A 139,706-nucleotide genomic window follows, 5' to 3' on the forward strand; every position below is an offset into this window, starting at 1 on the left:
GTTTGTTGTGCTTTCGGGCTTGCTCTAGTGTTTTACTCGTCCATCCGAAGGGTGGGAGACCTGGGGGCACTAGAGTAGTGACTTCATACACGAGCGTGGTGCTCGGGTATGGGGGATCCTTCGGATATGACCGTGCTCCACGGTGTGACTGGGGTAGACGGCAGGTAGTGACAGCCCTGTCCGTCCGGCGTAACAGCGGTGTTGCATTTAGCATACTCCCCGACGTTCGTGGTCGGTGTAGGAGTTCATGCAAAGAGGTAACTGGATTGGATGTACTCCGGTACGGGACCTTCTCCCCACTATCCCATTTTCCTGGCACCTGCAGTCCTAATCATGATCTAACATGACCCCAGCTTTGGATAGAAGCACTAGGACACCTAACTTAGCCTAAGCTCCAGCTGACTTGATGTAGGATAGAGTAGTTCCTTGTTTTGTAGTTTCTCTCCTTTATTCCTTCCTCTTGGAGTGTGGATGTGTGATGTGTCACATTACCCTTGCTTATTCTTTATTTGTACTTACCCATGTTAGAGCATTGCCTATTACTTGAGGCACAATGTCATGGTTAATGTTGAGTACAATACCTTTGGCGCTGCCATCCTTTGGGACACAAATAAATGACGATACCCTTAATCTCCGGGTGAAATACTACAACAGTATATCCGTGCGCTTGCGGATCCATCTGTAATTGTATTGATTATACCACGAGAGTGGCACCCCTTGGGTGCAGTTGCTAGGATGGGTTTGGCGCCCTTATTTCTAGTGATTGCACTAAGGACCGCCAACAGGCATTTCTGGTGCCGTTGCTGGGAATTAACCATTCCTAGTGATTGTGATAAGAAATGTCAACAAGCATTTCTAGCGCCGTTGCCGGGGACGGCATGTGAACAAAGATATTGTGCTGATATTAACTTAGACCTTGTGCTCAGGATATAGTCTTTACTCTTTCAGGCTAATGTCACTTTATGTCTTCTTTTATTTTTGATTTGAAAGAAGATAGGGGTAGTGTATGACCGGTTTCTCCCTGCCGGAAAACTACACAGACAATCCAGAGAGGCTCGTGAGAAGGGCACGACCTCGCGTCGTTCCTCCTGTCGCTATCCTCCCGGCACAGGAACCCATTTCGGAAGCACCACTCGTTCTTGAGACTCTGGCTGAAAAGACACTCCGCGAGTTCTCCGCCCCCTCCACCGACAATGTGGCCATTGGCCCCAACATCAATGTCGGGGATGTGAACTTCGAGCTCAAATCAAGCCTCATCAACATGGTGCAAGCTAGCCCATTCTGTGGCAAGCCGAACGAGGACGCAAATGCACATTTGCAGAACTTTCTGGAGCTCTACGACACCGTTGTCATACGGGGTGTCGCCGCCGACGTTGTCAAGCTTCGTCCGTTTCCCTTTTCCCTCCTGGGAAGGGCGAAACAGTGGTTTTATAAAGAAAAGGACATCGACACCTAGGCCAAATGCTCCAAGACGTTCCTCACAAAATTCTTCCCGCTGGGCAAAACAAATGCCCTGTGCGGGGAAATTTCAAGTTTCCAGCAGACGGGGATGGAATCCATCCCAGAAGCTTGGGAGAGGCTACAGGAATACATCCTGGCCTGTCCTCATCACGACATGGACAAGTGGCTCATCCTGCAAAGCTTCTACAACGGGCTCACAACGACATCTCGAGCCAATATTGATGCAGCTGCTGGAGGAGCCTTCCTCGACCTGACCATAGCCAAATCCAAAGCATTGGTCGAGAAGATGGTCTCCAATCAGGGGTGGAGTGATGAACGACTCCAACCCCGCACCAAAGGCATGCATACCGTCAAAGAGACGGATATGATTGCCGCGAAGCTGGACCTCCTAATCAAGAAGATGGAGGTAGGGAGCAAACAACTAATCCATGCTCCCGTTTACGCCATGGGTTCGCACTTCACGTGTGAAGTCTGTGGTAATGATGGACACTCGGGGAACGACTGCCCCGAAACCCGTGAAGACTGCGCCTACCTCAACAACAACAACAACAACGGGTACCGTCCATAACAAGGAGGCCAGGGGTGGAACCAGCCACGTCCACCATTTCAGGGAGGTAATAACTACAATCCTTCTTATAATTCGAATTTTAATTCAAACCAACCTCCCATGAGAGAACTTGTTCTTGGCCAAGTTAAAATCAACGAAAATATAAATAAAAAGCTCTTGGCCAATGACAAATCCCAGGAAAGTTTAAATGTCAAGCTTGAAACTTTGTCTTCAACTCTTAAAAACCAGTTAAGTTTCAACAAAATGATCGAAACCCAGCTTGCACAAATTGCTACTTCGTTACCTGCTGTTGAGAGTGGGAAGATCCCGAGGCAACCCGAGTCTCCCATTGAAATGTCAGCATGGTGTCTACCGGACGGGGTAACTCGTCCCGGAGTCCACCACGCAATAACCATGTAGGTAGGTACTATCCCCCAAGGAACGATATTTGGGATGGCATGGTGGCAGCGGTGCAAGAGGATCCAGGGGTCCCCATGATCAGCTGCTCGATCTACATCAAACACTTCGAGCGATGCCTATGCGATCTGGGGGCAAGCGTGAATATAATGTCCAAGGTAATATATGAAGCACTTGAATATCCTGCTCTTTCCCCAACAACTATGCTCGTACAGCTTGCAGATTCAACCATTCGGTATCCCGAAGGGATAGCCGAACACGTTTTCGTACGAGTACGAGACTCCTTTATCCTTGCCGACTTTGTGGTAATGGATATGGAGGGCGACCTCGGAGTCAACCTCGTACTTGGGCGACCTTTTCTAAGGTCTGCCAAGGCAAGGATCGATGTCGGAAAGGGAGAAATCTGTTTTCATGTCGGAAGGGAGGATATATTTTTCAGGTTCAAGAAGAAGGAAGAGCAGCGCTTCATGATCCAACAAGACGGTGAAGGGCAAGCACTCTGGGGCGCACCAGAACCCCAGCCAGAACAACGACCCTCCGCACCTAAAAGAAAGAAGAAGGAAAAGAAGGTGTGGCGGAAGGTCGAGAGTTCGGCCTCGTCCAGTTCTCCAGGACGAGACGACCAATGGTAAGAATGGTGGAGAAAAGTCGTGCATGTCAGACTTTAAACGACGCGCTCTTGCCAAAGGTAAATTGGTATTTATCTCATATTTGCTTTTCCGCCTTTTCAAATTTTCCTTGCACCGCATTTGTTTTTCCCCACTGCATATTTGAAAATTTTCAAAAGTGTTTTCTGCATGCTGGAATTTTTCTAGCACCTTTCCCTTTTCACAAAAATACCAAAAATATTTTCTGAGTTTTAAAATCCTTTGGGAAAAATAATTTGGACATCTTTTCGAACAAACTTTTGGCCGTGCACTATATTTTCAAAGTTTATGACCGTTGAGGAATCATCTGACCAAAGTGGGGCACCAGGGGGCCCACCCTGGGGCCGGCCGACCCCACAGGTCGGCCGACCCAGGGCCAACGGCTCCTGGGCTCCACCTTCTCCAACGGCTACTTGACCGTTGTGCCTGGATCCTCCTCGGGTGCACTCGCCCAGTTTCCTTCAAATAGAGGCCGAGAGAGGGGTATTCATGATCTACAACAAAATAATAATGCAAAATACTAAGACAAACATATTCATGATGGAGTAAACGATATTAAGCAAATAACAGAATTTACTCCCACTAAAATCAATATCCCTCTATTGATTCTTAGCGATTCAATACCCACAACTATCAAGTCGACTAGTGAGCTTTAGCATCACCGCTAGAAGACTAGATAGATCGGTAAGCAACTCTTTGCTAATCATATCACATATGACTCTTATTGTTGGGTGACATCTCCATGTCTCACTCCCAACCTTTATGCCCCTAGGTCCTTAACCGTTAAGATGACCTTGTCAAGCTAACCAACCCTTTATGCGTGCATGTATCCGATACAGCCTGTCTAGTCAAGGAAAACCAGTGTCGCCCTAATTTCATAGACCCACCACCAATCGTACAAGACATGTGACAGTGCAAGCTTTAGTTGGTAGGGCATGATAGCTCAAAATTTGTGAGGGATCGTTCTACTTCTACTATGACGCACATAGTAGTAAAACATTAAGAATGGCAAGCACATAATTGTGAATCAGTATGGCCCTTATTCTTCTGGTGATCTCCATCTCCATAGAACTTGTTCGTCGTGTAGATCTCCATCTTCATGGAACTTGTTCACCATGTTGATCTCCATCTCCATGTACATGTGCACCATCCTTCATGTGATGAAAACTCCAAGAACTAGAACTTGCTATTACACCTAATAGCTAGTAAATAAAATTACATTCACGACTTGGATCATCACATGTTGGCATGCATGCCATTACATCAAATGCAACAATTCATATGTGTTGACACTCCTTAGCGCCCCCGATTTATATACCGCAAGCGCACGGTTTCGTGTAGCTTTTCCCTTAGAGTATTCCCCCAAGGTTTATCAATCCACAGAACCAAAGAAACAAGAAACAATCTACTAGCATAGAAATTCCTTTGTGTTGATGTGGTGTAAAATGAATCTAATCTATTAAAAACATGACAAACACCGAAGGTAGCAAGAGAAAGTTAGAGATAACCAATCTAGATCACCTAGATCATGCATATGTTGTAATTCCAGCTAGCTAAAGTGAAGTAAGATAGATGTGAATCTCAATGAAAAGCTTCTTTAAACCCAAAATCTCCAATCCGATCCCTCGATACTCCGCCTACTCTGTGGAGACGGCCTGTCACGACGCCCCCCTTTTGAACGAAATACCCTGAAGCAAGTCGAACCCCCTTTGGTAGTTCTGTCATGAACCTCTAGCCACCATGACTACAAGATCATGCTAAGCGATCTATCTCGATAATAGATCTAGGATGAAGCGAACCCAAAGAAAAGAACGAAATCGAAAAAGAGAACATGGTCGCTAAACATTCGGAATCACAAATAACTTCATCATGAATGATAGTACATCACAAGATCACAACCGGGGCCCTACCATGATCTTGATGATCCTAGCTCCAGAACTCCGATGTGGTCTTCCTTGCAAGGTTCCCACGTCGGCTAGGGCGAACCCTAGACAACTAGCATGACCCTCGGCTCTCCGAGAGGTGTCTCTCTATCTTCTCTGCTCCTTGGCGTCGTCTCCCGAATTGATCTCTGCGTGAACCTTGGGGAGGGGTCTTTAAATAGCCTCAGGGAACCCTCGGTCAAAGGGGAGGTCGAACCGACCTAAAAAAGGGCTGGGCCGGCCGGCCCAATGAGCCTAGGCTGGCTGTCCTGGCACTTTCCTTTGCCAGCTCGTGTTCATCTTTCTCCCCAAGTCTCCTGGAATCTTCTAGAGTTTATGTCTTTCACGATTGCACCCCATTAGACGTCGTTATCTTCGAGATTTCTTCGAGGAGAAGGATAGGATGGAAAATACTTACTTAAATATCTCTTTGTTTTGCTTAGCCCCGAAGTATCTTGATCTTATCTTGTGGGCTTTGTCTTTTGGGCTTCATTGGAGGGTGGATGTGCATGAACGGGCCTCTAATCATCATGGCCTTCGATCCTTTGTTCGGGCTTTGGCCTTCCTCTTTCTTCGTGTCATCGCGTGATCGTGGGCCTCGCCATTTCATGCTCCAAAATTGGTCAAAAACCTGCAAAAACGAAGTACCTCCAAAATATATGTGCAAACGCGAAAACGACCAATAATTGGGCCGAGGTTAGGATGGTTAGTGATTCTGATATTAAATTCATGCCATTATCCGCATGAATAGTAGCCAGGGTTAGGGTTTTTAGGCGCCCTCTCCTCTGTTTATATAGCCCCTTAGGTGGGCTGCCTTGGGCCCCACCTTGGGTGCCCCCTTTTGGGCCAAAATGGCCCATTAGCGCACCTAAGGGCATTCTTATCATGCTTCTTTCCCTTAAGTGTGTGATCCTATGGGCTCACATGCGAATAGACATGGCCCGAGTACCCTTACTTGGCCCAATAGTAGACAGTGGCCTCTAGCAAGACATGTCAACTACTATACGCACACAAAGATCATATCAGACGAGCCGCCACAATATCATATACATGATGTTCCCTTTGCCTCACGATATTTGGTCTAGTTTAAAGCCGACCACTCTTTCTCGATCCTGTGATTCGGAATACTTGGTTAACTCTTAACCCAGCATGGCCATGCATTTCCTGATCCAAATCACTCGAGGGGCCCAGAGATATCTCTCTCTTGTAGAGAAGGGCAAATCACATCTTGACCGACTATGTCTCACAGCATGCTTCTTGACAGACCCGAAAGCCACCTTTATGACTACCCTGTTACGGTGCAGCGTTTGATGGCTCCTAAGTAAGTCGGTTCACATCTTGAGTACATACGACAATCTCAGGTCTTAGGACACAGCATACATATTGTGTAATGAGAAGTCATCATCTCGTGTTGGGTCAGTTCAGTCTCCTATCTCACATGAGCCCACATTATTAGTTTGACATCCCCATGTCCATGACTTGTGAAACGTAGTCAATCAACTAATACATGTGCTAGTCTAATATTCATGTGTATCCTCGCATGAACTCCAACTATGAACATTTTAGAATATTCATACAAGTATAGAGTTTCACAAATACTTCACATAAGCATTAATCAATACAAGTTGTCATCCATGAATATTCAAGGTACACTTTATTAACCATGAATACAAGGAAATATGATTGCATCAAGAGCATATTTCCAACATGTTCACCCTGGGCATGAATTATCAACCGACCCAAAATATGCAAGCCTCCGTCAGTGGGAAAATCAGGATCTTCGGGCCGGCTCTACTAGCATTTCTCAATGTACATGATGTCTGTACTCTACGCACATTTATGATGGATGTAATCTAATGATGTATGTAATGATACTTTTATATGATTTTATGTTGAATTTGTAATTAGTAATGTTTAAGAAATATATTCATCATCGATCAAAAAAATCCTCAATAGCGCACTAGCTCAGGTGAAAATTGGCGGGAAACACAAATTTAAATAAAGCGGAAATAGAATTTTGAAAACCTGAATCGAATCGGGCAATTGCTTTACAGGTGAAAATTGGCGGGAAATAAAAAATAGAATAAGTAAATACAGAGGAAAATGAATTATAATAAATTGGCGGAAAATAGAAATTTGAATGAAATTTCAAATTTCGGCTTGGCTGGAAATAAATTTCAGGAGCGGCTCATGCTTTGAGCCGCCCCTATAAACATTTTCCAGGGGCGGGTGATGGCATCAGCCGCCCCTGGAAACATCATTTTCAAGGGCTGTTGGTGCCATGGCCCGCCCCTAGAAATTGATTTTCAGTGGCAGGGCCTATACCCGCCTCTAGAAAACTTGATTTCTAGCTGTGTGAGATAGGGACTGAAAATGCCAATCTACCCGCCCCTAAAAACGTTTTCTGGTAAATTTCATATATTGAATCATGAGCAAGCCAATCAGGAGCTGGTCCGGTCATTTAGTTTGCGTCAATCAAATCAAGAGCTGGTGGTGCCGCATGTTGTGCCCTTTAATCTGTCCTTGCGACGAAGTTTTGCGATGCTTGCAGCGTGGCCTATCATCATCACTGGGAATACTGCTGCTAGGGCAGTTGGGCATGGCAGGGCCCTGCTTACGATTGATTCTAGAAGCAGCAGCCCATGGAAACGAGGAATATAGTAATACGGATCGGATGTGCGAGTTGTGTCGTCACGACGTCACCGGCTTCTTTTCTTTTGCGGCACAAATTCTACTATCGATCACCAGCTGGTTCAGTGGTAGGTCGTCCTTTCCAATGACGGATAGATCATGGCGTGGATCTCGTGGATTTGGTCGGGATCTCTCTTCGTCTTCTTCAAGACTCGACAGCAGAACGGCCAGGTTATTTTATATTAAGATATTAAGCTATTATTGATTGACGATTCTTAAATTCTTAAATTTATCTCAGTTCTTATTCCCATTCCGGTACTTTTAAAATACGCATAATAGTCCTTAAATGTAACAGCCCTATGTTTGTAAACGAGTTAAACATGGCATCATGTGCATCATTAAGCTTTAAACATAATTAGCTCACACTTAAGGATAGAATTAAACCTTAGGCTAGTCCACTATTTTTGGTAGTGGCGGACAGTCCGCCCCTATACGGCGGACGGTCCGCAGTTATGCCACGTGGCCGACCACAGTTAACCTCGGACACATCGACATCACTGCCACGTCACCCATCCGCGGACGGTCCGCTCCTCACTCGCAAACGGTCCGCCAATGCATCTCTGGTGCGTGTCATGCGCACAGAGTCTAGGCGCCACGTCCCACCCTCGGCCCCACTCGTCAGCCCGACCCCTCTTCACCTGGGAACCATCTCCCAGCCCTCTCTCTCTCCCTCCCACTCTCCCCAAACACTTCTCTCTCTAGCTAAGCCATGGAGGAGCTCCCCTTCCTCCTCTCTTGCCATTGAAGCCCTACCTCGCCGGAGCATCGTCGGAGAACGCCAAGAAACGACGCCGACGAGCTACACCGCCCCGATCTCCTCTTCTTCCTTGGGGAGGAGCTTCCCCAACGAGTTCTTTTTCTACTCCATCTCCTCCTTCAAGCCCCAAGCAAGGAAGACGACCCCGAGCTACTCAAAGCCTACCCCGTCGCCTTGAAGCCCTTGCTGGTATCCTACTCGACGCAGGTGAGTGTTTCCCCTCCCCGATCCATCCCCCATTGCCCTAGGATTTGAGGCCAAAAACTCACCTAGATCCCAATCACCATTGTTGACCTAGAGCTTCGAAACCCTAATGCATGTGAAGTTTAGTTGCCAAAGTGAACTCCCTAAACTCCTAAGAACCTCTAGAAACAAACCCCACCTCGAACCGTGGCCGGAATCACCAGCGGCGAACTCGCCGGTGAGCCTCGGCCGTGTCGCGGACGGTCCGCCCAACAAGGCCGGACGGTCCGCCAAATCCTGACAAAAACCAACAGAGACTCTGCACAATTCTTAGCCTTTCACAAATTGAGAGGCGGACGGTCCGCTTAACCTACGCGGACGGTCTGCAATTTAGTCAGACAGCATGTTTTCACCCAACACGGTCCGCACCTGACCGGCGGACGGTCCGCCAAATGGTCCGCCGTTTAGAGCCAGACGGTCCGCTTCTCCCAAGCTGGACGGTCCGCATTTAGTTGTTCTTTACCCTTACACTTAGCTATGATTAATCCACATATGTACTATATGTCTAGCCCCTTTTATCATAGTTTTTGCAATGTTAAATCATACCTTCTCATACCATTTGCATGCAATGTCAATCATTCATGGCATATTTATTTATCATACATCATTGCACTCGTGTAGAGACCATGACGCCGGAGCAAGAGGAGCTTGAACCAGAGATCGTTGGAGACTCTACTCCCGTCGAGACACAAGACATGCCCCCAAGAATTTCTTACACCCTATTTTGGATCAATGAAGTATATGTGTTTTGTTTGCGCATGAGTTACTATATATATATCATTGATTGTGTAGAACCTATTTGATACATTATCAACCTTGATTAGGATGTCATTCTTAGATGAGTATGCTTGAATAGGTGTCACGAACTATATGCTTAGCCATGCTTAGCTACGGTACAAGACGAGAGGTGGCAAGGTCACCACCACTCGCGAGCTATAAGATGTTTGATTAATTTACATGATTAGTCAAGAATGGATAAAAGTATAGCAAATATGAAAGATAGCAAGTACATCCCTCATTCATCCACAAATAAAACTCCATGTTGTACCATGTTTATCTCTCTCATTGAGCTTTGTCAAATTGTTGTGACCCTTTGTGAGAATCACTTCATACGCCCATGATCAAGATCACGTACACGTCCACTCATATGCTATACTTCTACACCTGGAAGATAGCAAGTACATCCCCCATTCATCCACAAATAAAACTCCATGTTGTACCATGTTCATCTCTCTCCAAAGTTATCATCATAATGTATGGGCTATACAAGAAGAAATAAAAGATGCATACCCAAAGAAGGTATGCCACATGCCCACAAGGCATGTCAAAAAAAAGAGAGAGAAAAGACGCATACCCAAAGAAGGTATGCCACATGCCACAAGGTATGTCAAAAAAAAGAAGAAAAAGAAAATATAGCCCATACCAAAGATATTACAAGGGAGAGAGAAATCATATAAAGGAGTTTCATCCACCATCCACCCAAAAAAAATATCCACACACTTGCACATCTTGATCAAGGCTTATGACTTGTTTCTCCTTTGGATCCGGTCTTTAACTTAGCGAAATATGAGAAGCAAGTTTGCCATTATATCCTCCATACCTACAGATCCGCCAAAAAGAGCCATTAGAAGTAGGATGGAAAAACAAAGGCACATAAAAAGGCCTTGGTGAGGAATGAAACACATTTGAGCGATCCGAGAGATCACCCGAGGAACTACAATATTTCTTTTCAAAAACTTTATAAAAACCTCCGGATTAACGGTTGAACAAAGGAGTGGTAAGTGGTACTCTACAAGCCGTTCTGACCCTCAACCGCCAAAGATGAGGATGATGCTATAAGCCCCACAGGAGTAAGGTAAAAGGTGCGAACAAGGCCAACTTATTCAGAATAAAGGTAAGAACACTCGGTTGTGCCTTGGGCATAAGTCAGGAATGTGACATTGTAGCAACTCCTGATCATCAACCTAAGTCTAAAACTTTGCTCGGGACGAGCAAAGGGCTAGCTTGGGGGAGTTGTTGACGGTGCTTAAGTGCCATTTTCACCCTTCAACTATACCCAATAATAAAGGAAAACTACATGCCTTACTCACATATTTGTATCACTAACCTCGCTCCACAGTTGTTTTCGAGTTTTGTACATTTCAGATGAGCAAGAGCGGAATAAGATGAAAACAGGCAGCATACGCCACATAACTATGCAGAATATCGCATCCGGCGTCACACCCTTACAAAGAGGGCCCACATGTCATAGGAAACGGGGCCTCCACGCAAAATGCACTAGAGGATAAGGATAAGATCCAACAAATCAACCACCCAGCAAAGGATCAGCACGAACGGCTAACAGGTGGGGTCGGCCGAACCTGGTCTGCAACGCGTCCTGGTGCATCTCGAGGAGGAGTCACGGCCAAGGCACCTGATCACCTTCCATATATGCGTTGGCGGGAAACCAACCTCTAAGTAGTATAAATAGGGCCTTCCCCCCTCTCAACACACACACACACACACTTCATTCCATTCTCTCCAAGAAGGCTCTCCTCTCTCTTGCTCTGTTAGCTAGGTAGTGGAGCTAGGCTAGTTCTCTTTAGCGAACAAGTCGTCTTCGGAGTCGTTGAGCAATCCTCGGCTCCTGGTATGGCTTTGTATCCTACTTGTCAGACTTCTATTCATAATATAGAGTTCTGCCATGGTTGCTTTACTATCTTGATAGTTTACCAATCCATGCTTAGATCGTTCATAAGTTACGCTACGGTCTTGGTTAGGCCAGATGATCCGGGTACGGATAGAGGTTTGTTGTGCTTTCGGGCTTGCTCTAGTGTTTTACTCGTCCATCCGAAGGGTGGGAGACCTGGGGGCACTAGAGTAGTGACTTCATACACGAGCGTGGTGCTCGGGTATGTGGGATCCTTCGGATATGACCGTGCTCCACGGTGTGACTGGGGTAGACGGCAGGTAGTGACAGCCCTGTCCGTCCGGCGTAACAGCGGTGTTGCATTTAGCATACTCCCCGATGTTCGGGGTCAGTGTAGGAGTTCATGCAAAGAGGTAACGGGATTGGATGTACTCCGGTACGGGACCTTCTCCCCACTATCCCATTTTCCTGGCACCTGTAGTTCTAATCATGATCTAGCATGACCCCAGCTTTGGATAGAAGCACTAGGACACCTAACTTAGCCTAAGCTCTAGCTGACTTGATGTAGGATAGAGTAGTTCCTTGTTTTGTAGTTTCTCTCCTTTATTCCTTCCTCTTGGAGTGTGGATGTGTGATGTGTCACATTACCCTTGCTTATTCTTTATTTGTACTTACCCATGTTAGAGCATTGCCTATTACTTGAGGCACAATGTCATGGTTAATGTTGAGTACAATACCTTTGCCGCTGCCATCCTTTGGGACACAAATAAATGACGATACCCTTACTCTCCGGGTGAAATGCTACAACAGTATATCCGTGCGCTTGCGGATCCATCTGTAATTGTATTGATTATACCACGAGAGTGGCACCCCTTGGGTGCAGTTGCTAGGATGGGTTTGGCGCCCTTATTTCTAGTGATTGCACTAAGGACCGCCAACAGGCATTTCTGGTGCCGTTGCTGGGAATTAACCATTCCTAGTGATTGTGCTAAGAAATGTCAACAAGCATTTCTAGCGCCGTTGCCGGGGATGGCATGTGAACAAAGATATTGTGCTGATATTAACTTGGACCTTGTACTCAGGATATAGTCTTTACTCTTTCAGGCTAATGTCACTTTATGTCTTCTTTTATTTTTGATTTGAAAGAAGATAGGGGTAGTGTATGACCGGTTTCTCCCTGCCGGAAAACTACACAGACAATCCAGAGAGGCTCGTGAGAAGGGAACGACCTCGCGTCGTTCCTCCTCTCGCTATCCTCCCGGCACAGGAACCCATTTCGGAAGCACCACTCGTTCTTGAGGCTATGGCTGAAAAGACACTCCACGAGTTCTCCGCCCCCTCCACCGACAATGTGGCCATTGGCCCCAACATCAATGTCGGGGACGTGAACTTCGAGCTCAAATCAAGCCTCATCAACATGGTGCAAGCTAGCCCATTCTGTGGCAAGCCGAACGAGGACGCAAATGCACATTTGCAGAACTTTCTGGAGCTCTGCGACACCGTTGTCATACGGGGTGTCGCCGCCGACGTTGTCAAGCTTCGTCTGTTTCCCTTTTCCCTCCTGGGAAAGGCGAAACAGTGGTTTTATAAATAAAAGGACATCGACACCTAGGCCAAATGCTCCAAGACGTTCCTCACAAAATTCTTCCCGCTGGGCAAAACAAATGCCCTGTGCGGGGAAATTTCAAGTTTCCAGCAGACGGGGATGGAATCCATCCCAGAAGCTTGGGAGAGGCTACAGGAATACATCCTAGCCTGTCCTCATCACGACATGGACAAGTGGCACATCCTGCAAAGCTTCTACAACGGGCTCACAACGACATCTCAAGCCAATATTGATGCAGCTGCTGGAGAAGCCTTCCTCGACCTGACCATAGACAAATCCAAAGCATTGGTCGAGAAGATGGTCTCCAATCAGGGGTGGAGTGACGAACGACTCCAACCCCGCACCAAAGGCATGCATATCGTCAAAGAGACGGATATGATTGCCGCGAAGCTAGACCTCCTAATCAAGAAGATGGAGGAAGGGAGCAAACAACTGATCCATGCTCCCGTTTATGCCATGGGATCGCACTTCACGTGCGAAGTCTGTGGTAATGATGGACACTCGGGGAACGACTGCCCCGAAACCCGTGAAGACTGCGCCTACCTCAACAACAACAACAACAACAACAACAACAACAACAACAACGGGTACCGTCCATAACAAGGAGGCCAGGGGTGGAACCAGCCACGTCCACCATTTTAGGAAGGTAATAACTACAATCCTTCTTATAATTCGAATTTCAATTCAAACCAACCTCCCATGAGAGAACTTGTTCTTGGCCAAGTTAAAATAAACAAAAATATAAATAAAAAGCTCTTGGCCAATGACAAATCCCAGAAAAGTTTAAATGTCAAGCTTGAAACTTTGTCTTCAACTCTTAAAAACCAGTTAAGTTTCAACAAAATGATCGAAACCCAGCTTGCACAAATTGCTGCTTCGTTACCTATTGTTGAGAGCGGGAAGATCCCAAGGCAACCCGAGTCTCCCGTTGAAAATGTCAGCATGGTGTCTACCGGACGGGGTAACTCGTCCCGGAGGCCACCACGCAATAACCATGCAGGTAGGTACTATCCCCCAAGGAACGATATTTGGGATGGCATGGTGGCTGCGGTGCAAGAGGATCCAGGGGTCCCCATGATCAGCTGCTCGATCTACATCAAACACTTCGAGCGATGCCTATGCGATCTGGGGGCAAGCGTGAATATAATGCCCAAGGTAATATATGAAGCACTTGAATATCCTGCTCTTTCCCCAACAACTATGCTCGTACAGCTTGCAGATTCAACCATTCGGTATCCCGAAGGGATAGCCGAACACGTTTTCGTACGAGTACGAGACTCCTTCGTCCTTGCCGACTTTGTGGTAATGGATATGGAGGGCGACCTCGGAGTCGACCTCGTACTTGGGCGACCTTTTCTAAGGTCTGCCAAGGCAAGGATCGATGTCGGAAAGGGAGAAATCTGTTTTCATGTCCGAAGGGAGGATATATTTTTCAGGTTCAAGAAGAAGGAAGAGCAGCGCTTCATGATCCAACAAGACAGTGAAGGGCAAGCACTCTGGGGCGCACCAGAACCCCAGCCAGAACAACGACCCTCCGCACCTAAAAGAAAGAAGAAGGAAAAGAAGGTGTGGCGGAAGGTCGAGAGTTCGGCCTCGTCCAGTTCTCCAGGACGAGACGACCAATGGTAAGAATGGTGGAGAAAATTCGTGCATGTCGGACTTTAAACGACGCGCCCTTGCCAAAGGTAAATTGGTATTTATCACATATTTGCTTTTCCGCCTTTTCAAATTTTCTTTGCACCGCATTTGTTTTTCCCCACTGCATATTTGAAAATTTTCAAAAGTGTTTTCTGCATGCTGGAATTTTTCTAGCACCTTTCCCTTTTCACAAAAATATCAAAAATATTTTCTGAGTTTTAAAATCCTTTGGAAAAAATAATTTGGACATCTTTTCGAACAAACTTTTGGCCGCGCACTATATTTTCAAAGTTTATGACCGTTGAGGAATCATCTGACCAAAGGAGGGCACCAGGGGACCCAACCTGGGGCCGGCCGACCCCATAAGTCGGCCGACCCAGGGCCAACGGCTCCTGGGCTCCACCTTCTCCAACGGCTACCTGACCGTTGTGCCTGGCTCCTCCTCGGGTGCACTCGCCCAGTTTCCTTCAAATAGAGGCCGAGAGAGGGGTGATGAGCTCTCATGCTCACTCTCTCCACTCCCACTCCCTCTCACACATTCTTGCTCAGGTTTCCTTTGGATTTTGGCTCAAGTTTGATTGCAAGAACATCTCTTTCTCTCTCAATTCTTTGCTGCAAGATTGATCACATAATTGGAGGAACAACTCTCGGGTAAGAGTTTCATTTTTATTTCACTAACGTAACCCGAATCGAGTTGTTCTTGTTCGTTCTTTTTGCAAGCATGAAGGGTGTAGGTCAGAAACTTTCCGGAGCTATCAAGAAGATGATAGGGTCAATCTCATCTCGTTCACAGGGTGGGTCGAGCTCCCGTCATTCCCCCGAACCTACACCAACGTCGACCATGATGGACTATGAGCAAGACGAACAAGAGGAACAAATAGAGGAGCAAGCTGAAGAACCGCAAGCCGAGGACATGGAAATAGATGAAGATGATGCACCGTACCTCGACTTGCAAGACGACCACGAGCGTCAAGCCTACGCCATGATCAAGAATTGAAGTGTTGGTCATACCAGAGCCTTCGATCCGGACCTTCTCGAAAAAATAGGTATGGACGTTGACTTCGCTCGTGTTTGGCATGCGGTTGGATGGGATGGTTTTGTGCCCATTGAGGAGAATGGTTCTCATCTCCTCACCATCCAGTTTCTTTGCACTCTTCGGGAGGTGGATGATGGTGTTTCTTTCCGACTTTTTGGAGTTGAATGCTATTTTAATTGGAGAAATTTCAGTCACCTCCTTGGTTTTAGCGTGTGCTTGCCAGTTTTCCTTGCAAAAGCTTGCCGCGGTTTTGATCGACATGAGCTTTGGGATTTGATTTCAGGTCAAGTTGTTCATGGCAAGTTTGCACCTCGGTGCAATGACATTCAAAACCCGACTCTTCATTTGATGCACAAGTGGGTGGCTATCACTCTCTTTCCAAGAGATGATCCACGACCAGTGTGCAACGATGAGTTGATGATATTATACGCCATTGTCAACAAGATCCGAATCTCCCCCGCACAAGCAATGGTTAAGCAATGGCTCACAAATTTTCTGATGACGGGTCCTATTGAATGCACTTCTTTGGTTACCCGCATCGCATCAAATATGGGAATCTTAGACGGGAACCCCGTTCCTTTCATTGTGGAGCCCCATGTTATGATCGATGAAGCATACTTGGCTCAAGGCCACACGCTCAAGAAAGGCCCGGATGACTCCTTGATTTTCTTTTTGCTTGGTTATGCAAATGAAATCCCATTGCCAAATGCAGGATATCATTTGTATAACTGCCGTTCACTAACCATCCCTTCTGTTCCACAAGAGGAGAGCCGCCAGCATAGTGTTTTTGGTCTTCCTGGCAGGGTTACAAGAAGCAGGGCCAGAAGGGAGGAGTTCATACAGCAGCAACCTCAGCCTCAACCACAGCAATATGAGGCTGGAGGTTCGTCATGGCAGAGTGCCAGCTCCACTGAGTGGGCACGACAGGCCTCAGGGCACCGGTCCACCAGTTCCAGTTCCAGCGGACCCCCGCGACGTACAGCTTCGTCCAGAGGCTTCACCACTCTGACTCGGCAGATGGGCGAGCTGAACGTGCGCACCACCAACATCAATGAGTCGCTGGGCCAACACATCGAGTCAACACAGAACTGGCAGCGATACACAGGCGAGAGGATCTGCAACCTGGAGCAGCAACAGCAGCAATCCCAGGAGGAGTGGAGGGCCTACTACCGTTAGGCTGGGTTTAACCCCAACCAGCAGCAGTGAGCCTGAAGCTAGCTTGGGGGAGGACCCCCATGAGAGGTACCTTGTATCAAACTCTATCTTTACCGCTTTTCAAAACCTTACATGAAACCAAACAAAAATTTGCAAAATTCTTAAAATCCATAAAAATTTGCATAACTAAAATCAAATAAAAATTGACAAAATCTTTAAAAACTCAAAAATATTTACTTGCTTTCCCGTATGTGTAGTAAGCATGTGTATTTTTTCCTTGTTGAGATGATGAATAGTTGCTCTGTTAGTTCCTTTCATATGCCTAGTTACAACCTTGTGCTCTCCCTAAATTCTGAGTTTGGTGGCTAGATGTTCAAACCTTAAGCTTGAAACTTGTGGGTAGCGAAAAGTAGAATTCGAATCTAGGTTGTTGTGGGTTATGATATGGCTGAAAAGAGTTACTATGATCTTTTCCTACGTGACGCTTGATTTCCGGAGTATTTCTTTTCAAAAATACAAAAATAGAAAAAAGTTTCTCGGTGATATGCAATTCTTATCCAGAGCCATATGAGTTACAAGTTTGAAAAGCCTTTTCTACATATGCAACTAGTCTTCTCATTGAGCTTTGTCAAATTGTTGTGACCCTTTGTGAGAATCACTTCATACGCCCATGATCAAGATCACGTACACGTCCACTCATATGCTATACTTCTACACCTGGAAGATAGCAAGTACATCCCCCATTCATCCACAAATAAAACTCCATGTTGTACCATGTTTATCTCTCTCCAAAGTTATCATCATAATGTATGGGCTATACAAGAAGAAATAAAAGATGCATACCCAAAGAAGGTATGCCACATGCCCACAAGGCATGTCAAAAAAAAGAGAGAGAAAAGACGCATGCCCAAAGAAGGTATGCCACATGCCACAAGGTATGTCAAAAAAAAAGAAGAAAAAGAAAATATAGCCCATACCAAAGATATTACAAGGGAGAGAGAAATCATATAAAGGAGTTTCATCCACCATCCACCCAAAAAAAAATATCCACACACTTGCACATCTTGATCAAGGCTTATGACTTGTTTCTCCTTTGGATCCGGTCTTTGACTTAGTGAAATATGAGAAGCAAGTTTGTCATTATATCCTCCATACCTATAGAACCGCCAAAAAGAGCCATTAGAAGTAGGATGGAAAAACAAAGGCACATAAAAAGGTCTTGGTGAGGAATGAAACACATTTGAGCGATCCGAGAGATCACCCGAGGAACTACAATATTTCTTTTCAAAAACTTTATAAAAACCTCCGGATTGACGGTTGAACAAAGGAGTGGTAAGTGGTACTCTACAAGCCGTTCTGACCCTCAACCGCCAAAGATGAGGATGATGCTATAAGCCCCACAGGAGTAAGGTAAAAGGTGCGAACAAGGCCAACTTATTCAGAATAAAGGTAAGAACACTTGGTTGTGCCTTGGGCATAAGTCAGGAATGTGACATTGTAGCTACTCCTGATCAACAACCTAAGTCTAAAACTTTGCTCGGGATGAGCAAAGGGCTAGCTTGGGGGAGTTGTTGACGGTGCTTAAGTGCCATTTTCACCCTTCAACTATACCCAATAATAAAGGAAAACTACATGCCTTACTCACATATTTGTATCACTAACCTCGCTCCACAGTTGTTTTCGAGTTTTGTACATTTCAGATGAGCAAGAGCAGAATAAGACGAAAACACGCAGCAGACGCCACATAACTATGCAGAATATCGTATCCAGCATCACACCCTTACAAAGAGGGCCCACATGTCAGAGGAAACGGGGCCTCCACGCAAGATGCACTAGAGGATAAGGATAAGATCCAACGAATCAACCGCCCAGCAAGGGATCAACACGAACGGCTGACAGGTGGGGTCGGCCGACCCCTAGGGTCGGCCGAACCTGGCCTGCAACGCGTCCAGGTGCATCTCGAGGAGGAGTCACGGCCAAGGCACCTGATCACCTTCCATATATGCGTTGGCGGGAAACCGACCTCCAAGTAGTATAAATAGGGCCTCCCCCCCTCTCAACACACACACACACTTCATTCCATTCTCTCCAAGAAGGCTCTCCTCTCTCTTGCTCTCTTAGCTAGGTAGTGGAGCTAGGCTAGTTCTCTTTAGCGAGCAAGTCGTCATAGGAGTCGTTGAGCAATCCTCGGCTCCTGGTATGGCTTTGTATCCAACTTGTCAGACTTCTATTCATAATATAGAGTTCTGTCATGGTTGCTTTACTATCTTGATAGTTTATCAATCCATGCTTAGATCGTTCATAAGATGCTATGGTCTTGGTTAGGCCAGATGATCCAGGTACGGATAGAGGTTTGTGGTGCTTTAGGGCTTGCTCTAGTGTTTTACTCGTCCATCCGAAGGGTGGGAGACCTGGGGGCACTAGAGTAGTATCTTTATACACGAGCGTGGTGCTCGGGTATGCGGGATCCTTCGGATATGATCATGCTCCACGGTGTGACTGGGGTAGACGGCAGGTGGTGACAGCACTGTCCGTCCGGCGAACAGCGGTGTTGCATTTAGCATACTCCCTGATGTTCGGGTTCGGTGTAGGAGTTCATGCAAAGAGATAACGGGACTGGATGTACTCCGGTACGGGACCTTCTCCCCGCTATCCCATTTTCTGGGCACCTGCAGTCCTAACCATGATCTAACATGACCCCAGCTTTGGATAGAAGCACTAGGACACCTAACCTAGCCTAAGCTCCAGCTGACTTGACGTAGGATAGAGTAGTTCCTTGTTTTATAGTTTCTCTCCTTTATTCCTTCCTCTTGGAGTATGGATGTGTGCTGTGTCACATTACCCTTGCTTATTCTTTATTTGTACTTACCCCTATTAGAGCATTGCCTATTACTTGAGGCACAATGTCATGGTTAATGTTGAGTACAATACCTTTGCCGCTGCCATCCTTTGGGACACAAATAAATGACGATACCCTTACTCTCCGGGTGAAATGCTACAACGGTATATCTGTGCGCTTACGGATCCATCTGTAATCGTATTGATTATACCACAAGAGTGGCACCACTTGGGTGCAGTTGCTAGGATGGGTTCGGCGCCCTCATTTCTGGTGATTGCACTAAGGACCGCCAACATGCATTTCTGGTGCCGTTGCTGGAAATTAACCATTCCTAGTGATTGCACTAAGAAATGTCAACAGTGCTCATGACACATTCCAAGAACTAGTGATTGCACTAAGAAATGTCAACAGTGCTCATGACACATTCCAAGAACTACCGGGGTTGGCCTTTTTTAATCTAGTTGATCAATGGACGATAACTTGATTAAACGGGATCAACTTGGACTGGTTCCTCACATTAAATTTATCACACACTCTCATCCCAGTTCTTAAACTTTTCTCAAATTCTCATTCCGGTCCTTGAACTCTCACAATACACATAATGGTCCATCAATTTATCGCACATTCTTATCCCAGTTCGTAAACTTGTTCTACACACTCATCAGATCCATATACTTCTAAAATGTATTTTTTTATTAAAAGACTTTTATAAATTATTTCAAATTTGTTTATACTTCAAATTAAGTTCAACTTCCACTCAAAGTGGATCAAAAATTAAAATTTATGAATAAATTATCACGATTTAATTTGAACGATCAAAAATCTCTAAATAACCCATATTTGAATTATTGTTTGCAATTTTCTTAGGATTTGTAAGAGCAAAGGATAAATTATTCCAATATTAATTTAATTTCTAAAATAAAATTAACTATTAAATAAATATATTAAAATAGCAACTATAGAAATCATCAAATATTGTGTCAAGATGATTGCCTCGTGAATTTTTTTATCAATTTTGAGTGCGATTAGAACTTGATTTGAAATTTGAAAGTTTGAAATAATTTGTAAAAGTTTTTTTCTAAATATTTTGAAAGTATATGGACTTGCTTGCGATTAGAAACCATTATGTGGTTTTTTAGAGTGCGAGGACCGAGATGAGAACTCAGGACAAGTTCAAGGACCGGAATGAGAACATGGGATGAGTTTGATAACTATTATATGCGTTTTAAGAGTAGCGGGATAGGGATGAGAGCTTGGAACAAGTTTAGAACCACTGATAAAATTTACTCTTCGATCAAATGGAGATTGGTATGGACTTCAGCCTTTTCCCAGACTGTTTGTTCGGAAGACCGTTTTTGCAATCAGAATGTATTCCCGGGCTTATTTTTCTTGTTTTCGCTTTTTAAAAACTTTTCTTGTTTTTTTCTGCCAGGCCTAATAAAGGCCAAGCCATCTAGCAGGCGACAGTATCACTGGGGTCTGGGGGCGCCAGCAACTACCATGTCAACAAGACTGCAGTCTCGCAGACCGCATACGGCCCGAGCCGTAGCTGAGCATTGTCACTCTTTACTTAAATTATATAGTACAACTCAAACACTTACAACACATACAACATTATCAATTCATTGTCATAATATAAGCATGTAATTTTTACATTCCTCAAAATATTAGAGTGAACGTTTAGAATTTTTTACTTTTTCAATTTCAATATTTTTCATTATCATATAAAATTCAGTGTGAGCCACGTTTCATTTTTGTTTCTATTTTCTTTAATTTTGCCCCTTGCATTGCTCTTACTTAAAAATATTCCGCATGTGGTCTTTTTTTAAGGCTAGACTAATATGCGAATGGATTAAAAAGCAAGCAGTGTGCATACAAACTCCTATCGTGTATTCATGCCTAGTTAAACATTTGAAGACAGGATCGTAAAAAAAACATAGTTAGAAGAATCATGGCCACTGGAGACTATGTCATACCAAAAGCTAATGTAGTAAGGTTATGCCAGCCCCGCCTGAGCAAATTTGGTAACAATTAGTACTTACGTTTTGCGCTACTAGTTGTTAACTCAAATTGATCTCAAACTCGGCTTGTCAAACCTTATGAGAATTGTTTGCATGCTCTGTTAAAGTTCGCTTGAAGGTTATGCAACTGAATTTCTCTCTCTACAGAGATGATACTAAAACCACTATCAAGCTTGTAATTTGTTTAGGTGCATTGGATTGACAATCAGACTCCACCGGACAGTAACGTCCTTTCGTGCTTCCTTTTTACAGAAAATCTCGAAAACAATGTTTTTTTTTCCTTTCTGGTATTAGTGTTACTCTGCAGTCTGGATTTTTTTTATTTAATCTTCAAAGAGCAGTGGGATTCAAAGACAGAAGCAAGCAGCTATCTGTCACTAACCACTTAGGGTACAGAGATACATATCGATCACAACACAAGCTCTAGATCCTGAGGCTCTCGATGAAGCGTGTGCCTTCAGCCAGCGCGTTGAAGTTCCCCTTGATATACTCCTCGACGCCGATGGATCTATAGCGCGCCCCGCCTCCCTTGGCCACAAGCCCCGGCAGCGGCGCCACCACAAGCCCCCCGACGGCGGCCTCCTGGAATATCACGACGGTGGTGCGGGCCCTCTCGGCGTCCGGCAGCACCCGGTGCTCGACGCTCCTGTACGCGCCGTTGCTCAGGACGTCGAGGATGTCGGCGACGTTGACGACGAAGGCGCCCGGCAGCGGCCGCACCGGGAACCACCGGCCGCCCTTCCTGATCTGCAGGCCCGGCGTGTCGTCCACGTGCAGCAGCAGCGTCAGGCCGAGCCCGTCGGTGTGCGGCGTGATGCCCATCACCTTCTCCCGGTGCGGGCAGGGGGGGTAGTGGTGGATCGCCATGCTCTGCCGCCTCCCGGTGAAGGCGCCGACGAGCGCCTCCCGCTCCACCCCGAGGTCGGCCGCCATGAAGCCCAGGAGCTTCATCGCGAGACCGATCATCTCCACCGAGTACACCTCAAGCGCGCTCCTAGAATTAGTCCATGTGAAATCATTCAAACTAACACTCAGACCAAGCAATGTCACCGCTGATGGCTGAATTTGACCATGCCATTGGGATGGAGATGGAGATGGAAACGAGCTAGAGAGGAGACAGACCTAAATGGGGGAGGGCTAGTAGGCCACATCTCCATGTTCCTGTCTTGGGGTGGCTGCGTGATGAGGATCACGCTCTCTGCCCAGTCCAGCTTACCTCCTGATTCCCTGCTGTAGTGGTGCCCGAATCCTTCGAAGCCGTTCTCCCGGACCGCCACTTTCTTCTTGGTCTCCAGCGGCGAGCTGAAGAACTGCACGGTGCTGTCTTTCATTCGCTGGATCACTTCTTGGTCAACTCCATGGTTTGTCAGCTACGTGAAAACATGATAGTATGTTAGAAGGAACCCATCATCAATGATTGGATGCGGCTAGTTGGGCATATATATACACGGATAAAATAAAGGCAGAACGGAACGGAAAGGAACCGGACCTGAAAGAAGCCCCAGTTCCTGCAAGCGTCCCCAAGCTTCCCGATCTCGAGCGCCGCCGACTCCGGGTCAAGGAGCCTGGCCATGGCGACGACCGGCAGCTCGTAGCGCTCGTCCTCGCCGACGACGACGCCGTCGAAGACCTCCTCGGTCCGGACGTACCTCTCCGGGACCTGATGGCCGGCGTTGGCGAACGCCGCCGCCGCGGCATCCGTGATCTCATCCCTGTTGACGATCTTGTCGTAGTTGCGAGGAGCCTCTTTCTCCATTGTTGTGCTTGTGCACACCGCAAGGTACTCAATCTGGTGATTGTGCCGATTTATAACTCCATCCTACTGTACCTAACACACCATCGAGTGTGGTGGCAGTACAGTTTAGTTGCCAGTCTCGGCATAATCATCGTCGTCCTACCTAACACACCAACCAAATCACCGAAAACCTCCATGGAAAGCGCGGGTGCGCGCTTGGCCCACGCCATGTCCCTGCACGACACGACGGCACATCTGTAACCACCACCCGCTGTGCAAGTCCTTGAAGGAAAGCGAAGCTCTCGATTGGTATGACACCATGCGTTCCTCGAAATCTAAGGAATCATCAGCTAGTGTGGCCATAGCGTCAAGCAGGATGCGGTGTGGCACCTCTCGTGTCCATCACCACCAACCATCCTTTGTTACAAATACAGGGCAAACGGTAGAAACAGACGGATCTCTGTTGTGTTTTGGTAGTCAGTAAATTTCAACCACGTCTGCATCTGTAGTTGACAAACGGTGGAGGTTAGCTAGACAGTTTTAATAAGACCTCGCAAAAAAAAACAGTTTAATAAGAAGAAATAATGAGGTCGGAGAGAGTTACTACACCAATGGAAATGGAAATTTGAAATGACCATATGTGCCCCTACTAATATCTGCTCTAATCACTTAAAACTTTTTCACATGATAACAGTATGTGTAAATAGCTGAAATCTCGAATTAGCAGGTATGCATCTGAGAGAAGAGTGTTATATGCCTGATTCACCTAGGTACACAAATAGATGGGGTACGGACCCAAGACTGGGGCTCATTGCTAGTGAATACACTTTCAACCACGAGGAGCAATATGAATCCTATCCTGAAAGAAGCCCCGTTGCCAGGGAGACTGTTTATTTTGCTTGCACAACATAAGTGGACCAGGGCAGTAAATAGCAATTCAGAGCATCTGATTATACTAGTTGAACTGCACAATACCAATTTTGTAGTCTATTGAAGTAAAAGACATGAATGTTTGCATTTAACATCCAAACTGATCAATATTTACAGTCTGCTCAGTTGTGTTCTGTGGGATACACTCATTGAGCTTCCCTCGAAATTGTCTGCATCACCAACTAAAATTTCGGACAGACGCCAAATAGTATAGATGGCGTCTTCATAAACCGATATAATGATTAAATTGTTACACACCACATACTTGCACACAGAAGTCAAGATGCGAGTATCAAGTATTGACCTATTTCAGAGTTTGCGCTGTCACGGTGGATCTGTCAAGGTCCAGTACAATCCTTGTGGCCTCTATAACAACCTGCCCATCCATGTAGTGTTGTCTACACACGGGCATATAAACATCAGCTCCTCCAATTAATTCAGTCTTAGTTTCTTGTGTCTTCCTCAATGTGAAGAATGCCCGGCGACCACACAACTCACACCGTGCTGTTAGCTTGGTGACTGAGTCAGCCAGGGGAACAATATCCAGAACTGAGCCAAACTTTTTCCTAACAAGACCACAGTCATCAAACCAAAAGGTGGCACAAAATTCGATGTGAAAATATCCTGCCTCCAAACCATCTAAAATTACATGGGTATATATAGCGTAGATAGGCTGGTCAAATCAAATCTAACTAGTAACTAAAAACTCATAAAAGTACCTTTTGTAGTCACCATCTAGCCCTGCAACAACTACAATTTTTCCATCACGGTCTGCAGCTTTGCAGCAGAAATCGTAAAGATCATCAAAGAACTGGGCTTCATCAATACCTATAACATCTACCTGCACAAACCAGTTTCAGCAACTTAAAGATTGCCTAGAGAACAAAAGAGCCTATTTCCATAGCCATGCCATGTGCACACTGTGCAGTAAGACCAACAGCTAACATCTCAATTCTCAACAAGACTCAAGGCTGCTTATCACCAACTAGGCTTTAATTATAAACGTATATCATTTTGGATAGGCACATTCTGAACACATATCATTTTGGACAAGCACATTCTGAACATTATCTTTATAACTATATGTGATGAAAAGCTTACAAACCAAAGGCACTTTGACACCAAATGAAAGAGTTTCTTTTTCATCTGGAATATTACAGATAATTATATATATCAGCACTCAAATTTGCAGTAGAATAAAAGTAAGAAAATGGCCAACTCACCTGACAAACCTAAAGCATCACTTAGAAAGAAAACAGAGAAAGGAAACTAATAGCACTCCATGCTTTAACACAGCTCACATGATAGGACTTTTGGTTTGACTTCAAGATATGACACTCATTAGCCTGGAATTGCTACATGTGCCACTATTGAAGTATGAACATGTATTTCCTTTTCTTTCTCTTTAGACACATATGAGTGCAAAAAAATATCCTGCAACTGGCTGAGGGCTGACAAGTTGGCACCTAGCATGTAATGGACAATCAAGCAGGCTAGGGAACGAGTAGTCAATGGACACTACAATGGCGCCACCTAGTGGACCAGGCAACGACCTTTTGAAGCCATGAATCTATCTACAAAGGCACAACGTTTGCAAGCCTAAATTCGACCTAGGTGCAAAGGTTCTCGTAGTTCCATGGCATCCTATGTGTATGGCTACAGAGAAAGTTGTGTGAGTGAAAGGGAGGGAAGGATAGATGGAGACTCCCATAATTCACTGGCATCTTATGCATATGGCTACAGAGAGTTGTGTGAGGGAGGGAAAAAACTAGGTGTGGTGAAGGAAACCAGGTACCAGGATATGTTGGAGTAAAAACTGCTGCAGTACTGCATTATTTCACAATCTCATCTAATAAACTCATTCAATTAACTACTGCTAAGAGCACACTAAGTAAAATTTTTGGGACCCTGATCTTTGAGGGGGCTGTGCACAGTGCACCTGTGCTGCATGTGTTGTATGGGCATGCAATGTGGCCAAGCTGAAGATATAAATCATCAGAAGGTTTTCGATTTCAATAAAATACTACTCTGAGGCATTAAAAGTTAAAACTAGTATTTTTCTACTGAGAACAAACATATATTAGATCACCAATACTCCAATAGCAAGCCAAGAGCAAATGCAAGTAAGGAAATAATTGCATTACTTAAAAATCATCAAAATTCTATACAACTGCAGGCCGTCTCCTAAGATCACTAAATTTGACGATATTATGTGAAACGACTGTGTGCTAGATGTTCTTGGTGGGTCGCTAAAAATTCAGAATTAACTCGTAAGATATTGAAGCTATAGTAGATTATCACAATGTGGTTCTGTAGAACTTGCTCGCGTCTTAAGTTGTGAATTACTCCAAATTATGTGTATCATACTCTCAAAAGAATCACCAGTTCAATTTACTGTCTCGATTCTTCAAGAAAGTGACTGATGGACACTATAAAATACAGCTTGAAGCACCAATCTGAACTATTCAAAATATATGCATGGCATTAAAGTTCATGGTATAGGACAAAGGCATGTAAATTAAGAGACAATGTGTTTGACCCAACCTTATCGTAAGCCTCAATTCCTAATTTGTCATGGAAATTTGACAGCTCTGATAAGGCCCAGCACGCCATCTTTGTGCCGTCATGAGTGACAACAGAATCCAATCCATAGCGGTTGTCTTTGTCAGACTTTATGAGCGCCACAGTCCTACAATGGCGGCATGAAAAGGTCATAAAGAAACAACTTTAATCCAAGATAAAGAGGCAGTCAATGAAATCAAATTTCTTTGTTTTCCACATGTATGTCATATCATTTAGAATTACATGCCTGAACATAATTTTCAACACAATAACAGTAAACCTCACAGCATGGCATCATACCAGACTTTTCTAGAACTGCCCTGACAGCGATCAAACTAACTAGCTAACTTCCAGTTTCAACTGGCACGGACATTTGCAGCAGAACAAGCACCTGAAATTTGGGACACCAGGAAACAGCACAGTCTTGGCCTATCCAAGAAGGCAAGAAGCTCATTCGTAACAGCAACTCTTCTTAAACTACCCTCTCCTTGACTAGTTGAATCTATGGGATTGTCTATACAACATATGCTAAGATTATGGACCATGTCATCGCTGGACAGTCAAGACCATGAGAAATACACAGCTTCCAGAGCAAGGCATTGACAAACGCAAGTTCATAAATAGCAGCAACAGCCTGCCATCAACTATTATATCATTCGCCTTAGATTTTTCTTCGGAGCAAAACTTTTTTTTTTCTATACTTTGTAGCAAAAACTTTGAAGACATCTTAGCCAAAACTCGGGAAAGAAGGGGGGGGGGTCACTGGCAGGTGGGGACACACAGTCAGCGAAACAATCAAGCACAAAGGGAGATGCCGTCACCGGCGTTTCGTACCTTCCACTGCCGGCCTCGGCCTGAACCCGGCGGAGGAGCGCGGTGGTCTTGCCGGCGAACATGGGACCAACGATGACATGGATCTCGCCGGACTGTACCGCCCGGGCCTCCATCGCAGAGCCGCCACCGCCGATTCGCGACCGGGCCGCCGCAGAGACTGACCTCGCCGTGCCCAGCATGTTTCCGGCGGCACGACCCCGGCGGAAAGGTAGAGAGCGGAGCTGCGGCCGCGGTGGGAAAGCGCTGGCGCGGAGGACGGTGGGGGCGGAAGCGGCAGCGGCAGCGGTGAGCAGGGACCTCATGGCGCAAATGGAGCGCATGGTGGCGGGATTTGTAGTGTGGACGGGGTGCCGGCGGGTGCCGAATACTTTCTTTGAATTTTTTTTAGGAAAAATTGAGTGGCTGAGATTGGACTGGGTCGGCTTCAAAATTGGAACGGTTCTTCCAATCAACTGGGTAGGTGAGCGGTGGCGCATGATAGCTTCGATTTGGGGTTCGAAATTTTGGGAGGGAAGCGGAGGAGTGGAGGGAACGGGGATTTGGAGCAGTGGTTTTGCTAGGGTTTTTGGAGGGAACAGAGAGCCGGCAAAGGTGGGGGACGACCCGTCGACAGTCGACTGGAGGAGGACGAAAGCAGCGAAGGGTGGTCCCGTGCATTTCCTTTGGCCGTTTTGGTTATGGATTTTTATTTTCTTTTTCTCATTTTCTCTTTACCGTAAGCCTCGTTTTGAAAATCTAAACTTAGTATACTTTGTGTTAACAATTTAATTCCAATAGCACAAAAAGAGAATACAGAGTATGAAAGAGAAATAGGCATCCATTAGTTTCATGCTAAGAAAACTATAGGTTGTGAAGTATGATTATGTTCTATAAATGATTCTAAGTTTAAAAAGTTATAATTAGAAAATGGTAGAACTAAACTGAAATTTTAAAGGTGGTTTTTTCTTGAATTTGGATCTTGTTAAGTTTTAGACCATAATTGAATCTATAGTTGCCACCATTCAAAATAAAAAAAGGTACATATTCATATAACTTTTGAAAATCGGACCATAAGATAAAATTTGGTTTCACATATTCTAACTAATCAGTCATACTATGTAAAATGAGGTGCAAAATATAGCAAGTCACATTTTGGGATATATTAGAGCGAGATTAATAATACATCCAGCTGCTGACTGCAATGATCCTTGCAGCCTACCTCTCAGCCCACTCATATAATAGTTAGTCCCTCGTTATTAATACATGGTCCACTTATCTCTCTCACAAAGTTTTTTTTTTGTTCTTATGCCGACGTCGGCTATAAGCTTACAGTCGTTTCTCCTCTATCTCTCTCCTCCACCTCAGCATTCAGTCTGTTTACAATCTGTTATAATACTTACTCTTAGTTGTATCTGAAAGGGCTAAACTATAATTAGGATGTATTCGGGTATTTGGCAGCACGTGCTGTGAACTTGTGAATGGTATCATTGACTATACAATATAAAAGTAACAATTTTTTCTAAAGTTTTAATTACGTAAAACTTCTAAACGCTCAATCACCTAACTAAAACTGCAAATACTTATCTGAATTGCAGTATATACTAAGCTGCTGGATGTTGAAGCCCCAATAGTATGTGAGCTATTGTACTTCAGAAAAATGACTGAAAAGTAACAGAAGCACAGTTTGTTCGAAATTCAGACGCTACTACATAGAGAATACAATGGCAGCGACCTGGAACGAAGATTTTGATGAAGTTATTGGTCGCAGAATCTGATTTAGTTTATCTACGAGAGATTGAGAGTATCTAACGAAGGTAGCAAAATGTTCAAGTTAATTAAGCGATTTCATATAGCATTCACCAAATATTTGCATTTACATACATGTAGGTGGCAAACTGGCAAAAATGGAAAAAGAAAAACTTTGGAACCATGGTGAGCGCTTGAATAGTTGAATGGGAACCGTGGATCCACAGCTGGTAGATGGTACAGAGCAATTGATCATTGTCTCATTGCGAATGGTATGGTCTGGCAGGGTCGCTTTCTGTTTGCAGTTGCACGGTGAAATTTGCAGATACTTAGGCGTTATTCTTGTTCATCGGGGACCAATTTTTCTGCTGGCCATCCCGTACGAAACAGGGACGCAACCACGAACGACGCAGAACGCCTGGAGGCCGATGAAGAGGACCAGCAGAAGCACGGCGACGCAGGCGAGCAGCTCCCTCGATCCGAGGACGTGCGCCCTCACGAACGTCCTCACCCTCACCTTCCAGCATCCGCCGTGGTGCCTGTTCAGGTCGTCGATCACCTTGTCCAGCGCCGGCACCCTCGTCAGCCTCACCGACCTCGTCATGCCGTTCCACAGCTCGGCCACCTCCTGGTCGCTCTTGAGGTGGTTCAGGATGACGCCGCACTCCCTCAGCACCCGGGCGTCCTCCTCGGTGTCGATGATCCCGTTCATCAGCTCCACGTAGCGCGCCAGGACCAGCGGCCCGGCGGCCACCGACGCCTCGTACGCCACCAGGTTCCGCAGGACGACCTCGCTGTTGATGTCGACGCCGATCACCGGCAGGTGCAGCGTCGCCGTCGCCGGGCAGAAGCCGATCATGGAGAGGTCGCCGACCGTCGGGCAGAACCTGACGCCGGTGTACGCAAGCTCCGCGACGGATGGCACCGCGATCTCTTCAAGCAGGGGCGATGTGTCCTTGCTCTGAACACCTGATGCGCCTCTTGGTTCGGACGCTTGCTGCGTCAGCTGCTCGATGGGCTCTCCGAGTATTGAGAGGCAAGGAAGGCTGGCTATAAACTTTAGCAGGAACCTCAGCATGAACTCAATTACCACGGACACGATCTTTGAGCCACGGCTGACAAGCAACTCCATGGCTGAGTTCAGTGTCCTCTTCCTGTGATCATGTCTGTGGTGTGACTCGTCTCTGTCTTCCCCGGTAGCGCCATGAGATTCTTCAGTACATCGAGGCACCATGTTAGAGTAGAGGAAATCCAGCAGGTGGGCGTGCCGATTGACGTCGGTGCACGGGCAGCCAATTCCTCTGAACGTGGAAACCTCCTGGAAGAACCCGGTCAGCATGGAGCTCAGCACGGGCTGCGCCGGCGAGCCCCGGGTCTCGAGCGCCTTCAGGAGCAGAAAGAGAGGGACCTGGTTCTCTAGCATCACTATGTCCCGTAGCAGCATGCTGTGCGAGGATGTCCGGCGAGAGGGATCGACCAGATGGGACATCCTAGATGGGATCCTCTGCAGTGCCCTCTGGTTACTGTTCTTGCCGAAGGTCTGCAGGAACTCGAGAAGGAAGGACACGTCGATCGCCATCATCCACCCTAGTGTCTCGTTGCTCGGATTGAGATGCCTAGAGGAAGAAGAAGGAAATCAGGAATCCTCGGAACGAGTACGAAATTAAAGTAGAGGTAGCTATGTGCAACTGACCTGTGATAGTGAGCACGAATCAGGTGCTCTAGTTTCGTGAAGACGTCGACAAGCTGTTGGAAGTCCGTGCCTGGGAGGTGGGTTTGGGCTCTCTTCGCCGCCGAGAGCTTGTACCTCTCCATGTCAGCCAGTTCTTCGCGGCAATGGTGGTAAGGGCCAAGGGCCACCAATTGAGGGATGTAAGCTTCAGGTCTAGTACACAGCAGAGGCTTGGGGACATCAAATACACAGATTGGCTGGTCCTCACCGAGCTCAATCTCCTCATTGAATATTCGGCGAATTCGGATAATCCACCGTGTTTCATCAAATGGGAGTGTTGAACATGTCGTCATAGCTCAAAGAGGGAGACAGTCACACATATTAAGAAGGTGAACGGAAACGGGTTGAAACATAAATGTCAAAAAAAACTCATGCTCCATTTATAAATGCAAAAAAACTCATGCTTCATTTATTGAGAAAGAAAAACATAATGCCCATCAATTTTTGAGAAACATATTTGATCTCATTTATTATAATTAAAAAACAAAAGTAACGATAGTACAGTATTATGAAGAGATCCGTTTGTTTAGGAAACAGAAGACCATGAACGACGGAGGCCGATGAAGAGGACCAGCAGAACCACGGCGAGGTCCAGCGTCGGCACGCACCCTCGTCAGCCTCACCGACCTCGTGATGCCGTTCACAGCTCGGACACCTCCTGATCGCTTATGAGGTGGTTCAGGATCACAGGATGACGCCGCACTCCCTCAGCACCCGGACATCCTCTTCGGTGCCGATCACCAGCAGGTGCAGTTTCGCCGTTGCCGAGCAGAAGTCCATCATGGAGAGGTCGCCGACCATCGAGCAGAACCTGACGCTGGTGTACGCTAGCTCCGCGACAGATGGCACCGATCTCAAGCTCCGCGACAGATGACACCTAGTATTGAATGGCAAGAAGGATGGTTATAAACTTGATATTTGTCAACTCCCCAAACAGGTATGGAGAGGAAAAAAAAAGACTATCTCCAAGAGTTTCTTATTTTTACTTCCCAAAAATGAAAAGTTGTAACTCACAAGGTTAATTTCATGAGAAACTTTCATAACTGGCGGACAGAAGTTTCTCGAAGTCAAATTGCCGGTGATATATGACACGAGAGGGTTTAGAATTTTGGAGAGAAAAAAAAGGATTATGAGGGGCTCCGTTTTATCTCTTACTTGCGCCAGTGATGTATTGAGTAGTCAGAATCGGTGCGTGAAGAATAAAGGGGTCGTACGGGCGGCGTGCCTGCTCGGGGCGCGACGCGCGCGGGGACGCGATGGTGGCGGAGGTGCGCTGGAAGTTGTCTGCCGCAAGAGGCTCAGCCTGACAGACCACTGGGTCATCTACGACGGCGACAGCACAGCCAGCAGGCCGCTCCTCTCCACCCGCCGCCACGCCAGCCTCAGGTCGTCCAGCAAGACGCTGGCCCGCGTGATGCCGCTGGGCTCTGAAGCCGCGGAGTACGTGGTGGACGGGTCGTACGGGCGGTGGGCATGCGCCGTGCGCGACGCGCGCGGCGGGGACGCGGTGGTAGTGGAGGTTCCGTGGCGGCGGCAGAACGGTGCTGCTGCACAGGAGCTGGGCGCGCGGGGAAGAAGCCGGCGATAAAAAACGGCGCGGGAAGGGGCGATCGGGAGGACCGATGGCGTGCCTATTTTTACCACAAGAGAAGCGAATTTGCCAATTGTTAGTGGATGGAAAAGTATGATAGAAAATTATTGGAGTGAGTTTTTTTCTATTTTCTCAAAAAAACAAAGATGAGAAAGTGAGATTGGGAACTATTGGAGATGCTCTTATAAACTTTTTTTTTGACTAGGCTGGCTATAAACTTTAGCAGGAACCTCAGCACAAAACTATTACTAGAAGATATCTATCTATTATCTTATTATTTGGTCAACAAACGAAGCCTCCATATTCGCTCTCAAGGCTTCGAAATTCCCACATTAATCGGAGAAAAAATTAAAATTACCCACCACTGCCATTACAAAAAATTAGCCTAAAATACACATACACATGTTTATAAATTACCCACCAGTGACATTAAAATATATTACTATTTATAAATATAAATCTATCGATCATTTTGCATATCAAGCTACATATCGTGCATACCTATAGAATACTAGCTACACAAATAATTAACATGTTTACCACATGTATATCTTATTATATTACCAAAATCCCAAATACACCCTCACGATCATATTATTATTAGTCATAATAAGCAAGATAATTCTAGGCTTTGCACTATTAGACTGCCACCCTGTAAAGGTTTGTCGCCGACATTGCAATAAGATACTACCACACCTCACAATTAATACCACAAGCTCAAAAAAAAATAACATCGCAAGCAGATCAATGTTTGAACAGAAAAAAATCACACAAGATTTTCTCTACGTGGAAAATAAAGATGCGGACGTGCCAGTGTATATAGAAATACACAAAAGAAACAAAAGACAGGGAACACAAGCTTTATTCATATTTTGAAAATACAAATACAGGTTCCCATATATATGCGCGCTCCATAGCCTGCCATTGGGCAGATCTGACTTGGGCGATGTGATCTTTTGGTTCCCGGGTCCTCGAAAAGCACCCAGTTAATTATCTCCGCAAGTTTAGCTTGCTGGAGCACCTCCGATTAAGCTGTTGTAGTCGTCGTCGTCCTTAGTCTTCGCTTTGCGTTCTCCATGCATGATGATGGTGGTGGTGTAGATGGGGCGTCGGCATCATCCATGGCCTCGTCGGTGTCCATGAGCTGGTGTAGCGCTGCTGGGACATCAGCGGCATCCGCCTGTGTGTTCGGCCTCGTCGGTGTCGAACGACGGAGTAGTCGTGGTAGTAGAGGTGGATAGTTGATGCATGACAGCATGAGCTGGACCGAGTCGATGTCGCAGCTTGGTCGTGGTAGAGACGATCCTCGAGATGCGCGGTTCCCCTAATCAGAATTGAAACGTGAGGGTACAAATTAACCGGGCACCTGGATAATGCTCCACTTGTGAATATCTTCAAGTACTCCTACTGGTTCTTGCTTGCCATGAGCCCAGGATGTTTACATGCATGTGCATGCAAGGCACGTTCCCTTGCTTGCTGCCCATTGGCCGGCTGCATCTCCCACGCGGCCAGTGCATAAGCGAAGTTCCCGCATGCTCATGTGCCTCTGGCTGCCAGCGCGGGGGAGTGAGCGAGGGATTGGCATGATGGCACGGCACTGCGTCTGCGCTCGGCAGCTTCGCGTCTCTGGGCAGTGTCGATCTCTGCAGCCCCTCGATGGGTTCCTCAGCTCCGATCTAGCTCTGGCGGCCCTTGGCAGCAACAGTGAAAGACGGGCTTGCCGGTGATGCCTCGACTCCGGTGCCTGGGCCAGCCCCCATGTTTAACTTGTAGGCCATCTCGTGTCTGCGTGCTCGTGCAGAGCCGAAGTGGACTTGTAGTGGAGGGCACCGCTGGGCGCTGGCCTGGCACGGAGGCCTATATATATGACGGATGCTGGCCTTTGCCCGTGGGCTTGATGGAGAGAAGCCCCGGCCGAGATGGGCCACCGGCAGCTTATCTGCTTATGCATCCATAGGTGATGAAGTCCCGCAGGAAGATCCCGTCCGCAGAGAGCTTCATAGTGGTAAGGCATCCATAAGTAGATGCACCTGTTTTCTATATTTTCTTTTATGGCACACGCACTCCTTCGTGCATGCCACTGTAGCTTGTTAGCTTCTCATACAGCACACGTGCACCTGCTAGCTTGTGGTAAGTCACGCATGAATTTGCATGCAGGCAAATGCTCGTCAGGCGCCTGGCCAGCGAACATGTCTCCGTCTCGGCGCGGCTCCTCGACGTCGGCGACGGCTCCTCGCGGCAGCCTGTCTTTACGCCATCACCTGCCGCCTTGACATTGCTTCTCATCTTGGCGCCTTCACGGTGGCGCCATTATCCTCGGCGCCGGCTTGGATGTGCAGCGCCGCCGTTCGTCGCGCCGCGCTTCGGCATCTTCACAGCGGTGGCGACGACAGATTGGTGCCGGGCTTGAACGTGGCGTGCCGGCCTCGTTGCCGGGCCGCACTTCGGCGTCTTCGCGGTAACGGCGTCGGGTCGGTGCCGGGCTTGAACATGAAGCGCCGGCCTCGTCTCCGAGTTGCACTTCGGCGTCTTCGCTTGCCGACTCCGTCTCCTTGCCGATGGTGGACGGTGAGGCATGACGAGGAAGACGAAGGCGAGGTCATCACCGGCATGGTGCAGACCCGTGGGCTCGACGAGGAAGACAGAGACGCAAGTGAGGTTGCCACGAGGGGTGTTGCTGTTCCGCCAGCGCCCGGGCCAAGGTGAGGCGGTGGACGTTGATAACGAGCAGGAGGCGCCACGCTGCTGCCTTGTTTCCCATTGTGGATGGAGTCTTGATGGCCGGCTCGACGGTGCCGAAGGTGAAGACCGCCGGCGACCAGAGCGAGTACATGGACGTCAAGGATGAAGACGTCTCCTGGCTTCTCCATGCGTTAGCCTAGCCATGGCCATGGTGATGGTGTTGGAGACGCCGTCTGTTTGGGCATGGGCTCCATGATGACGAGGACGACGGCTGCCGGCGGCGGCGTGGTGCAGATGACGAGGAAGACGATGACGAGGTCATCGCCGGTGGTGCAGACTTGGACGAGGATGGTCAGCACATGAAGGTGCAGGCGTGATCTCTTTATCTCTCCTCTGTTTCTACTCTTCTTGCGTCGTCTTGTAGATGGATTCTTGATCGATGAAGTAGATGGATCTGACCACAGCAATCTCATTTGCGTGTTCAACGAGCCTAGGTAGATGTGGATGACAAGAGGCAAGGCGGCGCTGCTCGAGCAGATCGATGGGGTCCTAATGGTCGAACTCCTGCTCCTCCGTGAGAAATTCGTCTCGGGTGCCAGTGGCGGCTTCACGTCTCTGCTGGCTGCTCCGTGCTCCGGCCCTGGTGAAAACAGAGATCACTTAAACAACAATAAGAATCTCACCAAAGGAAGTCGCCGGTGGTCCGAGACGGCGAGCTTGATGGCGGCTGGCGATCTGATGATGGACGGCGAGCTCGACGACGGCCGGCGATCTCTCAACTCTAGTTCGGCTGCCGCATATTGTTTGACTTCGACGGCGATGGACGAGCACGCCCGCCTTCTTGGCTTCTCCACTCGTCAAGGCGAGCAGGAGGTGCACGGCGTCGGCGTCAGCATCTCCGGCTGGAGGCACGCCTTGGCTCCCGGCTCCTTCCCCTGGCTGCTCTCGTCGAGAAAAAGAAGACCTCCGGCGTGAGGGGGACTTTATATAGGCAGGGATTAGGTTATGGTGAGCAGCAGCCTGCGCGTCGTGCGCCGCTACAATTCTGTTGCAATCCTTCCGAGTAAGCCGCACGAGATATACTTAGATTCGTCACCAGCCAATCAAAGTGCCACGTGATGAGGAGCTTCTCGAAGTTTCCGGCTAATCCGTACTGGACTGTATGGATAGCTATTGGTTGGCAGCTTATCATGCGTGTAGTACGACTTGGTAAATAAAATATACGTGTAAGTGTATTTTGGAACCATGCTCGTACGGGAAGCTAGCCCATGCAAGCTTCTTGCTTCTTGGTAAAACACTTGAGCTTAACCCATGACATTTGAATTTATCATGACAAAAATACGTCAAACAAATGCCCCCCACCAAGTTGAGATTGGATGCGAAGTTAATCCAAGCTCAACTTGGTGAAGAAACAAATGTGATACATATTAACCGGCGCATCATCGAACTGCAGCCGGGTGTGACAATTATATCTCTTTGGTCTCTATGATCAGCTTTCCAATTAAGAAAGCTTTCTGAATACAAATCCACACAAGAGCACTGAGTAGAATCGGGCCATGTTGCACTGGCTCCACAAGCATGAGCTCCACCAGTGCCATTAAAATATATTTCTATTTATAAATATAAACCTATCAATCATTTTGCATATCAAGCTACATATCATACATACCTATAAAATACTAGCTACACAAACAATTAGCATGTTTTACCACACATATATCGTATTATATTACCAAAATCTCAAATGCGCCCTCACAATTATATTATTATTAGTTAAAATAAGCAAGATAGTTCTAGACTTTGTACTATTAGACTACCACCCTCCAAAGGTGTGATGCGGACATTGCGACAAGACAGTACCACACCTCACAATTAATACCACAAGCTCAAACAAAATAACACCACAAGTAGATCAGGAACCAGGACAATATCGATCAGACCATGATTGATATAGTAAACTCATCAGGCTTGAACATGAACATAGGTTGCTGAAATTCTAAATAGAATCTTGTGCTCTGCACTATGGAGATTTGTTGGCTTCCAAAAAGTAAGAAACTTGGATCGATTGTTCCTCAACAGAAACTAGGCCATGGAGGCATAACACCATGCAACAGACAACAGAATTAAACATAGTATCAACAAACGGCCAAGAGGATCATAAAATAAGGAAGCTAGCAAAAAAATAACTGAGTCAGTTGAACTGAGAAGTAGGCAGTATTATTGCAAGGGCTGGCAGATAAGAAACATCTCACTACTACTACATCGAATGGTACTAGCTAAGATCGAGGAGATAGACAGTCGTGACAGGATTAGGACTGTGCGCTTGACATGCGGCCACATCACTGACAAAGAAAGATGTAGCCAAAAGGAAGCACCACTGCACTAGCAATAGAGAAACACTCTTGATCACTGAAGCAAGTAGTATGCGATGAGAAAGATTTAATTTTATGAATAATAATTAAATAAAAAATGCAAGATATTAGAATATCAATACTATCCGCGCAAATGCACGGATCACCTCACTAGTTTTACTAATAATATCTTAAAAATAATTACTTTTAAATAGAAAAGGTTACTGGTTCCATTATGAATAAACTAATATTTTTGTCAATTTTACAATTTGTTTAAATATTGAGTTAAGTTGAACTTTAAAAATTAATTATATTTTAGGACTGAGGTAGTACCACTGATAAGATCTTCAAGCAGGCCAGGATGCTATGCGAGGATGTCCTGCAATATGGATAAGACCAAATTCGTCATCCTGGACGCCATCCTCTGCAGTGCACTCGGTTTACTATTCTTGTTGAAAGTCTGCAAGAACTCGATCAGGCTTAGAGGCGATGGGCCGCTGCTCCGCGCGCCGCCGCTGCGGGCTCGCGCCACCGTCGAGCCCCGGGCCACAGGTCAATGCAGCGCGCGCCGCCGCTGCGGGCACCGCCGCTCCGTGCGCCGCCATCAAGCCCCGCGGCCACGGGCCGCTTCCGCGCCACTATCAAACCCTGTTCCCGCGCGGCCGTTACTCTGCGGCCTCGTGCCGCCGGCCGCGTGGTCCCACCCTACCGTGCGCGCTGCCGTGCACAGCTGTTGCTCTCACGCCGAGCCGGCCGCCGCCGCTCCCACCGTGAGAGAGCCACCATCGGCCACCTGCAGTAGGAAGGAGATGAGATGAGACAGCGTGACGGAGAACTCCCCGTGGGAAGAGACAAGGGAGAGAGACGGGAAAGAGAACTCCCCTGAGGATCGATGACGTGGATGTGATTTTTAGGTGCGGCTCGATGATGTGGACCACGGGAGGACCATCCGCCATACACTGATGTGGACAACGGGCGGACATCCGCCATATACGGGCGGACGGTCCGCCGTTTAAAAATTTGGACATCCGAAGCCGTTCGTAGTTTCGAATTTTTTGAACGGCAGATGGTCCGCATTAGATGACTAGACGGTCCGCTAAGAATCCAGAAAAATCATTTAATTCATTACAAATAGCAAAACACTTCAAAAAGAAAATTTTACCAGAAGCTTATTGCGACCTGTATAATTTTAAAAAAACAAATCAAAATTGAGTGTCCAATATTAGTTCATGGTGTGGAAACCACAATGAATAGCTCCCACACTAACTTATCTCATACATGTTAAATCTAACTTTAAGTTTTCAAACATTTAATTACTACATACAATGAAATACAGTTGTAAAAATTTTCCTAGTTTTGTAGGTCAGAGTAGTCTTATTATACAAATTTCACAATTTTTCAAAATTGTTTGCTATTTATTTTAAATTAAATGATTTCCATAATAAATTGAAAAAAAATATTTGTGGGGGCCTCACCCGCCCCTAAAAATGGATTTCAGCCTGTTCGGTTGATCAGTTCTCAGCTTGTCTCGGCTTGTTTCGTCTTATTTTCTCTCACATAATACTATTCATTCTACCAGCCGAATATTATTCATCAGATCAGCCGAACAGCCTCTTTGTAGGGGCGGGTGGCCCCCTCACGTGCCTCTAAAAATGATTTTTTTATTCTGAAATTTTGTTTAAGTGAAAGCCTATAGCAAAAGACATAAAAAGTGGAACTTTTGCCATAAGCCTATTATGATATTTAGAATTTAGAAAAAATATCAAAACTATATTTCAAGGTATATAATGGTTAAGAGTGTAAAATTGTCGGGGACCACGATTAGGGGCACCCTAATCGGGGTACTAAAATCACCCTAAAAATGCAAATACATATTAGGCAACTGAGCCTATGAAGGCCTACGACCTCCTTCCAATCTGGAATAAAGGAAAGGACTCAAAGAAGCCTAGCACACGGCTCATCCGCACCCCCCTCGGACCCGCGGGATGATCTCCGTCTCGCTCGAGAGCTCCCATCGAGACCCTCGACTGCGCCCCGCGTCTCCGCCTCGCTCGAGGGTATCGAGCCTATCCTCGGGGAGGCGAATTGTCTCCGCCTCGCTCGAGGGTAGCGAACCTACCCTCGAGCGGGGCGAATCATCTCCATCTCGCTCGAGGCCACCCCTCGACGAAAAGGACAAACGGCCCTTCCGCTCACCCGCCCGTCGTACGGAGGCATTAATTGCCAACCACTCCTCCACAGCGCCCCGGACAGACGGCGTCAGGCCGTCATTCCCCACAGTGGCTGTGACCGGAGTCCCGTCCGCCAACTCCGGTCACTGCTCCGCCATCCCGGACGCTGTGGCAACACTGTGGGAATCTGCGATGTGGTACGAGACGTGCTCGGCACAGCTCCCGTTACCATTATGCCAACTCATGCTGTCCGGACTCCACCTCACCACACCAACGGCCCCAGACCCGTCCCCTGCTCGGGAAGGGATCCGGCGTCGCCACGTGTCCCCCAAGGAGGGATGCTCAACATTAGCAGCCGGAGGCCCGGACCTCCCCCCTCGAGGGGTCCGGGACCTCCACGTGACTCCCGGACCCCCTTAGCGCACGCGCTAGCACTCCACCCATGGGGGGGGACCGCCACGTGCCCCACTACCGCTGGCGCACATATATATGTAAGACCCTAGCCTGCAGGGCCCACGGAACGCCGCCATGCCACATCTGGAAGACGGTACACCCTACAGCGATGACCACGCCGCCTGCTGGGGCTGTCAGGACGCCGGCGTGATCTCTGCAAGGCCGAGGACGATGCCCAGGACGACTGCCACGACCGACGCCATGCCCCACAGTGTACTTCCCACAGTGCTCGACCACTGCACCCCCGCGATTCGGGGGAAAGACGACGACTTCTATGATCCCCTGCGCATGTACACCGTCCCTCCTTGTGTCTATAAAAGGAGGAGGTGGGCTTCCTTTAAGGGGGTCGCGGTCGGATCCATTCGATAGTACGCAACACTCAGCACCACTGAGCCTCCGATATTGGCACACGCCTCAATCAACTCCTTCTCTAGCAGAGACTTGGGAGCTTCCCTCCCTCTCTCACCTCGCATGTACCCCCTACTACAGTCACCTCCGGTGCAAGATAATACAGTGCCCTCGCACACCCCCTTGCTGGACTTACGGTCCCGTGGCCGGAACCAGGATAAACCCGTGCGTTACTGTGTTGCCTCTTGCATCAACATCTGGGATGAGGAAACACGCAGCATCATCACTAGTTGGGTCTGGACCGCCGGGTCAGGATACCGACAGCTGGCGCGCCAGGTAAGGAATGTTGCGTGACATTTTCTCTTTTGTTCGCATTTGATCTCCAAGGATGGCGAGCAAATCCAACCAATTCCCCATGGGCGTCTCGGATCCGCTCCCAGCAGGATACGTGATCTGGTTCGGGAGCCTTGAGTTCAGAGCAACCGGCAACGGTTACCTCAAGGAGCTCCTCTCACCCAGACGCAACCCTGACATTCCGACTTCACAAGCCCGACGTAACATGAGCTCGGGCCAACACTCGCGACAAGCGCGCGTGGGGCGGCGCCGGGCGGCACGCCTCAGCTCCCCCACATGGGTTGAGGTTGCCATGTCACTGCTCAGCATCGCGGCAGACGGGGCCACCGCTTCGTCATCACGTGTTTTGGCGTCAGCTACGCCGACACCATCATCGACTGCAGCCCTAGTGCCTCCCAGGGGGGCGCGACTGCGGCGTCCCCTTCCCCATCGGGATGCGCAACGCTGCCTCCTGCGCCTCTTCGTCTTGCACCAACTTTGCCGAGTATGAGGATCTGCCGGGTCATCGCCTCCTGTCGATCCACAGCCTCATCGCATCGTCTCCTAACGACTCCTACCCCGAGACGACGAGCTCGATCGCCGACGACATCAGCTTCTTCATGGACAACTTCACGGCCGAGGAGGCCAAGGACTACTCTGGGGTCCGCGACCCCGATGCTTTCCGCTCGTTCCAGCTCGCGGCGGCTTACTGCCTCACTTGCTCCGAGGACTCCAGCGAGGGTGATTATGATCCCACCCGGGAGTGCTTCATGGTCCAGCTCGCGGACGGGCAAGAGGATAACGCTCCGGGTGATGACGGGAACGGCGGGACAGATGCGCAGGCAAACCAACTGGTGGTGCCGGCTGCGGCCCCTTCTTCTTCGTCAAGCTCGGCGGCGCGGCAGGCACAGCTGGCGCAGCTCAAGGAGCTTCAAGCCAAGCTCGACGAGCAGCGTCGGCAGACTCAGGAGCTGCACACCGCACTCGAGCACCAGCACACCGCGTGTGGCGCACATGCCCAGACGGCAGCACGCGTTGCCCGGGAGCGGATCCTAGCCGATGACAACATCGACAAACCTCCGGAACTGAAAACGGCCGGTGAAAAACTCATCACTGCGGCCTACCTACTCCAAGCGATGCCCGAGCCGTCGACGACTTCGGGTCGCAACCTGCGCCGCGAGGCACAGGCGCTCATTGAGCAAGCTGCTGTGTAGCAGGCCGAGAGCTCTGCGTCTCGTATGCGCTCGATAGTCCTGAGGCAGCCCGGTGGGACTGCACGCCAGGACCACAAGGTTTCGGTGCACACTCCACCAGGAGGGAAGGGAAAGGCAGCCGTAGTGCATGACACGAAGGCACCCTCGGTGCACGACTGCATCGGAAAGGCTCCCGCAAGGGAGCGACTCCACGACACGCGCGGGCATGCCGGCGATGGCGACGCCCGCTACATCGTCCACGGCAGGAAGTACACCCCTCGACGGGGTGGACGCTTCGACCCCGAGCACAACAGGGGCGAGTCACTGGAGCCTCCGAGCACCCGGGTGTTCAGCCGGGAGATTCGAACCGCTCCTTTTCCCCCACGCTTTCGACAGCCCACCACCCTTGTCAAATACTCGGGCGAGACCGATCCTGCAGGCTGGTTCAACAACTACCGCCTAGCATGCCAGCTGGGCGGTGCGACGGAAGACGCGGTTATCATTCGCAACCTTCCCCTTCACCTTGCTGACGCCACACGAACGTGGCTCGAGCACTTGCCCGCAGACCAGATCCACAACTGGGGTGACTTGGTCCAGATCTTCGTGGGCAACTTTCTGGGCACGTACATGCGCCCTGGGAACTCCTGGGACCTCAAAGGGTGTCGGCAGAAGACCAATGAGTCCCTGCGCGACTATGTGCGGCGCTTCTCCAAGCAATGCACCGAGCTCCCCAGCGTCACCCACGTCGAGGTCATCAACGCCTTCCTTGAGGGCACGACGTGCAGGAACCTGGTGCAAGAGCTTGCGCGAAGCCGTCCTGCCAACACCAACGAGTTGTTCGATGCTGCCACCAACTACACCGCCGGTGAGGAGGCAGTTGGTGTCATTTTCAACGACAAGCCGAACAAGCGCAAGGAAGATGCGCCCGCAGAGGGCGGCAACGCCAAGATCAACGCCCCCGCCAAAAAACAAAAGCGGGGGAGCAAAGGGAAGAAGCAGGCCCCACCAATCCAGCGCGGACCGGGACGGGCAGAAGACTCCGACGAGGCCTTCGTTGCCGCCCCGGACCGCAAAGGACCTCGAGGCCCCCCTCAAGGTGGAGGCGGCCTATTCGATGACATGCTCAAGAAGTCGTGCCCTCACCACAGGGGCTCGGTCAACCATACCCTCGAGCAATGCGAAATGCTCAAGAAGTACTACGTCCGTGTCGCACATCGCGACGAGGACAAGAAGAAGGATACTGGCGACAAAGGTGGAGATGACGAGTTCCCCCCGGTGGAGAACACCTTCTTCATCTTTGGAGGCCCAACGACGAAAATGACCTCTCGGCAGCGCAAGCGTGAGCGTCGGGAAGTCTTCTCCGTCACCAAGGCCACGCCATCCTACCTCGACTGGTCGAAGGACACCATTTCCTTTGGCCGCGAACACCACCCCAACTACGTCCCACACCCGGGACGGTACCCACTTGTTGTCGACCCCATCATCGGCAACACCCTCTTCTCCATGGTGCTCATGGACGGAGGCAGCAGCCTCAACATTATGTACGCTCACACCTTAGAGCTCATGGGGATTGGATTGAACAAGCTTCGCCCCAGCAAGTCGCCATTTCATGGCATTGCGCCGGGGAGGCGAGTCCAACCCCTCGGCCAGATCGATCTACCCATCTGCTTCGGCACGGCAGCCAACTTCCGCAAGGAAGTACTCACCTTTGAGGTGGTGGGGTTTCGGGGATCCTATCATGCCATTCTTGGTCGTCCCTGTTACGCCAAGTTCATGGCCATCCCCAACTACATCTATCTCAAGCTGAAGATGCCGGGTCCGAAAGGGTGTCATCACCGTCAGCTCTACGTTCGAGCACACCTACGAGTGCGATGTCGAGTCCATTGAGCAGGCGAAGTGGAGGACGAGGCCCTCGCAGCCACCCTCGACAAAATGGCAAGCGAGGCCTTGAATCCACGCACCGACACGCGGGAAGCTTCGAACCCGCCGAGGGTATCAAGAAGGTGCCCCTCGACCCGAATCGCTCCGATGACAAGGCGTTGCAGGTCAGCGCCACCCTCGACAGCAAATAGGAAGTGGTGCTCGTCGACTTTCTCCGTGCCAACGCAGACATCTTCGTGTGGAGCCCCTCGGACATGCCTGGCGTACCGAGGGAGGTCGCCGAGCACTCCCTTGATATCCGACCCAACTCCAAGCCGGTGAAGCAGCGCCTGCGACGTTTCGACGAGCTCAAGTGCCGGGCGATCGGTGAGGAGCTGCAGAAACTTCTGGCAGCCGGATTCATCAAGGAAGTATTCCATCCCGAGTGGCTAGCTAATCCTGTATTAGTGAAGAAAAAGAATGGGAGTTGGCAGATGTGCGTAGACTACACTAGTTTAAATAAAGTATGTCCGAAGGTTCCCTTTCCTTTGCCACACATTGATTAAATCGTAGATTCAACTGCGGGATGCGAACTTTTATCCTTTCTTGATGCTTACTCTGGTTACCACCAAATTAAGATGAAAGAGTCCGACCAGCTCGCGACATATTTTATCACGCCTTTCGGCATGTTCTGCTACGTCACGATACCCTTTGGCCTCAGAAACACCGGAGCTACATATCAGCGGTGTATGCTCCACATTTTCGGGGACCATCTCGGGCAGAACGTAGAGGCATATGTCGACGACATTGTTGTAAAATCCAGGAAGGCGGACGACCTAGTTGCCGATCTCAGGATCGCATTCGATTGCCTAAGGGCTAAAGGGGTAAAACTCAACCCCGAGAAGTGCGTGTTCGGAGTCCCTCGAGGCATGCTCTTGGGCTTCATTGTCTCCCAGCGGGGCATCGAACCCAACCCTGACAAAGTCTCGGCCATCACTCGGATGGGACCGATCCGAGACCTAAAGGGGGTACAGAGGGTCATGGGATGCCTAGCGTCCCTTAGCCGATTCATCTCGCGTCTCGGCGAGAAAGGCTTACCCCTGTATCGACTCCTGAGGAAAACCTCACGTGGACCCCTGAAGCTCAAGAAGCCCTCGACAGGCTGAAGGCATCGCTCACTCATGCCCCCATTCTCACGCCACCCGTGGATGGCGAGCCCCTCTATCTGTACGAAGCTGCGACGACCCAAGTGGTCAGCGCGGTGGTCGTTGTCGAAAGACAAGAGGAGGGCCATGCTCTGCCTATCCAACGGCTGGTGAACTACATAAGCGAGGTGTTGTCTGAAACCAAGACACGCTATCCGTAGATTCAGAAACTGCTATACGCAGTGGTTTTGGCCCGGCGCAAGCTGCGCCACTACTTCGAGGCCCATCCCGTCACCGTGGTCTCGTCGTTCCCTCTGGGAGAGATAGTCCGCAACAGGGAAGCCGAGGGAAGAATTTCCAAATGGTCCGTGGAGTTGATGGGAGAAACTCTCACCTACGCCCCCCGCAAAGAGATCAAGTCCCAAGTCTTGGCCGACTTCATGGCTGAGTGGACGGACACTCAGCTACCCCCACCACAAATCCAAGCTGAATGCTGGAACGTGTACTTCGACGGGTTAGTGATGAAAACTGGCGCCAGCGCTGGCCTCCTCTTCATCTCACCCCTCGGAGATCATATGCGATACATAATACGCTTGCACTTCCCTGCATCTAACAATATGGCGGAGTACGTGGCCCCCCTCAGTGGCCTCTGCATCGCCATCGAGCTTGGCGTCAAATGCCTCAACGTACGCGGTGACTCTCAACTCGTCATCGACCAAGTGATGAAGGAGTCTAGCTGCCACGACCCGAAGATGGAGGCGTACTGCAAGGCAGTACGCCACCTCAAAGACAAGTTTGACGGCCTAGAACTCAATCATGTCCAGCGCAAGTACAACGAGGATGCTGACGAGCTAGCCAAGATCGCGTCAGGGTGGACCACCGTCCCCCCGAACATCTTCGCTCGCGACATCACCAAGCCCTCCATCGAATTCGAGAATCCGGCGGAGCCAGGCCCCTCGACCGCCGGGCCCTCCGGCGGGAACCTCCCGGCGGACGAGGCCGAGCCCATGGGCATTGACTTCGAGACCTCCTCCACGGACGAGGCCGAAGCAATGGAGATCGACGAGGCCCCCACCTCGCAAGATTGGCGCGCCCAGTACCTCGACTGGATGATTCGAGGGATCCTACCCTTGGACCGCGCTCAGGCACGGCGCCTCGCTAGGTGGGCCAAGTCCTTCGCCCTAATCGACGATGAGCTGTACAAGCGCATTCCTTCGGGCGTCTTGCAGCGATGCATCCCCATCCCCGAGGGCAAGGAGCTGATCCGTGACGTCCACGCTGGCACCTGCGGTCATCACACCGCGCCACGAACCCTCATGGGTAACGCATTTCGACAAGGTTTTTACTGGCCCACCGCGGTCGCCGATGCCACCAACGTCATGCGGACCTGCGAGGGTTGCCAGTTCTACGCTCGAAAGATGCACCTCCCGGCCCACGCTCTGCAGACCATCCCCATCACGTGGCCGTTTGCCGTGTGGGGGCTGGACCTCGTCGGCCCGCTGCAGAAGGCGCACGGGGGCTTCACCCACTTGTTAGTAGCAATCGACAAATTCTCCAAGTGGATCGAGGCTCGACCCATCGGAAAGATTAAATCCGAGCAAGCTGTTCTGTTCTTTACTGACATTGTCTTCAGGTTCGGGGTCCCGAACTCGATCATTACCGACAACGGCACCCAGTTCACAGGCAAGAAGTTCTTGGCGTTCTGCGACAGCTACCACATACGTGTGGACTGGTCGGCTGTGGCGCACCCACAGACGAACGGGCAAGTGGAGCGTGCTAATGGCATGATCCTCCAAGGACTGAAACCAAGGATCTTCAACAAGCTGAACAAGTTTGGCCGGAGGTGTCTCACAGAGCTACCCTCGGTTATTTGGAGCCTGAGGATGACCCCAAGCAGAGCCACGGAATTTACCCCGTTCTTCCTCGTCTATGGCGCCGAGGCCATACTCCCCACGGACTTGGAGTACGGGTCACCAAGGCTCAAGGCCTATCAAGAGCAGCAGAACCAGCGAGCCCGTGAAGACTCGCTGGATCAGGTAGACGAGGCTTGAGACATGGCGCTCCTACACTTTGCGCGCTACCAGCAGTCTTTGCGAAGATATCAAGAGCAGAGAGTTCGGCGCCGAGACCTCAACAAAGGGGACCTGGTGCTGAGGCTTTGACAGGACAACAGGGGCCGCCCCAAGCTCTCACCACTGTGGGAAGGCCCATACATCATCGCCGAGGTGCTCAACCCCGGCACGTACAAGCTGGCAAACAAAAACGGCGAAGCCTTCACCAATGCTTGGAACATCTAGCAGCTACGTCGCTTCTATCTTTAGAGTTCCGAGCTATTTGTACATCGTTTGTATTCGCATTTTCGATTTCCCGAAACAATAAAGGAGTATGCTTTACTTATTTATTTTTTGGGAACCTTCTGGACCCTCGGGGGCTCGGACGCGCACGAACACTGAGGTACGCCTAGCTTTACCCTCGGCAAAGCCACGCCTCCCTCGGGGGCAACTACGGGGGGAACCCCCGAACGTCCCCAAAAATCGCCAATGTTTTTTTGAAAAATTTCCGTCTCTAAGTTTCTCGTACACTTGGAAAAAACGAACGCGAGGCATAAGCAACTATGGTACGGGGCCGGCCGAGTCGTGGGGCCGCCTACGCCTCCGGGATACGGCACCCCCTCACCACCCCACGCCTAAGTCGCTTATGAACGCGAAATTCCTCGCAGAAGTTTACCAAAGTCGCTTACGAGAACACGGAAGTAGAGTAAAGAAAACGAGGGCTCCAATGCACAAGGCCTCGATGGGTCACACTGTCGATTTACGATAACGAATTTCTTAATCCACAAGTACAATCACGACAAGTACTAATTTATTACATGGGCTCCGAGGCCTAGTCTCTCTACAGGTTATCATCCCCCCTTTGCGGGTCTGCAGCAGCATCGAATTCGGCTATCGGGGGGGGGGTGTCTGCTTCGAGCTTCCCGGCCAGGACTGTGGCGAACTCCTCGGCGGCTGCGTCGGCGTCGTCTATGATGGCCGACGCGGCATCCGCATCGGCATCATTGGGAACGACGTACCCCGACGACGCCCTCTGGAGGTCCATGATATAGTGCGTCGAGGCCACGGCGAGGGCTCGTAGGACACCGAGGCGGAAGGTGCTCTTGGCGTGCTCGGCGATCCGGCCACCTAGCGCTCGCAGGCGGCTGATCACTGAGCTACCAGACATGGCGCCGTCCCACTCGAGCTCCTGGCACACGCTCACAGCGGTCCGCTCCAGGTTAGCGTACTCCGCCTGCACCGCCATGAACGCGGTGTTGACCGCCTCCTTCACCGCAGTCTCGTCTGCCACTCTCTGCCTCAGCTCTGATCAAAGGAACCAAGATAAGCTGCGAAAAATTAGAATCCAACAACAGCGAAATTTCGAGCACACACCTGCGATATTCTTCTGCGCCTCCTCCTGCTGGACTCGGGTGACCTCCTCGAGTGAAGACAAGGAGTTCTCTTTCTCCTTGAGGGCGGCCTCCGTATTCCAGATGGCCACCTCCTTTCCCTCGAGGGCTTTGTCCTTCTCCTCGAGGGTCCCGGTGAGCGTGGCGACGGTCGCCTTCTCGCGCTGGAGCTCGGCCTCCTTGCGCTGGAGCTCGGCTTCCTTCTGCTCGAGCGCCGTCCTAGTGCGCTGCAGCTCGGCGGTTTGCACCTCGGTTTCCTGAGCCTTCTGCTCCGCTGCGGACCTCTGGACGTCACGCTCGCCGGTGGTCCGCGCCAGCTCCTCCTCTAGCGCCTACTGACGTGCCCCCAGATCCGTCAACTTGGTGTTGGCGTCGATGTTCTGGAGCACCAAGCCAGCATTGTGCTGCCCAAGCCAGCGCACCTGAGAGTACAACCGGGTCATCTCGGCGCTCTTTTTGCGCGAGATGTCCCTCAGCCGCTGCAAGAGGAAAGGCGTGGGTAAAACAAATAAAATCAAGGCCAAATACGAACGATTCCCGGGAGGGAGCCGCTTACCTGACTGATCTGGTAATCCGTCGTCCTATGGAGCTCCAGGGCGCGATCGAGGTGGTTCAGAATCTGAGAGCCAGCCTCAATCTGCTCCTGCCAGATGGCCTCCTCCTCCTGCTCGTCGTGGAGAAACTCCGGGGGGACCCCGGACTGGATGATTGCCCCGTGATGGGCCCCTCGGACGTCCCCGCATTGAGCACCTCCTCGCAGCCCGACGCAAACTCGGCGACCTGGTCGGCGGCGCTTGCCGCAGCAGCGGGGTCGATGTCCCTTGAGTCCCCGAACTCCTCGCTGCTATCCGGCAGCTGCACCACCGGCACCACGCTTTCCGGCGCCGCCTGCGCCGTCTCTGCCGCAACGACACCCTCGTCCCGAGCCTCTGCAGGCACCGAGACGCGGGTTTCCTCTGCCACCTGCGCCCTTGGCGCCGACTCCTCCTCCGCGATGCCCTCGACCCCGGCCCTCGGGGGCTCGGGGACGAGGGTCTCCATCTCCGTTTGGCTGGCGGGGCGCTCCTGCGCGTCCCTACCAGCTCCTTCCTCTGCGACCAGCCGAGCGGCGCTATCCGCGTCGCTCCGACCAGCCTCGACTTCGACGTCTGGCCGGGTGGCGTCATCTGCGTCGCCCCGGCCGGCCTCCCCCACGGCGTCAGCCTGAGAGGCTGCTTCAATGCCACCCTGGCTGGCATCGCCCCCATTCCCCGGCGCTCGAGCCTGTTGGGCCACTTGGGCCCCTCGAGTCATCGCCTCCCGCAGCTTCGCGGCCTCCGCCACAATATCTACGATGGGCGGGGGCTGCGGCGCCATGTGCGGCGTGACGCGCGCCCCGGTCTTGAGGGCTTTGGCCGGCGCGAGCGGGGCTGCATCCTTGGCAACGGCCCCGGAGCTGGAAATCGGGGAAGAAGGGCTGAGGTTAGCAGGATTGGGGGATCGATTAAATAAAAGCAAGGAATAAAACCAAAACCACTTACCCGGACCGGGCGCTCATACTGCGTTTGCCCGTGCCACTCCTTCGGGCCCGCGGCACACTGACGCCCCTCGACGACTGATTCGAGGGTGTCGTCCTCGGATCGGCCTGGAGCCTCGAGGCCATCTGTGCAGGCGTCTCCGCGCTCGCAGCGGACCCGTCGCCGCTCGTCGACATCGCGGGCGCGGGGACCCCCTCACCTACCGCCGGCAGGGGCAACCTCCGCTCTGTCACGGGCGTAGACGATCTTCCGCCCGCCGCCGGCGTGGGCGACCTTCCTCTAGCCGCTGGCGTGGGTGACCTCCGCTCTGCGCCCGCGAGGGGCGGGTCCACCAACAACCCCGGTGTGGGCCTCGCTTCACGCAGCGTCAATGGCGCGTCCTCGTCTCCAGCCTCTTGATAGACCGGCGGAGAATCCGTGCCCGTTGCCGCCTCGTCATCACCCGGAAGGTTGACCTCGGCATCCGAGGTGTCCTCCTCATCCGTGGACTCGGGCATAGTGGGCCGCGGCTTCCCCTCCGCGCGTGCGATTTTGCACGCCTTGTCGTGCTTTTCTTTCCTCTTCCTCTTCCTCTTCCTGTCGGCAGCCGCCTCCGCTGCTTCTTTCCGCTTCTTCACCGCCTCTGCGTGCAGGCGGTTGACTTTGCGTTCCTCCGGGATCGAAGGCCTCGAGGGGTGGCACCTACGGCTCACCCCCTGCAAAACGCAAGCAAATCAAAGTCAGGGAGCGGGAAAAGGAATAGCAAAAGTCAGCAATGGATTGAAATCGTGGCTCGCCACTGAAAGGTACCCCAGCTCGGGGCGCATCTTGATCTTCCAGAGATCGTTTGCGTTGTCGGGGAACTCCGCCACCGCTTTCCTCGCCCTCCGGGCAGCGATGCCTCGGGGGAGCAGCACCATCGACGTCCTTGAGCCCGAGGCCGGGACCCCGGGGGTGAGGCCGAAGATCGGCAGGCTCCTCTCCATGAGAGGAATCACCCTCTGCCGGTGAAAGTTCGCGATGACGGCAGCCGCCGTCAACCCCTTCCTCGCCAGGTGCACCAATGCCTCGGTGAGCACCTCGAGCCGGGCTTGATGCGCCGGGGGCGATAACCCCCAGTCCCACTTCGCTGGTCTCTCCCGAAGCACCTTTTTGGTGAATGCCGGGAGCCTGTTGCCGAAGTTGCGCAGGTAGAACCACCCTCGAGTCCACCCGGCGTTGTTCGTCGTCATCTTGTTGGGGACGTACAAGTTATTCTGGCTTGGGCGCAAATGGAGCATCAGGCCGCCGGCGCGCGCGAACCTCTTCGGCTGGCCACACACGTTTTTGACGAAGAGCTCGCCGTGGAACAAGTGGATCCACAGATCCCAATGGGCTTCAATCCCCAGGTATCCCTCGTAGACAGCGACGAAGATCGCCGCCTGCGAGATGGAGTTGGGGCCGAAGTTGTGCTGCTCCGCTCCGTAGTACTCGCACAACGCCCGCATGAATCTACTGACGGGGACACCGAATCCCCGCTCGTGGAGACACACGAGGCTCATGACGTAGCCCTCAGGGGGATTCGGCTCGGTCTCCTCCAGCCGTGGGGGAATCCACGCCGGCGGCTCCAAGCTGATGTTCATCGGTAGCGGCCGGTCGGCGACCAGCTGCTCCAGAACCGCTTCTGTGGCGGTGGATTTCCCCCACGGCAATGGCTCCCGGACGTCCGACATTGCTTCGAATTACGGGGGAATGTGAGAAGGCAAGCTCTGCGGTGCCTAAGGTGCGCTCTCGCTCTCTCCTTCTTCCTCCTCTCGCTCTCGGCTGTGCGCTCAGGATGCAGGGGAGGTGGAGAAGGCAAGGGAGATGAAGGCAGATGGCCAGGTGAGCCCAAACAATCCCCCCTTTCTCGCTTTTATTCACCATGATGGGCGGATTCGCGGACACGGCTTGAATCCCCCGCATTGAATGCGGTAGATTTTATGTTGCTGACGGATGGGCCCCATGACCGCGGAGTCTCCCACGCGCGCACTCGGCAATAACTACGGCGCGGTAACCAATGGGCACGGCGTGACTGTTGAACTGCTCCATCCGTCAGCCGCCGCCCACGCCGCTTCGTCTACCCGAGGTAGTCGCCTGAAAAAGGCGCGCCCGCACTGCACCGCATGTACCGGGCCATGTTGCCCATGACCAGCGGAAGACCCGCGCACACGACCAGCGACTCCGCGCCGCTTGCGAACCGTGACGGAATATTCCTTTCAGGGGCTCTTCACCCTCGAGGGAACCTTATTCCGAGGCCTTACTGATCAGGGGTTCGAAGCCTAGCCCGTCGAGGGTTCGACAGGTGCCCCAGATCGCCAGAGTCAGGGACTGCATGGATGTGCCGTACAAGCTACCCTCGAATGCGAAGTTCGAGACGTCCTACGCAGTGTACAAGGCCAGTCGTGGGTGCCTAGCAGGGGGATCAAATCAAGGGAGAGCATCAAGCCCTCGGACCCTATCGAATGGGTCCGAGCCCCACCTAACGAATCTTTGCGAGCGCATTATGTGACGTGTCCACGGACCACGAGCCGACCCTTATCGAACGGGGCACGGACGTCCACTTGAACTACCCAATAACAGCTCACTGAAGCAGTCATAGCTCGTGGCCCGGGCATGGGTAGCATGGTGTGCTTCACCCCTCCTCCATGCAGAAGAGCGACGAGGGCCGTAATAAAAGTCGAGAGTTCCCCGAACGCCATTATGCAGGCTGGGGCTCGGGGGCTCCTCGCACACCGCAGCTCAGGCCGCACCCTCGAATGGATCGACGACCGTCGATTATGAAGTTCCATGTGTTTAACCAAAACCCCCACTCTTGACGCGCGCCTGCCAGATGATTCAGCCGGACACTGGGTCGTTGTGCCAGCACGAAAAATGCCAAGGCCGGCTGAAAGGAGTGCCGATGCCGGCTGAAAAAGACGCTGGACGGCCATCTCAGTGAAGCAACCAAGCAGGATGACGTTTATAGCCCTTGGACGAGTGCAAACACTCCTCCAAGGCCTCGGGGGCTACACCCGCGGGTGCACAGACGCGCCCCCATGGAAGAAACTTCACACATTCGAGGACCAAAATCCCCTGCAGGGGTGGTACCCACCCATACACTTTTGGTTGTCCTCTCCTCGAAGGAGAAGGAGACTTCATTGATCTTTACGAACAAAGATTACAAAGGGTTACCAGCTTAAAGCCGTCGAAAAGTACAAACACATTGCCACCTGCGTGGCAATTTTCCCTGTCTTGGGGAGGAGTGAACGCCGATGAAGAGCACCGAGTCCTTGGCCGGCGCGACGGCCAGGCTGCTCGGGATTGCGAGGAGCAGCCCCCAGACCGCACGGGTCCAGCGGGATGTCCTCCTCGCAAGCTTTCTTCTAGCCTCTCCTCCACCGAAGACCCTGCGGGGGGTCAAGCTGGCGGACAGCACCCTCCACACCATCTCCCCGAGAGCGACATTGTCGCCAAGAGGGACGATGCGAAGAATGGCCACCAAACCTGGCACCAACGCCATGGTCAGGCGTCTCAACCCCCCTACAGACTAAGGGACATCGCAGAAGCAGGACCCCACGGGCCCAATGCTATTCTGCTAATCCCAATGAAGCTAAGGGATGGTGCGCACGCCCTTTCTAGCTTTCCCCCGCCGCTCGCAAGCATTCTTCTAGCATCAAAGCCTAAAAAAGCCAGGCCACCCCATCTGGGGGCCGGTCGTGAAAGGCAAAGGAAAACATTACGAGACTGAGGCGATGCTAGAAGTAAGAGCAGGGAAGTTGGAGAGGAAAGGGAGTCCCATGACCCCTATTTATAGCTGCGTCGGGCGCCAAGCTTCAAGCCTGTCAAAGGGCGAAGGCTTGGACCGCCCGTGACGGCACGGCTCCCCACGAGCGAAAGATACCCTTGGTTACCGTGCTGAGACATGATGGGACAAAGCAAAGCTGAGCCCTTGGACGCTGAGCGGCGCAGCATCGGCGCTGACCGACTGCCCTCGAACGGCGCGTCGCAAGGCGACCAGGGAAAGCGGGGCCGAGACCCTGAGCGCGGGACAGCGCGACAAAAGCACCGGCTGCAGAGCGGCAAGTGCCATCGTGGCCCTGGACTGCTCAGTATGCTGAAGCGTCTCATCCCCAGAACAAAACAAAAAGGGGCACACGCCTCAGAATGCTCTCTCCGCAGGCGCACTGCCCCGACCGACGAGTTGTCACATCCGCCGGGCCAGCACCCGGGTGCGCCTGGCGGGAGCGCAGCACCGATCGATCACGTCAAGGGGTAAAATCGCAGAAATACCCTTTGGCCGAATCCCCTGACTCGACCAAAGCCTCGGGGGCTACTGTCGGGGACCACGATTAGGGGCACCCTAATCGGGGTACTAAAATCACCCTAAAAACGCAAACACATATTAGGCAACTGAGCCCACGAAGGCCTACGGCCTCCTTCCAATCTGGAAGAAAGGAAATGACTCAAAGAAGCCCAGCACGCGGCCCATCCGCACCCCCTCGGACCCGCGGGGTGATCTCCGTCTCGCTCGAGGGCTCCCATCGAGACCCTCGACTGCGCCCCGCGTCTCCGCCTCGCTCGAGGGTATCGAGCCTACCCTCGGGGAGGTTCTCCGCCTCGCTCGAGGGTAGCGAACTTACCCTTGAGCGGGGCGAATCATCTCCGTCTCGCTCGAGACCACCCCTCGACGAAAAGGACAAACAGCCCTTCCGCTCACCCGCCCGTCGTACGGAGGCACTAAATGCCAATATCTCCTCCACGGCGCCCAGGACAGATGGCATCAAGCCGCCATTCCCCACAGTGGCTGTGACTGGAGTCCCGTCCGCCAACTCCGGTCACTGCTCCGCCATCCCGGACGCTGTGGCAACACTGTGGGAATCTGCGACGTGGTACGAGACGTGCTCGGCACAGCTCCCGTTACTATTCTGCCAACTCCTGCTGTCCGGACTCCACCTCACCACACCAACGGCCCCGGACCCGTCCCCTGCTCGGGAAGGGATCCGGCGTCGCCACATGTCCCCCAAGGAGGGATGCTCAACACTAGCAGCCGGAGGCCCGGACCTCCCCCCTCGAGGGGTCCGGGACCTCCATGTGACTCCCGGACCCCCTTAGCGCACGCGCTAGCACTCCACCCATGGGGGGGCCCGGGACCGCCACGTGCCCCACTACCGCTGGCACACATATATATGCAAGACCCTGGCCTGCAGGGCCCACGGAATGCCGCCACGCCACATCTGGAAGACGGTACACCCTACAGCGATGACCACGCCGCCTGCTGGGGCTGTCAGGACGCCGGCGCGATCTCCGCAAGGCCGAGGACGATGCCCAGGACTACTGCCACGACCGACGCCAGGCCCCACAGTGTACTTCCCACAGTGCTCGACCATTGCACCTCTGTGATTCGGGGAAAAGACGACGACTTCCATGATCCCCTGCGCATGTACACTGTCCCTCCTTGTGTCTATAAAAGGAGGAGGCGGGCTTCCTTTAAGGGGGTCGCGGTCGGATCCATTCGATAGTACGCAACACTCAGCACCACTGAGCCTCCGATATTGGCACACGCCTCAATCAACTCCTTCTCTAGCAGAGAATTGGGAGCTTCCCTCCCTCTCTTGCCTCGCCTGTACCTCCTACTACAGACACCTCCGGTGCAAGATAATATAGTGCCCTCGCACACCCCCTTGCTGGACGTACGGCCCCGCGGCCGGAATCAGGATAAACCCGTGCGTTACTGTGTTGCCTCTTGCGTCAACATCTGGGACGAGGAAATACGCAGCATCATCACTAGTTGGGTCCGGACCGCCGGGTCAGGACACCGACAAAAACCATAATATATGACTTGATCACTCCAGTCTCTCATACAACTCAAGATTTACTTTGTGGTTTCCACACTCATAATCACTATGCGCAGCGAAATATACTTTTTAATATTTTTCTAGTTCTATAGATCACAATAGGCTTATGATAGAAACTTTACTTTTTTGATGTGTTTTTGCTATTTTTTAAAAATTAAATGGATTTCTGAAATAAAGTTGAAAATTATTTGATTGTCAATTTTATTCCAGAAATTTACTTAATTCAAAAGATAGCACCGCAGACGGTCCGGCCACAGCTGGCGGACAGTCCACGGGTTCGGATGTCCTAACTTAACTACCTTCTACAGTGTAAAGACGTTTGGACGTCCGAATCATCTGCAGTGAGGTTTTGACATCCGAACCCGTGGATGGTCCGCCCAATAAGACTGGACCGTACCGCTGGGCTATTTTTTTTTTGTCTCAATTTGAAGTTCCTACTCTAAAAATTTGTATCATCTGATAAATCCCTAATGAATCTCCATGGAAGAACTCGAACCAACTTAGTGCCTCAAGTTGAAAGGATCTGAATCCTAGTTCTGATAACCAAAGTTTAAAGCTCCAGATCTCTAATTCTCCTCTTACCATTGCAAATTTGCACAATAGAGTTTGTCACCGGTCAATGACAAAAGTGGGTCTTGCAAACAAGGTATTGTAAATTCCTTAGTGGCATAAGTAATTTTATATCCCCTCAAATTGAGTGGTTAGGTTTACTTGTCTAGAACAATACTAATGTTAATACAGCGAGTTATCTCTTCTGGAATCTGGATGCACCCTTGAATGGTGTGTCTAGTTTTATGATTGTCATAAATAGTAATAGTAACTGAAATTGATAAACAACTGCTAAAATTGTTCGTTGGAAAATAAACTATTGTAGTAGTATAAAAAAAACCAGCGCTAGCCATAACTAGTCACTTATAATGCTACCATACTGTTTTAGCATCAAACAATCATCGAATCAATTGAGTACTACTGTCTTTCTTTCGCCAGTGAATTGACTCTGTTCTGCTGTTCTGCTCCAACACCAGCCAACAGTCTTTTCCTCTCACACCACTCCAGCAGCAGCCTTCAGCCACCAGCCAGCCAGCAGTGTTTTTCTCTCACACCACTCCAGCAGCAGGCTCCAGTACCAGCACAGCGAACGGGGCCTGAGTACTTATTAATAAATATATACCGTATGTAGCACATATAACAAAATGATGGTAAAAGAGTTATAATAAGCAGCTATTAAATAGTATATCTACAAAAAGGATGTATTTAGCAGGATTTAAAGACTGCCAGAATTGTGCTTGGAAACATATTCTTGAGTGTTCACCCTGCTGACATCCTGTGCCTACTTAAGGACCACTTAGCCCCCTCCTACGTCCTACCCTGCCAACACCAACACAAGTCATTGCTGAAAACCAACACCCAAACCTCTCCAAGAAACGAGGTATTCCTTGACCATGAGGGCCATCAGCTCCTCCCTGCTCATCGCCGCAGCCGCCGCCGCAGTAATCGCGCTGTGCTCCGTCGCCCCCGCTGCAGCGGCGCGCGAGGCGCCGGCGCCGGCGCCGTATATAACCGTCGGCGAGTGGAGGCCGATCAAGGACGTGAACGACCCCCACATCCAGGAGCTGGGCGGCTGGGCGGTGTCGGAGCACGTCAGGCAGGCCAACGACGGGCTCCGCTTCGGCAGGGTGGTGAGCGGCGACGAGCAGGTCGTGTCCGGGATGAACTACATGCTGCTGATCGAGGCGACCAACGGCGCCGGCAAGAGCGCGACGTACGGGGCGGCGGTGTACGAGCAGGAGTGGACCAAGACGCGGAAGCTGCTGGCGTTCGCGGCGGCGAATTGATCCGGGGACGTACCCGTCGTGTGGTGGTGGTGTGGGCCCCCTGGGCTCGTTCCTGGTTACATGGATTTTGAGATCGATTAGTGGTAATCTTAATCAAGAGCTGCGATCACCCGCGGTGTATAACAAATGAAGTGCTGCATTGCACATCTTGGGATTTACAAGGTTCAATATAAAAGAGTCTCTGTTATGGCTTGATCGGTTTTTCGAGTTTTGATCAGGCGTCTGCTGCTCACGCAAGCGTCCGACGTCAGAAGAATTTAGCAGAGTAACGTTGAAACTTGAAACTAAAAAAAATCGGCGTGAAGATCATGAGACGATTCACATGGAAAATTATTTTACTCTCTTTCATCATCAGCGGTTAAAAAAATCTTATATAAAATTGATATATCATCATTGTTCTCTATCCCTAAATATCTATTTAGATATCATCTATCATGCCCTCGAAGATATTGTTGGAGTCTTTGAGAATCGAGATAAGGGCTGCCGCCGCCCAAAACCAGGGGCTTGAAGAAGATTTGAGATTTCGACCCCGCTCGTCAAATTCCAGCCATCGTTCGACCCGAGACACAAGCAGAAAAGCTCCCAAATTGAATAACCATGTCCGCCAGAGCTCTCCTCCTCCTAGCTGCGATCCTGCTCGCCGCCGCCGCCGCGCCGGCACCGGCACCGGCAGCTTCGACGCGCGCACCCCGTTGCGGGTGGAGCCCCGTGAGGGACGTGAGCGACCCGCACATCCAGGAGCTCGCACTACTACAGAAATGATTTCCAGGGACGCCCTGTTTTTTTCCAAGGGCGGGTGCAAATTTACCCCGCTCCTACAACAGGAGCTGGGTACTGTAGCATTTCGTCCGCCCCTGGAAATGCATCTCCAGGGGCGGGTGACGGCACCACCCGCCCCTGAATCATTTTCAGGGGCGGGTGGTGCCATCACCCGCCCCTAAAGATCTTATTTCCAGGGGTGCAATAGAATTGGCGGGAAACACAAATTTAAATAAAAGGGAAATAGAATTTTGAGAACCTGGATCGAATGGTGCAATTGCTTAACAGGTGAAAATGGACGGGAAATAAAAAATAAAATAATTAAATACAGAGGGAAACGTATTATAATAAATTGGGAGGAAATAGAAAATTTGAATGGAATTTCAAATTATGGTTTGGCGGGAAATGAATTTCAAAAGCGGCTCATGCTTTGAGCCGCCCTTGTAAAAGGTTTTCCGGCGGCGGGTGATGGCGTCAGCCGCCTCTGGAAAAATCATTTTCAGGCCGCTCCTGAAAAATAGTTTACAGGGCGGTTGGTGCCATGGCCCGCCTCTGGAAATTAATTTTCAGGGCGGGTACAAGACCCACTCCTGTAAAACTTGATTTCTAACTGCTTCAGACAGGGACGGGTCGCGCGCCCGCCCTTGAAGATGTCAATCTACCCGCCCCTATAAACATTTTCTGCAGTAGTGACGGAAGCTGGGCGGTGGCGGACCACGCCAGGCGGGCGAACGACGGCCTGCGGTTCGGCAAGGTGACGAGCGCCCAGGAGCAGATCGTGGACGGGATGAACTACAAGCTCTTCCTCGACGCGGCCGACGCCAGCGGGGACGTGGCCGACTACGGGGCGCTCGTGTACGAGCAGGAGCGGACCAACACCCGCGAGCTCACGTCCTTTGCGCGCGCGCCGGCGAAATGATGACCAGGAACGTGAGTACGTGAGCGACCAGCAGGGTGTCCGGGGCTCCGGACCGGTGCCTGGACTGGAGTGACGCTGGGTAGAGTGACTAAGCTATGATCCGATTACCGGGATGTACTGTTGCAGATATATGCTCGTGTCGTGGCCTCGTTGCTCGAGTTAACAGTTATTAGTTTCTGCTGTGGCATTGCAAACGCTGAAACGCACTCCAGGTAAGATCAAAATACGCGGTGTGGCGGTAATCTCTTTCTTTGTTTTTTTAAATAATAAACAGATCAGTTGGGGAGCTGTTGATTATATAAAAAAGGGATAAGTCTATTTTACAACCTCGAACTAGTCAAGAAGTCCGTTTTTCAACCTCCTACTACGAAACCGGGTAACCTAGGCCCTCGAACTGGCAAAACCGTCCGAATCACACCCTCGAGCACTGTAGCAAGCTGTTTTGAGGGCGGTTTTGCTACAGTAACATTTTCGAATTTCTGGAATTTCACACCTCTCTCAATTAAATAAGAAAGAAAGCATAGTTAATATTGTCTAAAAATCATGATATTTTTTTGGGAGGTAGATAAAAAGACAAGGAATTTATTTTGGATAGATGTGATACATTAAACATAATGAACTTTGAATTATAAAATTTTAAAAATGAGTAAATTCAAAATTTCTTGAATTTTTGGGTTAGCTAAACCTTTGATAAAAATGAAATAAAAATATGATAATTCATAATTTTTAATTTAGTTTAATAAGGTATTTTTTATTGGCCCAAGTTTTTATGAAAGTTTTTGAATTCCTCCGCAATGCTCAAATTTGAATCAAATTTGATTCCTCAAATTTTAATTTATGAATTTTCTATAGAACTTGGGCTAATAAAAAGTACCTAACTAAACTAAATAAAAAATTATGAATTATCATATTTTTAATGCATTTTTATCATAGGTTTAGCTGACCTAAAAATTCAAGGAATTTTGAATTCTACCTATTTTTAAAATTTTATAATTCAAATTTCTTTATGTCTATTGTATCACATCTAGCCAAAATAGATTCCTTGTTTTTTGATCTACCTCACAAAAAAATATCATGATTTTTAGACAATATTAACTATGCTTTCTTTATTATTTAATTGAGAGAGGTGTGAAATTCCAGAAATTCGAAAATTTTACTGTAGCAAAACCGCCTTTGGCTGAGCCAGGGTTGTTTTTCAGACGGTTTCGTTAGTTGGAGGTGTAGGATGTCCGGTTTCGTAGTTCAAGGGCCAAAATCGGACTAGCGTGATAGTTCAGAGTTGAAAAACAGACTTTTCCCTATAAAAAAATCAAATCGGCCAACACTACGACAAACCTAGCCGGTTGGGTTGGTTCTCTCTTTCCGATCGATCACACACAACAAAATAATGAAATAATGATGCCTTGGTCTCTTCGACATCAACACGTGTCTTCGTTCACTTAAGCTCTGTCATAAATCAAATGCTATAATTTTATATTAATATCAACAACGTTATTCTACAATTTAGGTGTGGCGATTATTCTACTACACCCAGTAGTCAAATTACCGATCAAACTGGACGAAAGTTGCTTAACCGAATTAGAATTAGTATATTACTGAATCACATGCAGTAACAATGCAAGTGGGTATTCAATGGTATTTTTAGATTAACTAATTAATTATGATGATATATCACTCTAGTTTATTTTCTCTCTCAAATAATTTACGCAAAATGTCATTCTAATTCATTTTGTTAATTTTTGGATTGACTCAATAACCCAAAATATGTCTAAGTCGCATCCCTGCTCCGATCCAAATCCAACGTAATAAAAAAATTCGACTTATAGTAAACGCCATAATTTTTTTTTGATGGCGTAAACGCCATAATTTCGATCCAACTTGGAAGTGCAAAGAAAATAAATCAAGGCAGATATCGGAGGCAGCAGGCAGGTAACTTGACCAGTGGTCAGCGCGCTCAGCCCTGAATCCGCGACAAAATCCAATCCCAGCCGAATCGCCGGCTAGAGACGATATATGGAAAGAAAGATAGATATGAGAAGATGGCAAGATGCAGGACAGCCGGAGGCCGGCCGAAACCTTGCTGATCCCGCCACGCCATACTCGTCGATTTCGGCTCGTCGCGGGTCGAGACTCGAAACTTCAATAAGCCACCTTGGCATCGTTGCTACACCGATCTTTACATGCTGTATCCTAGTTTGTGCTGCAAAATATATAGTCCAGCGCCTCTTCAACTCTTCAGTGTGCCTCTAGTTTCAAAATATACAATTATCAGTAGAGGTAATTACCACTATTTTTTAAAAAACAGTAGTAGGAAGTATCAGGCTATGTTTGTTTTCTTCGCTAGATTGTATAATCTAGCTTAGGCCCTGTTTGGTTAAGTCAGGTGACTAAAAATCAATAACTTATAAGTTCTCCCAGTTTGGTTGTAGATGACTTATAAGTCATGACGTCCCCGCCCCACCCCTCCTTCTCATCGCCCCTCTCCCCTCCATGGCGCCCTCGCCCCTCCTCCTCACCGCCCGGACACCGACTCCGCCCCGACCCCGCAGCAGGCGGTACCCACGCCCCCAGAGCAGAAGCCGCCACTTGCCGCCGGAGTCGATCCCCATTGACAAATTGCGAAGGCATGCCGAGACGGCCGGCGTCCCCCTCCCCTGAGCTCCATCACCACCGCCACCTAAGCTCGCCGGTGAGCCACCTCCTCCGGCCTCCCTCTCCCGTAGCGGACTCCACCTCCGAGCTCACCGCCACCCCGCTGAGCCCATGCGCTCGACCGCTGCCCTACCCGGCCATGGTGGAGAGAGGCGGCAGCGGCGCCGAGATCTAAAAAGGAGGTGCTGACAGGGAAATGGGAAATGGTGGCGAGGGGCGGCTTTGGCAGATAGGTGGCGGCGGCGCGGTGTCGAGGGGTGGCAACGGTGAGATCTAGAGGGAGGCAATGGCGGCGAGCACGAGAGGGGCGTCGCGGGTGGTCGGGTGCCGATAGGGTTGGGCGTGGCCCCATGCAAAAAAACGGGTGTACCAACTTATGGCTCATAAATTGGGGTGACTTATAAGTTGGTAGTATTTGGCAAAATAAGTCACTTATTTCACTTTTTAATTTATAAGTAGGTAACTTATCTGGAACCAAACATGGGCTTATTATTGTAGTACAATAGGATAAATGGTCCTGGACCATCTAAATCTATATATATTTCTAAAGAGAGTAAGATTTCCACCTAAATTTTTGGTTTAGTCAGTCTCGTATTATTAACAGGTAGGCCTTAGTTGATCCGATATGCGAGTCGGACTAACCCCCTCCGTCCACGACTCGATCACGTAGATCACTACAAATTAATGCACGAGCACTAATACGTATCCGATATTTATACCAATTTTATCCATAGTAATGTATGGGCACAATTGCCTAGTAATCTAAAATAAACTAGACCAGTACATCTTTTTTCCCACTTCAAAAAATGCAACTCATTTCGAATTATTTTGGTGATCTAGAGTGACCTTTTACCTTGTTGCCTTGGACCGTAATCTACTACGTACCTCCATCAAAATATAACAACTTTTAGAATTAGTCAAAATCAAATATATCTTTGACCAATAGTATCTTCAAAAATAATTATTCTTAAACAGTGTTATCCTAAATATTTAAATGGACTGAACGGTCACCTACCATTTAACTATTTATTCTGGATAAAGGAGCTTTTAAATGGACTAAATGGTGATTAAACGGGATAAACAATTGATTAAACGGACACGATAAAACATTGTGTAGCATGTACATGGCGTTTACACAGTCTAAATTGTCGTGTATGCGAACAATGCTCTTAAATAGGAAAAAAAGTACAGCTATGATAATTGATTTCATTATAAATAAACTAATATTATTTTTATGTTGTTAATCTTTATAATTTTTTTATCGCCTATAGTTAAAGTTTAAAAGGTCTCACCTAGAAAAAAAAACTAAAAGTAGCTGTATTCCATGCAAAGGAAGTAGATTATATAATCTAGAGGGCAAACAAACAAACTCATAATATATTATACTAATCAAATATATTGGTATAGAACAATTACCACCATAGCACAAATCAAAGCTTTGACTACCAAAATAGCATTGGTTGTGTTCGTGGCTTTATGGTACATGATACATCATCCATCCAAACATGATGGTAAATATAATAACCATGAAGGTAATTTTGCCATAGCAATACATGCCATTTTTTGAGGGAATCAGCAATACATGCCATTGCCATAAGATTGCAGTTATTAGCTCTCAAAGATGCATAGAAGGTCCAATGCTACCATCCCTTTGGTGCTACTGTGCGACAACGCACCACAGCACCCCTAAATGCACACAAAAATTCCAATGATAGATAAAGCAAGCATCTACATGCATGTAAAATTTGATGTTGAGCTAGAATTCTTCAACGAGAAATAAATTCTTACCATCATTCATCTCCATTTTATATACTCTTGCTAGGGGCCCATGTTTACCAATGCATGGCATGGTCTCTCAACTCCTTGCCATAAATATCTCATCATACAACAACCTCAGTAACCTCCGAATTAAGCTCAATGCGTATGGTTCTTATAGTTACCAATGTTATCCTAAACGCTAAACGGTAAACAATCACATTTTGTTTAGCATTTAGGCCATTTAAATGGTGTTTAAACAGAGTTAAATGACCTAAACAGTTTAGCACAATAACATTAAAATATACATATTTATGTATGTAAATGTCAAATATGCTAGAAAGTCTAAATGTTTGCACATGTAAAAAGTAACCATTTTGCTAAATAATCTTTTTGGAAGAAATCTAAATTCCACAACATTTCATATACTTATGATGCTAATTGATTCATTATTGATTGTGGTAGTTGTAATCCTCCTATTAACTAAATTATGAATTAAATGATCATTTAGCTCATGTAATCATGTTTAACTCGACTATGTTTAGATGGTTTAGACATATTTTAATTGTTTAAATGGGTTTAAACGGCCCAACAGTTTAATTCACCATTTAGGGCCTAAACGATACGAGCGATCTCTGTTACTGTTTGAGCACTGTTTAAACAGACTAAACACTCGTTTAGGCGAACAAAGATAGTTACTTTCACATATGACCAATATGTGTAACCCTTGTTATATGTGTGATGACTATATTTGGATAATAAGGAGAGAAAGAGCTACCCTTATTCTTTTACCGGGGAACTTGAATCTCCACTCTCTTCTCTTCTCAATTAAATTTATTTTCTGTATCTGCTCCTACCACTAGCTCACTAGGCACCAGCCTTCCCCTCTACTCATCCTCTATTAATCATGGCGCTTGTGTTCCCAACCCATATATAGTGCCTCCAACTCAATTATCTTGTATTGTGTGTGATGGGGGTGGAAGGTTATGGAAAAGCAACACGTCGTGAAGTGGGATGGTGAGAATGGCACAAAGAATTTTTGCATATGAAACACGGGAGGAGTGACGTGGGCGTGTGGGAATTACACGCTCTGAGAGCTCAATTATATGTGTGACACTAGATGTCGTAGTACAAAGAGTAGGTGATGTTATCAAGCAGAAGTAGGCAAGACACAAAGAGTAGGTGATGTTATCAAGCAGAAGTAGGCAAGACAACTGAGAAATAGATGATGATCACAAAAGAAAAACACGATCAAGATATGAAGTCAAGGTGTAGGCAGGTGGTATCAATCTCCAAACATCCGGACACTAGGGGTGGCCATTCGGTTCTTTGGTTCAGTTCGGTTTCTCGATTTTTTTGAAGAATTTTGGTTCCTAAAAAAAGAAACCGATCGGTTCCAAGAAATTTTTGGAACATGAGAATTAGGGTTCTCGATTATTTCGGTTCTAACCGAACTAACTGAATTTTTTTAGCACAAGCTATGATAACAAGAATAACATAATGTTCTATAGCAAATGTAGATAATATTCCTCTATTTTAGAGAATAATAATTGAGAAGGGAACAATGACGATATAGTAAAAGAAATACATAGCAATTGAAATATGACACACACATATAAACTAAATATACTTTTACAAAATGCAAGGTTTATGTAATTTAGTTCTTCAGTTAATTTGGTTAACTTAGAGTAGGAACCAAAAATTTTCGGTTATTTCGGTTCCATGCTTCGTGGAACTAAATAGGAACCGATTTCTTCAGTTCCGGCTATTTCAATTTTGATTCTGGTTATTTCGGTCGGTTTTTGACAATAGGCCCACTTTTATGTCGGCAAGATATTTATTTTCTCCTTACATTTATATCATTTGAATTTTGTGTATTACCGTACTGTTTTTGTTTTTACAAAATATAGTACACACAGACATATACATACACATACATATACTCACTCCTTTTATTTTGTTGATCGGCGTATCAACTTTTATCCTACGAGAGTAGCCTTTGGTAAAGCTAAACAGCATCGTTCAGCTTAAAAGTTTGTAGAAGTACCCTCGGTCTTACGCTGGAATACTGTTTCATTTTGTCACTGAATCGATCTACGTGCTTGATCATGCGTGTGTTTTACATTTGTGGCTTTTTGTGGTGAGGGAGTCAAGCAACCATCATCGGTGGATCGTGGACGGTGGCAAGCGCCGCGCACCCTGATTTCCGCGTGCGACGCGAGAACATGCGGCGCGAGTACGACAGGCGTCACGGGAATCCCTCCTTCCCCGTCGCCTCGTCACACGGTTTCAGAAGAAAAAAATCATTTTTTTCTTACCGAAAAGGATAGGAGAAGAAGAGACTCGGTTTAAATGCCAAGCAAAGCAGTCACGTCTCCCAGATCTCCCCACCACCCGTCGCAAGACAATCCCCCCTCTACCTTCTCGACCCAATCCCAAGCTCCCACCCATCCGGCCATGTCGAGACCCCTCCTCCTCTTTGCCGCCCTCGCCGTCGCCGTCGCCGCCCCCGCCGTCGCCGCCCCCGCCCGCGTGGGGATGCCGGGCGGGTGGAGCGCGATCCCGGACGTGAGCGACCCGCACATCCAGGAGCTGGGCGGGTGGGCACTGGGGCAGGCGAAGCGGACGCGGCTGGCCGGCGAGGGGCTGCAGTTCCGCCGCGTGGTGCGCGGGGAGCAGCAGGTGGTGTCCGGGATGAACTACCGCCTCTACGTCGACGCCGCGGACGCCGCGGGGCGGAGCGCGCCCTACGTCGCCGTCGTGTACGAGCAGGTCTGGACCAGCACCCGCGAGCTCACCTCCTTCAGCAAGGCGCCCCGCGCCAACTGAATCGTCCGTCCATGCCATGACCCACCCCGGTGACCCCGGATCGGCGGCCGACGACGACGGCGTCGGCGCCATCTCTTCTCTCCTCCATGTTAATTAGTAATTACATCTAGCGAACATTACTGCTGCTAGTATATGCTGCCAGTGAATGAGTACTGCGTTTTACTACTAGTTGCTGTTGTGGGGTTAATCTGTGACCCAGCTATGTGGATGAACATGCGCGTAATCGATCGAGGCTATGTGCTAGAAGTAGAACTATACTGCTGGACTTGTACTATAATGACGTAATCAAGAGTTTGTGTGCCTGTGTTGGCTCTTGTGTTAACGGAGTTTCGTATTGATGTTGTTCGTCTGGGGCTGGAGAGGGGGCTTCACGAACGATGGTTTGCGTGCTCATCTTCTGATCTATTCTTTTTAAAAAAAAATCATCTTCTGATCTTTTTTATTAAAAAAATTCATCTTCTGCTCTTCACTGATGTTTCTGGGAACGGTATAGCCGTATAGGAGGGCGCATGAAGCCTCCTTGACGGGACATGCATATGCTCGTGTTTGCATGCCGCGGACTTGTGTGTGTCATCGTGTGCAACAGCTGGAGGGACTTGACCCACATCTTGCGTGCTTTCGTAGTCTAGGAGAATGTACGTGGACGTCTTTTTTTTTTTTCATTTTGTCTTCGGGCGCTTGGGTTGAGGTCACGGAGCGAGTCCGTGCGGTGGGCCGCAGTAGCCCACGGATCGAGTCCGGCCACTGGCTGCTCGTGGTCTTTTGTAGTGTAGTGTGGACAGATGCGATGCATCAGCCTCTATCATGTTAGTTAGCCTGAATATAGATGATAAGCATTATATTTTCTAAATGAGAGTTTTATTGAATGTAGGAGAAACATCAATACCATTAAGAGTTATCTGTAGTCTTAGTAATTATGCGACGACACTTTCTATTGAGAGTTGTATTCCCTCCATCCCAAAATAAATAATACATTTATAGAGTTTGAGTGTGGATATCAATACTTGCGAGAAATTATATATATATCCCCATAAAGATGCAATCATTGCACGTGGAGGAATAAAAAGTAGAAAAAGATAACTTAAATTAGATTATCCTATTCATATATGTATATTTATTTTATGATAAGTTTTGAACTCTTGGGTGTCAATGGAGTTCTCTACTATTATTATTCTGTTCGTGGGTATAGCTAGGAGATGGGTCAGAGTCCGTTTAGTTTCCAAAAAATTTTGAGTGCTACAGTAACTGACAACGTTTGACTATTAATTAGGAGTATTAAATATGTATAACTGACAAAACTCATTCCACAATCCCCGGGTGAAATTGCGAGACGAATCTTTTAAGCCTAATTGGATCATGATTGGACAATGACGTGCTACAGTAACCAACCTCTAATGACAGATTAATTAGCCTTAATAGATTTGTCTCGTGATTTTCTGTCCATCCATATAATTAGTTTTATAATTAATCTATATTTAATACTTCTAATTAGTGGTCAAACATTGTCTAAAACTTTTCACCCAAAAACTTTTGGGAACTAAACTCCCCGCCAGTAGGGATTTCGCGTGCCACTGTATGGGTGCGCATCTTTGATATCTCTAGAATAGCTCGGTACGTGAAGCCTCCGTGATAGGATATGCTCGTGTATAGTCGTGTGCGCGTGTTAGGTTCACTCTAGTGTCAAACAGCTGGAGAGATTTGGAACCTGGATGCTGTGTGTGTGAACGTCTTTTTCTGTAGGTCATAAAGAAAGTCCGTCAAGGGGGGCACGGACGTCAACCAAATTGTTTCATATCTCTTTTGCTTTCTGCGCTAGTTGCGTCGAGATCATCTTGGCGGCCGACTCTTCCGCTACCCGTCAGGTCAGCCCACAGTTCGAGTCAGCATGGCGCAGAATCGACTGAGCCACGCTAGCAGCCCGTTTTGGACGAGGAGGCACGATGGACCAGTCTCGATCGGTTTCGACCGTGATGGTTGTCCTAGTATCTCCTTTGAGAAGTCCCCGCAACAATTTTTTTTTGAAAAGTTTCCCCACGGCATAATAGATCACTACTACAGAATTGGTAATTACAAACGGAACTACTACAGAACTGGTAATTCCAAACGGATTATCACCGCCGGTTCAAAACGAACCAGAGGTGATGCCTCATCACCGTAGGTTCAAGAGTAGATGGCCGTAGTGGTCATTGGAACCGGCTAGATGGCCGTAGTGGCCGTTGGAACCGGCGGTGATGCCTCTCATCACTGCCGTTTGTAATACGAACCGTTAGTGATGAGCATGTACAGTACAAAACTCCAATTCCTTCTTCCTCCCACCACCTTTCTTCTCCAACCCGACGGCCACATCTCTCTCCTCCATTGTTGCCTCTTGATTTTACCGAAATTCTCATGAAACCCCGCAATTCTTAATGTATTGGCTCCATCAACTTGTTTTAAGGTTAGTAGCCATCAATCCATTGGCTTTCTACCCATTTTCTTTGGATTAATCTTGCATTTTTCATGATGAATTAATCATGGAGAGCTTTTTTTCTCCATTTTAGGATCATTTCTCATCACGGAATAAAAAGTGCATACTTGTACAATGCTCTTCTTGCCATGTAAGATACAAAATGCATACTTCTTTCATACAACTGTTTGTAAGTACGATTTTTACTTCCATATTAAAATTATGCTCACCATGGTTATTATTAATTTGCTTTGTTGCGCCTTATATTTAGCTACCATCATGCCCTACTCGATATCCATCTCAGCGATAGCCGAATCATTGTTCGTGATTCACGAAAGAGGTCATTGTCACTAATCCAACCCGTCATTGATGCTCTTAACAAGTAAGTAAAGCAAGTGATTTTATATGATATTTGAATATCATGTATCTTATTCATGCAATTTCTCATTCATAATTTTGCATATATATATATATAGTCTTCGCTCGGTACAGTAAGAAAAGCAAAATTCATAGACCTTTTAGGGGAGACTTCACTATAGATGAGGCTAAATGTTCTCATCAAACATTGCAATATATTTGGTGTATGGACTCTTTGTTTTAATCTTGATGTATGGACTCTTTCTTTTAACCTTGATGTATGAGATCATATGGTTGAATTCTGTTGCTATAATTATATATTATATATAATGTACAAATGGTGCAATATTAATATGAATATATTTTTTATGGAAAAAAGATCATCACTATCAGTTCGTTGGTTTGAGTGCTCATCACCATCAGTTCCTATCTTGAATTGGCGGTATTGATTTCCCATCACCGTCAGTTCAGAAAATAAACCTTGGTAATGAGCACTCATCATCAACGGTTGGCGCCCTCATCACCAACGATTTGTGAACTGATGGTGATAACCCTCTCATCACTGTCGGTTTTTATAAACCAGCGGTGATGGAACCTCTCATCACCATCGACTTAAATCCAACACTACCTAAACCGGCGGTGAGCGGTGATAATTATTTTGAACCGGTAGTGGATGGTCAATCGAAGCAGAAGGGATTGGGTTCAAAATCACCCACAGACATGCACACGGGCCAAGGTTAGGGTTCCACTTCCACCGCGCGCTGGCAAATCTGACTGGAGCGAACAATCGAGGAAGGAGAAACAAATTAAACCCCAGCAGCAGCAGGCCAGCACAAACATGCATAGGCGTCAGCGCTGGGGCATCGATGAGCTCCGGTCCGCAACAACTTCCGATCCATTCCATGGGCTGCATCGGCGGTGCATCAGGTTCGTCACCGTGGATGGCCTCGTCAGCGACAGCCAGCTCACAGCATATGGCTAGCCGTCGACGAAGTGAGCAGAGCTGACCACCTGGTGACCTGGACTAGGAGGGGCACTCCATTGTATGCAATTCCTTCTTTTGGCTAGCATGTGTTTGGGTCTCGTGTTTCAGCAGGCATACGTTTGACTGAAGATGCCCATTCAGCAGAATGTGTGCACAATTTATAAGTCGTGCATGAAAGAAAAATCTTTTGGATTTATAAGCGAATCGAGACGTACGGGTACAAAAGCGGAGTTAATAGCAGTGTATCTTTCACCGGAAGAGAAGAAGAAAAGAATCGGTAAAATAGCCGATTTGATACCTCAATTTTTATTTCATGCTCAAATCCATCTCTCAACTATGAAATCGTCCAATCTAATTCTTAAACTTTCTATTTTGGTGATGTTGTCTATGTGGCATGCCATGTTGCCATGCCTAATCAACAATGAGTGATGTAAGTCGGTCAACAAACATAAATGGACTCTTTTGATCTCTGATTCTTCCTCACAATAATTGATGCCTTGCAAAAATTATATTTCAATAGTCAATGAGAATGTACAAATAATCAAAAGTTTAAAGCTTTTTATTTAGAGACACAAGGTCATTAGTATCTTATTTTTGCTATGTTAGTGAATTATGGGTTAGTATACCATTAGAGTTGATTTCAATGTTGGATTTGATAATATGTAAAAAACCTTACATACATTTTGAGTTGGCATGTCACTTCACCAGAGATGTACATTTTGAGTTGGCATGCCATGTCACCAGAAATGAAATTGGATCTAAATGAAAAGTTTGAGGACTAAATTGTCTCATTTGATAGTTATAAAATAATGAATTTGAGTCTTGGCAGGAAGTCGAGGGATGAAATCGGCTACTTTGCCAGAAGAAAACAACAGCACAAAAGTGGGATAAAAAATGCAACAATTCATAACTACAGGCCGGACTTAAAAGGCCCAGTTGGCAGCCAGACACAACTCGTCGAACTGAGGCCGTGTTTGGATGCAAAAATCCAAATTCCAAATTTTTTTTCCGGCACCTGCATGGAGACTTAAATCTAGATGAAATAAAAAACGCATTGCGACTGTTGTCTGTAAATGGCGAGACGAATCTAATAAAACTAATTAGGATCTAATTAGATGCTAAATTGCTACAGTAATGCTACAGTAAACAACTTCTAATGACGGATTAATTAGACTCATTAGATTCGTCTCGCGATTTACAGACGAGTTATGTAATTATTTTTGTGATTAGTCTATATTTAGTACTTCAAATGTAAAAAGATGTCTTTTCAAAATTTTTACAACGCGCAACCAAACACGGCCTGAAGATTCAACAAAGGAGTGGGCCTAGCCCAATTGTTTAGCACTCGGCATGTGGGGAAATATGATTGCTTGAATCGGTTGAAGATCGAAGGAATTCTGAAGTTGACATGACGTGTTTTAACTCATGCTTTTGAGTCGTGGGAGACTGGCAGTGGGAAAAAAGAGATGTTGGAGTTGCGTCTATGCATTTGGGCAAGAGTCGAAGATGCATGCTTGATTCAATGAGTCCTTTTCTCCATCATCACACGCGGAGATATGGATTTATGCAAGAAAGAAACATTTTCGGATTATCTTACCTTTTTCAGGCTTTCAGCAAACTGCGAAGGATGTCCCCTTCTTCCTCGTGGAAAATATAGCAAGAAAAATATATGCAAATTCATATATAGGAGTATTCCTTAGTGACCAAGGTGAGCTGCCGCCTTCCCCCGCGCCCCTGCCAGCTCCTCCGTCTGGAACAGCAGGACAGACGGCCACCGGCCACGGAGCCACGGACACGGCGTCATTTCAAAGCTACAATCCCACCCCATTCTTTCCCTCCCTTCCTCCATCTCCCGCCTCCCCGTCCGAAATCCCCAAATCCGCGGCCGCCGCTGCCATGCCTCCGCCCCGCCGGAACCCGCTCCTCGTCCTCCCCGCCGTCCTCGTCCTCCTCGTCACCTCCGCCGCCGCCCTCTCCGTCTCCACCCCCGTCGAGCTCACAGGTAAGCACGCTTCTGCCTCCCTCCCCGCCGTCGGAACACCCAGAGCCCTAACCCTAACCCCCTCCTCTTCCCGCCATCTCGCAGTCACCTCGCACCCGCCGGCCTTCGTCCGCCTCCCTACCGCGCGATCCATCTCCGTTGGCGATGGCGGCGCAGCCGGCGGGCCCTACTGCACGCGCGTCCTCCTCCGCGGCCGCCCCTCCCGGCTCCGCGACCCGTCGCGCTTCTTCCACGCGCTTCGCCTTCGAGCCAACGCCACCCGCCCCCACGGCCTCGAGCTCTGCTTCCACCGGTAAGTGGAATGGGAACTAAACCCCAAGCATCCAAGCATTTTTGTTATATAGCTCTAGTAATTTATGTTTCTTGGCTTACTTTCGTTGGGTTGCGCGCTTTGTGTTTGTAGGAATGCCACAGTGGGGCCGTGCAAGTGCGCGGCATCTCAGTGGCAGAAGATGCCCAAGAGCGGGCTCTGGGTGCAAGCCATCTCTCCCTATGACCAACGGATTTTGGATTTCAGAATGCCGGCTGACCCTTCAAGGTCTGTTGTGGTGTCCACTGAGGAAGGTATGCTCTCTTCCGCTTCCTTTAGTTTGTGCTTGGTGCACTTTGTCTTCCCCTAGTTCTTGATTGCGGAGTGTGTATCTTCTGTTGTTGTGTATGCAGAGTTCTTGATCCATAGGGTGGTGTTCTTGGTGCTGGGGTTGGTGCTGATGATGGTGGCACACGCATTGAGTGAGTCTGTGGTGTTCTACTACGGTGGAGCGATGACGATCGGCATTTTCCTTGTGATACTGATTATACTCTTCCAGGTAATGTATAATCCTCTTCACTCTGTTCTACATATGGTGAATGATAAATTGAGCTGATGATTGCTACTGGTACTGGTGGGTGGTGTCATTCTTGTAATAGTTCAATGGAACAAGCTTACTGTCTAATTCGCAACTGCTAGTTGGAATCTGGAATATCTGAAGTCTCATATTTGTATGTGGAATTGCCAAGGAAAAATCTTATCACTCCCATTACATAAATTGCAACATTTTGTTAACATAGGGTTTCCTCACAGTGAAATTGGGCTTTGTGACTTCTCTGTTCAATTTGCTTCAGATAACAAAATAAGGTAGCCAATGGACATTGTTGTCTGCTACTACAGACACATAACCATGTTTATAGAGCTATGTTCTGTAAGGAGTATCCAGATGCTTGTAGATGTGATTATTTTATGATGGACCTGCTCTACTACAGATATTAGTGAACCTAAGTTTTACAGTGGATAATATTGGGGAAAAGGAATGAAATGAAACTGTGAAAGTAATGTCCTCAAAGGAAAATAATGTCCTTAGACTTAGAGGAGTTTTTTTCACTGTGGAAACGAAAATAATGTTTCATTTCTTTCTTGCAATACTATTTTGTGTCAGACATATCTGTTTATATCGAGTTGTTATAGTCCTTTCCGAACATCTTGAGCGTGAATTTTCATTTCTTGTCACTATGATTAAATAGATTATTTGAGATCAAGCTGTTCGACTTGTTGTAATTTGCAGTATCAATGCTTTAATTAGGATCATATTGCTAATTGCCATGCTTAGAAGGTGCTGCTGATTGTTTATTTGATTAGTTTTTTTAGTTCTTTTTTTTTCTGGCGTGGGTGGGTGACTGTGTGTGCTTGAGACAAAGTCTGATCTTTCCTGAATGTAATCACTTACATCAAGCTGCTTTGTGCTAGTCATGATGCCTTTTTATATAAATCTAACTTGTGGCCTGTTCAAATAAAGAGAGTTCTGTTTACCTGTATCCAGTCTTACCTGGTTAGCTAACCTTTTTTTTTCCCAATCTATCTTCTTTCAGGGAATGAAGCTTTTACCCACTGGTAGAAAGAGTTCTCTTGCTATTTTTACCTACTCCACAGTTGTAAGTATCTGTTAGACTATTGATAAGTTTTCTATTTGATTTCGACCTCATGTATCTTGATCACTGATTCGTGATGATCTCTCAACAACAGGTTGGCATGACGACTTATTTTCTGCACTATTTGTCGGGTCTGTTGCGCTCAGTTCTTGTGGAAATTGGAATTACTGAAGACATGCATAATCCTGTATGTAAATTCGTCATTTGGGTTACCATCAAAGGTCCTTTTGGTTTCTATTGTTTTCACCTGCATTTACATATGTATAAGGGAATGAGGATTACTTACATTTTAACAGTGGTACAAACTCTTGAATTGCTGTATGAATGAGGATGACTTACATTTTAACAGTGGTACAATCTCTTGAATTGCTGTACGAATGAGGATGACTTACATTTTAACAGTGGTACAATCTCTTGAATTGCTGCACGGCTTCCCACTTACATTTCCTGTGTTCTGTTTTATAAACATTTACGGAGTAAGACTTAGTAATACTTTAACGTCCTTGTGGCGTGTGCTTACTGTGCTTGTTTTCTTGTGTTCTGTTGGGAATAGCCTACTCTACCTTTTATATGATAGCAAATCGATGTGAGAACATCAAATTGTTTACAGAGCTCCGTATCATGACATTAAATTGTCACATAAGGCTATTGTTAGTATTTTATCATTCATTAACATTATTCTGTTAATTTTGTTTCTGTCATTTTTCTTATGATAACTAATGTAAGATACATAATTGCAGCTAGGAATATTCCTTCTTGTATTGGTCATCTTAGCTGGAGCCTGGTTTGGTTACTGGGGTGTCCGTAAACTTGTCCTAACAGAAGATGGATCTGTTGACGTGGGTGTGGCTTTTTTTGTTGAGTGGGCTATCTTGATTGTTTCAGCTGTTATGATCCTTCAGGTAATCCCTCTGTGACAGCGTACTGTGGTCTGAGCATTGTACTTGTTTCCTTATCTGTTTATTATCATGCTAATTCTTGCTTCCTCTGTCTCTGTAGAGTTCTCTGGACTATCTCTTTGCATTTGCAGCTTTGGTCTTTTGTGTAGTCATCAAAGCAATTGCAAGAGTTGAGGGGAAGTCAAGAATTTTACGCTATCTATCACAGTATGGTAAACTCTGCTTGATATGCCAAGTATCAGCTCGATAGGTTCCAATCTTTTTTTTACACGTGTTTTTTGACGTAATGTTAGATGTACATGACCCATCAGTTTGGATACAACTGCTCATCTAAAGTGTTGAGATCTAGACATGTAGGATCTATTTTGCTATTAGAACTATTCTGTCTGGTATTTTGGGTGTGAAAAGGTTAACTTTTTTGGTTGATGTTTATACGATTTTGAGAAGAGGCCTCAACTGCCCATACCTTTTTTACTATTTAGGCCATGTTTTGAATGATGGAATGATTTCCATTTACTTTGGAATTGAAATATTACAACGCCTGATTGAAATTTCTGCAAAACCGTAGCATGTTTTTCAAATGGAGAGTGTACATAGTATAGGACCCAGACACTTTTTTTCTTCCCTGGTCACTAGGATTAAGGATGTGTAACCTAGTTGATCTATGTGCTTTTAATCGGATAGCAGCACTCCCTCCATTTAACAGACTTCATAGAACCACACATTCTTGAAAAAATTGCAATATTAGGACTGCAAACATTGACCACTCGTGATTTTGCCACTCCCAGTGAATGACACTGCGGGACCATCACATTCTTTTGACCAGACTGTCAAAGGGACTACAATTTTCAGAAACTGTCTTGAAAACTTGAAAAAACATGTTATTTTACCATTCTGTCATAACACTACATTTGTTCTTGAATTCATGTTCCAGTCAACAGATTCTATACAAATATGATAAATAACTGTGAAACATGAAAAATAGAAAATGAATCATTAAACTTATTTGTAGCAACCAAAATCCTGCAGTGCTAGGTACTGGCACAGTGATTCCTTTGGTTTATATGCTAATGACATTTTTTTCATGTTATTATGTGAACAAAACTATTTTGCTTTAGAAAGCGATAGCTAAATTCAATGATTACCCCTCTGCAGGGGACTTCCTAGTGCAACTGTGACACATTCCTCCCATTATGGAGATTTAAGTGAAGACTATTCTAGCATGAATGGGGCCCACCAAGATGGATTTGGCAAGCTCCAAGGTCACCTGCGACGTAGGCCGAGAAAAAACTCACCTCTTGCTGGTTTGTCACTTCTTTTAGTTGTACCTTCATGATGCCCCAGCTTAGTATTCTTTTATATTGGTAAACAACTTGTTGCCCTGCTTTTCCAGGCTCAGCAAAGACACAGTCACATGGTGTTGCAATGGACAACTACTATTCGACATATCATACTACCCCAGATAGGAGGAAATTATCGGAAGAGGAATACAAAGCATTCACCAGAGAGGAGACAAGGAAAGCCATGAAACAACTTGTGTCCTCACCGGATTTCAACAAGTGGGCGTTGGCTAATGCAGACAGGATATCTGTGACTCCCCCGGGAGGCAGCTACAGCAGCAGCAGCAGCAGTCGCCAGCAGCGGCATGGTTTCTTTGGATTGTTTTGAGTAATGCATGTAGTGTGCTTGCAGTTATAGGAGTGATTCCATATGTATCAAGGATAGGATAGCAGTTGAGTGCTGCCACGTTTTGAAGTGGCAGCAAATTTGTAGAATATTGTGTAGTTTAGTCACCACTTAGCTCCAAACGGCTAGTGTATCATGTAACATTTAGTGCTACGGTGAATGAACCTTGAGTTGCCTTGAGTTGTATTACATCTGTAGTCGACCATCAGTACGGATACAAGGGTAGTATGAAAAAAAATCAGGTATTTCTATGCTTGCACAAAATCGTTTTTAGTCTTATAAGCAGTTGGATTTTGGATTTGCAATTAGATCATGGGAAGAAAACTACTTCCACTGATGTCTGTAAATTTAATAATCTGTTCAGGATATCAGAGGTTGCCTATTTATGGATGAGAACGGATGATCAATGAATTGGTGATCAGTTACTACTTTAATATTTTTAATATTTTTTAAGAAACATAGTATAGATGTAGACATTCACATACATGTATACATTTATCGCTATGAATATACGCATGCAACTTTATATCTATGAGCATCTTTGAGAAATTGGGCTGGCAAATTTTCGAGAGAGAGATTTGGCCGGGAAATTTTCGAAATTGATGAAATCATCATATGCATTTTCGCCTACCATTGAATAGGACTCGAACCCTTAGTTTGTAGTTACTCTTGGAATTTCAAATTATAGGTTGTTTTGACACCTACATAAACTATGTACCTAGATTTGGCTAAATAATTTATAATTTAAAATGGAGGGAGTATTACTTTAATAATTTTGCTTACCGATTTTCGGGGAGGTAAGGCCCAGGCGGGTCACACTAATTTGTGGTCGACCGTACGGAGCCTCTCCGTACGGCCGATTTTTCGACAGTACTTTTTTTCCATTTATAGTAAGTTTTCTGGCGAAAAAAATTTAGAAAAAAATTCAAATTTTTTTTGGAGCAGCAGCAAAATTTTCAAAGAAAAATTGGAGAGAAAAAAAAATTAAGGAAAAAATCAAAGAAAAAAATTGAAGAGCAGAAATTTTTTCAAGAAAAAATTGTATGAAATAAATTTAAAAAATCAAGAAAAAAATTACATAAAAAATAAAAAATCTTAGGTTAAAAATGAAAAAAAAACCGTGTCCCATCGTCCTCCTCACCGGCGGGGCAGCGCGCGGCCCAGGGAGGCGGATCCGGCGGCGGCGGTGCCGGGGGAGCCCGCGGCGGCGGCGTGCGGAGGAGCGCGCGGATCTGGCGGCGCGCGGCGGCGGGGAGCGCGGATCCGGCGGCGGCGGCGGCGCTCATGGAGGCGGCGGCGGCGCTCAATAGGGGAGGGAGCGCGGCTTCAAAGGAGGAAGGGAGAGGTGGCGGCGCGCGGCTGCGACGGCGGGGAGGTGGCGGCGCTCAGAAGAGAGGAAATGGAAGGGGACCGGGAGGAAGAAACATAGGAGGAGAAAAGGAGGCAAGAGAACGGGAGGAATGGAGGAGGAAGAATCTGTGTCACGGGAGGAATACGGCGGTGAATTATTGGGGTCTGTGGGGGGTCCACCCACGTGCGGTTGTTGACCATGAGGAAGGCTGCTCACGGTCGACCGCAGAACCAGCATCGGGGGCCAGGCATCTCACGGAACATGGGCATCCAGACTCCAGAGCAGAGGAGAGTGGGCCTTCTTCCTTCGCTAGCTTGGTGTTGATTTCGACTTTGTTGTGAGCCTGGATGGAGAATGGTAAAGAAAAAAATGCTCACCTCTCTATTAGTGATTTGCTTATCTGAAATATCGTCGATTTGAATGTATCAATTCTTTTTTTTGAATGTACCAATGCTGTAAGTTATCTTCAGCAACCACCATCTTTTTACCTCTTTTTTCACATCCCTTCCATGGTCTCAACTTCCTCCTAACTAGAAGAGCTCTACTTCTTCCCAATCTGCTCTAACTAAACTCCACCTAATACTAGTTCGTTGCGCTGGGCTTCCATCCATAAACACGATATCATGCTTTGCCCTGGCACCACCATTTTCTCATGATAACATTGCCACTAAGGCATAAACCACAAATTATACTCCCTTCTTCATCCCTTATCTCAACTTCCTCCAACCAAGAAAAACTCTGCGCTTCTCTTTAACCCTCCGGAACAAAGTTGGTGGGAGTATTGAACAGAAAACCACCAGGTTGGTAGTTCGACTTCCGGTTCGTAAAAAAACCCCCTCCTCACTTGTTTGATGTCCAAAAGATAGTTGGGATCCGACCTTTCTCATGAGTAACAGACCACTATGTACAGATTGGACACGGGTTCGGAGGTTAATATTTTTTGTAGGCAATATAAAGAAGCTCAGCCACCTCCGTTCTAAACCCCTCGCCAGCCCAACCCAATAGAATTGGAGCACCCTCTACTATGTGTCTGTGAGACTGTCTTCTTTTTGCACTGGTATGTGTTTGGATGTGGCTGTGAATTTGTTAAATCTTCTATCTCTAAGCGTAGGTTTATGAGTTGCGACTATGTACTGTACACTATTGTGGCTGTGAACTTGTTTCTAAGATTGTGAATTATTATCATAATTTATCATTACTTGTGTTAGTCTGTGTTTTCATGTACTCATTTCAGGTATGTTTGATGATTGGGTACGATGTTTTCAATTTTTAATTTTTCGTAGACTATTCATTTTATACATATCTGTTCGAATTAGTTTGTTTTTGGTATCTTATAAGTCCGTATTCGTTTTCATGTTCAACCATTCCATTTTCGTATTAAAATGTAAAAATAAAAACGGCAACAATATTATCCGACAAATTCCGGTAGTTTTCTACCCTACGCCACTGTGCCACACTGTTGTCGGGAGCAACCTCTTCTCAACCCGCTATCGAACCATCTTGTCCGAGATGCGACCGCTGCGTCCCCATCTTGACGGACTACCCACATCCACGTCACCAAGGGACGCACTGGTCCCCACATGGCCGCATCATCCACCAGTGGTCTTTCTGGGGTGTGTTTAGATCCTGGAAAAATTGGTAGAAAAAGTCACATCGGACACTATAGTATACTGTAGCATTTTTCGTTTGTTTGTAGTAAATATTGTCCTATTATGATCTAACTAGGCTCAAAAGATTCGTCTCGCAACGTATATCAAAACTATACAATTAGTTTTTTTATTTACCTACATTTAATATTCCATGCATGGGTTATTTGCTATAGATGGAAGTCAACACAGCCAGCGTAGAGTTTGCCCCGAAATTTGTTTAGGAAAAGCGGCATCCCCGTGACAGCCGCGCGCTACCGCTACCGGCGCTCCGCTCAGCGCTCACGTAGCGCCGCTCCCCCTTCCGTTCCGTGTCTCCGGGCACGCACCGCGACCGCCACCAACCCTGCCCCCCCTGCCCTGCCGTGATCTGATCCCATCCGAATCACCACCGATCAGACCCGTGCCGCGCCACACCACGCTACCAGAGCAGAGCCCCGCGCGCGCATCCAACCTCTCTCCTGGACACCCGCGGGCGGACGGAGCCCATCCGCGCCGGCTAGAGCGCAGCGCAGCGCAGCGTTCTCTCGCCGGGCCTTAACCTTGCTTCGCCCCTCTCGGAACCCGATCCGATGGGATCGCTCACGGGGTCGCCGGAGGGCACGGCGGCGGCGGAGGCGGAGTGGTCCGACGAGGCGGTCGTCTACGTCAACGGCGTCCGCCGCGTGCTCCCCGACGGCCTCGCCCACCTCACCCTGCTCCAGTACCTCAGAGGTCGTGCTCTCCCTCACTCTCACCTTCTCTGTGTGTGTTTTTGCTGTTTCTGTCGAAGTACCCAGAGGATTAAAATTCGCATGGTACTAGCAGTAGCAGTTGGTGGGTGTGGTGGTCAGTTGGTACGGGGAGTTTTACCGCAACTGTTTTGATGCGCTTTTGGCTGGTCCCAGATTGGAATCCGGAAATCCACTGGAATCTGTCGCCTGCTTCTCTTTCTTCTTTTAGAAGAGAGAATTTAAGTGGAGCGTCTAATGCCAGGACGAAGCTAGCCTCGGCTACTTTCCTGCATTCAAATTTGTCGCTGGCTGTGGCGGTGACGTGAGACAGATTCAAGTAGGATTGGGGAAGGAGGAGAACATGAGTTCATTTGGCAGATGCCTCAAGGATACCTATAACCCAGCTCTCAGGCAACACCAGGGCCCCACGGAACTTACGCAGCAAAATTCCCCAAAATTCCTGCTCCCATGACCCCACTGGCCACTCAGAGCATAGGTTGATTCGGTATATAGTGCTCTTCTTGCTTTCTTCGGGTTTTTTTTACATATATGCCATTCTTACGGTTGCCACACACGCAACCGTAAGAATGGCAAATATGTAAAAACCCCGCTTTCTTCCAGCACATGTTTAGCTGATCCACCAGAAGTTTTGGGGTATCTCCAATCACTTTAAGGAGTAGTGATTAGTGATTACAGAGGGGAAAAAAGGCAATGGTATGTGTTGATCATGGTTCACATGTGGGTCAGCTTTCCTTATCTTTGCTTATTGAATACACGAAGTATAACCAGTTCTCGTTCTGTTTCTTAAATACTTAATTGTGTGTTAAGTTCATTGATCTTACATGCACAATATTAATATCAAAAGACAATCAGATTTGCGATCGTTCTCCTACTGGAATGAGTGAAATATAGCAAATGAGCCCCCTGTTTTCTCCTGCTGGAAGATGGTCAGACAAACTGGAGAGACAGAGAGAAACGTGCCTACCATATTTTTGTCATGTAATTATTCTTACTAGTAATGGGCAGTAAATTCGCACCAGCCGATGAGTTGGAACCAAATTTATGGGAAGCTAACAAAGAGAATGATTACCTATTCAATATACATAAATTTTGAATCAAGCTGCCTATCCATTTCTCCAACTCATCATCTTAGCAGTGATCTTCATTACATGTTAGCAATTTTTAACATCGACTAATCAGTTTCAGAGGTTTCTTTTTCCCAGTTTGCATCTAACTGTGCAATCTGATGCAAGAAAAATAGTACCACAGCAACTTCTCAGAGGGTTGCATTTGCCCTCTCTGGCGATTTATATACAGTGTCACAAATTATTTTATTTCATGGTTTGCAGTACCTTAATGTTTTTCTAACTATGCATTATAGATATCGGCCTTCGAGGGACAAAGCTTGGATGTGGTGAAGGTGGTTGTGGAGCCTGCACTGTCATGGTCTCTTGCTATGACTTAACTACAAAGAAATCACTGTGAGAACCATATTCCTGTATCAAAGGATGTTTTGTGCACTGTCTCTCTTTCTCTCAAACAACATAAAGTGACAGGTAACCATAGAAATAGATTTTAAGATTTACCTTCTTTAGTGTTCTAAAAACTGGTTTCGCCATGGTGGAGATGCCATTACTCCCTCACATGGGATGTAGAATCCTGTACTTGTTATATATGCCTTTATTTTGTAATTTTATGCCAATTACTTTTTTTTTCGAAGAACCTATTTTATGTCAATTATAATGTATAGAATCAAGATTCATGTAAAAAACGTGACCTACTTCATTCAGGCATTTTGCAATCAATGCATGCTTGGCTCCACTTTATTCTGTGGAAGGAATGCACATAATCACAGTTGAGGGAATTGGAGATCGCCAACGAGGTTTGCACCCTGTTCAGGTGATGCACTGTTCTTGTGTGACTTGTAGATGAGTACTGCTACATGTACAACCATTTGTGTACAACTTGGTCCATCGGTTGAAATCACCTGGATGAGCTCATCAATCCATTGGATGGTTTAGATGCACAGTTGTACTAGAGTTATGCTCCAAATGGTTGTACGTGAAATATTTCCCCTTGTCTGTTCATGTGGCACCTGCTCATATCTAGAAGAAATCCTTGAGCAAGAAGCATAGAATGAAAAGTCGAACCAGTCATCAAACTGCTTAGGCTACTGTTCCACTGGTTCTGTGGTCACTGGGTCACCTAGTTCAATGGGGCCTGCAATATTAGTTATTTAGCATGTTTATTCTATTTGTAGCACAACAGTTAAATGGTCTGGATGGTCACTGGAGCTAAGATGCTGCTGCTTTTTTATCCCACCAATCTTTTAGTCCACACCAGATTGGCAAGACTGCCAATTCTGATTTTCTCCTATTGTTGAACCGGACTATGGCTAGAATACACCATTTTAGAGTGTTCCCATTGATGGCTGATGCAATGGCTAATATGGAAGATATTGAAGCCTGTACAGGGTTATTACTTGATATCTTTGTATTGTTATAATTCTATTGAAAAAGGTTACGTTTCTTTAGCAGCGCTCAGTGTGAATTCAATGCCTTTAGATGTATATCCTGTTGGTCTGTTGGATAGGGTTGAGTAGAGGTTGACTATTATTCTAATATAAACCAATTCCGCTCAAGACAAACATGATACAATGGTTAAACCAATTGTCACAACATTACATGATCGACATGCCAAAAATCAGTTGTTAGTAGCACAACATGGCTGGTAACTCTCTCGTTATTCTTGGTGCCTGGAGCGTTTGGAGACACCGGATTGATTGTGTATCAATGGGACTGTCCCAAGTGTCACCACTGCTCTATCCTTGGCCATGGATGAAGCACAGTTGTGGAGCATAGTTGCAGGAGCTAGGGGCCTTTCCCTGGTCTCTGTCCAGGGAGAGGGAGGGGGTTAGTTTGCTGGCTCCTATGTTGGTCGCTGTACCTAGTGTGACGGGTGTTTACTTCCTAAGTTTCTTAGGGGGTGTGTGTGGGGGGGGGGGGGTTCGGGTCTATGTATGACTCTTTTCTTCTATTAATGCAATGATACACAGCTTTCCTGTGTGTTTGAGAAAAAAAAAGATCAACATTTCCTCGAAACAAAAGAGAAATATATCTAATGCGTATACACTGAAAGAAGATTGTTTCACAAGCATTGGTCTCATGCTGAGACTACCCCCCGACTTGCTCTTGTTGTATATATCGTTTGTGTTTATACATCGTTTTCTTAATCATGTTAATCTTCTCAAAGCTGTCAATTAGGCCAAGAAAACCCCCACAGTTCATTAATTGCATCTTTTTGTATCATACTATTTATGACTCGGGGACCGAGAGATAGCTCATTCGTCCGCATGCCCGTCCACGTTCGAGCCCGTGGTCTGCATGGGCGCCCCATCTCCTCTCTTAAATGATGGGCCATTGCTCCTGGCATTTAAAAAAAAACTGTTTATGACTCAAAAGCTGTTTATAGAGAACCAACACTTAAAGCTGTCTCACTTTGTTTCATGTTTAATTTAAACAGCTTGAAGAATTGAGAAAATGGATCAGTGCTGTTAATGTTTGCTACAGCTCTTGTCGTGCACTGTGTTTTCCTGGCCTGTTCCCTTCTCTTCTATCATGATGTTCTACTTTCCTTGCAGGAATGTTTAGCCAAGGCGCATGGTTCACAATGTGGGTTCTGCACCCCTGGTTTTGTGATGTCGATGTATGCACTGCTGAGATCTAGCAAAGAGCCTCCTACTGAAGAACAGATCGAAGACTGCCTTGCAGGAAATTTGTGTCGGTGTACTGGCTACCGACCAATTATAGATGCCTTCCGTGTTTTTGCCAAAACAGATAATTTGGTGTACACCAATTCATCTTCACAAAACACAGATGGCCAAGCTATCTGCCCTTCAACTGGGAAGCCATGTTCTTGCCAAAATGAGGCAGATGCCAATGTCAATTCTTCACTACCATCATCTGTGGAAAGATATTCACCTTGTTCATACAATGAAATTGATGGAAATTCATATGATGACAAAGAACTCATCTTCCCCCCAGAACTTCAGTTGAGAAAAGTTATGCCACTTAAATTAAAGGGGTATAATGAGATTAGGTGGTTTAGACCTCTTAAACTAAATCAAGTACTACATTTGAAATCATGCTATCCAGATGCAAAGCTTATCATTGGTAACTCAGAAGTGGGAGTTGAAACAAAGTTTAAGAATGCCCAATATAAGGTCATGATCTCAGTCACTCATGTTCCGGAGCTTAATACTCTCAAAGTTAAAGAAGATGGCATACACATTGGTTCTGCTGTAAGACTTGCACAGCTTCAAAATTTCCTTAAGAAGGTTATTGCAGAACGTGATTTACCTGAAACTTCATCATGTCAGGCAATAGTACGTCAGTTAAAATGGTTTGCAGGAACACAAATCAGGAATGTTGCTTCTGTTGGTGGTAACATTTGTACCGCTAGTCCAATATCGGACCTGAATCCACTTTGGATGGCTATTGGTGCAAAATTCCAGATAACAGATGTGAACGGCAATGTTCGAACTACACTCGCAAAAGATTTCTTTCTTGGTTACCGTAAAGTTGACATAAAACCTAATGAAATATTACTTTCTGTCATACTACCATGGACAAGGCCTTTTGAATATGTGAAAGAATTTAAACAGGCACATAGAAGGGAGGATGACATTGCTTTGGTAAATGCGGGAATGCGTGTGTATTTAAGAGAAACTGAAGGAAAATGGATAATATCTGATGTCTCAATTGTCTATGGAGGGGTAGCTGCAGTTCCACTCAGTGCTTCAAAGACTGAAAACTTCCTTACTGGAAAGAATTGGAACTTTGAGTTGTTAGATGATACCTTCAATCTGTTAAAAGAAGACATCCCTCTATCAGAGAATGCACCTGGTGGAATGGTTGAATTCCGCAGATCACTTACTTTGAGTTTCTTCTTCAAATTTTTTCTTTCTGTTACTCATGATATGAACATGAAAGGATTGCTGGAAGATGGATTGCATGCTGATCATGCATCAGCTATACAACCGTACAGTAGGCCTGTTGCTGTTGGGACTCAAGGTTATGAAATAGTGAAGCAAGGAACCTCAGTAGGCCAGCCAATGGTTCATATGTCAGCTACGCTTCAGGTATTATCAGTCAATTAGCATTTTCTCCAAATTTTTATCTTTGCCATTCCGTTTTGGTTACATTGACAGTAGAATTAACCATGCATAGTCAAAAAAACCCAAGGAGTAACAGAGGTTACATTGACAGTAGCATTTAGGGGAAGAGGTTTAGTAGATCTATCCTTCTAGATACCTTATTTAAAAATAACCAGTAGGCACCAAATATTATTAAGTTAGTGCAGAACCAAAGCTGGCAAAATGGGATGCAACTATCTAGCTCATCAAATGCTCTGTTTCTGCATTCACTTTGCATGCTTCCATATTTCTTTCCTCTTGTCTTATGTGGTTACTCACCTGACACTTCTGTGCCAGCAATTTCCTATTTGAACATGCATGGTCAATGAGAAGGCTTAATAATTGTCCTCATCTTTCCTCTCTTTTACTTACAATGGCTGTTATTTGGGGTGTTTTGAATGAAACCCACTGATTAAACATGCCTATCTCAAATATGTATGTGAACTGTGGTCCTCTAGGTAGTTGTGATCTCCAAATACAAGCATTTTTTTTAGTTCTATCATGCTGGGATAATTTTTATCTTCTGTAGTCTCTTCAATTTACTTGTCTGGTGCTGCACTGCTGCATTAAGATCATGTCTGGTTTCTCTATTCCTCATAACTTAGCCATGCTGGCAAGGAAATCCCTGCTAGTGGAATTTGGGTATTTTGGGTCTCTATCAAAGCAAAAAAACTCCTGGTTGGAAAGCTGAGGCTAGGGAATCAAGCACTTCTTGCCCAGTCCACTAGCATTGCTGGGCAAGGTACAAATATTCATCTGCCGAGTTATCTTTGCTCGAGTCAGCATGAAGGGACTCTATTTCATATGTTCTTCCAATGCCCATTGCTTGAGGTTGTTGGGACCTGGGGTTACCTCTGTCCCGACAGATCCCCTAATTTTTCAGTTAATGATGCTTTTGAAGGTCTATGTGCTCACTTGAATACTCTATTCATTATGTAGATAATTAAATCCTTTTGAGTATCAGAAATAAGATCTTTCAAGGGATTGTCCACTCCATTGAATGTATGGTTGGCGAACTTCAAATTTAAGATTTCTATGGTTCGCAACTTCCAACAAAAAAGAAGTTTACATTCTTAAGCTGTTCTGTTTTTTTTACACCCTATAATTTCTATATATTATACGATAGGAATCTATCCTACTGTTTTGAGTTAGGAACTAAACATACCCTAACTTCCTACATCGTTTTTCATGCAACATTGCTATTTCCTTTATATTGAAAATGGTGCCCATATCATTTACATCATTTGCTATACCTTCCATTATGCCAGGTCACTGGTGAGGCTGAATATACTGACGACACACCGACACCCCCTAATACTTTGCATGCTGCTCTGGTGCTGAGTAAGAAGGCTCATGCTCGCATATTGTCAATTGATGATTCAATTGCCAAATCTTCCCCTGGCTTTGTTGGGCTGTTCCTTTCGAAAGACATTCCTGGTACTAACCATACTGGACCAATTATTCATGACGAGGAGGTTTTTGCATCAGAAGTTGTTACTTGTGTTGGTCAGGTATCAACTCCTTCATCTGATATTTTATGCATACTGTTACTGATTTAGATATTACTTTTAGTAAAATGTTGTATTTCTTAATATTTCAGTAATTCAGTTACACATCTCTTTCTTCTTATTGACAGACAATTGGAATTGTTGTAGCTGATACCCATGATAATGCGAAAAATGCCGCCAACAAAGTACATATTGAATATTCCGAGCTACCAGCAATTTTATCAATAGAGGATGCTGTCAAGAATGGAAGCTTTCATCCAAATACCAAGCGATGCCTTGGAAAAGGCGATGTTGAACAATGTTTCATGTCTGGTGCTTGTGACAGAATCATATCAGGAGAAGTGCAAGTTGGAGGCCAAGAGCATTTTTACATGGAACCTCAAGGCACTCTGGTCTGGCCAGTTGATTCTGGAAATGAAATGCATATGGTCTCGTCTACTCAAGTATGCTCCGTTCCTTCGAGCTTTAAATTCACAATGCAAGACATGGGCCACAATTTTTTTGCATATCTGGACCGTGATTTATTTTTAAACAAAGAACCTAGATAAAAAGGAACATCAAAACCAATCCTGCTATGTACCTGGAGATTTCCATGTCATAGGATGCAGCAGGTTGGGCAGGTTTAACATAAACATGTGCCATCCCTGACTGTTTAATAACCGCTGGTCTTGGGGTAGGGGCAGCTGCAACAACATTATGTAGGCACCAAATTTTTTCTTGAACACACAACTGTGTTCATTTTGTAAAAAGATCAACGAACAGTATGTAGGCCCTGTTGGTGTATATTGAGCACATGTATAGAGGCCCATCTAGAGGCCCATGTATTACTACTATATTGCCCACCCTTCTAGGGTTTGGAGGAATACACACAATTATTCTCCATCATGGTATCATCAGTCTAGGTTTCTCCTTCCTCACTCCTTCCACCAGCCCGCCTTCGCCGCCGCCGGCAGCCATGGCCGGCCGCCGGCCGCCGGCCGCCGGCGCCTCCTCCCCTCCCCTCCTCTCCTTCCCTCTCCAGGCGGCCGCCTCTTCTCTCTCCCCTGTTTCGGCCGCCGCCTGGAGCAGATCTCCCGCCGCCTCCCCTGCTCCGGCCCTCTCCTGGCCCCGGTCTCCGGCTGCCGCCCTCGCCGCCCAAGCTCATCTGCAAGACCCGGCCGCCGCCGCCGCCGCGGCTGTCGCACGCGCCGTGGCCGGGGGGTGCGGGCGGAGCCGCAGGGGCCGCCGCCGCGGACGAGCCCGGCGGCGCGGAAGGGGCCGGGGGCGCAGGGGCTGGTGCGGCCGGGGCCGATCTGCCCGCTAGGCCGCACACGCCGCCCCCTGGGCCGGCCCAGCCGCCCCCGCCCCCCGGGCCACACGTGGCGACCCAGCCGCCGCCGCCTGGGCCGCACCAGCCGCCCCAGGCGCCGCCGATGCCCACGCGCCTCCTCCGACCTGGCCTCTGTTCGGCATGCCCTCCGTGGATGCGCCGTTCGCCGCAGCCGCGTTCCGCGGGCAGCAGCTTGTCGCCGGCGCCTCTACGGCTGACGCTGCTCTCGATGCGGCCCTCCTCGCCGCAAAGACCGAGGCCGCCCTCGCCGCTGCTGCGGGCGGGCCGGACCTGGACACCGCCGCCGCGGCCGGCCGGCCGCTGGCGCCGCCCCTCCCTCCCCTTTCCTCTGTTCTCGGTGGCACCCCTGCCTCCGCGTGGATCTGGCCGCCCCACGTCGCCATCGCCCTCGCCGCCGTGGCGCCCGCGCCGGCCGCGCCTCTGCACGCGCCCGCGCCGCCGCCTCTGCCCACGCCCGAGGTGCCCGTGCCCGCGCCTGTTCCCGTGCCCGCGCCGTCCGCGGCACCTCTGCCCGCGCCCGAGGAGCCCGTGCCCGCGCCGTCCGCGGCACCTCTGCCCGCGCCCGCGGCGCCTGTGCACGCGCCCCTGCTTGCGCCCGCGACGGCCGCGCTGGCCATGGCGCGCGTGCCCTTGCCCGCGACGGCCGCGCCCGCGTGGCCTGCGTTTGGTATGCCCCGCATACGCGCCGTTCGCCGCCGCCTTCCGCGGGCGGCAGATCGTCGCCGACGCTGCTACGGCCGAAGCTGCTCTCGCCGCGGCCCTCCTCGCCGCCAAGTCCGAGGCTTCGGCGGCTCTGGAGCGCATCCGTGCGACTGCCCTCGCTTGGGAGCATATTCAGCCCGTCGTCTCCTTCACCGAGCACGGCGCTCTGTCCTCCCACCCGGCTCTGCCCTCTGGATCTGGACCCTGGACCGACCCCCTCCTTGGTGCTCCTCTCACCGGCCAGACCGGAAGTGGGGGAGGCCGCGGGCGTCGTCGTCGGGGCGGATGTGGTGGTGGTGCTGGCGGCACTACCTCTGGTGGTACTGGTGGAGGCCATCGGGGCACTCCGACCCTGACTCCGGCTCCCACTCCTGCTCCTGCCCCTGGAGGTACGCCCTGGCCATCCTTCAGCACCCCATGGTCAGGGCGCATCCCAATGTGGCCGTTTCAGGGTCGGGGGGGCCTCGTCCTCAGCCGGCGGCCATGTTCACCGGTGCTGCTCTTCTGTTCGCGCCGTTCTGGACCCCGCCCGCTCAGCCCAGCCAGCAGCCGACCTGGCCTGGGGGGTGGGACCAGGCCGCACTGGCGCAGTCCGTCAGCGCCCTGGGGCTGACGCCGCCGGTCAGCACCGAGTGGATCGCCGACTCGGGTGCCTCCTTCCACACCACCCCAGATGCCGGTATCCTCTCTTCTGTCCGACCCCTACACCCCTCCTGTCCTTCTTCCATCATGGTTGGTGATGGGTCTTGTCTTTCTGTCATCGCCGTGGGTTCTGCTTCTGGTTCTTTTCTTCTTCCCAATGTCCTTGTTGCTCCTCGGATGGTTCATAAATCATAACCTCTTTTCCATTCGTCAGTTTACAGCTGACAATTCTTGTTCTATCGAATTTGACTCTTCTGGCCTTCCTGTAAAGGATTCGGCCTCCCGGCGTCCGCTCCTCCGGTGTGACAGCACGGGGCCCCTTTACACCCTTCGTCTTCCATCTTCCGCTGCACCACTTTCGCCTTCTTCGTCTGCCGCTTTTGCTGCGACGCCGTCTTCCACCACCTGGCACCGCCGTCTTGGTCACCCTGGCCGCGATGTTCTGGCTCAGCTCAGTTGTAGTACCGATGTTCCTCGTACTAGGGCACCTGCTGAGCACCTCTGCCATGCGTGCCAGCTTGGTCATCATGTTTGGCTTTTTTTTTCTTCTTCGTATGCGACGCATGCCTTTGATCTTGTTCATTGTGACCTGTGGACCTCTCCTGTTCTCTGCCTTTCTGACTATAAATACTATCTGGTGGTGGTCGATGATTTCTCACACTATTCTTGGATTTTTCCTTTGCGCGCCAAGTCTGAGACCTTTCCCACCCTCCTCCACTTCTCGCATGGGTGTACACTCAGTTCGGCCTCACCATTAAGGCCGTCCAGTGTGACAACGGGCGTGAGTTCGACAACTCCACCTCCCGTTCTTTCTTCCTCTCTCGGGGTGTTCAGCTGCGTATGTCTTGTCCGTATACCTCTCCACAGAACGGCAAGGCTGAGTGGATGATTCGCACGACGAACGACGTCATGCGCACCCTTCTGATCCAGGCCTCTCTGCCTCCCCGCTTCTGGGCTGAGAGCCTCCACACCGCCACATACTTGCTCAACTGCCTTCCGTCCACTGCTTCCCCAGCTCCCACTCCACACCACGCTCTTTTCGGTACCCCTCCTCGCTACGACCACCGTCGTGTCTTCGGGTGTGCATGTTATCCTAACATCTCCGCCACTGCTCCTCACAAGCTGGCGCCCCGCTCGACTCGTTGTGTGTTTCTTAGTTACTCCCCTGACCACAAGGGGTATCGATGCTTTGACCTCACCTCTCGCCGGGTCCTCATCTCTCGACACGTTGTGTTTGACGAGTCGGATTTTTCCTACTCCATCTCCTCTACACCTTCCCCTGACCCCAAGTTGGAGTCTCTGTTTTCTCCTGACCCGGTGGTTCAGCCACCTTTACCTGTCTGTCCTTTCCCTGCAGGTTTTCCTGGGACTCCGACACCGCTTCCGGTGATCCCTGCTGCGCCCCGCGCGGCCCCGGTGCCTGCTGTCGCGCCACGCGCGGCCCCCAGACCTCTTGACGTGCCGCGCGGGGACCCGGTGTCTTCTGCTGCGCCACGCGCAACCCCGGTGCCTCCCCCTGCACCTGCACGGTACGCTCTGTTAGTAATTCAATAGTTACTCTCATGGATGAGAGGATGACACTCGAGCTGGGGAAGTTTTCTGGTTTTTCTTCATTCACACTCACAATGCCATGCTCTCCCGGAGTGCTCCTGTCGTCGAGCTTGCCGATGTGGCCAAGCTCCTTGGCGAACGCGAGGCAGTCGAAGACCCGCAGGTGGGAGACCGCCGGCTTGCGCCCATGCCAAGTCTCATACGGCATCATGCCGTCGAGTGCCTTGGTGGGCGAGCGGTTGAGGATGTGGACGGCCGTCACCACCGCCTCTCCCCAGAAGACAGCCGGCATCCCCCTCTGCTTGAGGAGGGCCTGGGCCATCCCCACAACCGTCTGGTTGCGCCGCTCGACGACGCCGTTCTGCTGCGGGCTGTCGGCGCGGAGTAGTGGCGCTGGATGCCCTCATCCGCGCAGTGCGGCGCGAACTCGGCTGCCGTGAACTCGTCGCCGTTGTCGGTGCGCAGCACGCGCAACTTGCGGCCGCTCTCCGCCTCCGCAGCAGCCTGAGCACGCCTGATGGCGTCCGCAGCCTCCCCCTTGCTGCCGAGGATCATCACCCACGTGTAGCGGGAGAGATCGTCGACGAGCAGCAGGAAGTAGCCTCCTGGTGTGGCCGGCTCCTTGGCTCGGAAACTCGCCTGCTGGGGGAAGGGGTGCCGCCTCTGCTTCGTCAGCACGCAGACGTCGCAGAGCTGCTCCACGTGGTCGAGGCACGGGAGGCCTCGCACCATCTCCTTGGCGCCGAGCCGCTTCAGGGCCTCAAAGTGGAGGTGCCCGAAGCGCTCGTGCCACTGCTATGCCTCGTCGTCCCTGCGAGCTGCAAGACAAAGAGGCTGGGCCACCCCGACGTGGAGGATGTAGAGGCGGTTCTTCCCTCGAACCACCCTGGCGAGAAGCTGGCGATGATGGTCCCAGATGCGGAGGACCCCGCTGTCGATCACCACGCGTGAGTCGCTCTCATCGAGCTGCCCAAGGCTGATGATGGAGTTCCGCAGCGTCGGGATGTAGTAGACTCCGGTGAGCATCTGATGCTCGTCGGACTTGGCGGTGAAAATCACGGAGCCCACGCCCTTGATCTCCACGGCAGAGGAGTCCCCAAACCTGACGGAGCCACCTACGTCGGTGTCCAGGTCGGAGAAGAACTCCCGCCGTCCGGTCATGTGGTGCATGGCGCCGGAGTCGAGGTACCCTCTATAACCCGGATACTAAAACATGACCCCGTATCACGTATCCGATACGTATCCGCGTATCCGTATCCGATACTCCGATACACCTTTGTGCCTTTAACTTTTGCAGAAATTTGACGTATCCACGTATCCGTATCGGGCCGATACTGATACGCCTATCCGTATCGGGCCGATACTGATACGCCTATCCGTATCGGTGCTACATAGGAGGTACCAGCCGTCGATCCTGTCGTCGTCGGAGCCGTTGCCGAGGACGACTCGGGCATGCGGCTGATCGAGGTGGAGTAGGGTGGTGGCGGACGGTGCCGCCGGGTGCAGCTCCATGGCCCCGTGAAGCAGGAACAGAGCCGCCTCGTCATCCGGCCGGGCCTCCGCGACGTGGGCTTGGCCTTCACGCCTCCACTGCGGGCAATCCTTGGCCCAGTGGCCGGGCCTGCCACAGTTGTGGCAGGCGTCGTCTCGTGCCGCCTTGGGCTTGTCGGCGGCGCCGCCTTGAGCGCCTCCGCGGGCGCCGCCCTCGGCGTGCCCTCGTGCCTCGGCCTGGGCACCTCCGCGCCCCCTGCGCGGCTTGCCGCGCTTGCGGCCATCAGTCGAGGAAGAGGGCTCCCCCTTCTTCCTGTCACCGCGCCGGGCCTCCCACTGCTCCTGAGTGAGGTGGAGCTTCCCGCCGATGGAGATACCTCCCGAGGGAGGTTGTGGCTCGTCGCTGTCGACGACCTTGAGGCGACCAATCGCCTCCTCGATCGTCATGGTGGAGAGGTCTAGCAGAGACTCGATCGAGCGAGCGGTCTGCCTATACCTCTCGGGGACACACCGGAAGAGCTTCTCGACAGCTCTCTCCTCGTCGTAGGTGTCGTCGCCGAACGTCACCATCTTCTACAACATTGTTAAGACGGAGAGCAAAGTCATCGACGTCTTCACCTGGCTTGAAGGCCCACTCCTTGCGAAGTGCCTGCAGTGTGGACTTGCGGGCGCGGTCGCTGCGGATGCGAGCTGCCGCGATGGCGTCCCAGGCCTCCTTGGCAGTCTCCTTCTGGGAAAGCGAGAACTGCATCTCGGGAGGGACTGCGGCGATGAGCGCATCCAGCGCCCGACGGTCCTCGTCGTAGTCGACGTCGTCGTACTGGTCGGCATCCCACATGTGCCGCACCTGGAGCCTCACCCTCATCACCGCGGCCCACTCGACGTAGTTGGACTTGGTGAGGGTTTGCCACCCGCCACCGGGACCAACGTCCCGGACCACCGCCTGGATGACGTGGTAGCCGGGGGCGCCGCCGCGTGCGCCCCAGCCAGGAGCGCGGGCGCCGCCCTGAGCGCCGCCGCCAAGGACGCGACCGCCGCCAGGCCCGCCGCCGCCGCCCTGCGCGCCGCCGTCCAGGCCGCCGCCGCCGAGGTGGGCTGCTCCACCTCGCGGTCTGCTCCCGCGCCCTCTCTCTCCAGCTCCTCAAGGTCCCCGTCGGCGGTGGTGTCTCCGGCGATGGAGCCGCTCAGGCTGCCGCGCAAGGTCTCAACCTCAACCTTCGCCGCACGCGCTGCATCTTTCGTCTCCTCTGCTTCCACCTCCGCCCTGGCCGCCGCCAGCTCCGCTGCAGCCAGCCTGGCCGCCCTCGCCGCCGCAGCAGCGGCTTGAGCCGTCGCTCGCCTGCACTCCTCTGCCGCGGCGAGCTCGGCATCTCGCTGACGCCGTGCGCCCGAGGCGACCGAGCGCTGAGTCGGTGCGTCGGACATGGCGCGCCTCCAAGCCGGTGCTACTGCTGCTGTTGCAGCGGCTGGTGCAGCTACTGCTGCTGCTGCGGGTGGTGGCTGGGCTGCTGCTAGAGCTTGGGAAGGGGAGGAGCAAGAGATATCCAACCTATAGAAAAGTACGGCTCAGATACCAGATGTTAGTAATTCAATGGTTACTCTCATGGATGAGAGGATGACACTCGAGCTGGGGAAGTTTTCTGGTATTTCTTCATTCACACTCACAATGCCATGCTTTCCACGGGAGAGGTGAGTACATATTTATAGGCAGCCAGGTGTAGGCAGCCAAGGCACATACCAAACTAGTCTAAGATGCTAGTCTAAAAGCTAAAACTAACCAGTCAAATATGCTGTTCTTTAAGATGCTGTCCTAGGGGCAGCAAGACCACTACGTGCTGCAGCAAGGAAAGATGCTGCAGCCCCACAAAGACCACCAGACCACCAGTACAGACAGTCCCTCAAGGACCATGTGCTGCAGCAAAGAGATGCTGCAGAGGTGCATTCAGCAAAGACTTATCCATCACGCTCAGCCAGTGCAGGTGTACCGGCGTCGTTCGGCGCCGGCACCGGCGCTGCCTCCGGCTCCGGAAGCTCCAACGGCGCCTACACCGGAGTCGCCGCCGCCGCCTCCGCCAACTCGCTCTCGCGCCGAGTCGGCGGTCTACCACCCGCCAGTCATCCATCGGGATCCTCGGCATATTCATCCCATGGTGACTCGGCGGATGGCGTCTCAGGCCGCGACTCTCTCCGCCACCGAGGGAGAGCCGCGGGTCTCTCCAGTACCCTCCTCTGTCCGCGACGCCCTAGCGGATCCTCACTGGCGTCGCGCGATGGAAGAGGAGTACGCGGCTCTTCTTGCCAACCAGACGTGGGACCTCGTGCCGCGTCCGTCTGGTTGCAATGTGGTCACTGGCAAGTGGATCTGGACGTATAAGCGTCGGGCTGATAGCACACTGGAGCGCTACAAGGCTCGCTGGGTCCTCCGGGGTTTCACCCAGCGGCCTGGTGTGGACTATGATGAGACCTTCAGTCCAGTGGTGAAGCCCGCTACGGTGCGCACGGTCCTCTCGCTCGCACTCTCTCGCTCCTGGCCTGTGCACCAGCTGTATGTGAAGAATGCCTTTCTCCATGGCTCTCTGTCAGAGACAGTCCACTGCAGTCAGCCAGCGGGATTTGTGGACTCCAGTCGTCTGGATATGATTTGCCGGCTCAACAAGTCCCTCTATGGTCTGAAGCAGGCTCCTCGGGCTTGGTACTCTCGGTTTGCCACGTTCTTGCTGACTTTGGGCTTCACCGAGGCCAAAGCTGACACTTCTCTGTTCATCTACCACCGTGGGGATGAGACTGCCTACCTGCTGCTCTATGTTGATGATATTGTGCTCACCGCCTCCAGTCAGCAGTTGCTTAAGCGCGTCATCTCCTCTCTGCAGCAGGAGTTTGCTATGAAGTATCTTGGTCAGCTCCACCACTTCTTGGGTGTTACTGTTGAGACTCACCCGTCTAGACTGTTCCTTCGCCAGCGACAGTATGCACTCGACATTCTGGAGCGGGCTGGGATGACTGATTGCAAGCCATGCTCCACTCTTGTCGATACTCAGACGAAGCTGTCTGCTGATCTGAGTGATCCCGTGGCTGATCCTACTGCCTACCGGAGCCTTGCCGGTGCCTTGCAGTACCTCACCTTCACCCGGCTGGATCTCACCCATGCCGTTCAGCAAGTCTGTCTTCACATGCATGATCCTCGGGAGTCTCACCTTGCTGCACTAAAGCGTCTCCTCCGCTACATTCGTGGCACTGTTGGCTTCGGCTTGCTCTTCACCGCTCTCCCACCTCTGAGCTGATTGTCTACACCGACGCTGACTGGGCTGGCTGTCCGGACACTCGCCGCTCCACTTCCGGCTACGTCGTCTTCCTGGGCGGCAACCTTGTCTCCTGGTCGTCCAAGCGACAGCCGGTTGTCTCCCGCTCCAGTGCTGAGGCGGAGTACCGGGCTGTCGCTAACGGCGTGACGGAGGCGTCCTGGCTCCGACAGCTCTTGGCGGAGCTCTACAGTCCGCTCACCAAGAGCACGCTCGTCTACTGCGACAACGTCAGCGCCGTGTATCTCTCCACTAACCCCGTCCAGCATCAGCGGACGAAGCATGTGGAGATCGACTTGCACTTCGTGCGCGACAGGGTCGCCGTCGGAGATATTTGGATTCTCCATGTCCCGACCACTTCCCAGTTTGCCGACATCTTCACCAAGAGTATTCCCTCCTCGACGTTCTCGGAGTTTCGCTCCAGCCTCAAGGTAGCCAGTGGCTAGTTGTGGCTGCGGGAGGGGGGAGGGGGTATTTGCCCTTTGTACTTTCTTGTTGTCCAGTCTTGAACACCGCTGCGCCGGTTGTTCAGACTGCGAGGGGGGGTTGGTGTATATTGAGCTCATGTATAGAGGCCCATCTAGAAGCCTATGTATTACTACTATATTGCCCACCCTTCTAGGGTTTGAAGGAATACACACAATTATTCTCTCCATCAGGCACATCTAGTTTAGTCAGCAGATCTGCTCGTGCTGCTGTTCATTTTCATGGTAGCTATTTACATTTTAAGAACCCCATAAGTGTTCATTTTCAGTTATAAAAGCATTTGGCATGCATCTTCTACTAGCAAAAATTTAACTCTTTCAGTTCCAGAATGTTATTCCATCTGTACCTTAAGTTGAAGTGTGACCATTCACATTGAGCAGAATAGATTTCCCTGTTTCGTTATGGACCTTTGCAAGTTTGGCCTTCATTTGACCATACTCACGATCCACCAGGTGCCATGGTCCTGCTGGCGCCATGGTTTCTCTCGAAACTGCCACATGCCCTTGTTCTATATTGCTTTTAACAGCCATGTGGAAGCTACCTTCCTCATCATGGTCCTGAGATTGTTATTTGGCAGAACTTATGTGCAGACATGTATCAATATATGGAGCATCAGCAAAACAATTTCATTCTAAATACATATTGAAACCAAGATAAAATGCCATAGAATCTATATTTTGCACTATATTTTGCCACAGTTATATTTTTAGGGCTACTTGTCTAAGGAAAAAAGAGCTGATAGGAATGTACTTCTTTTACCATGCTGTGTATTTTTATTAGAAAAAGGTCCAAATTACTCCAGTCAAGTCTGGCCTAAGTCCGAATAACCCGATAAACTATTTTTTTGTTCTATTTACTCCACCCCAACCTTAATGAGATGTGTCTTTTTTGTTTCTTCATGCACAAATGGAGTTATAATTTTAATTTTTTTAGGGTGATAGTGGACATCATAATTTATGTTAAAAAAACACATTATGAATTTTTTGTAAAATTTTGTATTGCTAGGGTTGATTTATTATTAGATGCCCTAGCCTATGAAAATAATGATGAAAAATTTATAATGTAATTTTAAAATATAAGTTATGATGTCTGCAATCATGACACAAAAATGAACTCAAAACTCTACTTTTTTTCTCGAACACGCAGGAGAGCTGCATATCTTTATATTAAGAGAGAAAGAATAGTCCAAATACAAAGAAACATTCCACACCTTGGACTATAGTGAGGAACGTAAAGATCTAGGATAAATAAAAAACTATTACATTAAAACATAAAACATAGGACCAGACCACAACTCGACCATCTACTAGACCTGCACCACACCCATCTCGGGGCTTAGGGCAGTAAGCTTTTTGGCCCCAGAGAATTGCCACAGGTGGGACTCCTTGAAGGCTTGCACCACCTGCAGGTTTGTAGAAGCTCCTTCAAACACACAAGCATTCCTATGCTTCCAAAGGATCCAGGCCCCAAGTACACAAGGAGTTAAAACCCTTCCTGTGCTGTTTAGGAAGTCTCCTCTCAGCATGTTTCCACAAGTCAGCAAAATTCACACTCCTTGTGGGTGTCAACCGACTCAAGTTTATGGGCTGCAAGATGGCATACCAGAATTGCCTTGCAAGTTGCAATAACACATGAGATAAGGATGTGTTGAATGTTTTCCTCCTCCTGGTCGCAGAGAGGGCAATGCTCAGGATGAGGAAGACCTCTTTTTTGTAAACGATTTGCAGTCCAACAACGATTCCGAATAGCGAGCCACACAAAAGTTTTGCATTTCCCAGGTGCTCATGACTTCCATACTCTCTCTCAAAACTCTACTTGTGCGTGGAGAAACAAAAAGGACAAATCTTATTAGTTTAGGGGGTTTTCTGGGCTTGGGCACTTGAGGGGAGTTATTTTGATTTTTCTCCTTTGTATTATAGTAAGTGAACAGTTACTGTTGTTTGACAAATTGTTTCTTTATATCTATAGGCTCCTCAGAAGCATCAGAAGTATGTTGCTAATGTTCTTGGTCTTCCACTATCAAAAGTAGTATGCAAGACTAAGCGTATTGGTGGCGGATTTGGTGGAAAAGAAACTAGATCAGCAGTATTCGCTGCAGCAGTATCTGTACCATCATATTGTCTAAGAAGGCCAGTAAAGCTTATTTTGGACAGAGATGTTGACATGATATCATCTGGGCAGAGGCACAGTTTCCTAGGGAGATACAAGGTAGCAAACTTAGAAAGTATATGGGTCTTTCATATTTTGGTCAGAGAAAATAATAAGCAATGTGTTGCTGTTAATTGGAAATGCTATCACTAATCATCATATATTTCGCATAGCTGTCAAATAACCAGCGAATGCTCAACTTTTGTCCTTCCCTTTTGTATTTATGATTAACTAACTCCTATTGTTATCTAGGTGGGATTTACCAACGATGGAAAGATACTGGCCCTAGACCTGGAAATTTATAACAACGGTGGTAATTCACTTGATCTGTCCCTTGCAGTCCTGGAGCGTGCTATGTTTCATGCAGAAAATGTCTATGACATATCTAACATCAGAGTCAGTGGGCAAGTATGCTTTACAAACTTCCCAAGTAACACTGCTTTCAGAGGTTTTGGTGGTCCACAAGGCATGTTGATTGCAGAAAATTGGATTCACCATATAGCTTCAGAACTCCAACGAAGTCCTGAGGACATAAAAGTAAGCATACCGATTTACTTTGTATGGTACTATCTTTCCAACTATTGTGGGATTAACTGATTTGAGTGCTGACTGCTGACAGGAGCTTAATTTCCACAATGATGGAACTATGCTGCATTATGGCCAGTTGCTCCAGAACTGTAAAATAAGGTCAGTATGGGATGAGCTAAAGGCATCTTGTAAGTTTATGGAAGCTCGCAAAGCCGTTAGAAGTTTTAACAGTAATAATCGATGGCGGAAGCGGGGAATTGCCATGGTTCCAACAAAATTTGGCATATCCTTCACTGCCAAATTCATGAATCAGGTGAATAGCATCCCATCCGAAACTTGGCCATGACATTTCTGCTAGAATATTATTAAATGGGCATAGTGAGATCATTGAACTCTTTGTAGTTTTGAATATTTGATCTTTGCACATTACTTAAATACGTGATTTAGGTTTGACCATATTAGAAGTTATTTAATTACGGTAAACTATACATCCACATACATTTTTCATTAACAATTGCCATAAAATGTGGTTCCTCTTTTTGTGAAAAAAAAACTGTTTTCCTGGCTACATTTTTCTTATTTGATTTGGTTATGTTACGTCACTCCGAATCTGACTCAGATGTCGATATCTGACTTGGACTTGACTGTCCAAGTTAGGAAATTTATTTGCACTCTGGTAATCAAGTAGCACCGACTTTAATTAGTGTGGATTTAGCACTACGATGGTTATCTTATTTATTCTCTGTATTATTCTTTAGTAGTGTCCCAAATTTTTTGGAACCCATATTTGAATATCATATATATTTTTTTCTAAAACTATCAAAGAAGCAGTACCCTTGGATATGACATTGATTGAAATTCTGTGTTTCATCATCATTACCAATGTAACATAAGTTTGATGGGTTAACAATGCAGGCTGGTGCGCTTGTTCAAGTTTACACTGATGGCACTGTCTTGGTAACCCATGGTGGGGTTGAGATGGGACAGGGTTTGCACACTAAGGTTGCCCAAGTTGCTGCTTCGTCATTCAATATCCCTCTTAGCTCTGTATTTATCTCAGAGACAAGTACCGATAAGGTTAGGTTTCCCACATGGATCTTTCCCCTTTGCTCTGCATGATTGTACACTAGACGTAGTTGCTTTAATTTTTTTTTATACATTGTATCACTTTCTTCTAACAATATTGGGGATATCACTGATACATTTCATACGTTAAGGTTCCAAATGCATCACCAACAGCAGCCTCTGCCAGTTCAGATTTATATGGAGCTGCAGTTTTGGATGCCTGTCAGCAAATCAAGGCTCGGATGGAACCCATTGCTAGCAGGGGAACCCACAACTCCTTTGCTGAGGTACTGTCATGTCTTATCCTGTCATAAGTAGATATACCACATTTTTATGTTCTAATATGAATGAGGACCATCATTGAACTGTGGTAATTATAAGTTCGTTTTGACACTTCATCTTTACTAGCTTTTATGCTGTTTCAAGAATTGCGCCATCATTTCATCATATACTCACAGCACTCTGATCAGTACAATATGTTCTTATGGTATTGTGGGTATAGAAACATAGTCTTAACTGATGGGATGTTAGGATAATCATAAAGATGGGCGTGGAGCGGGTCGATCCAGTGGTTTGTTGAACCGCTCCATGAAAACGAGTGCAATGGCTCAGCGGTTCACGTCAAAATGCGACAAAGGGTCTGAGGTTCGAACCAAGGTTCTCCCTAGGATCGAGTGGATTGATCCACCTTGGTATCATGGCCGGCGGCGTAGCACATTTAACACGCCACCTCTGACGCCGGAGTTGTAGAATCATTTCTTGTCGATAAAATTTCTAGTCTCATGCTTTCAATTCCTAGATCTGCTGTCTCCATCATCCGACGTCCTCTGGCTGTGATAAGAGAAGCCAGAGCTCCAAGATATGCTTCTGCCCGCAAGCCAGCTGCCTATGCCCTGCAAGGCTGCAACATACCACTGTGCTTGTCAGCTACTTCATCTCCATCTCTTGATCGGCATAGCTCTATCTTGCATGTCAGCGATTGATCTCCCCGATTGTATAAAGTTTAGTCTATTAGATGATCCAAACAGCTGGACTAAAATCTAATTCTACTCCAACTAAAGTTTAGTCCATTAGTCATTAAAATTTACCTAATTTAGACTAAACAAACTAGCAAATTTTGAAAAGACCAAACTACCGCTCACTATGCACATGCATGCACATCAACAACACAATTCATGGGCAAAAACTATATTTCTATATATGTCCCACCGCCTAAAGTTTACTCCATGGATCCAAATGTACATTGACTAAAGTTTAGTTACTTAATAATTATAAGTCACCTAAACTTTAGTCCAGACTAAAATGTAATATGTTAACTTATTGTATTGATTTTGCCTCCAAGCGATGCAGTTTAGTTATACTTGTGAAGTCGGCCCCGTTTGGATCACCTAGGACTAAAACTTTAGGCTTAGTCGTTTGGATCCATACACTAAATTTTAGGTGGGACACATGTGAAATAAGGAAATGTCTCTTTTATCTTTGGATTATAAATGTTGTTGTGCCTACATGCGCATAGTAAGGGGGTAATTTGGTCTTTTCACAGTTTGCAGGTTGCTTTAGTCCAAATTAGGTGGATTTTGAGGACTAATGGAGTAAACTTTAGTTAGGATAGAACTAAATTTTAGTCTATATTTTAGCTCACCTGTTTGGATCATCTAATTGACTAAACTTAGGTCACATATGCATGGATCCAAACGGGACTGCATTTGTCATCTTGTTCAGGTGCATGCAGTTCATCTTTGTTTTATGTTTTTGTCACATACGTCGAATATATGATGCTGAATCTAGCACTTTAGGTCACACAGATGCTGCTGGAACACAATTCATTAATTTGCGTGTATGATCGTCATCTTTTGGTTACTGACTTTTAACTGTGTATACCTTCTTCTGTGTTTGATCTTACAGAACATATGTATGAACTAAACCGAATACTAGTATACACGAATAGAGAAAAATGCTGTACTGTAGCATAGCTTTTGAACTGGGATTAATTATTTTCTTATTTGTAAGTGTAGAAAATTGGGAAACACCACACACCCAAAGGAGGAGGGGTGACCTCTATTATATATTGCCGTATGGCTTGGAGTATAAGTAAACTCAATACAAGGAAATACAACAATATATCTCTAATACCCGCCCGTAGTCGTAGGCGGAGCTAAACGAAGACCAAGACTAGTCCTAAAATCAGTGTACAACTGGACAGGAAGTCCTTTAGTCATGATGTCAGCATACTGATGAGAAGACGGGACATGCAAGACCTGAATCTCTCCCAAAGCCACCTTCTCGTGAACAAAATGAATATCAATCTCTATGTGCTTTGTGCGACGATGATGGACGGGATTAGAAGTCATATATACAGCACTAACGTTGTCGCAATAAACAACGGTAGCCTTGGCGAGGGGAACATGAAGCTCCTGAAGCAACTGTCAGAGCCAACAACACTCAGCAACAACGTGCGCCACTGCCCGGTACTCAGCCCCAGCACTGGAACGAGAAACTGTAGTCTGGCGTTTAGAGGACCAAGACACCAGATTATCTCCAAGATATACACAGTAGCCTGAGGTGGATCGTCGGGAATCAGGACATCCAGCCCAATCAGCATCAGAATATGCGGTGAGTGTGTCGACAGAGCCAACTCCCAAAGAAAGACCAGCGTCCAGAGTGCCCTTGACATAACGCAAAATCCGCTTGACGAGTGCAAGATGTGGTTCCCTCGGATCATGCATAAACAAAGCAGACTTGCTGAAGAGCATAGGCCAAATCAGGACGAGTCAAAGTGAGATACTGCAGTGCACCAACAATACTCCTGTACTCTGAAGGATTCGCAACCGGAGGACCATCTGTAGCAGACAGCTTGGACTTGCTATCAACTGGCGTCAAGGTAGAGTGACACTCGCTCATACCGGCGCGCTGTAGCAGATCCGAGGCGTACTGTTGCTGGGACAAGAATAAACCCTCTGAAGTACGGGTGACAGAAATCCCCAGAAAGTGATGTACATCACCCAGATCAGTCATAGCAAACTCTGCATGAAGGCGACCAATAATGGAGAGAAGTAAATTTGTCGACGAAGCAGTGAGAACAATGTCATCGACATAGAGAAGCAGGTAAGCAGTGCTGGCGCCATCCTTGTAAACAAACAAGGAAGTGTCAGAGACTGACAGAACAAACCCCAACTGATGAATATATGTAGCAAATCGCTGGTACCATGCCCTAGGAGCCTGCTTCAACCCATAAAGCGACTTCTGCAGAAGACAAACATAATCTGGATGTGAAGGATCAGCAAAACCAGGAGGCTGTTGGCAGTACACTGTCTCATCTAGATGTCCATGCAGAAAGGCATTCTTCACATCGAGCTGACGAATAGACCAATGACGAGATACAGCAAGGCTAAGAACAGTACAAATGGTGGCAGGCTTGACCACAGGACTGAAAGTCTCATCATAATCTATGCCATGCTGCTGAGAAAATCCACGGATAGCTTTATGACGTGCAAGAGAACCATCTGAATGAAATTTATGCTTGAAAATCCACTTGCCAGTAACCACATTAGCTCCAGGAGGCCGAGGAACAAGGCGCCAAGTACCATTATCAACCAGAGCCTGAAACTCATCTGCCATAGCTGCTCGCCAATTAGGATCCGCAAGTGCACTGCGATAATTGGCCGGAACAGGAGAAGCAACAACATGATCAGCAGACAAATTCTTGTAACTAACTAGCTGAATTGTACCAGACTGGAGTCGAGTAATGCGGCGAAGGACCGGCGGTGGAGGAGAACCACTCATCGGACGTCGGGGAGGCTCAAGTGGAGGAAGCTCTCTAGGAGGAGCTTTTGAAGACCGCGCTGGAAGAGGGCCTAGGTAGTGGCCCTGCAGCTGCGGTAGAGGGAGCTCGCGAAGAGGGCGACCAGGCTGCGAAGAGGGCACCGTAGCAGCAGCTGGTCGGCGGCTGTACACTTGACCAAAGCGTCCAGGAACAGATGTAGTAGTAGGAGCAGCAGCTGGTCGGCGAGTGTAGACTTGACCGAAGCGCCCGCTAGGTACAGCACCACCAGGAGGCGCTCCAGGAGCAGTAACAACAGCACCAGACGCTCCAGGCATCCCAGAAGAAGCACCAGCAGGCGCACCAGAAGCAGCACCAGGCGCTACAGGAGGCGCAAGTGGATCAACTGCTGTTGCTGGCGTAGGAAGTGGGCTAGAATCCGTCCCGCCCGTAGAAGAAGACGCCGAAGGACCGGACGGGGGCACGAAACCACACTCGCCTGGAGAAGAAGACGCCGAGGGCCCTAGTGGGGGTTGAACACCGCTCCCACCAGGTGCCGAGCACGGTTGCTCAACGTCTATGGAAGATGGAGCAGCCGTAGGAGAGCCACCAGCTGCATAATTAGTAAACAAAGGTGCAATATCCAAGTCGCGACCGAGTAAGAAATCAAAGGAGCTGGTGGTGGGTGGATGAGTCTCACGAGCGAAAGGAAAGGTGGACTCATCAAACACAACGTGTCTAGATATAATGATGCGACGCGTTGTAAGATCAAAACAGCGATAACCCTTATGATCAGGCGGATATCCCAAAAAGACACATGCGGTCGAGCGTGGAGCGAGCTTGTGTGAAGAGGTGGCCTGTAGGTTAGGATAACACAAGGAACCAAAGACACGCAAGTGATCATAAGAGGGATAAGCATTATATAGGCGAAAATAGGGAATCGCGTTACTAATGGAGGAGGGGCGCCGGTTAAGCAGATAGGTGGCTGCTGCTAGCGCCTCAGCCCAATACTTGGGCGGCATAGAGGCATGGATGAGGAGGGTTCGCACTGAATTGTTAAGAGTTCGAAGGATGCGTTCGTCCTTGCCATTCTGTGGAGAGGTGTAAGGGCATGAGAGGTGAAAGATAACACCATTTGCGCGCAGGGTGGTGTGCATGGCGTGGTTAACAAACTCAGTCCCATTATCGGCTTGAAAGCACTTAACGGGAAGGCCGAACTGAGTGCGAGCATAAGCAATAAAATCGACGATATGCTGATGTACATCGGATTTGTGCTTAAGCGGGAACGTCCAACAATAGTGCGAAAAATCATCCAACAAAACCAAGTAGTAGGAACAACCAGAAATACTAGCAACCGGCGAGGTCCAGACATCACAGTGAACTATCTCAAAAGGTGAAGTAGTTTGAGAAGTAGAAGTAGCAAACGGAAGACGCGCGTGCTTGCCAAGCTGACATGCATGACAAAGCGAGCGATCTACTTTATTACATGAAACTAAATTGTTCTGTTTTAAAGTAGCTAAGACTGCTGGACCGGGATGACCAAGGCGACGATGCCACAAGGATGAAGAGGCAGCAAGCATGGCTTTTGCGGCTGCGGGGGCGACTGATGGAATGGTGTAGAGGTCGCCTGTACTATCGCAGCGAAGGATCACTCGTCCCGTCCGGATGTCCTTAACAGAAAAACCAGAGGCGTCAAATTCAATGGAACAACGATTATCGCGAGTGAATTGGCGAACAGAAAGTAAGTTGCGAATAATGGATGGAACGTAAGCACGTTGTTCAGAATGAATCTAGACGTATCTGTGGCTAGAACGGAAGAACCTCGGGACGTGACAGGGATATGTGCACCATTGCCTACGGTAATCGAAGAGGAAGCAGCTGGGAAGCGAGAGAGAAGTATACCTTCCGAGGAGTGCATGTGAGTAGAAGCTCCAGTATCCATCACCCATGCATTGCCTTCGAGCGCCATCTGCTGGAGGGCAGCGATCAGGCCAGCCTGATCCCACGAAGGGGACTGAGTTGGCGCCTGAGGGGAGGTGATCGCCGCGTGAGCCTGAGGAGGGGCGCCCAGAATGCCTTGACCGCCGCGCTGGAATTGTGCGCCATTGCTGCTACCTTGCGCACCTTGGAAAGCAGCCAATGGGTTGATGCAGACCCAAGGACCGCTAGGGTTAGGTGTGCGAGGCGACTGCTGCTGCTGCTGGCCACCGTTGGAGCGTCTGCCCCTCCTGCGACGTTGTTGCTGCTGACCGCCCTGCTGAGGTGGGCGCTGCTGCTGCTGAGGAGGACGCTGCTGCTGCTGCGTGACGGAGGTCGAAGATGATGCAGATTGGCAGGAGGAGCCGCATCCAGCCGAGGAGGAGGCGATCATGGCGGAGGAGGCAGCCACCTTTGACTGATTTGCTAGGCGGAGCTCCTGGAGGGCAAGCTGATCTACAGCCCTGGAGAAGGTCATGGTCGCGTCTCCTGCGATGATCTCTCCAGTGGTGCTGTAGCGAGAATCAGCCCCAGCGAGAAGGGCGAGAACCATCTCAGAATCGGCAATAGGCTTGTCGACGTCGTGAAGAGCATCAGCGGCCTTCTTGAGGGCTTGGGCATACTCGTGGACAGACATATCCCGTTGAGTTATTGCGTGGAACGCATGACTCAAGAAGATGGCACGAGGAGCTTTGTTCGTCTGGAAGTGGTTGGAGATGGCGACCCAAAGGTCCCGTGCTGTCTGGTTGGCGGCCATGGTGAAGTCGAGGACGTCCTCGGTGACGGAGCCATAGAGCCAGTTGCGGACGGCACAGTCGGCCTCGTTCCATGCATCAGTGCGCGGATCAGGGGGAGGGGCGTTGTTGATGTGGCTGAGGAGGCTGAACTTGCCGCACATGGCCTCGAAGAAGCTGCTCCACTTGGTGTAATTGGAGGAGCGGAGTTCCAGCTTGATCGGGACGTGCGCCTGGACGGAGACAGCGGCGTACGCAGCCACGGGGATCGGCGGCGGCTGGGTGTCGTCGACGAAGAGGGAGGAGATGGCGTCGAGGAGAGAGTCACCGTCGTCGAGGGTGTCACCGTCGTTGGTGACACAGGACATCAACAGATTGTTGCAGATGCAATCTGTTGATGCTGCTGCAGCCGACCAGGGAGGGCGCAGGGAGGAGGAGCGACCAGGGAGGTGGCGCAGGGAGGAGGGGCCGACCAGGGAGGCGGTGCAGGGGTGAGGAGGAGGTGCCGCATCCTAGGGTTGGCGGCGGCAGGTGGTGGGTGGGCGCGCAGGCAGGGTTTGCCGCGCGAGTTAGGGCAGCAGAGGGGGGAGAGGGGCACGGCCGGCCTAGGGTTTGGCCCGGACTCGTGATACCATGTAGAGAATTGGGAGACACCACACACCCAAAGGAGGGGGGTGACCTCTATTATATATTGCCGTATGGCTTGGAGTACAAGTAAACTCAATACAAGGAAATACAACAATATATCTCTAATAGTAAGTCACCTAAATGAACCTACGCATCTCTGCATCTTGCATAGAAGAACTGCTTGACCTCATAATAAATGATTTGCAACCAGCATACATACAAATAGACTAGTGAGCAGCAGGTCCTAAAGTAGTATGCTAGTAGCAAGCAAGCAAGCCTCGCTCTTATTCGGACAAGCAACCGCAAGCAGCAACAGTGTGCTAACATAAATGAATCGAACCACCATGCCCACTGGTGCCCCGGGGTTAAGCGGCCAACGTCAAATGGTTCGAGCGGTGCTCCTTTACATGCTGTATGGATTAATGGATCAAATCCAGTTCACTCCACGGTTCAACCACGCCCATCTTTAGATAATCAAGTTATCTATTTCAATTTTTTTTGCAATCTTTTTTCTTAACAGGCTCTCAGCATTTGCATATGTAGGTTTGGTTACTTTTGTGGCATTGTAGGTTGATTAGCCAATAACAAGTTAACCGGTATGTCAATGGGCTGGTAAACCATGAAGCAGTATAGTGGAGTGTAAGCACACAGGGGCGAAGCTACACTATCTGTCCCTAGTGCACATGCACCATGGTGAAAACAGATTTTCCTACTAGTTGATTGAAATTTATCATGAAAATTATATTAGTTTTTTTCTTGCAATGGAGAGTGCACCAGGCTCAGTTGAATCCTAGCTTCGCCACTGTAAACACATGTAATAGCTTAAACTTTGGTCACTTGTTGGTTCTCTGGTATACGGATCTTGAAAGTGCTTTATGTCCCATGAATGGTCTTTAAATCAGGTTCTGAATAGGATACCATGCTTTGTTTTCCTTGCATGGAATTAAGTGGTTAATTCTGATCTTCCATGGGTATGACTTGTTGATACCTATTAGTCGGGAGTTAACAGCTCCACAGGACTCACATTGGCCATCAACTCGATTCAGAATTAGGGAGAAGCTAGTTAGAAATTTGCTGGTTTTCCCTGGTTCCTGGATCTTCTATGTTTTTTTAACCCTATACAGTAGGGCAACCCCTGCTATGATAGTTATATTTAGATATGTAAAAAACAAAAGACAAAAACTGTACAGCTGCCCATCGTATGGTGTAACTCAGTCTCAGCTGTCAGATCAGCACCGGAGGACTGGGTGATGTGGCTCAATCCCTCTCTCCATCAAGTTCCATCACGTTTTGTAATAGTGACCAAACAGGAACTTATTTTGCATTAGCTGACTTGGTTGCTACAGCTTACTTGCTACTACATTTCCTTCTCGTTACACCTAAACTCCTGTTTCTGTGTCATATAAAACTAAATTATCCTTTTCGAGGAAGCTGATCCCAGAAACTTTTTAAATTTATTTTAATGTGGCCTCATATTTTCCAGTTGGCTCAAACATGCTACATGGAACGTGTGGATCTCTCTGCTCATGGATTTTATGCCACACCTGATATTGGGTTTGACTGGGATGATGGCAAGGGAACTCCATTCCTTTATTTCACTTATGGGGCTGCATTTGCCGAAGTTGAGATTGACACTCTAACTGGGGATTTTCACACAAGAACAGCCGATATTGTTATGGACCTCGGCTTTTCAATTAATCCAGCAATTGATATTGGCCAGGTATGTTCTGAACTGAGGAAATGTTCGCCGCCACAGTAATATTGTGGAGAAGTCGTGCCTTCTACCATAAAATTACCTTACCATTGCATCTTTCAGATTGAAGGAGCTTTCATACAAGGTTTGGGTTGGGTAGCCTTGGAAGAGTTAAAATGGGGTGATCAAAACCACAAGTGGATTCGACCTGGACACCTCTTCACCTGTGGACCTGGCGCTTACAAAATACCATCTGTAAATGACATACCTCTGAACTTCAAGGTTTCACTATTAAAGGTAAAGATATTACGTAATATGCAAATTATTGTCGCTGGTGTCTATCTCTTTGGGGTGCCTTTTCTCTTTCCATGGGAAATAATCAAACCTTATATTGCAGAAGTTGATTATAAATGGCAAAAGTGCTAATTTTAAGTGTTGTCTTCAAATACTTCTACCATGGCATTCTCAGTTAAAATACTGTAAAAAAAATCTTTCATTAAAAAGAATCTGGACGCCCATGATTTTCTGCTCTGCTTTAAACGGAATGTTGATAGTGTTTATGTAACTTCTCTTTTTGTAAAGAAAAGAAATTGGTTCCTGGAGGATAGTTTTCTAGTACTACCACTCCCATGCAAGTATCTTGGAGTACCACTCTCACCACATAAGCTCACCAAGGCCCAGGCTCAGCCCATCATAGAGAAAATTGCAGACAGACTACCTAGTTGGAAGGCCGACCTGCTCACAAAAGCTGGATGAAGTGTCCTGGTGCAGTATGTGCTCACTTCCATGTTAATTTATCTTGTGTTGGCCCTGGATCTCCCAGTTGGGACACTGCAGGGCATCGACAAAATTAGAAGGGGCTTTTTGTGGAAAGGCAGAAAAGATACAAGAGGTGGTCACTGTCTAATTGCTTGGCCCAAAGTTACTCGACCACCTGAACTGGGAGGATTAGGAATCTCGGATCTACAGAGGTTGGGATGGGCCCTACGACTGAGGTGGTTGTGGCTACAAAAAACTGAGCCTGAAAAACCATGGGCCTTCTTTCCTATCAATTCTTCGCCACAAGTTAAAGCCTTCTTTGCAGCTGCTATCATTTCAGAAGTGGGCAATGGCAAGAATACTTGCTTCTGGACTGACAGATGGCTTGGGGATCAAAGTTTGCAAAAGTCCTTTCCGAATCTATTTAGAGCAGTGGCTGCTAGAGCAAGGAAAAGAAAGGTGTTTCAAGCTCTCAATAATAGAACATGGGTTTCAGACATAAGAGGTGCACTCACAGTACAGGTCCTAATTGAATACATTAATCTATGGGAGTTGCTTTCATATGTTGAGCTGCAGCCAGATGTTGAAGATACTCATATTTGGACATTCTCCACTACTGGCCAGTACACCACAAAATCTGCATATGAAGCTCTTTTCATTGGAGCTATTCAGTTTGGTCCTTGGGAGAGAATATGGCGAAGTTGGGCCCCTAGCAAGTGCAAGTTCTTCTTGTGGACAGCTGCACACAAAAGATGCTGGACAGCAGACCGTTTGGCAAGAAAAGGGTTACAACATCCTGCTGCCTGCCCACTTTGTGACCAAGCTCAGGAAACAATTGACCATCTTTTAGTCTCTTGTGTATTTGCTCGCCAGCTGTGGTTCTCCATTCTGCTGAAATTTGGCCTACAAGTGCTGGCTCCAAACCTTGAGGATGAAAACTTTGAGGAATGGTGGGCGAATGCAAGTGGCAGGGTGTCTGGTCAGGTCCTTAATGGATTAAACTCCATCATAATTCTAGGAGCCTGGAACTTATGGAATCACCGCAACCGATGTGTGTTTGATGGTGCTTCTCCTAGTATCTCTAATATCATCTCGGCCACCCTTCAAGATCTGCAGCAGTGGTCCTTGGCTGGGGCTAGAGGAATATCCTTTCTCCTTGCCTTGGCGCCTAGAGACAGTAGATAGTTTTGTTTTGGTCCAGTCCCAGTCTAGTTTGTTTTTATTAAGACAAATCAGTATACTTGTTTTTAGGGGAGTTACAGCCCCTTTCTTCTTAATATAATGATGCGCAGCTCTCCTGCGCGTTCGAGGGAAAAAAAAAAGCGGTTAGCCTGTATGGAAGATTGTGTTTAGATGTTGTTGTACTTCCCATATTTGCAACTTGATTTATATCGTTTCAGTTGATATTAACAGCATGAGATCTCTAAATGTCCACAATGGCCTACACAGAAAAATTAACCTGTTGTTCTGACAGACTTCAAATTACTCTGTTTTTTCCTGTCTTTGTTGAGTGGCATGCTTTTGTCTTCAATGTGCTCAGTTCTTCCAAATGACGCATTGCTTCTTCCATTGCAGGGGGCTCCAAATCCAAAGGTCATACATTCTTCCAAAGCCGTAGGAGAGCCACCGTTCTTCCTCGGCTCTGCTGTTCTCTTTGCGATAAAGGACGCGATCTTCGCTGCGAGGGCTGATGAGGGCCACAAGGAGTGGTTCCCCCTGGACAACCCGGCGACACCTGAAAGGATAAGAATGGCGTGTGTCGATTCCATCACGAAGAAATTCGCCAACGCAGATTATCGGCCCAAGCTTAGTGTATAATGGCTGCTGCGCGGATGCGGGAGCAGATCGTGGACAGAAGCAGCCGGCGCTTGTAAAGTTCGAAGCCATTGTAAAGGGGGCCGTGTAGGGTCGCTGAACATTGATCTGTGCCTGCAAATAAAGGTGGAAAATCTGTGTAATGTGTTTTTGAAGAAGTAAAATCAGTGTAATGTAATGTCAGGTGTACAGGATATAAAGCAGTACAGCAAGTGCTTACCTCAGCTATAAAAAAGGTGACGCGTCATATACTCGTGCCGCTTCAAAACATGGAGTTGACGGGTTGACCCCTAGTTTTCGTGTCAATCAACGAGTCTAGCGACCGGGGGGCATGCAGTATGTGCCGCAAGACCGCTTTTATTATTTGGTAGCTGGTGTTAATTTGTTGTAAAAAAAAGTACTACTGGCTGATGGTTGATACTAATTTGATGTGAAAAATAACACGACTGGCTGGCTGGCTAACAAACAAGCTGAATAGAGCGATTGCCTGATGTGTTGGCTCCACATGGGATTTTGGCCGATGCTGCACTGCTGGCCTGCTCGCAAGGTCCGGCATCCCAAAGAAGGGTATCACGAATATGTTCCAGCGATTTTAAAGCTTTTTTTTAGCTGACAGGAGCATTGGCCCATCGTGTAAGGAGACAAGGCACCTGAGCCGGACGGCGCTCGGAGGCAGGTGGGCTGCTCGAGCCCCAGCCAAGGGTTAAAAATCCCGACCGGAACCGGTCCGGTTTTACCGGTAACTGGTCAACCGGTCCGGACTGGTTCCGGTTCTGGTCGGTTTCAAACCGGTCCAAATTTAAAATTTAAATTTGAATTTTAAAAAATGAAAAATTTCCAAAAAATTTCTAAAAATACTTCAAGTTGCCGACGAATCTAATGGTGTCAAATTTTTTCAAATATTCGTTTATTTAGTATACTTTGCGAGCATTTGAAGTTAAACAAAAAAAGCGTACATACAAAAGTATACAATACAATGTAAAATAGTACAAAAGAGGGTTGGAGGGTTCATTTAGGCTAAAATATGTTATACAAACATTATTTAGTATACTTTGCAGGCATTTGAATTTAAACCAAAAAAGAAAAAAAATTGAAATTTGGCCGGTTACCACTCAAATCCGACCGGTTACCACTGTCAAATCGACCGGTAAGCCGGTAGGAACCGGTCAAACCGGTCGGCTAGCCAATAGAAACCAATTGAACATGAGTTTTTTCCGGTAACCGGTCAAACCGGTCCGGTTTACCGCTACCGGTGGGCGGCGATTTTGTCCCACCGATCGGTAAAAAAAAACCCTGGCCCCAATTGGGAAGCCAACCGAGCCCAGCTCGGTCGTCCATTTCAAAGCATTTTGAGGACCATCACTGGTATGATGATGGCAACGGTTGGGCCCAGGGGCGGGCCTAGAATTTCAAACATGAGTATTCAAAATATTGAAGAGAAATTTATTTGATAGCCTAAATCTAATTTTTGGCATGTCTAATTGATTGTAGCATCAATTACACTAATTGTACACTAATTATATCTAGATTTTTCTTCTGACTTATGCAACTGATATTTTTAGACCGACATACAACAAGTGTGGGAGGGCCGGAGGGGTGGTGGTGGTTTATTTCATTTTCGAACTACTATCATGCTGCTGTGGTATTTATTTTTCATTCTTTTTCTTCATATACTTTGAGAAATACTACATATATAAAATTTTGGGCCCGGCTAACGTACGGCCGGCCGTAAATTAGGCCGGCCGTACGGCCCTTCCTTTTTTGGAAAAAAGACAAATTATGTACATATATCTTTTCTTTTTTGATAAAAATATATAATCAATCAATTACAACGAAGCAACTACAACAGAAGCATATGCTCTTAGGACAATCACATTTCTCCATGGCACATCTGTTTTGTGATGCCGAAAAAGTTGCTTTTGACGGACAAAACTAAACTGCTTGTGTTGAAGTTTCTGAACTGATTTGGTAGATACAGCTTGTTGCCCTCCATCCCCATGTACTGTTGTAGACCTGATTAAATTATAAAAAACATTGATTAGTGATTTCGATGCTGATTAAGCAAGAAATCTGGAAGAAACAAAAAATGCATAATTACCTGACAGAAATATTGATCTGCCGGTTTAGAAACACATTATTGCCTCTTAAAATGACTTATACTGTTTTGATGCTGGTTAAGCAATAAATCTGGAAGGAAAGAAAATGCGTGATTGCCTGACTAAGAAACACTGATATGCATAATTTTGGAACACGTTATTGCCCGTTAAAATGGCTTATATTGCTTTGATGCTGGTTAAGCAAAAAATCTGGAAGAAAAGAAAATGCATAATTGCCTGACTAAGAAACACTGATATGCCTATTTAGAACACATTATTGCCTGTTAAAATGACTTATATTGCTTTGATGCATATATGTTACTGTTGTCTAAAAAATCAGATTTGTTGTTCTGCAGTTTGAAAAAAAAGAAAAAAAAAGCAAAAAGCAAGTCGTGGGTGCTGAGGAGGGGTGTGCGGGGTCGTCGTCGGGGCTCTAGTGCCGGCTTGCGAAGCGGGAGCACACGCGGTACGCGGCGGCGCAGGACGCGGTCGTGGGTGCTGGGGAGCGGCGTCCCAGGCTCGTGGGCGGCGGGGCAGAATGGTGGCAGTGGCTGTTCATGGGCTGCCGCGCGGTGTGCGGGGGGCACGTGGGTGCCGTACGAGAGCGCTTTCGCACGGCTGGCCATTGTTAAGTCATTAGCTAAAATTTTTGGTCAAAAACAATGGGTATTCAAGTGAATACCCTTGTGCTCCCACTTGGGCCCGCCCCTGGTTGGGCCCCAGAGATCGTGACAATGTCATCACATTGCACCACGCACATGGATAAAGCCTTGGCAGATTAATCTTCAAGTGTTTCATTAAGCTTGGTCTAGAATCATGAAAAGCCAAGCCACCCCTAAATCCACTCCCATGGTTATGCATTGCACCACCCATTATTGTAGAAAAGACCATACCCAATAGCGGGGAAGAAGGAGAATCGAAGCTAGGAAGAAGAATTGGTGGCGGAACAAGGAACGATCGGCTTCGACACAGAGCTAGTTTAAAGCAATTCACCATATATTCTACTTGGTTGGGTTCAAAAATATATATATATTCTACTTGGTTACATGAGCCGAGCCCTTTCCGTCCCCACGCAAGTGAGTGGACCCAATTAGGTTCGTGGACTTAACTCTCGAGCTTGGTTTCATGGGCCTCAAGCTTATCCTCGGTCCACAGAGTCTCAAAATTTAATCTACTATACACTCTGTTTCGAGTTTGTTTCTCCAATCTAGCCAACAGTATTTTTCTCTTACACAGCTCACCAGCACCAGCCTCAGCATCAGCCAGCCAACAGTATTTTCTCTCACACCACTTCCTAGCACCAACACAGCCACCACATCCACAGGAACAGAGTGATACTAGAGATTAGTATATTATATAATTTTAAATTAAAATATATAAAAGTTAAGTTCGATTGTGATAAAACACTACGGTGATGATCGTTACCACCCGAACCAGGCTCCTTCCAGCCTCTCAAATGATGGATATTCTTGTTGCTAGTGGATCGTGTACATAGTGGGCTCGTTTGATTAGGCATCATACAACTCGTTCGATTAGGTATGTAAGCCGTTGAAACTCAGATTTTTTCGAGCGTGTCCATCTGGCAAGCTCTAACGGCACACTGGCATTTCGTCGTCGTCGGCCAAACGGCTACATCGCAGCGGCGCGGGCCCGCCGAGGCAGCGAAGCCAACCCCACGTCCCCACCCCCACCCCCACCCCGACGCGGTTCCTTCCGACCCCGCTCCTGGCCCCACCGGCCGCTGCAGGCCAGGCTCGGCTCAACTGCCCGCTCCGCTCTGGCTGGCAGGCAGCTGTTGCCTCCTCATGCCAATATAACTCGCCGCCTCTGCCGCCCGCCCGCCCGCCTGCCTCGTGACCTCGTCTATCCCATCTAAACCAACCGCCGCCCCGCCCCGCCCACCCAAACCCCTCCGCCTCCGCCGCCGCGATGAGCTACTACGGCCAGCAGCAGCCGCCCGTCGGCGTGCCTCCCCCGCAAGGTCCGTATCTTCGCCGCCGTGACAGGCTTCTGCCGCGCTCAATTGTACCACCGGCCGTGCTCGATTCCTGACGTGTGTGTCTCTCCTCTTGGATGGATCTCGCAGGGTACCCCGGGAAGGACGCGTACCCACCGGCCGGCTACCCGCCCGCGGGGTACCCGCCGCCGGCGCAGGGCTACCCGCCGCAGGGGTACCCTCCCGCGGGGTACCCTCCGCAGCAGGGGTACCCGCAGCAGGGCTACCCGCCGCCGTACGCGCAGCCGCCGCCGCCGCAGCGCCCGCAGAGCAGCGGAGGGCCCTCCTTCATGGAGGGATGGTACGTGCCGCCGCCCCCCTTCCATCCTCCTCTCATCACTCCGATCCAGTTCATGTTCGCCGTCGCGGAATTCCGATGAGACCGTCCGCCGCGCCGGCGCGGCGGCGGTCGCTAGTGGCCAAGTGGGTGGGGGAGTTTTGTTGTGTGGCGCGGGTGCAGTTGGCCACAGGGTTAACAATTTCGGCGAAATTTCGCCGAAATTTCGGAAAATTTTTCGTTTCCGCTAGTTACCGGGATCCGAAATTTCGGTATTTTCGGTATTTTTCGTTTTCAAATTCAAAATTCAACAAATTTCGACCGAAATTCAACGAAATTCGCCAAAATTTACCGAAATTTCGGAACGGAATTCCGTTTCCGCTAAACACCGGGATTTGACCGGAAAACGAAATGGTTAACCCTTGGCCAGCGCCAATCGGCGGGCGGTTGGGCGGACGTGGTGGTGGCGGCGGGCCCGGCCTCCGCGCCCCCGTGAGCTGTTGACCGCGCCCCGGTGCTCGCGAAGCCGGACGCGTGGTCCCCACTCCGCCCACGATCTTTTTTTTTTTTTTGATAATCGCCCACGATCTTTTGGGTTTAACCAAACCAGGCTCCAGGTCTCGCGGTTTCAGCTTTGGCTTTTTGGCCAGAGTGGGCGGGCATATCCCAACGCCCTGCTGGATGAAGTTGACCTTCGACCTGACGCGCCTAGCTACTACTAGGTTTCAATTTACCTGAATTTTTAGCTGATACACTACGCTGATTAGCTGCAAAAGGGCCGTAGACAATTGATGAAACGATTTGTGACAGCTGCATTTTAAAAGGTTGAGAATACTTGCTGCGTTTATGCGGGGCCTGTCGACACATCGTTGTTTAGTTACCTATGTTGACTGCTGCATTGTGTTTGCCGCTTGGGGTTAGACACAAGGTAACCCACTCCCTGCAAAACCAAGGGAATCGAAGGAGTCTGGAGGTGGACTATTTGGTTTGATTTTTATTTTTCGAGGAACCTGATTTGGATATGTTTTTCCTAATTTATACTGCCGGCCAAAAAATCTTTCGGGTGATACACCATGGAACTCATGATCAGTGTTTAGCTGTTACTAGCCAACTGGATTATGCGGAATTGCGGATGGATACTGATTGGCCACACGGTCAATTATATGCACTAGTTGTGGAGTATTATACAAGTGCCAGTGTACCAAGCAACTCTTCTTTGTTTTGATCCACCTAAGCAAGAAGCTAACCATTTTATTTGTAGTTTTGCACCAGCAAAATGCATACTACTCTATGGCCATTTTTGCCATTTTCCTGACGGGATTCTTCGCTCTGTTTCGACAGCTTGGCCGCCCTTTGCTGCTGCTGCCTGTTGGAAGCCTGCTTCTGAGTTCTAAGGATACAGCAACATGCTCAGCAATTCTGTTGCGCGCACTTTCATACAATCGGGATTGGGTTGTGAAGCTGCTTCCTAGCTACGGAGAATACAGCTACTCTTATGCAAATCACATCTCTCCGTCCTCTTATCGATCTGTTTCTTCGTTGAGATGATTGGGTGTACTTAGTGGTCCCATGAAGTTTATGTCACCAGTGGAATCCTTGGTCTAGCTAGCATTGTGAGATATTTTCCTCTCTGTAGCCATTGCATTTTGGTCCGCGGCAGCATTGTCTTTTTCCGTGTGGGATGTTTATAATCTTTTTAATTTTTTTCATGGCTCTAAATTATGCTCTCTGCTCTTCTCATGGGGAAACTGCTCTTGTTCCTATTGGAGGTTGCACAAACGAGTCATCCAATCCATGATCCAATTCATGCTCTAGTTGCTGGATAATTTCCTTGAAATTTCAGCACTGGGGCCTAAAGCCTAAAGGGGTGCCCCCTGAATTCTATAGTAATGAATCAAACGCGCACAGGATCAGAGCCTAGTTGTCACGATGATGCTCGCCATCCTGTCACCGCTGAAACTTTAAAGATCGCGATCTCACAGCAATGACATGGAAATTACAAAGCAAATGCCTAGCAACTCGTGATGGTAGCGACAGCAACCAAAACGGCCCCTCTGCTTTCAGACCATGGGGATTGTAAAGTACAGAAGACTTGACTTGCACTTGCCACTACCGTTGAGTCTTGCAAGGTCTTTTATTTGTTCATGGTCCAGGCTTTTTAATAGAGGTAGCTCGCCAGTTACATCTGGTGGTGGATCTTTTTCATTTTTACATTTAAAAAAAATTAAAATTTCAAAAATATATGGCCATTTTGAAAAATTTCAAAACTATACCCCTGTCGCCCCCTGCTTGGGCGACAGGGGGCCTGTCGCCCCCTGGCTGGGCGACAGGACCTAAACGTAAAAAAAAATTACATTTAGGTCCTGGCGCCCAGGACGCATTAAACAGCAAACTTATAAAATCGATATAAAATTGTAGAAAAATCGGAAAAATACAAACTCAACTGTTCTGGATTCTATGAAACAAGATCTACAACTTTTGTTATATAAAGTTTTTCATTTGATCAATGTATCTTGCTCTATTTTAAATACCAATTTAATGCACTTTTATTTAAATCTCAAGATCCATCCTTTGGATGCATGTCATCTTTGGCCATAGTGTTGCATATGGTGAGCATAGGTTTGTAAAAAATTGGTAGGCCCAGAAAACATTTCTAGAATAAGCTTTTAAATTAAATCTTGTAATATGTCTAGTTTAAATGGGTTATTTATCCATGCTGCTATACTGAGTTTTAGAAGCCATAACTTTTACAGTACTATTATTTTATTTCCTAAGAGCTATAAAAAAAGTTTTGTAAATTTTAGATAAGCACAACTAGACCAAATAAATTATTTCAAATTTTTCTAGGTACAAGAACTATTTTTCTTGATTTAGTGCATTTACCTTAGTCATAATTCATTTGGTCTAGCTGTGCTTATCTAAAATTTACCAAACTTTTTTAATAGCTCTTAGGAAATGAAATAATAGTACTATAAAAGTTATGGCTTCTAAAACTCAGTATAGCAGCATGGATAAATAACCCATTTAAACTAGACATATTTCAAGATTTAATTTAAAAGCTTATTATAGAAATGTTTTCTGGGCCTACCAATTTTTTACAAGCCTATGCTCACCATATTCAACAATATGGCCAAAGATGACATGCATTCAAAGGATGGATCTTGAGATTTAAATAAAAGTGCATTAAATTGGTATTTAAAATAGAGCAAGATATATTGATCAAATGAAAAACTTTATATAACAAAAGTTATAGATCTTGTTTCATAGAATCCAGAACAGTTGAGTTTGTATTTTTCCGATTTTTCTACGATTTTATATCGATTTTACAAGTTCGCTGTTTAATGCGTCCTGGACGCCAGGACCTAAATGTAATTTTTTTTTTACGTTTAGGTCCTGTCGCCCAGCCAGAGGGCGACAGGCCCCCTGTCGCCCAGGCAGGGGGCGACAGGGGTATAGTTTTGAAATTTTTCGAAACGGCCATATATTTTTGAAATTTTAATTTTTTTAAATATAAAAATGAAAAAAATCCTCTGGTGGTTGGCATCTGGAGAACAGTGGATCTGAAGGCATTCGCTGACCAAACAGACCAGTGGGAGACTGATGGGCTCGAGGCAACGGCAAAAGGCCAGCCAGCCCGGGAAGGACCTGGGCTTCACTTGAACCTGGCCTGGAATTCGAATTTTTCAGTGCAATTTCTGTTGGTCAACGGTCTAGTTTAATTTTTTAAGTAGCACCAAATGAAGAAGAATGGCATACGTGTGAGCTTCCAAAACCAGCTAACTCCATTTCTCACCGTGAAAACGGTGAAGGAGAAGGGGAAGCGGCCTTTTGATAGCCCTTAACCCTAGAGTCATACTGTCATGGTACAAGAAAACAACTGGCTCAAAGCCATTAGCCAGCCAAAGATACACAAACTCCTACTCGAGAACTGCCATCGCATTGATTATTTACTTTCTTTTTATGCGAATACATTGATTATTTACTTGCAAAATACACAAACTCTACAATGTACAACCGCTGCAGGGGTCATCAAACAACCCTCGTGTGCAACAACTAGATCTGTAAACCTGCGTGTTTGTAACACGCATCATCTCATGGCAAAACCGTTGACAGCCATATGCCCTATCTCTGCAGCCTGGAGCTGCTTCATGTAGTATTTGGACCCGCGCGAAAGGTCGATCCGTTTTCTCCTCTCCGCTGGCAGGGATTCGATCGAGCACTCCTTGAAACCGCGACGAACAAACCTGTGGAAGGTCCATGATAAATAAGCAACATTCTTTTATCTGGTCAAATGAGAAAAAAAAATCTCATTTCACGTGTGGGTGTGGAATTGTGGATTGGTGTTCTCTGAAGTTCAGAGTCCAATGTCTTGGCAAAGCAAAATGTGGGTTTGCCCTGCCAGATAAAGGCATAGCAGTTTCTACTTCCTAGTGATGCCCTGAGATGGCTTAGGTTTCTGTATGGAAACAAATCAAACCAAACTTCTTACTATCTGGTGACAGAATTTCTTAAAAGAAATTGCTCGAACATATAAACCTCACATCACTACTAGAACACAAGTACATACCAATCAGCTGTCCGTGTAGTAAGCAAAAATAATTTCTCCAGTCCAAGAGATAAAGCCTTCTTCTCAACGTAATCTGCAAAACAGTATCACTGTGGGTAAGTATTTAAATATTTTAAAATATTTGATCCATCGTACCCCTGACAAACTTGAATTTTTTTCCTTGATGTTCCTTGTGTTATTTATAATTAAATCTTGGAAACATCAAATAAGCAGTGTCATACAAAGCCCAGGATAAACAAATAACAAATGTCAGCCTAGCCACCAATTAGGCCCAGTCTTAGCTTTGTCCCATCACAGTAAACAGTTTCTAGAATACTTATTGTGCAAAACCTATCTACCCTGAACAGATAGAGAATGTGATGTTAATTCATAAATACCAACGGAAATGTGCTAAACTGCACCGTACCAAGTAACTTGTCTCCTTGACCTTGTCCTCGACATTCTTCGGAGACAGCAATAGCAGCAACTTCTCCGGATTTATCCTCAATATAAGGAAAGAGAGCAGCACACGCTATGATCGAACCATCTCGTTCCACGACGATGAATGATGTCAGTGCTTCAAGAAGCTAATGAAAAAGATAATTTTCTGTTCAGTTGCATAAATACTAAGAAAGACAGCACTAGTGAACATATTGACGTTTTATTCGCAATATCAGAAAATAATGACCTCTTTATCTGTTCGGCGCACCAGGACACCAGATTCTTCTAGAGGATGAATGATCTTTCTAATACCTGAAAGATCTTCCTCTCTAGCCATTCTTGTGCCTTCATACATATCCCTACAAAAATAAGAGGAAAACGTCAATTCCCACCCACATTCTGCTACAGACATATAAGCACACCAAAAAGTCCTATTCAACATCACATGCAGAAGCATTCTTTAGATTAAGGATCATGTTGTACCGTGTTTGCCATTGTAAATTATGTTCATAAGTAACTGGGAACTCCCATAGACATACAAAACAATAAACATAAAATTGGAGAACAAAATTTGACTTTCTAGCCAATATGCCACTTTCATCCATTACAATAGTAACATGAAACAAGATCATGCTTCATAAATCTTATTTTACACAGTACGGTAAATGGTCAAATATCCAATAGTGATTTCCTTAAGAAAAATACCCACCGTTGCCCTAACATATATTATAACACAAAACTAAATGATTCCAATCTCAAGAAGACTGGAAAATTAAATAAAGACGACATTGAAAGGAAAATATATATTCCCTAACATAGATGCCATGCATGTGGTTTTTAGAAGACTTCAGGGGAGCGATTTCTTGTGAAGCTAACAGAAACACATAAAAATTACTTGCTCAAGACCACATCTAGGTACATCAAATATATGAAGCCAATATGGGCTTATACACAAAAGCTGCTATGTTCAGTGGCAGCTAACATAGAAAAAACAGTTCTATTATACCTAGCTATCATCGTTCCAACACCATCTCTGGTGAATAGTTCCAACAACAATGATCCACCTACAGTACCATCCACGATATGAACTCTTTGGACACCACCCTGACATGAAAAAAAGAGCAAATTATATTAGGACAAAAGACAATGAGCAAAACCAATGATAAAAATGTATTGCATGTCACGTATTGTTGCATCATGGAACATAATAATGTATTGTATGCCACATATTGTTGCATTGTGGACCATAATAACTCAGAAATTGTAGTAGACATCTTATTCCATGCAATGATGCATATTCCAAGTACAGTTTAGAGAAGAGCAAATGTATACATATTTAATTTTTGGAGTAAAGTGCAGACCCCGTCCTTGAACTTGTTCGGCTGTGTCACTTAGGTCTTAGGTCCCTCTACTTTCAAATTGCAGACCTTGCTCCCTAAACTTAGCCTCAGGTGTCATTTAGGTCCATATACTCTCAAGATGCGAATCTAAACCCCTAAACTTAGCTTTGGGCGTCATCTAGGTCCATATACTCTTAAAATGCAGTTACATCCCACCAATAAAATATAATAGGATCAAATATTGTGCTTTCAAGCATGCACTACTTTCATTGCCTTCTTTTCTAACTGATTTTGTTGCCCTTCATTTGGTCATTCATGGTGTCCATAAGCCATTAAGCCCTGATTCTACTTTCTAGTTTGGCATGTGCAGCTACAAGTTATTTAAGTTTGAACAATCTTTTAAGAACAAAATACGGTTGTCATATAGACCTAACAAGCTAAGATATTGCCTCCGAAGTAAAAACATCATCAAGCTTCCTGGATTTATACTCACCAATATTCTTTTATTCACGTTGGGCTAAAATTTACTTTATTTGAGTATAATTAAATTATTCGATAAAAATGAGTTTTATCAATTTAATTGAGATGTCACTATATTTTGATAGTACATGGAACCTAGGTGACACCCTAAGCTAAGTTTAGAGAGCTAGATTTGATTTTGAGAGTAAAGCGATCTAAATGACACCCGAGACTATGCTTAGGGAGCCAAATCTGCAATTTTAGAGTAGAGGGACCTACCCTAAGTGAAACACCCGAACAAGTTTAAGGACCGGCCACCTTTTGCTACACGTGCACTACAACGACATGGCACACTGAACAATTCTGATTAGCCTTACCTCTCCCTTGAATAGATCTAGTAGTTGAGAGTTTCATTTGTAATGTTTCAAAATGAAATGTTTTAGTACGTATACGACTGATGTTTAGATAATTGCACAAAAGAACAATTAGTCAAGAAGAGAAAGGTACTTCCCAAGGATAGTGGTTTTCTACTCTAATATTTATACACAAACAGTGCATGCAGATGAGTGCAGCTAAATGTCAGACGAATTTGATATGCACAGATTCGTAAGCACTTTGGAAAATATGGGCATCCAATTGTATGAGAGTAGTGAACATTTCTGGAACCCTAGAAACAAAGTGGGAGTAATATGTCGCGGGAAAGAAACTTCGGAACACCACAGGGTTCATGACACAATCCAGAATCAGAAATCAATAATGCATGCAGAATTGTTTAAACAATAAAAAAAATGAAAGAAGCTAAGTACTTACATGGCATACATAAGCTGCTGCAGCCAACTCTGAAAGGTAACCATTTGACCTGCTCAAGCGTTCCTCCCCACCAATAGCAAACCCTTGCTCACCAGACAGACCATTTCCATTATTGAAACCCACACCATTGCGAAAAGATGCAGTATACCCATTAATATGGCTCCTTTCATTCAAACCATGTTTTGAATCAGTATACCCATTAATATGGCTCCTTCCATTCAAACCATGTTCTGAATCCTGCTTCATCTGGAGGTTGCGGACATGATTAATGTCCTCCTCATCAACAACCTTCACATAATTCGCAGCAATCTCACTTTGCTTAGCACGTGTCCTGATCAACATATCTGCCTCCTCAATAGACATGAAACGATTGACTCGGCCATGCTCATCAAATATTTGGCCATCAACAATGCAAATAAGCTTGTCCGCCTCTATGGCTAAAGCACATGCTGTAGCAACTTCATAGGTACTATAAAATAAACCAAAAAACTATGTTAGCGCCTACACATATCAAAATGACTGCGAACATCGCATCGTTGCCATGGGTAAAGAAACATGGCAATTTTTATGGTAAATCATAGTGTCTAGTATACTTGACATATTTTAAATTAATAACAAAAGGTACACAATATGAATGGAGTAAGCAGCATACTTGCAATTTAAGACCTCCCCTGCGCTGGAGTATCCCATATTGCTCACAACAACTATACTGTCTCTATCAAGCCTTTCTCTTATCCGTGAAACATCTATTTTCTTAACTTCACCAGTGAATCCATAATCAATGCCACCAACAACCCCTCGCCTCTGCCAAAGAAGAGAGAGGTAAATCAATTCAACATCTCAGGACTTACTCCAATCATTTGAGATCCAGGCAACACCAATCATCTGAAATGCAGGCAACATAGACTAAGGTTTCATTTTTCTCTTTCCTTGCGAGGTAACATAATGGATGGGAACAGTATAAGTTCAACATTAACTTAGAATTGACGCATGTGCAACACATCTACCTTTTCTAGAATAGATTAAAGTTAGATTCAAAATTGACCCACGGAGCATCCCAATTATTTGCCCCTTCCTTATCCCTCTTCTCCTGACACCCAATGTTCATCAATGCTCCTACAAGTAATATGATTTTTTAAAAAAATGCTACTCTTGGTACAGTGATACCCAAAATTTGCACTTATATTTTCTCCCAATTGGCTACCTGCATATGTGATACCAGGATGCAATTTGAATCTACCTACAAATGGAAGATGATATGCAGTAAAGAACCAGCATAATTCAACTAACCTTAGCACCAAGAAAATTTCCACTTGCAACATTATCAGCAATCTCGTGCCAGCGACCGTTAACACCATGTCGGCGGAGATTTAACATTGGTGGGCCAGGAGATAGCTTCGCTTCTATAGTTAGCCGTATTCGTCCAGCTGCCTCCATTGCAGCCTCTAATGAATCTGAATCGGTAATACGGTAGCGACCAGCATACTTAGCCTTCTTTCCTGAAAAAATTACAGAATAAAAGGTAGAATATCAACATCCTGCATATACAAGGATTGGGATAGAATACTTCGAAGTAAATAGTAACTTATCCAAGATACAAAAATGTTCATCTTAGCGGTACGCAGAAAACGAAACTGTGGTTGAGAACAACAATATCAAATTGGTCATACAGGAGTAAAGATGCAAAGCTATAGCTAACCTCTCTCAGCCAAGAGCTTATCAATCTGGACATGCGTTCCAGGAACGAGAACAAATTTGATCCCAAGACCATGAAGAAGGGATATATCCTGCACATAAAAATAAATACAATAAAGCAGACAATAAAGAAGACATGCACCAGAGGTGATCTGTTTATTTTACAAAAACATAAGGTACTCTTCCACATAATTTTAGCAACTCTTTTGCTTCAAAAATAATTTTAGCAACTCTGCGTTTCATATAACCCAGAATATAATAGCCTCAACATGGAAAATTACTTAATCGAAGGAAACAAGCAGTACGGGAGACTGTAAGGAATCACAGAACAAAGTGGACAGTAACAATAAAGTTTCAGAAGGTAGGACAGGGTAGAAGCCAAACAGCACATCTCATGCTAGGGAACAACTAGGTGTGCCATATAGTAGTTAGCAGGGTTTGTCTGACTCTAGATGGTGGGCATTGGTTATTATAATACTAGATTAAGATAACCGTGAAACAACCATTTAACTAATAAAGTAATTCGCCTGCCTAAATATGTAAGACTATGTCCAATTCAACGTCTCTCTCACAAGAAAAATAATGAAGCCCCTATGGAAGAAGTAGAATGACAAAGAAGAATATATGCAGAAATATTCACTCTTGCTTTTTATAAACAAATTGCTTCCTTTCCTTGGCCAGAGAAGCAAAAGGAGCTGGTCGAACTATCCAAGATTTTGCAAAACAATAGTTTTCAATGGAAGACTGGGTGAGGTGAGAAGGACAGAAACAGAAGCGAGAATAAGACTACCGAGGAATACACGTGCAACTGGAAAGCTGAAATCTTTTCAACAAAACGGTTGGTGAGTCAAACAGGCCTGGAAAATCATAAAATGGTAAACCCGATCCGAATAAGCAACTTTCACGAATTTTCGTGCCATTGTGTCTCGTGGCAGCACAACTGATATGCAATTATGCACTATGCAACTCAAACACTAGCGGGGCTAAAATCAGTCTTCAGCCCCATCAAAATGGTTGAAATATCTGTCGCAACCAGTACTATACAGTATACTCACAACAATGAAGTTTATGAAATATGAAACGGATTGATTTCCCAAATTTCAGTAAAGTTGGAAGGAAGGAGTTACGAGTTAAGAATTTCCGTTTCTGAAGCTTTGGTACGCTTAAACTTAGACTTTTTTATTTTTTTAAAATGACCCTTTCACTGTTTCTGAGCTAAAATAATTGATCCAGTTGAGAAACTGCCTCCACCAAATTGGCGTAAAAATCAGCAGCGGCTCCAAGGGCGGGCCTCCTATTGATGCATGGGTATTCAGTTGAATACCCAAAATTTTGTGAAAAAAATATATATACATAGTATACAACATGTATATGTATAAAAAAATAGAAAATAAGAGTATCTCTAAAAGAATTTTTAAATCCTAGTCTCTAACTTTTCTACGTATTTTTATATCCTAGTCTCTAACTCTCTATATATCCTTACGTAGAGGGTCATTCTAAATATTACTTCGTCATGTATATATTATCGTGTACCCTCTCAGTTTCCATATACCAGATATCCTATTGTTTGAACTTCGACATATTAGGAAACGTGACTCACGAGTTTGAAGGATGAAGGTCGATCTAAGATATCCGGTTTTAAAATGGCATGTATTTGGGATAGGGTGTGGATTTTTATTTTCGTATCTAAGAACGGAGAAAGATGATTTAGGATAGATGTTGCTACCTTGAGGGATTGGTTTTAGAGAACTTTTGGAGAGAGATTTTCCACTAAAAATACTATATTCGTAATTAGAATAGTCTTTAGGGTGTATTTTGGAGATGATCTAACATCACAAAATAGACTTTCCAATCTCATGTTGCCTCTTGGGTTCAAATGGCCTACTTCCCCTCCTCTAAGTCCAATTGCGACTCCCAACTGGCACCGACTACAGGTCCCCAGCTCTCTATCCATCCCGATTCTAATTCTCCTTCTCGCGCAGCCGCGTTTTTTCCGCTTCCGATCAGTGGCAGCAAACTCTAACGGTACGGCAGGCGACGCCTGCCTGCGATGAGACGTGAGCGGCCTGAGGCTTTGGAAAATGCGCAACGCACATTAGCGACCAATTTTTTTTTTACCCTTTGAAAATGTTGAATACCCAGATTCTAAATCCTGGGCCCGCCCCTGAGCGGCTCTTCCGTTTGCTTGAATAAAAATGAAAGCAACCAGCAGCACAGAACGGCACCAAATCCGCACAAGCGGAAAGTCGCCAAGCGATTCCTCTCATCTCATTGCCGTGAAAAGTTTCAATAGATGAAAGAAGCAAAAGCAACGCAGAGCGCCAGAACCCTGTGCGCGAGAGGGCCACCTGCAGAATGCCGTCGAGGTGGGGTCCGGCGACGACCTCCCCCGAGACGACGACGACGAAGGTGCTCCCTCGGTGGCCCCGGATGTACGGCCACGCCTCCCGGAACCACCCCACGAACCGGCCCCCTTCCTCCGCCTCCGCCTCCTCCGGAAAAACCCCGCCGCCGGCGCCGGGCGCCCTCGCCCCTCCGCAGCGCACGCCCGCGGCGGGGCGCCGGCGCCGCCCGGCGACGCCGGGGACGCGCGCGGCCGCGGCCCAGGGCCGCGCCGGCGAGGCCTCGCCGCCGGCGACGAAGCGCGCGGAGGCGGCGGCGAGGGACGCCGCCATCGGCGCGAGCCCGGCCGCCCCGCGGCGGGGGCCGCCTACCTGGTGGTGGCTCGGGATCGTGGGGGAGGCCGTGAAAGGGTAGGTGGCGCGAGCGGGGTGGGCGCGCGTGTACGCGGCGAGAAGAAAGAGAGAGAGAGAGTGGGGGAGGGAGCGAGAGCGGCGGGCGAATTGGCGCGCGGCGAGGCGGGGGCACGCGCCGGGGTTGGGTGGAAGTGGAGACTGGGGGAGGAGGGGAAGGCGGCTTTTTTTTTTTATACGCGGCGGTGGCGCGCGTCCGCCGTTCTGGTCGTCTCGCCTTGGACTATTTCGCTCGCTCCCATTTTTCGGCTGTAATAATAATCGATCCGGTGAGGACGTGAGGTCAGATGGTCCGCGGCGGAGGCGGGGAAGGTGCGAGGCGGAGGGCCAAGGCGGCGACGGCGACGTCGACGGCGGCCCGCGGTTGGTGGGTGGCCGGCGTCCGGCGGCCTCTGCGCATGTGGAAGGGCGGGGACGTGTCAGGAGCAGGGGCGGTGACACAATGACAGCGCACGTGCCCCCACATCGACGCGACGCCCCGTACGAGCGATCGCAGGCAGAACGTTGTCGAAGGTTTGAAATCTGCAGTTCCCAGATATTCTTGTATGGGTTCCATGATCTAGCCTCCCCGGGATTCGTCCTCCCGAAACTTTTCGTCCACCGGGAAAACTCCATCCGGAAGAGAAACATGTCCTCGTCAGCGGCGGGATAAACAAGAACAAGCCACGGTCTGTGTCTGACCATCATAAAGAAAGAGAGAAGGAACGCTAAAACAAACCGGAGCATCGAATCATTCACCTTTCGGCCCTCCAGCAAGTTGCAGACAATTGACTGCACACAACAACAAAAAACTCTCGCGCCCCTTCGTTCATCGACTGATGACGAGCAGAGCTTGACAATCCTGCACCGTTCCTCAACTTGCTTTGGATCCTGATGAAGCCTCCTGGAAGCTCGGGTTCCAGTCTACTATATTGGGCCGTCGGCACGTATTTTGACCACGCGGTCAATGGCTCTGTTCAGGAAGAGGGATGCATTCGGCCAATCCACAACAACCACCCCCAATTGCAACTTCCAGCCAGGGTTTTTTTTACCGACCGGTGGGACAAAACCGCCGCCCACCGGTAGCGGTAAACCGGACCGGTTTGACCGGTTACCGGAAAAAACCCGTCAAATTCAAAATCCAAACCAAAAACTCATGTTCAACCGGTTCCTATCGGCTATCCGACCTGTTTGACCGGTTACCGGTCGGTTTGAGTGGTAACCGGCCAAATTCAATTTTTTTTCTTTTTTGGTTTAAATTCAAATGCCCGCAAAATATACTAAATGAATGTTTGTATAACATGTTTTAGGCTAAATGAACCCTCCAACCCTCTTTTGTACTACTTTTACATTGTACTTGTATATTTTTGTATGCACGTTTTTTTGTTTAACTTCAAATGCTCGCAAAGTATACTAAATGAATGAATATTTGAAAAAATTTGACACCATTAGATTCGTCGCAACTCGAAGTATTTTTAGAAATTTTTTAGAAATTTTTCATTTTTTGGTTTGAAACCGACCGGAACCGGTTTGACCGGTTACTGGTAAAATCGGACCGGTTCCGATCGGGATTTTTAACCCTGCTTCCAGCAGGGCTACTACTCCTACTACTCCCAATTGCAATCCGAATTCAGCGTCACTCTCGTTGCAGTGCGCTAAGCATTGAGCGATCGGAGGCCGGACAAAGGCAGTGACAGGCAGGGGCGGAGACAAGGGGGCGGGCAGGGGCCAGGCCCCCCTAACGTTGCTGCAACTCCACATCAAACCCCCTAATCTCATTGCTAATGGTGCTCATTAACAAGATGTGGCCCCTCCTGATCTAAATTGCCCCCCATGTTTCAATCCTGGCTCCGCCCCTGGTGACAGGAGGCGGCGGCGATGGTGGTGGACTGGTGGGTTCCTGTTATGTTCCGAACTGCTCCTTTCGATGTTCCGGTATGAGAGAATGAAAATTCCCGGTAGGGAATTAAATGATCGGGTCGGGAGGGGAAAAAATTGTGCATGCATGCAGTAGGTGAAGCAGGGTGGCCACAGGGCCAATTGCAGGGACCAGGGACAAGGCAAGATAGAAAAGTTTACTAGCACCTTCTCAATTTGCAGTGTTCCATTCTCTCGAAAAAATGCAGCGTTTCGTTTTAAGAAAAAATGTTTCAGCGCTACAAGTAATTATTTTTTGGCAAAAAACTCGCTTAGCTAAAAAAATCATTAGAAGACAAAACATAAGAAAAAAAATATTTATGTGTTGAATCTGTTACCTTAAATAGCTCATCTAGAGGAGATGGGTATAATTTTTACAAGTTAGCTTTTTTGATAAAAGTTTTTTACATTTAAACATCCTAACAGTTTGAATTGCAGGAATAAACTCTTGCTACGATGCCAAAAATACACGTTACGGTGCCAAGGATCCACCCGTGCGAGCTGGGGTTATGCGAGCAACCAAACAGACCCATAAACCATACTCTCTCTCTCTCTCTCCAAATATACGACGTGTAGGATGAATAATTAGTTTAAAAATAAAACTAACTAGTTTGTGTAATAAATGTTTTAAAACAAAGAGCTTAAAGGGCTGATTGGTTGGGTGTACGATGGCTCAGCCAGGCTCTCCCGATGCAGCCTACAGTTGTTTGGTTGCTTGGAGACCGATACGAGCCTTGCTCTGCATATGCAAGAAGCACCAACGAGTCTGGCGAGAATGAAGTCCGTTTCCCACGGGCCAGACTGTCCGGATGCAGGTGGCCATCGGCTAATGATGGTATTAACCAGATGATTAGAATATATTAATTAGTATTAGTATTTTAAAAGATAAAATAATGTAAATTATTTACTATCAAAATATAACAATATAAAATAAACATTATAATGATACTTGTTTATAATATTCCTCTCGTACAATATGTTTCGTGCGTACAACCAAACAACATGTAGAGCTGTGCTAGCTGGAACCTGGCTCCCAAATACGAGTCAAGCTAGGCTGAGAAAGAAACCAATCACCTCTAAAGCCTGGCTTCCAGATACGAGTCGGGCTAGGATGAGAAAGAAACCAATCACCCTCTAAAAAAGTTGTTTTGCATCATGTATATATATACCGGCCTTAGCATATAGACACCACGACTCCCTAGAAAATGAATGATGCGGATTTTCATGAAAACATTGGTAATATATATGGCGGATCCAGCGGTAGGTCTAGGAGGCTCCAACTCTCCTAGAGCTCCACAAATAATGGAGCTTCCTTGAGATCCTCCTCTATTTTTTAAGAGAAAGAAGAAAGAAGAAAGGAGAAAGGAAGGAAGAAGAAAAGAACGAAGAAAAGGAGAAAATGGGCTCTCTTAGGCCGTGTTTAGATCTCTTGCCCAAAAAAATTTAAAAAAGAATCTTGGTAATTTAGAGTACTAAATGAAGTCTATTTACATTTTTTGTATGCATGAGTTGTAAATCGTGAGACGAATCTAATGAGCCTAATTAATTCATGATTAATCTATAATTAGTGAATGATTATTGTAGTATCACTATTGCAAATCATAGATTAAGTAAAGCTCATTAAATTCGTCTCGCGATTTACAACCCATCCGAGCAACAAGTTTTGTAAATAGACTTCATTTAATATTTTATACATATGTCCAAATATTTGATATGACATTTTTTGATGTAAAAATTTGGAATCTAAATAGAACCTCAGTTTCGTGGTACCCTGTACGACGTACTATACGTCAATGCCCGAATGGAAGAGATCCTGTCCGTCCATCTCGTTGCCTCTACCGCCGTTGCCACTTGCCAGGAACAATGACTCAGCAGGCACGGGTGGCTGACGATGATCTGACGGGCGATGGCCGTAGCTGGTCGGAGGCTCACGGTCACGGGATCACTACCAGGGTTCTCCTTTTCGTTTTTGGACCGAATCCCGCCATCCGGCGGAAACGGAATTCCGGGCGAAATTTCGCTAAATTTCGGTAATTCCGACCGAAATGGGTTTTTGAATTCGAAAAACGAAATTTCGTTGCATTCCGACCGGAATTTCGGTTTTCCCGACCGGAATTTCGGTAATTTTGACCGAAATTTCGGTTTTGTCACCGTAAAATGACGCAAATTAACAGAAAATGATGTGTACATATGGAAAAATTGAAAATTTTGGCAAAATTTCCCCTGATTATGTGTATATTGACAGTTTATAATGCATAACATATATATAACTCCACAAAACAATGACAAATACACCATTTAACACATAACTCATGTCCAAAGTCCACACAGACAACGTAATACATCCAAAGTCCATTACAATTATTACACATAACTCATGTCCAAAGTCCACACATAGAACGCAATACATCCAAAGTCCATTAGAATTATTACAATCCAAAGATACAAAAGAGGCAAAGGCATAGTCCAGAATAATCCATGTAGCATATTCTCTGCATTTAAATATTTATGTGAAATAAATTAAATAAGTAGAGGAAGCAAAACGTATAGATAATTTCTGTTGATAGGATAAGTACCTGCATTCTTCAGTCCTCAAATCTCTCTCCCGGTGGTCCCTCATACGGCTCGTCTGTTGGTGGCAAATACACGTACGTAGGTGGGTGATGTTGCAACTGTGGAGCTCCATATGGTAGGTAGCCGTGATAATCCAAATAAGGCAATGCTGCAACTGCCTGCGGAAGTGGCGGGTTCACCACCCCTGGTGGTGGCCACAGAAAGCCCCCTGCAGGGGGAGAAGTACTGTAAGGGTTGTAGTACTGACCACTGGAGGCAGAGTTGGAGCTATCTTCATCATATGCAAGTGGGGCCTGTCGACCATGTCGACTTGTCGATGTTGTTTGTCGTTGTGAAGTAGGTGCTCCATGATCTGTATCTTGTGTTGCATGGGTGAAGTCCTCCTCTCCAGTGAACCTTATAGTAGGAGATATACGATAACCACCACTTTCGCCATCACCATCATCATCATCATCACCATCATCATCACCATCACCATCACCATCACCATCACCATCACCATCACCATCACCATCACCATCATCATCATCATCATCATCATCATCATCACCAATGTCCTCACCACCACTAGGCTCAGGTGTGGTATCGTCACTACCTAACTCCTCCTCAGTGCGTGGTTTCTTCCCTTTTCTCATTTCGGGACCAATCTTAGTCTTCCTTTTTCCCAGATGTGTGTCCCCAATTGTTTCTTCGGCCCATGTCTCCACATCTTCATCGTGACCATGAGAAGAGCCTATGTCAGTGAACATCTGGCTCGGCAATGGAGTGTCAGTGAAGTCTGAGTCTTCATCAAATGCTGGGTCTCCATTGGACCTTGAAAGCTTCATCCAATTTTGAATTGCTGATGACTGCCGGTACAAAGAAAGATCCATGAAACTGCTAACTGGATCATAGTCATATGGATCGGCCCCTCTAGTAGCACGTTGCAGACGCAAGCGGAGGTTGTAGTTCACAAAGACCAATTTATCCAATTTCTGGTGGCTCAACCTATTGCGCAGTTTGGTGTGGATGTAAGCAAAGGTGCTCCAGTTCCTTTCACATCCACTAGAGGCTGCACACTGCGACAACAAGCGTCGAGCGACCCTTTGCAACACTGGTGTATCTCCCCCAAATGTTGCCCACCAAGCAGCTGGTGAAGTTTTCCGGTCAATGGCCATTCGCCTAGCAATGTCACTAGAGAACTCACCTTGCTTCGTCCTGAATATTTCAAATTCCTGCAATGCAATTGCTGCTGAATTAGTATTCAACATTTTCTCCAGACCGTTACGCATTACTGCCATGACTGTCTGTGATGTGCCCAAACTGTACTGCACGTAAGGGTTAAGAGCACAAGCAGTGGCCATATATGTGCCTGACATCACTGTGTTCATCCTTGCATCTATCACAGCCATGATCTTTTCAAACCGGGGGTAGTCATTGCTGAACTTGCTGGCATATGTTTGCCTCATGTTTTGATACTCCATTGTCACCTCACTCAAATTAGGTGTCTTGTCTGTGTCAGCAAATCTCAAAAACATGTACAGAGGCTCAACATCATTGATCACATACTCCATATTCGCCCACCATTGAAGACTTGTGATGCATTCGTAAATGTACCTTCCAGTTTCACTTTTGAAGTGGCGGGACCGTCGGAACTCAGGTGACACTACATGCTTTCAAGGAACATGTAGTTGGTCCCAAATTTTGTTACATTCCACTTGACCAACTCTCCTCCGATGGCTTCCCTCATCATGCTGTGTAAACTGTTGGAGTTGTAGAGCCAGCTGCAAATTCGTTGCGCGCTTCGAATACAAGCATCATGCTCCGGCCACTTCCCTATGTCCTTCAGCATAAGGTTGATGGTATGGGCAAGGCAAGGCTGCCATGCAATGGTAGGGAACTCATGACATATAATTTTGCAGGCTTTTTTGTAGTTCGAACCATTATCCGTGACAAGCTGAATCACATTGTGAGGCTCCACTTTCATGACCACTGCTCGTATCTCCTGCACAACATTGCCAATGTGATATGCGTATGGTCCTATATTTTATGCCAAGGTGAGAACAATGCTTCGATACATGGACATACCTTCAACAAGTATTGATGGTCCTGTATTTTGTCGGACGCATTGATGGACTTCAAAAAATACATGGTGCCACCGCTATACACCAAGAAATTAATGACCGAGTTACGCATAGGCCCCGTCCACGAATCACACATGATCGTGACTCCACATTCATCCCACTCGTTCTTCCACTTCTCTATCTCTTTCTCTATCTCCTTCACATTCTCATCCAAATATTTTCCATCTATCTCCCTCCCTGATGGTATTTTGATTCCAACACCTGCGGTCATAGAAGAGAAAGCATTAAGATCACAATGAAGGATATGTAATGTAGCTCAAAATATACATTGTTACCTTGTTTCTGGGTCTCCACGATCGCAGCTTTAAAGTATGGGTCATCGACTTTCCGGCCGGGAATACCGACAGCATGGCACGCCTTCGCCCATGCCCTCCCTAGAAGCTCTCTTGATGTCCTCCCCTTGACAGTCCATGGGCCGGTATCAATCCTTTGCTGCCGTGGACCACTGCTCAACCCTAGATGGTAGTCCCTAACCCTCTCGGGGACTTGTGACTGGCTCCTTCTGAACATCGAAGGCAGCGGTCCACCACTGCCTCCAACACCACCACCCGATCCGCCACCCCTATCATATCGTGGCCCAGCTTGCTGCATAAATTCATACTCTTGGCGGGACTGGTGTAAGGCCGCTTGTAGTTCTGCATCCTCGTCGAGCCCCTGGCCTTCCTCTTTCTCTAGATCAATGTGCGGCCTCCTTGCAGATTGGTCCCTCAGGAGCTTTTCTCGGGCCCTTGCTTTAGCTCTAGCCTTGTTCCTGTCCAACTGCTCACTAAAGAAGGCCTTAACTTCGGCTGGAACCGAAGGGCAGTCCTTCACATCTTTCCCCCTATGTGCCAAATGCTCTTTGAACCTTGTTGCTCCTCCCCCACTCTTCTCCTCCCTGCAATACTTGCATTTGAAACCACCCCTGATCTTTTGGCCATGCTCCCACACTAGGTCTGGCATTGTCCTACAATTACAGAAAAATAGTAAGGTGTAAGTTCATGAATAACACATGAAGTAGCAACTCATGTTCTTTTTGATGAATACCTACTAACAACCCATGAATATCACATAAACTAACAATTCATTAAAACTACCAATTCATACATTGAGACTAACATGAAAAAATTCATACATATCAACTAACTGATTTTTTCTATGCTTTCTATGTCACTTGGTCTCTAGAATCTCAAATCAACTAACTTAGATCGACATCAACAAGCATCAACATAAAAAAAACCTTCTCATACCTTAGTTCCCGGAGCCGAGGCGAAATCCGGTCGGTTTCACCGGTTTTCCGCCGAAACCGCACCGAAATCCGCCCGGATTACGGATCCATTCCGACAGCGTCTCCAGGGAACGGTATCCGCTACACCCCGCCCGGATTTCGCCGCCTTTCCGCCGAAATTTCGGTGCGGGGAGGCGAAAATCGCCGCCGGCGGCGGAGGGGACCAGAGAGGAGAACGTGGTGGGGAAAAAAGAGCTCGGGCGACCGTCACCCCTCACGCTGACGAGCAGATAAGGTATACCTTGTTAACGGGTTAACGGGTCCACTCATCGTTAACGGGTCCGAACTCATTTAGTGATTTTAACCAATCAAATCAACTTATATTTGAACGATTTCAAGTGATAGTCGCTCAAAAATGCACCTAGTTTTTTATCATAATTTTTTCATATTTTTTTTTACAAATTTTTTTGAATTTTTGAATTTTGAAACGAAATTCACCGAAAAGTAGCGAAATTTCTCTTCCCGGTAACTAGCGGAAACGGAATTTTTTCCGGAATTTCGCCGAAATTCCGCCGAAATTGTGAACCTTGATCACTACTGGTGCGTGGCATTTGGCAGTACCCGGCGCGTGTTCTTCTAGCTGCTAGCTAGTACAGACGTACAGTACTCCGTATTTGTTTTCCTGTCTCCCTCTGCCTTTTGTCCCGGTTCAACGACTAGCCGAGCCAGCGGGGAACAGGGGACTTTTGTCCCGGTTGGAGGCACCAACTCGGATAAAAAATTCCTCTTTTATCCCGGTTGGTGGCTCCACCCGGGACAAAAAACCAAGTTCTTTTATTCTGGTTGGTAACACCAAACCGGACAAAAGAGTGATCATTTTATCCCGGTTGGTGGCACCAACACGGATAAAAGACCCCTTTTTGTCCCGGTTGGTGTTACCAACCCGGACAAAAGGCACATCCACGTGACAATTCAAAAAGAAGTTATTCTATATTGAGTCACATGTACTACTTAGACGAGTTAGCAAGAAAACCATGCACTAGACAAAGAGGTCTTGGGATTGAATCCCGCGGGGTGCAAAAGTTTTATTTTACCGTGTGGGATATTTTGTCCCGGTTCTGCCACCCGGAACAAAAGCCTCCAGACTTTTGTCCCGGAAGATGAATCCCGATTACAAAACCGAGACAAATGGCCCTATAGAACCGAGACAAAAGGTCATACAAAACCGAGACAAATGGCCCTATAAAACCGAGACAAAAGGTCATTTTTGTAGTAGTGGGTGATAGTCCGTCCAAAACCACGCACGCGTGTGTCCACGTCGGAGACGTAAAAACAAGAGAGGAATTTCGATATTTGGCATCGAATTCGCAGGCCTCACCTCTCTTGACATTAAATTCGCAAGTCTTTCAAAATATGACATTGGACATGCGAATTCTTTCGAAACAGAGGTTTTCGACTTTTTTTCATGATTTCGCGAATTTCCATTATCTTTTCCCTTTTCTGAGCACATGAAGTACCCAAAATACCCCTGACCCTAGATCGATTGGATCAGAATCGATCCCCCTCTCTGCCGGGCTCTGTTCTTCCGTTCTTCATCCTGTGGTCTCGTCACCTCGTCGCCGGGGGCTGAAGGCCGGCTGCCGCCGGAGAGCCGCCGAGCTCCGCCGCCTGGCCCCGCAGAAGCTCCGCCGCCCGCTCGCCCGTCTGCCGCAGGAGGTCCGCCGGTAGCCCGCCCGCCGCTCTGTTCATCTCTCTCTCTCTCTCTCTCTCTCTCTCTCTCTCTCTCTCTCTCTCTCTCTCTCTCTCTCTCTCTCTCTCTCTCTCTCTCTCTCTCTCTCTCTGTGTGTGTGTTTCTTCTCCCTAACTGTCGTGGATCTCTCATCTCTCTCGTGCCTGGCGCTTGGTGTTGCTGCAGGGAGGGACGCCGCTCGGGCTCGGCGTGCTCGAAGGCTGTGGGAGCTCTGGCGGTCGCTTCTGCTCCAAGGCTGTTGGAGCGCCGCTTGTCGCTGGTGCTGGCTCCTGCGGCGGGTGCTCTGCGGCCAGCGCAGCGGCTGGCGCTCCTGCGGCGGGCAGGCGTCCTGGCTCGGGCGGGCGGCGCCTGTCGCGGATGGAGGCCTCAGGCCGAGCAAGAACAAGGCAGAGGTCACAGGAGAAAGAACACGGGAGATCGATTCCAATCAATTGGATAGGGTGAGGGTAGAAGGGGAAATTCAAGTGCTCAGAAAAGAAAAAAAAACATTAGTGAAATTTACGAAATCATGAAAAAGAGCCGAAAACCCTGTTTCGAAAGAATTCGCATGCCCGATGTCATATTTTGAAAAGCTTGCGAATTTAATGTCAAGAGAGGTGAGGCCTGCCAATTCAATATCAAATATCGAAATTCCTCAAAAAAAAAAGCTAGCGAGCGCCTGCAGGTTACAAAACCAAAATTAAAATAATACCCAGATATTTTTGGAAACTTTCGTCCTTCTCCAAGCTGCAAATAAAAAAAGTGCAAACTATTTTTAACCAGAAAAAGTATGTAACGCGGTTAAAATGGATACCACCAAGCTGCAAATAAAATAGACCTACCCAGTTACCACCTCTGTCACATGCATGGTGCACTATCTAATCACTCTGTTGTTCGTTTGGCTCAATCAGCCAGCAGTGCTTTTACGTTTACTGCCTTATTACGTTTACCTGTACTGTATAATCTCAAGGAAAAAAGTGTATAACAAATTAAATCCCACTATTTGGCAACTACTCCTGCCTTGTTACGTTTACTGAAAGGGACCGACACGAACTAACCCAGAAGAAAGTCAGGATATGGTATATCGGCATATGCTCTGCGTCGTAATCGTCAGTTGAGTACGAGTAGCACTAGTTATTAACGGAGCAAATTAAAACTCGGTCAGCATAAACCTGAAGCGGCCGGCTCTGAACTTGAAATTTCCGGGAAGCTCGGTTTCCCATTGCGAACATGCAATCTACATATTTGGCTGGCCCACCGGACCGGCCGGACGGCCGGAGCATGTTAATCATGCGGTCAATGGAGGCTTGATGAGCTTTATTTATCCCCTCTGTAATAAAACAATTTGATTTAGTGATGGTCCCAAAGAACAGTTTCTTCGACGTCACAGTGATCCGGTAGGAGCGTACGGTTGCCCGCTACTGCTGATTGGGCATTTGGTTTTATCCGTGGCAAAGTCAAACGGCGTCTGGGAAATATGAATAAAGCAGATTGGTCGACAAGGTACTCCATTCTAAATTATAAATCATTCCAAAAAATTTGAAGAGTAAAATTTTTTTAAATTTGACTAAATTTATATAACAAAATAATAACATTTATGATACCAATTAAGTATCATTAGATTCTTTGTTAGCTATATTTTCATAGTATATCTATTTGATGTCATAAA

At 47.6% G+C, this 139,706-nt stretch overlaps 12 protein-coding genes, 1 long non-coding RNA gene and 2 other non-coding genes across 21 annotated transcripts; 7 read left to right on the plus strand and 8 right to left on the minus strand.

Moving 5' to 3' along the window:
• Window positions 1–1,513: 1,513 nt before the first annotated feature.
• LOC120693733 lies at window positions 1,514–1,617 on the minus strand. The gene has a single exon (XR_005683187.1). It is a non-coding gene; the product is annotated as a small nucleolar RNA R71 (small nucleolar RNA).
• Window positions 1,618–12,983: 11,366 nt separating this feature from the next.
• LOC120693720 lies at window positions 12,984–13,087 on the minus strand. Its single transcript, XR_005683175.1, has one exon. It is a non-coding gene; the product is annotated as a small nucleolar RNA R71 (small nucleolar RNA).
• Window positions 13,088–21,867: 8,780 nt separating this feature from the next.
• Window positions 21,868–28,316, minus strand: LOC120690198 (thymidine kinase-like). 3 transcript variants are annotated; one of them, XM_039972769.1, is made up of 6 exons: window positions 27,671–28,316; window positions 26,819–26,963; window positions 24,994–25,115; window positions 23,099–24,840; window positions 22,732–22,979; window positions 21,868–22,603 (listed from the first exon to the last, which is right to left on the minus strand). In XM_039972769.1, the coding sequence occupies exons 4-6, from the start codon at window positions 23,363–23,365 to the stop codon at window positions 22,033–22,035; spliced, it is 1,086 nt and encodes a 361-aa protein (XP_039828703.1). In that variant the 5' UTR covers window positions 23,366–24,840; window positions 24,994–25,115; window positions 26,819–26,963; window positions 27,671–28,316; the 3' UTR covers window positions 21,868–22,032. The 3 variants fall into 3 exon arrangements, with proteins under 3 accessions (XP_039828703.1, XP_039828704.1, XP_039828705.1); XM_039972770.1 differs by having other exon boundaries at window positions 23,099–25,115; XM_039972771.1 differs by lacking the exons at window positions 21,868–22,603; window positions 22,732–22,979 and having other exon boundaries at window positions 24,310–24,840; window positions 27,671–28,299.
• Window positions 28,317–29,497: 1,181 nt separating this feature from the next.
• Window positions 29,498–38,600, minus strand: LOC120687319 (putative UPF0481 protein At3g02645). The gene is made up of 3 exons (XM_039969296.1): window positions 38,085–38,600; window positions 31,089–32,004; window positions 29,498–31,011 (listed from the first exon to the last, which is right to left on the minus strand). The coding sequence occupies exons 2-3, from the start codon at window positions 31,418–31,420 to the stop codon at window positions 29,742–29,744; spliced, it is 1,602 nt and encodes a 533-aa protein (XP_039825230.1). The 5' UTR covers window positions 31,421–32,004; window positions 38,085–38,600; the 3' UTR covers window positions 29,498–29,741.
• A 235-nt stretch (window positions 38,601–38,835) lies between these two features.
• Window positions 38,836–50,710, minus strand: LOC120689156 (translation initiation factor IF-2-like). Its single transcript, XM_039971480.1, has 4 exons — window positions 50,217–50,710; window positions 49,776–50,131; window positions 38,914–38,930; window positions 38,836–38,847 (listed from the first exon to the last, which is right to left on the minus strand). Exons 1-4 carry the CDS (start codon window positions 50,708–50,710, stop codon window positions 38,836–38,838), a joined length of 879 nt encoding a protein of 292 aa, XP_039827414.1.
• Window positions 50,711–57,455: 6,745 nt separating this feature from the next.
• Window positions 57,456–58,059, plus strand: LOC120687350 (cysteine proteinase inhibitor 8-like). Its single transcript, XM_039969320.1, has one exon. The coding sequence runs from the start codon at window positions 57,490–57,492 to the stop codon at window positions 57,880–57,882; it is 393 nt and encodes a 130-aa protein (XP_039825254.1). The 5' UTR covers window positions 57,456–57,489; the 3' UTR covers window positions 57,883–58,059.
• A 420-nt stretch (window positions 58,060–58,479) lies between these two features.
• LOC120689157 (cysteine proteinase inhibitor 8-like) lies at window positions 58,480–59,560 on the plus strand. The gene is made up of 3 exons (XM_039971481.1): window positions 58,480–58,626; window positions 58,674–58,678; window positions 59,341–59,560. Exons 1-3 carry the CDS (start codon window positions 58,480–58,482, stop codon window positions 59,558–59,560), a joined length of 372 nt encoding a protein of 123 aa, XP_039827415.1.
• A 6,750-nt stretch (window positions 59,561–66,310) lies between these two features.
• Window positions 66,311–67,138, plus strand: LOC120689742 (cysteine proteinase inhibitor 8-like). Its single transcript, XM_039972138.1, has one exon. It carries the CDS (start codon window positions 66,320–66,322, stop codon window positions 66,794–66,796), a length of 477 nt encoding a protein of 158 aa, XP_039828072.1. The 5' UTR covers window positions 66,311–66,319; the 3' UTR covers window positions 66,797–67,138.
• Window positions 67,139–72,335: 5,197 nt separating this feature from the next.
• On the plus strand, window positions 72,336–77,483 carry LOC120689741. Of its 2 annotated transcripts, none has more exons than XM_039972137.1 (10): window positions 72,336–72,586; window positions 72,671–72,878; window positions 72,990–73,150; window positions 73,250–73,395; window positions 74,432–74,494; window positions 74,586–74,678; window positions 75,232–75,393; window positions 75,491–75,597; window positions 76,546–76,664; window positions 76,775–77,447. In XM_039972137.1, the coding sequence occupies exons 1-10, from the start codon at window positions 72,481–72,483 to the stop codon at window positions 77,056–77,058; spliced, it is 1,449 nt and encodes a 482-aa protein (XP_039828071.1). In that variant the 5' UTR covers window positions 72,336–72,480; the 3' UTR covers window positions 77,059–77,447. The 2 variants fall into 2 exon arrangements, with proteins under 2 accessions (XP_039828071.1, XP_039828070.1); XM_039972136.1 differs by having other exon boundaries at window positions 72,379–72,586; window positions 76,546–76,694; window positions 76,784–77,483.
• Window positions 77,484–80,391: 2,908 nt separating this feature from the next.
• Window positions 80,392–112,363, plus strand: LOC120690993 (xanthine dehydrogenase-like). 2 transcript variants are annotated; one of them, XM_039973942.1, is made up of 14 exons: window positions 80,392–80,787; window positions 82,168–82,267; window positions 82,577–82,685; window positions 84,427–85,926; window positions 87,249–87,491; window positions 87,617–87,931; window positions 98,958–99,197; window positions 99,390–99,674; window positions 99,757–99,978; window positions 100,581–100,742; window positions 100,883–101,017; window positions 109,312–109,548; window positions 109,645–109,818; window positions 111,856–112,363. In XM_039973942.1, the coding sequence occupies exons 1-14, from the start codon at window positions 80,646–80,648 to the stop codon at window positions 112,096–112,098; spliced, it is 4,107 nt and encodes a 1,368-aa protein (XP_039829876.1). In that variant the 5' UTR covers window positions 80,392–80,645; the 3' UTR covers window positions 112,099–112,363. The 2 variants fall into 2 exon arrangements, with proteins under 2 accessions (XP_039829876.1, XP_039829877.1); XM_039973943.1 differs by lacking the exons at window positions 80,392–80,787; window positions 82,577–82,685 and having other exon boundaries at window positions 82,177–82,267.
• A 3,569-nt stretch (window positions 112,364–115,932) lies between these two features.
• LOC120690999 (cysteine-rich and transmembrane domain-containing protein WIH2-like) lies at window positions 115,933–118,190 on the plus strand. Of its 2 annotated transcripts, none has more exons than XM_039973948.1 (3): window positions 115,933–116,172; window positions 116,278–116,488; window positions 117,806–118,190. In XM_039973948.1, the coding sequence occupies exons 1-3, from the start codon at window positions 116,121–116,123 to the stop codon at window positions 117,849–117,851; spliced, it is 309 nt and encodes a 102-aa protein (XP_039829882.1). In that variant the 5' UTR covers window positions 115,933–116,120; the 3' UTR covers window positions 117,852–118,190. The 2 variants fall into 2 exon arrangements, 1 of the variants encoding a protein (XP_039829882.1); XR_005682065.1 differs by lacking the exon at window positions 117,806–118,190 and adding an exon at window positions 116,887–117,745 and having other exon boundaries at window positions 116,004–116,172; window positions 116,278–116,647.
• A 2,135-nt stretch (window positions 118,191–120,325) lies between these two features.
• Window positions 120,326–128,604, minus strand: LOC120690995 (probable amino-acid acetyltransferase NAGS2, chloroplastic). The gene is made up of 10 exons (XM_039973945.1): window positions 128,104–128,604; window positions 125,760–125,847; window positions 125,351–125,559; window positions 124,713–124,864; window positions 124,061–124,529; window positions 122,458–122,555; window positions 121,699–121,810; window positions 121,438–121,597; window positions 121,032–121,104; window positions 120,326–120,708 (listed from the first exon to the last, which is right to left on the minus strand). The coding sequence occupies exons 1-10, from the start codon at window positions 128,428–128,430 to the stop codon at window positions 120,552–120,554; spliced, it is 1,845 nt and encodes a 614-aa protein (XP_039829879.1). The 5' UTR covers window positions 128,431–128,604; the 3' UTR covers window positions 120,326–120,551.
• A 4,143-nt stretch (window positions 128,605–132,747) lies between these two features.
• On the minus strand, window positions 132,748–134,620 carry LOC120690996. Its single transcript, XM_039973946.1, has 2 exons — window positions 132,981–134,620; window positions 132,748–132,896 (listed from the first exon to the last, which is right to left on the minus strand). The coding sequence occupies exon 1, from the start codon at window positions 134,529–134,531 to the stop codon at window positions 132,990–132,992; it is 1,542 nt and encodes a 513-aa protein (XP_039829880.1). The 5' UTR covers window positions 134,532–134,620; the 3' UTR covers window positions 132,748–132,896; window positions 132,981–132,989.
• A 3-nt stretch (window positions 134,621–134,623) lies between these two features.
• LOC120689158 lies at window positions 134,624–136,308 on the minus strand. Its single transcript, XM_039971483.1, has 3 exons — window positions 135,377–136,308; window positions 135,046–135,302; window positions 134,624–134,962 (listed from the first exon to the last, which is right to left on the minus strand). The coding sequence occupies exons 1-3, from the start codon at window positions 136,041–136,043 to the stop codon at window positions 134,624–134,626; spliced, it is 1,263 nt and encodes a 420-aa protein (XP_039827417.1). The 5' UTR covers window positions 136,044–136,308.
• Window positions 136,309–137,597: 1,289 nt separating this feature from the next.
• On the plus strand, window positions 137,598–138,798 carry LOC120691000. Of its 2 annotated transcripts, none has more exons than XR_005682067.1 (2): window positions 137,598–138,032; window positions 138,224–138,798. It is a non-coding gene; the product is annotated as an uncharacterized LOC120691000 (long non-coding RNA). The 2 variants fall into 2 exon arrangements; XR_005682066.1 differs by having other exon boundaries at window positions 137,617–138,024.
• The last annotated feature ends 908 nt before the right edge of the window (window positions 138,799–139,706 follow it).

This window comes from Panicum virgatum, chromosome 9N (assembly GCF_016808335.1).
Source record: "Panicum virgatum strain AP13 chromosome 9N, P.virgatum_v5, whole genome shotgun sequence".
Lineage (NCBI taxonomy): Eukaryota > Viridiplantae > Streptophyta > Magnoliopsida > Poales > Poaceae > Panicum > Panicum virgatum.

Coding starts and splice junctions, on each gene's coding strand:
- LOC120690198 (XM_039972769.1), bottom strand. CDS start 23,365: ATGGAGAAAGAGGCTCCTCGCAACTACGACAAGATCGTCAACAGGGAT. Junction 22,980..23,098: donor GGAACTGGGGCTTCTTTCAG/GTCCGGTTCCTT, acceptor GTTTTCACGTAG/CTGACAAACCATGGAGTTGA. Junction 22,604..22,731: donor ACTAGCCCTCCCCCATTTAG/GTCTGTCTCCTC, acceptor GACTAATTCTAG/GAGCGCGCTTGAGGTGTACT.
- LOC120687319 (XM_039969296.1), bottom strand. CDS start 31,420: ATGACGACATGTTCAACACTCCCATTTGATGAAACACGGTGGATTATC. Junction 31,012..31,088: donor ATTCGTGCTCACTATCACAG/GTCAGTTGCACA, acceptor TTCTTCCTCTAG/GCATCTCAATCCGAGCAACG.
- LOC120689156 (XM_039971480.1), bottom strand. CDS start 50,710: ATGCCCGAGTCCACGGATGAGGAGGACACCTCGGATGCCGAGGTCAAC. Junction 50,132..50,216: donor AGTATGAGCGCCCGGTCCGG/GTAAGTGGTTTT, acceptor CCCGATTTCCAG/CTCCGGGGCCGTTGCCAAGG.
- LOC120687350 (XM_039969320.1), top strand. CDS start 57,490: ATGAGGGCCATCAGCTCCTCCCTGCTCATCGCCGCAGCCGCCGCCGCA.
- LOC120689157 (XM_039971481.1), top strand. CDS start 58,480: ATGTCCGCCAGAGCTCTCCTCCTCCTAGCTGCGATCCTGCTCGCCGCC.
- LOC120689742 (XM_039972138.1), top strand. CDS start 66,320: ATGCCAAGCAAAGCAGTCACGTCTCCCAGATCTCCCCACCACCCGTCG.
- LOC120689741 (XM_039972136.1), top strand. CDS start 72,481: ATGCCTCCGCCCCGCCGGAACCCGCTCCTCGTCCTCCCCGCCGTCCTC. Junction 72,879..72,989: donor CTCGAGCTCTGCTTCCACCG/GTAAGTGGAATG, acceptor TTGTGTTTGTAG/GAATGCCACAGTGGGGCCGT. Junction 75,394..75,490: donor CAGCTGTTATGATCCTTCAG/GTAATCCCTCTG, acceptor CTGTCTCTGTAG/AGTTCTCTGGACTATCTCTT.
- LOC120690993 (XM_039973942.1), top strand. CDS start 80,646: ATGGGATCGCTCACGGGGTCGCCGGAGGGCACGGCGGCGGCGGAGGCG. Junction 99,675..99,756: donor GAAGTCCTGAGGACATAAAA/GTAAGCATACCG, acceptor GACTGCTGACAG/GAGCTTAATTTCCACAATGA. Junction 109,549..109,644: donor CAGCAATTGATATTGGCCAG/GTATGTTCTGAA, acceptor TGCATCTTTCAG/ATTGAAGGAGCTTTCATACA.
- LOC120690999 (XM_039973948.1), top strand. CDS start 116,121: ATGAGCTACTACGGCCAGCAGCAGCCGCCCGTCGGCGTGCCTCCCCCG. Junction 116,173..116,277: donor CGGCGTGCCTCCCCCGCAAG/GTCCGTATCTTC, acceptor TGGATCTCGCAG/GGTACCCCGGGAAGGACGCG. Junction 116,489..117,805: donor CCCTCCTTCATGGAGGGATG/GTACGTGCCGCC, acceptor CTGTTTCGACAG/CTTGGCCGCCCTTTGCTGCT.
- LOC120690995 (XM_039973945.1), bottom strand. CDS start 128,430: ATGGCGGCGTCCCTCGCCGCCGCCTCCGCGCGCTTCGTCGCCGGCGGC. Junction 125,848..128,103: donor ACCTCGACGGCATTCTGCAG/GTGGCCCTCTCG, acceptor TTTTATGTGCAG/GATATATCCCTTCTTCATGG. Junction 121,105..121,437: donor TCAAGGAGACAAGTTACTTG/GTACGGTGCAGT, acceptor ACTGTTTTGCAG/ATTACGTTGAGAAGAAGGCT.
- LOC120690996 (XM_039973946.1), bottom strand. CDS start 134,531: ATGGAGTATGTGATCAATGATGTTGAGCCTCTGTACATGTTTTTGAGA.
- LOC120689158 (XM_039971483.1), bottom strand. CDS start 136,043: ATGCCAGACCTAGTGTGGGAGCATGGCCAAAAGATCAGGGGTGGTTTC. Junction 135,303..135,376: donor CGTGGAGACCCAGAAACAAG/GTAACAATGTAT, acceptor CTATGACCGCAG/GTGTTGGAATCAAAATACCA. Junction 134,963..135,045: donor ACCATCAATACTTGTTGAAG/GTATGTCCATGT, acceptor AATGTTGTGCAG/GAGATACGAGCAGTGGTCAT.